The sequence below is a fragment of the Homo sapiens genome, chromosome 16, assembly GCF_000001405.40.
Source record: "Homo sapiens chromosome 16, GRCh38.p14 Primary Assembly".
In the NCBI taxonomy this organism is placed as follows: Eukaryota; Metazoa; Chordata; class Mammalia; order Primates; family Hominidae; genus Homo; species Homo sapiens.
Window position 1 is genome coordinate 35,286,940 of NC_000016.10, and position 144,179 is coordinate 35,431,118.

The 144,179-nt window shown below is 40.1% G+C and overlaps 5 long non-coding RNA genes and 10 pseudogenes across 8 annotated transcripts; 8 read left to right on the forward strand and 7 right to left on the reverse strand.

Moving 5' to 3' along the window:
• Positions 1-9,405: 9,405 nt before the first annotated feature.
• Positions 9,406-26,284, forward strand: LOC124903768 (uncharacterized). Its single transcript, XR_007065191.1, has 2 exons — positions 9,406-9,541; positions 25,012-26,284. It is a non-coding gene; the product is annotated as an uncharacterized LOC124903768 (long non-coding RNA).
• A 5,807-nt stretch (positions 26,285-32,091) lies between these two features.
• LOC105371199 (uncharacterized) lies at positions 32,092-40,772 on the reverse strand. 2 transcript variants are annotated; one of them, XR_942153.1, is made up of 4 exons: positions 40,289-40,772; positions 38,242-38,414; positions 35,935-36,143; positions 32,092-34,835 (listed from the first exon to the last, which is right to left on the reverse strand). It is a non-coding gene; the product is annotated as an uncharacterized LOC105371199 (long non-coding RNA). The 2 variants fall into 2 exon arrangements; XR_942154.1 differs by lacking the exon at positions 38,242-38,414.
• LOC105371198 (uncharacterized) lies at positions 40,528-46,954 on the forward strand. 2 transcript variants are annotated; one of them, XR_942152.1, is made up of 4 exons: positions 40,528-40,610; positions 41,294-41,489; positions 44,148-44,385; positions 46,701-46,954. It is a non-coding gene; the product is annotated as an uncharacterized LOC105371198 (long non-coding RNA). The 2 variants fall into 2 exon arrangements; XR_007065189.1 differs by having other exon boundaries at positions 44,281-44,385.
• Positions 46,955-47,642: 688 nt separating this feature from the next.
• Positions 47,643-60,315, reverse strand: FRG2HP (FSHD region gene 2 family member H, pseudogene; annotated as a pseudogene).
• RARRES2P9 (retinoic acid receptor responder 2 pseudogene 9) lies at positions 57,465-58,097 on the reverse strand (annotated as a pseudogene).
• AGGF1P9 (angiogenic factor with G-patch and FHA domains 1 pseudogene 9) lies at positions 60,381-61,412 on the forward strand (annotated as a pseudogene).
• Positions 65,544-66,083, forward strand: C2orf69P4 (chromosome 2 open reading frame 69 pseudogene 4; annotated as a pseudogene).
• Positions 76,477-104,774, forward strand: LINC01566 (long intergenic non-protein coding RNA 1566). Of its 2 annotated transcripts, NR_027079.2 has the most exons (9): positions 76,592-76,891; positions 89,567-89,710; positions 91,633-91,874; positions 93,030-93,148; positions 94,655-95,322; positions 95,530-95,659; positions 95,772-95,916; positions 98,940-99,110; positions 102,764-103,648. It is a non-coding gene; the product is annotated as a long intergenic non-protein coding RNA 1566 (long non-coding RNA). The 2 variants fall into 2 exon arrangements; NR_027080.2 differs by lacking the exons at positions 76,592-76,891; positions 94,655-95,322; positions 95,772-95,916; positions 102,764-103,648 and adding exons at positions 76,477-76,589; positions 104,368-104,774 and having other exon boundaries at positions 95,485-95,659.
• FRG2GP (FSHD region gene 2 family member G, pseudogene) lies at positions 97,205-98,147 on the reverse strand (annotated as a pseudogene).
• On the reverse strand, positions 102,186-103,095 carry AGGF1P4 (angiogenic factor with G-patch and FHA domains 1 pseudogene 4; annotated as a pseudogene).
• Positions 104,775-111,553: 6,779 nt separating the features above from the next.
• On the forward strand, positions 111,554-114,841 carry LOC105371201 (uncharacterized). Its single transcript, XR_942160.1, has 3 exons — positions 111,554-111,600; positions 113,578-113,797; positions 114,568-114,841. It is a non-coding gene; the product is annotated as an uncharacterized LOC105371201 (long non-coding RNA).
• FRG2IP (FSHD region gene 2 family member I, pseudogene) lies at positions 118,808-120,410 on the reverse strand (annotated as a pseudogene).
• Positions 127,215-127,875, reverse strand: RARRES2P7 (retinoic acid receptor responder 2 pseudogene 7; annotated as a pseudogene).
• On the forward strand, positions 133,284-134,443 carry AGGF1P5 (angiogenic factor with G-patch and FHA domains 1 pseudogene 5; annotated as a pseudogene).
• Positions 138,308-140,686, forward strand: C2orf69P3 (chromosome 2 open reading frame 69 pseudogene 3; annotated as a pseudogene).

The window sequence follows — 144,179 nt, forward strand, 5'->3', positions numbered from 1 at the left end:
GACTACTGAGCTACAGCACAGGAAGGTCGGTACTTTGCCTCCCAGAAAAAGTCTAGAGTAGTTAATTTTGAGCTTGAAAATGTTTTTAACCATTTAATATGATTTTTAGAGCTAACTATGACATGAAACTTAAAATTCCTGCTCCCTGAAGGTGGAGACCAAAAGAAAGCACCACCACATGGTTAAAAGATCAAGCTCCCAAGGACATAATACAAGAGCAAAAATACATGTGATAAAACATAGACGTGGTGGAGCCAACATGGCCGAATAGGAACAGCTCCAGTCTACAGCTTCCAGCATGAGCGATGCAGAAGACGGGTGATTTCTGCATCTCCAGCTGAGGTACTGGGTTCATCTCACTGGGGAGTGCCAGATAGTAGGTGCAGGACAGTGGGTGGAGTGCACACTGCATGAGCTGAAGCAGGGCAAGGCATCACCTCACCCAGGAAGCACAAGGGGTCAGGGAATTCCCTTTCCTAGGCAAAGAAAGTGGTGACAGACAGCACCTGGAAAATCGGGTCACTCCCACCCTAATACTGCGCTTTTCCAATGGGCTTAAAAAACGGCACACCAGGAGATTATATCCCGCACATGGCTCAGAGGGTCCTACACCCACGGAGTCTCGCTCATTGGTAGAACAGCAGTCAGAGATCAAACTGCAAGGTGGCAGCGAGGCTGCGGGAGGGGTGCCAGCCATTGCTCAGTTAGTTGTTTGATTAGGTAAACAAAGCAGCTGGGAAGCTCGAATTGGGTGGAGCCCACCACAGCTCAAGGAGGCCTTCCTGCCTCTGTAGGCTCCACCTCTGGGGGCAGGGCACAGACAAACAAAAAGGCAGCAGTAACCTTTGCAGACTTAAATGTCCCTGTCTGACAGCTTTGAAGAGAGTAGTGGTTCTCCCAGCACGCAGCTTGAGATCTGAGGTCGGGCAGACTGCCTCCTCAAGTGGGTCCCTGACCCCCGAGTAGCCTAACTGGGAGGCATCCCCCAGTAGGGGAGGACTGACACCTCACACAGCCGGGTACTCCTCTGAGACAAAACCTCCAGAGGAACCATCAGGCAGCAGCATTTGCGGTTCACCAATATCCGCTGTTCTGCAGCCACCGCTGCACATACCCAGGCAAACAGGATCTGGAGTGGACCTCTAGCAAACTCCAACAGACTTGAAGCTGAGGGTCCTGTCTGTTAGAAGGAAAACTGACAAACAGAAAAGACATCCACACCAAAAACCCATCTGTACGTCACCATCATCAAAGACCAAAGGTAGATAAAACCACAAAGATGGGAAAAAAACAGAGCAGAAAAACTGGAAACTCTAAAAATCAGAGTGCCTCTCCTCCTCCAAAGGAACGCAGCTCCTCACCAGCAATGGAACAAAGCTGGATGGAGAATGACTTTGACAAGATGAGAGAAGAAGGCTTCAGATGATCAAACTACTCCTAGCTACAGGAGGAAATTCGAATCAATGGCAAAGAAGTTAAAACTTTGAAAAAAATTAGATGAATGGATAACTAGAAAACCAATGCAGAGAAGTCCTTAAAGGACCTGATGGAGCTGAAAACCAAGGCACGAGAGCTATGTGACGAATGCAGAAGTCTCAGTAGCCGATGTGATCAACTGGAAGAAAGGGTATGAGCGATGGAAGACGAAATGAATGAAATGAAGCAAGAAGAGAAGTTTAGAGAAAAAAGAATAAGAAGAAATGAACAAAGCCTCCAAGAAATATGGGACTATGTGAAAAGACCAAATCTACGTCTGATTGGTGTACCTGAAAGTGACGGGGAGAATGGAACCAAGTTGGAAAACACTCTGCAGGATATTACCTAGGAGAACTTCCCCAATCTAACAAGGCAGGCCAACATTCAAATTCAGGAAATACAGAAAATGTCACAAAGATATTCCTCGAGAAGAGTAACTCCAAGACACATAATTGTCAGATTCACCAAAGTTGAAATGAAGGAAAAAATGTTAAGGGCAGCCAGAGAGAAAGGTCGGGTTACCCACAAAGGGAAGCCCATCACACTAACAGCCGATATCTCGGTAGAAACTCTACAAGCCAGAAGAGAGTGGGGACCAATATTCAACATTCTTAAAGAAAAGAAATTTCAACCCAGAATCTCATATCAAGCCAAACTAAGCTTCATAAGTGAAGGAGAAATAAAATACTTTACAGACAAGCAAATGTTGAGAGATTTTGTCACCACCAGGCATGCCCTAAAAGAGCTCCTGAAGGAAGCACTAAACATGGAAAGGAACAACCGGTACCAGCCCCTGCAAAAACATGCCAAATTGTAAAGACCATCGAGGCTACGAAGAAACTGCATCAACTAACGAGCAAAATAACCAGCTAACATCATAATGACAGGATCAAAGTCACACGTAACAATATTAACTTTAAATGTAAATGGACTAAATGCTCCAATTAAAAGACACAGTCTGGCAATTTGGATAAACAGTCAAGACCCGTCAGTGTGCTGTATTCAGGAAACCCATCTCATGTGCAGAGACGCACATACACTCAAAATAAAGGGATGGAGGAAGATCTACCAAGCAAATGGAAAACAAACAAATGCAGGGGTTGCAATCCTAGTCTCAGATAAAACAGACTTTAAACCAACAAAGATCAAAAAAGACAAAGAAGGCCATTACATAATGGTAAAGGGATCAATTCAACAAGAAGAGCTAACTATCCTAAATATATATGCACTCAATACAGGAGCACCCAGATTCATAAAGCAAGTCCTTAGTGATCTACAGAGAGACTTAGACTCCTACACAATGATAATGGGAGGCTTTAACACCCCACTGTCAACATTAGACAGATCAACAAGACAGAAAGTTAACAAGGATACCCAGGAATTGAACTCAGCTCTGCACCAAGCGGACCTAATAGACATCTACAGAACTCTCCACCCCAAATTAAGAGAATATACATTCTTTTCAGCACCACACCACACCTATTCCAAAATTGACCACAGAGTTGGAAGTAAAGCACTCCTCAGCAAATGTAAAAGAGCAGAAATTATAATGATCTGTCTCTCAGACCACAGTGCAATCAAACTAGAATTCAAGATTAAGAAACTCACTCAAAACCGCTCAACTACATGGAAACTGAACAACCTGCTCCTGAATGACTACTGGGTAAATAATGAAATGAAGGCAGAAATAAAGATGTTCTTTGAAACCAATGAGAACAAAGACACAACATACCAGAATCTCTGGGACACATTCAAAGCAGTGTGTAGAGGGAAATTTATAGCACTAAATGCCCACAAGAGAAAGCAGGAAAGATCTAAAATTGACACCCTAACATCACAATTAAAAGAACTAGAAAAGCAAGAGCAAACACATTCAAAAGCTAGCAGAAGGCAAGAAATAACTAAGATCAGAGCAGAACTGAAGGAAATAGAGACACAAAAAACCCTTCAAAAAATCAATGAATCCAGGAGCTGGTTTTTTGAAAAGATCAACAAAATTGATAGACTGCTAGCATGAGTAATAAAGAAGAAAAGAGAGAAGAATCAAATAGACGCAATAAAAAATGACAAAGGGGATATCACCACTGATCCCACAGAAATGCAAACTACCATCAGAGAATACTAGAAACACCAGTATGCAAATAAACTAGAAAATGTACAAGAAATGGATAAATTCCTCGACACATACATCCTCCCAAGACTAAACCAGGAAGAAGTTGAATCTCTGAATAGATCAACAACAGGCTCTGAAATTGAGGCAATAATCAATAGCTTACCAACCAAAAAAAGTCTAGGACCAGATGGATTCACAGCCGAATTCTACCAGAGGTACAAAGAGGAGCTGGTACCATTCCTTCTGAAACTATTCGAATCAACAGAAAAAGAGGGAATCCTCCCTGACTCATTTTATGAGGCCAGCATCATCCTGATACCAAAGTCTGGCAGAGACACAACCAAAAAAGAGAATTTTAGACCAATATCCTTGATGAACATCAATGCAAAAATCCTCAGTAAAATATTGGCAAACCGAAACCAGCAGCACATCAAAAAGCTTATCCACCATGATCAAGTGTGCTTCATCCCTGGGATGCCAGGCTGGTTCAACATATGAAAATCAATAAATGTAATCCCACAAATAAACAGAACCAAAGACAAAAACCACATGATTATCTCAATAGATGCAGAAAAGGCCTTTGACAAAATTCAACAACCTTCATGCTAAAAACTCTCAATAAATTAGGTATTGATGGGATGTATCTCAAAATAATAAGAGCCGTCTATGACAAACCCACAGCCAACATCATACTGAATGAGCAAAAACTGGAAGCATTCCCTTTGAAAACTGGCACAAGACAGGGATGCCCTCTCTCACCACTCCTATTCAACATAGTGTTGGAAGTTCTGGCCAGGGCAATCAGGCAGGAGAAGGAAATAAAGGGTATTCAATTAGGAAAAGAGGAAGTCAAATTGTCCCTGTTTGCAGATGACATGATTGTATATCTAGAAAACCCCCATCATCTCAGCCCAAAATCTCCTCAAGCTGATAAACAACTTCAGCAAAGTCTCAGGATACAAAACCCATTTACAAAAATCACTAGCATTCTTATACACCAATAACAGACAAACAGAGAGCCAAATTATGAGTGAACTCCCATTCACAATTGCTTCAAAGAGAATCAAATACCTAGGAATCCAACTTACAAGGGATGGGAAGGACCTCTTCAAGGAGAACTACAAACCACTTCTCAAGGAAATAAAAGAGGATACAAACAAATGGAAGAACATTCCATGCTCATGGGTAGGAAGAATCAATATCGTGAAAATGGCCATACTGCCCAAGGTATTTATAAATTCAATGCCATCCCCATCAAGCTACCAATGACTTTCTTCACACAATTGGAAAAAACTACTTTAAGGTTCATATGGAACCAAAAAAGAGCCCACATCAACAAGTCAATCCTAAGCCAAAAGAACAAAGCTGGAGGCATCATGCTACCTGACTTCAAACTATACTACAAGGCTACAGTAACCAAAACAGCATGGTACTGGTACCAAAACAGAGATATAGACCAATGGAACAGAACAGAGCCCTCAGAAATAGTGCTGCATATCTACAACAATCTGATCTTTGACAAACCTGACAAAAGCAAGAAATGGGGAAAGGATTCCCTCTTTAATAAATGGTGCTCGGAAAACTGGCTAGCTATATGGAGAGAGCTGAAATTGGATCCCTTCCTTACACCTTATACAAAAATTAATTCAAGATGGATTAAAGACTGAAATGTTAGACCTAAAACCATAAAAACCCTAGAAGAAAACCTAGGCAATACCTTTCAGGACATAGGCACAGGCAAGGACTTCATGTCTAAAACACCAAAAGCAATGGCAACAAAAGCCAAAATTGACAAATGAGATCTAATTGAACTAATGAGCTTCTGCACAGCAAAAGAAACCACCATCAGAGTGAACATGCAACCTACAGAATGGGAGAAAATTTTTGCAACCTATTCATCTGACAAAGGGCTAATATCCGGAATCTACAATGAACTCAAACAAATTTAGAAGAAAAAAGCAACCCCATCAAAAAGTGGGCAAAGGGCATGAGCAGACACTTCTCAAAAGACGACATTTATGCAGTCAAAAAACACATGAAAAAATGCTCATCATCACTGGCCATCAGAGAAATGCACATCAAAACCACAATGAGATACCATCTCACACCAGTTAGAATGGTGATCATTAAAAAGTCAGGAAACAACAGGTGCTGGAGAGGATGTGGAGAAATAGGAACACTTTTGCACTGTTGGTGGGACTGTAAACTAGTTGAACCATTGTGGAAGTCAGTGTGGTGACTCCTCAGGGACCTAGAACTAGAAGTACCATTTGACCCAGTCATCCCATCACTGGGTATATACCCAAAGGATTATAAATCATGCTGCTATAAAGACACATGCACACGTATGTTTATACCTGCACTATTCACAATAGCAAAGACTTGGAACCAACCTAAATGTCCAACAACAATAGACTGGATTAAGAAAATGTGGCACATATACACCATGGAATACTATGCAGCCATAAAAAATGATGAGTTCATGTCCTTTGTAGGGACATGGATGAAACTGGAAACCATCATTCTCAGCAAACTATCGCAAGGACAAAAAAAATCAAACACCACATGTTCTCACTCATAGGTGGGAATTGAACAATGAGAACACATGGACGCAGGAAGGGGAACATCACACACCGGGGCCTGTTGTGGGGTAGGGGGAGGGGGGAGGGATAGCATTAGGAGATATACCTAATGCTAAATGACCAGTTAATGGGTGTAGCACACCAACACAGCACATGTATACATATGTAACAAACCTGCACGTTGTGCACATGTACCCTAAAACTTAAAGAATAATAATAATCAAAAGGAAAGAAAACAATGTACTTGCATAGCACTATAGAACAAGTGCACCTAATAGATATACACAGAAGATTTCATCCAGCAGTATTTGAATACACATTCTTCTCAAGCACACATGGAACGTTATCCAGGATATATCATATGTTGGGCCAACAACAACAACAAAATCTCTCCAAATTTAGAAAGAAGAAATTTATATCAACGTTTTAAATCACAGTTTTATAAAACTAGAAAACAATAACAGAAAAAATTTAGAAACTCACAAATATGTGGATATTAAACAACATGTTCCTGAACAACAAATGGGTCAAAGTGGAAAAGAGAAAGGAAATCACAAAGTATCTTCAGAAAAATAGAAATAAAAACACAACATACAACATCTTCTGGGATGCAAAAAAGCCATTGTTATACAAGAGTTTACAGTGATATATTTCTATAATAAGAAGAAAGAAAGATCTTAAATAAACAACGTGACTTTGATTTGCAAAAGCCTTGGAAAAAACTAATTAATCCTAATGTTAGCATAATAAACAAAATAATAAAAATTAGAACAGAAAGAGATTCAATAAAAGACAACAGAAAAGATAAAAGCAGAGAAATAATTTACATATAAAATTTATCTAAATTAAATAATTTAAGAAAAATGAGAGGGGTAAATTTTATTTTTTATTTTCAAGTTGAAACATTAAGTCTCTTATTTTTATTTTATTTTGTGTTTATGCTTACAATAAACGGTTCCTAAAATTTTATCCTTAACTCATAGACATTCAATTTGTCTATAGGGTTTGTATTAGGTACCTAAGGTGTGGCCTTGGGTTTGTGAAAGAGGATTTGTGGAGAAGAAAAAAGCAGACTAAGAGAAAGTGATACAAAAAACCCATGGGAAGGGGACAGTGCACAGTTGGTGAAAGGACTGGTTAGTGCTACAAACACTGTTCCACGCAGGGTAACTCTGATTTCTAAATGTGTGTATGCAGGCAGATGAGAGAGACAGAGGGCCTAGAAGCCTAGGATAGTGGAGAAAATAGGTCACTGGTGCAGATACAAGATGTGGGCATAGAAGTAAGCCACAAGTCTTCTGGGCACTTACGTAGCCTATTAGTAGGAAACTCTAGATGCAGAGGTTCAGCACAGTTCCTGAGGGTGAAGCCTTGTTATGGGAGGGGTGAAGCTACATCATTGCCTAGTGTGCATGTGCATGAGTGTGCAGGAATCACTTTATAGCAGCAGGGTGGGGAGAGGAGTCTTCCCTCAGAACTCCATCCCTTTTAGTCCTCAATTCCCTCTGACCCTGGATAAGACCTCTTATCACAAGACAATTCACATTGTGACAGCATGTGTGTAAAAAAATAGAGTCTTTATTCCCCAAAAGACCCACAGTATACCTCCAGCCAAGGTTGCTGTGATATCTTTGTTCTAAGACCAAATATATGGAGTTTGTTGAACACCAACCAATTCATCAACACCAACTGGGAGTTTAACAACCTAATTCTGACACCACCCAGATTCGGCATAGACCCCGAAGTTCAGGACTCAGTCCCACATTATCCCCACTGCACATGCCTGTCACAACCAATATGGTCACATCCATGCTTCTGAGCAGCTATCTATAAATCATAAGCTCCCATAACCCTCTTCGTCAAGCTTAATAATTGAGAAATTACTCACAGAACTTGGCAAAATATTTCACCTGTTTACCAGGTTATTATAATAAATACAATTCAGAAAAAGCCAAATGCTAAGAATGGATACAGCAAAGAAAAGTAGAAAAGAAAGATGGGTTGGGTAGCGAGTCCTGGTAAATAGTGATGTAAGAAAACTCTCTAATTCTTTGTGTTCTGTGAGAACAGCTTATTGCAAAGAAACACCTTTACCATTGTGACCTAGATGGTACATCCTCTTTTAGATATCACAGATTCGCAGATTCTCCACATTCCCATTTGTTCCTCATAAACAATTAAATACTTTTGTCTTCAGAGTTCAGAAGAAAATACTTGTTAGGCTCAGTTTGCTTGTTTCTTTTTTCCCCCAGGCCCCTGGCCTCTGCTCCACCTTCAGTCTGAGTAAACATACAACCCCTCTTTATACCCCTCCCAAGAACAGGCTGATTTCAAGGTGAAACCTTCTCTAATCTTGAATGGATTTTGCCACTCTGCATTGTTCCCTTCCTCTCCCACCCTTCTTTCTAATGAGGCTCTCTCTTCCATTCGAAAGACAGCTCTTTTCTGCCTAGTATTTTAGATGTTTGCAGATATTATGCTTGATGCTTCCACTATTGCAATACTCCTTTAGGATAAAGTCTCTAAATTTATTTTATTTGAAAATATCTAGAAATAGCCCCAGGACAATAACAATTACACCCTCACAGAGAACATCTCAGTCCTCCTCCCATCTCAAATCTCACTGCATCTGCTTTGACTCTCATAACTGGGCTTCGAGCAATGGGTAAGGTCCTGGGCCTTCTAATTGTATGGAGGTCAGAGGATTATAAAACCCACGCATATCGAATATGCCCCTTGAGTGGTACAGAGAGTTTCATAACAGGACCCAGTTCACAGGTGAGATATAGAGACCTGGATGACCACACAGCCAAACGTTGAAATTGTCACATGCCCACATGTACACAGCCCACAACTGAGGTTCTAAGCCTCACACCCATGGGCAGCCAAAGGTTGAAGTTGTGACTCTTACATATCGATCCAGTCCACAGGTGAAATGGTGACTCTCCCACCAAGATTCAGCACAGCATTGAGGCTGTGACTCCCTTACCAGGACACAACTTGCAGAAGGGATTGGGGCTCTCACATGAGGATGCATTCCGCTGTTGAGATTGTGACTCATGTACTTGGACCCAACTCACAGGAGCTGTTGACTGTTCTACTTGGAGTGGGTAAATATGTGGGATTGGGGGTCTCATTTCTGGGCCTTCCCACAGGTATAATTGTGACATACACCTCCACCTAGAACCTTAGTGATTTGACAGTTCTTTTGAGCTCAGCACAGAGATATCTTGTGACTTATACCTGGGACAAACACCTAGGTGATGTGACTATTTTGCCTAGACACTTCCCTCAAAGGAATTGTGATATATCTCTCTACTTTGAACATAGGTGATGTAAAGCTTTTCCCCTAACTGGACCCTGCCCACAGGTAAGGTTATAATATATCACTAAGCCTAGTACTTAATGATGTGACTGTCTGATCCTGTTTGTGCCCTGGCCTCAAGAAGCATAATGACATATCACTGGGCTAAGCAACAAGGTAATGTTGCTTATGTGTGCCTTTGGTCTGGCCCATGTGCACAGGGGGCATTGGGAAATATCTCTGTACCAATCACCTAAAAGATATGACTCTCCTCACTTGCCTGGACTCTGCTCACAATAGAGATTTTGACAAATCACTGGGTTCAGCACCTAGGTGATGTGGCTCTTCCTTCTTTCCTGGGCTCTTCCATCAGAAAAGATTGTGATGTTTTCTGAGCCCAGCACACAAGTGAGGTGACTTATCTCCCTGGGACCTCCCCACAGAGAGCATTGTGAAATATCTTTGGGATCATCACCTAGGTAATGTGAATCGCCTCTGCTTCATGGGCTTTGCACTCAAAAGGGCTTGTGACTTTTCACAGAAAGCAGCACCCAGGTGACTTGATTCTTTTGGATGGGGGGCTGGGATCTGCCAACAGGAATAATTTTTACATGTTGCTTGTCTAAACCCTAGGTAATATGACTCTTCTTTCCTGCTGGGATCCTGCCCACTGTGTATTGTGACATATCTCTGGGCCCAGCACAGAGGAGTTGAGACACTCCTTCCTTGGCACTGCCCTAAGGGGACATTATGCCATATCTAGATGATGTGACTCTCCTCTCTTGCCTGGAACCTTTTTACAGTTGGCATTGTAACATATTGCTGGGTCCAGCACCAGGTGATGTTATTGTTATCCCAGGGCCCAGCCCACAAATGAAATTGTGGCATATCTCTGGGCCCATCACCTAGGTGATTTGACTCTGCTCTTCTGCCTGGACACTTTCCACAAAAGGAATTGGGACATATTGTTGGGCCCAGCTCCCAGATGATGTAACTGTCCTGCCTCGGCCCCTGTGCACAGGGGGCATTTTGACATACTTCTTGGCCAAGCAGCTGGGTGATATGACTCTCCCGAATGGGCTATTCTCCCAGAGAGAATTGTGATGCATCACTGGGCCAATCATGTAGGTGATGTGTCTCTCCTCTGTTGCCTAGACCTTGCCCAAAATAAGAATTGGGACATATCACCTGATCCAGCACCTAGGTGATGTGACTTTTGGGTCTGTCCCTGCACACAGGTGAAATTGTGAAATATATATATTCATAGCTTAAAGGTGGTATGATGACTGTCATATACAGAACAAGCTAAGAGAAGAGATTTTGACTCTCATAGCTAGGCTTAGGGCAACAGGCATTGTCCTACGTCTCCTACTTTAACGAAGGTCATAGTGTATTATGGGCACCAAAGCACAATGTATTAAGCCCTCAGGTGGTACAGAGAGTGTCATAACAGGACCCAGCAAAAAGGTGAGATTGTGACTCTCATATGTACAACCAGCTGACAGAATTGTCAACCTCACACATGGACAGTGCCCAATGGTGAGGTCTTAAATCTCACATGCAAGCCCAATTCATATTTGGAATTGTGACTGTCATACATAGATGCAGCCACAGGTGAGATAGTGACTTATTTTTGAACCCATCTCACAGGCATAGCAATAAAACTTATACCTGGGCCCAGTCAACAAGAGAAATTCACAATCCTGTGCATTTTCCAGCTAAAGGTATAAGAGTCAGCCCCTCTTGTGGGTTGAGTCCAAGTATGCAAGTTAGTCCACAACAGTGGACTAAATCAGTGAACGAGAGCCCAAAGCTCACCTGAAGACTGTGTTTTAATAGGGGAAACACAGTCCCCAGGTGTTCTAAATCATGGTCTTGAAGTTATCATCCCATCTGTGGATTGGATTGTCATATGAGATTCACAATTCCAACTTATGGCTTCTTGGCGTGTGACCAGAACCTCAACATTGGGCTCTGTTCACGTCAGAGGGTAATGATCCTTATTTTTGGCTGGGTGTGCATACAACTGCCACAATTTCACCTGTGTGATGAACTACATTATGGCACTCTTGGAGCACTTGATGGCTTTATACAATGTGCATGAAGGTCAAAATACTCCATGACCACCCTACAAGTTGAAGACACAGGACCTTCATTTTTGCCCTAAGACTAACTACAAGAGTCAAATATTTTCACGTATGAGTCATCATCCCACCTGTAAGCTGCACCCATGTATATTTCACAATTCCAGTTGTGGGGAGAGACAAGGCACCAGAGTCACATCACCCGGGTGCTGGTCAGAGATATGTCACAATTGCCACTTTGGGCAGGATCTAGGCAGCAGAGGAGAGCCCCATCACCCAGGTGATTGGCCCAGTGAGAGGTCAAAATCCCCCCTGGGAGCAGGGGCAATTCAGGAAGGTTTCATCACCTATGTCCTTGTCCCAGCAATATGTCACAATACCCTCTGTGGCATTGTTATATCACCTGGGAGCTGGACTTGCTGATATGGTACAGTTATATCACCCAGGAGCTGGACCTGGTGATATGCTACAATGCCTCTTAGGGGCAGGTTCTGGCAGGAAGGCAGAGTTACATCACCTAGGTGACAGGCCCAGGGATATTTCACAATCCCTTCTCTAATTAGAACCCAGGCAGAAAAGTTACATCATTTGCATTAAGGGTCCAGTGATATGTCACAATCTCAACTAAGGGCAGGGCCCAGGCAGGAAAGGAGAGTCACTTCACTTTGATGACTGACCCAGAGATACATCATAATTTCCCTTGAGGGCAGGGCTCATGCTGAAGAGGCACATAAATAAAGTGCATGGTCCAGGTGTATGTGACAATCTCAACTGTACACTGGGCCCAGGCAAAAAAGTAAAATTAACCAGGTGCTGGGAAAAGGTATATGTCACAATCACACCTTCGAAAAGTTTAGGGATAAGATTCAAAATCTTACAAATGTCCTAGCTTCACTTATGACAGTCAACATATCTTGTGAGGTGCGTTGAAGTACTCAAGTCACAACCTCAACAGTGGACTTGATCTGTGCATGAGAATCTGAACCCCTCTTGCAGACAGTGTCCCAGTAAGGGAGTCACGGCCTCACAGGTGTTCTGAATCTTGGTGTGAGAGTCACTATCCTACCTGTGGACTGCATCCATGTATGAGAGTCAAAGTTCCAACTTTTGACTGCCTCTGAGTGTGAGATTCAGAATGTCATAAGTAGGCTGGGTTTTTGTGGGAGGGTGAGAATCTTTACTGTGAGCCAGGTGTGCATATGAGAGTCACAGTCTCACCAGTTTGCTGGTTCCTGTTATGAAACTGTCTGTACCACCTGATGGTTTTACATGGTATATGTGAGAGTCACAATCTGCTTTGAGGTTTTTGTGCTTTCCCAGGTGTATGTTACAATCTGAAATTTATGATTATCCCCATTGCCCTGAGACCAGGCATGACCGTCAACATCTCTCCTGTTTATTGGGTTCAGGTATGACAGCAATTTATGTTCCTGTGATTTAGGTACAGAAATGGGTCAACAGCCCTCCTGTGGCTCAATCCACATGTGACAGGCACAATTCCAACAGTGGACTGTATATTTCGGTGAGGCTCAGGTACTCATTATTCTGCTCTGTCCATGTGTATGGGTGACAAATGTAACAGTCAGCTGGGTGTTCATACAATAGTGACAATCTCAATGTTGTGCTGGGTACTATTAAGACATTCACTGTACCATCTGAGGGCTTTACACAATATGTGTGTGTGTGGTAATCACCTGTTATTATTATTTTTTTAAAGTAGAAAACTCAGGACTTTATTTTTTGGCTTAAGCCTAGCTATGAGAGTCAACAGCTCTCTTATTGGCTGGGTGCAGGTATAAGAGTCATCACTGGGCCTGTAAGCTGGGTATAGATATGACTCACCGTCCGATCTTTGGCCAGATTCACATTTGACCGTCAATATTTTAACTGTGTATTGTGTCCCCATATGAAAGTTACGACCTCACCAGTAAGTTTGGTCAATTTGTGAGGGAAACAATGCTAATTGTCATTTGGGTGTGCCCACAGAGTCACAGTTTTACCCCTGTGCTGGGCCCTGCTATGACATGCTCTATATCACCCAAGGGCTTTATAGAATATGCATGAGTATTGTAATGCATCCATCTTTCTACATGTAGAAGACCTGGATCCTTGCCTGTTTCCCTAAGCCTGACTATAAGAGTCAAAATCTCTTCTATTTGCTAGTCCACATATAAGAGAGTCTTCATCATACCTGTGGGCTGGACCTAATTATATGTGACAATCCCACCTGTGGGCAAAGACCAGGAGGGACAGTCACATCAACTAGGTGCTGGGCCAGTGATATGTCAATATTTTTCCTGTGTGCAGGGTCCTGGCAATAAAAATTGTATCTTCTGAGTGCTAGGCAAAGCAATATGTCACAATCCACCCTGTAAACATGTTTCAGGCAGAAGACAGTCATGTCACCTAGGTGATGGTCCCAGTAACATGTCATCATTCCTACTGTAAACAAATTCAAGACAAAGAAAATGGTCAGATAACATAGGTGATGGGCCCAGAGATATCTCACAATGACCCTTGTGGACTGGCCCAGGCAGAATGGGAGAGCCACATTACCTAGGTGATTGGGCCAGAGATATGTCACTTTTTCCCCAGAGGGCAGAGTCCAGGCAGGAAAGTCACATATTCTAGGTGCTAAACCTAAGTATATTTTACAATCTAAATTGTAGACTGGGCCTAGGCAAAAGATTAAATCAGTCAGATACTGAGCAAAAGTGTATGTCACAGTCACACCCCTGTAAAGGCCCAGAGATAAAATTTGCAATCTCTAATATGCCCCAGCTTTGGATTCAGAGGCAATAGTTCCTGTGAGTTGCACCCAAAAGGCAGGTAACAACCTTAACAGTAGACTGAGTCCGTGCATGAGAGTCCCAATCTCACCTGCAGACAGTGTCCCAGTAAAAAATAAAAACATCACAAAGTGCTGAACCTTGGTCCAGAGTCACCATCCTACTTGTACATAGAATCCCTATATGACAGTAACAATTTCAGCTTTTGACTGACTCTAGATGTGAGATTCAGAAGCTTAACAGTGGGCTGTGTTCATTTGGAAATTGACAATGCTTTGGCTGGGAGTGCATATGAGAGTAACAATCTCACTGGTATTTTGGGCCATTTTATGATGTTCTGTGTGCCACCTGAGGGCTTTAAAAAATAGGAATGAGTCACAATACTTGGCCTGGTGTGGTGGCTCACGCCTGTAATCTCAGCACTTTGGGAGGCTGAGGTTGGCATATCATGAGGTCAGGAGTTCAAGACCAGCCTGACCAACATGATGAAACCTCATCTCTACTAAATAAAAATACAAAAATTAGCCGGGCGTGGTAGCACATGCCTGTAATCCCAGCTACTCAGGAGGCTGAGGCAGGAGAATCATTTAAACCCAAGAGGTGGGGGTTGCAGTGAGTCAAGTTCGTGGCACTGGACTCCAGCCTGGGTGACAGAGTGAGACTCCATTTCAAAAAAATATGTCACAATACTGAGACCTGTATGCTTGTGTGGACACATGATCTTACACATTGCTTTAAGCCCAGAGAGGAGAGTCAGCATCTCTCCTATTGGCTGTGTCCAGGACTAATATTTATCACTGTCCCTGTGAGTGGGGTCCAGAAATAAGTCAGCATCACACCTGTGGCAGTCACAATGTCAACTGTAGGCTGCATCCACGAAAGATTTAGCATCTCAGCAGTGGGCACTGTCTGTATGTGAGGGTGACAATCTTAACTTTTGACTGGATGTGTATGTGAAAGTAACAACCTCAACTGTGTGCTGGGCCCTGTCTGAGCATACTCTGTACCACCTGAGAGAATTGTATCATATGTCAGGGTTTCATATTTCTCTGTGACCTCTGTACAGGTAGGAAACTCAGGACCTTACCCATTGCTCTAAGGCTAGGTACGAGTCAACGTATGTTATTGGCTTGGTCTAAGTATGAGAGTCAACACCATGCTTGTAAGCTGGATCCAGAAATTAGTCATCATCCAGCCTGAAGGCAGATCCACATATGACAGTCACAGTTTCAACTCTGAACTGCATCCATGTGTGAGATTTAGAATCTCACTAGTGGACTCTGTCCATGTATGAAGGTGACAATCCTAATTGTTGGCTACATGTGTCTTCAAGAGTCACAAGCTCACCTGTTTGCTGGGGCCTGTTATGTAACTCTCTATACACCCCGAGGGCTTTATAAAATACATGTGAGTGTCATAATCTTCTGTGACCTTTTATAATTAGTAGACCAAGGACCTTCGTTGTTGCCCTAAGCCTAGCTATTAGAGTCAAAACTTCTCCTATTGGCTTGGTCCATGTAAGAAAGCCATGATCATGACAGTTGCCTGGGCCTCAGTATAAGTCAAAACCCCACCTGTGAGCAGAACCAGGGAGGAAAGCCACATCACCTGAATGCTGGGCCAGGGAAATGTCAATATCCCTCCATGGGCAGGACCCACACAGGAAAGTCACATCGCCTTTGTGCTAGGCTCAATGATATGTCACAATGCCCCCTGTAGGCAGAACCCAGTCAAAAGAGTCACATCACCTAGGTGCTGGACCAGCAATATGTCACAGTCCTCCCTCTTCATGAGGCCTAGTCATGAGAGAAGAGTCATACCACCTGGGAAATATGCTGGTATTTCTGTTACTGGAGGCAGGGCACAGGCAGTAGAATCTCATCACCTAGGTGATGGGCTCAGAGATACCTTACAATACCCCTTCTGGGCAAGGCCCAGACAGGACAGTCACATCATCTAGGTGTTTGGGTTAGGTATAAGTCAGAACAACCCAACTGTTGGCAGGGTTCATGCAGGGAAGAAAAGTCAATTAAGTGCTGAGAAAAAATTATGTCAAAGTCACATATGCTGGAAGGCTCTGGGATGAGATTCACAGTCCCACACAGTTTCTGGATCAAGGCATAAGAGACAACATCTGTGATTTGTGTTAAGGTACACAGATCACAATATCAGTGATGGACAGAATTCATGCATGAAAGCTCCAACATCACCTGCCAAAACTGTCCAATTAGGGCAGTCACTGCCTCACAGTTGTGTTGAGTTTATACCCAAACTCACCATTGGTATAAAAGTCACCATTCTACCTGTGAAATTGATCCATGTATGAGAGTCACAATGTCAACTTTCAACTGATCTGGATGTGATATTCAGAACCTGAATAATGGGCTATGTCTATATGGGAAGATGACATTCCTGACTGTATGTTGTGTGTGCATAGAAGAGTCACAATGTTACCTCTGTGGTGGGTCTCTATAAGACACCCCTTGTGCCATGTAAGAGCTTCATATGATCTGCATGAGAGTGAAACCTGCTCTGAGAACTTACTGATGGTATAAACCCATGATCCTACATGTTGCCCTAAGTTCAGGCATGAGAGTCAATGTGTGTCCTATTTGCTGGGTCCAGGTATGAGAGTCATCAGTGTGCCTGTGAACTGGGTCCAGAAATGAGCCATCATCTCATTTTTGGATGGATCCAGATATGAGAGTCACAATTCCAACTGTGAGTTGTTTCTGTGAGTGAGATCCAGGACCTCATGAGTGGGCTCTGTTCACATTTAATCTTAATTGTGGTCTGTGTGCATACAAGAGTCACAATCAGAATTTTGAGCTGGGCTCTGTTTTAACACTCTCTGTTCCACCTTAGGGCATTATACAACATGCATGAATGTTGTAATTCTTTAAGTCCTCTGTAAAAGTATGAAGCCCAGGATCTTATCTGTTGCTGTTAAGCCTTGATGCAAGAGTCAACATCTCTCATATTTTCTGGGATTAGGCATGAGAGACATTGACATGCCTATGAACTGGGTCCAGAAATGGGTCACCTTCCACTCTGTCTCTAGATCAACATATAACAGTCCCAATTCTAACTGTGGACTGCTTGCACATGTGAGGTGCAGATCCTCACCAATGGACTTTGTCCATGTGTGAGAGTGACAATCCCAACTGTTGGATAGTGTGCCCATGAGAGGCAAAATTTTACCTCTGTAATGGACTCTGATAAGACCCAAGTATTTTATACAATATTCATGAGTGTCATACTCATCTGTAATCTTTATACAATTAGGAGACTCAGAGCCTTACTGATTGTTCTAAGCTTAGGCATGAGAGCCAAAATCTCTTCTTTTGGCTGGGCTCTCATATGACAGTCATCATTATTCCTGTGACCTGAACCTAGATATGTGTCACAATCCTACCTGTCAACAGAACCAGGCAGAAGAGTCGCATCACCTGAATACCGAGCCAGAGATATATTAGTATCCCCCTGTGAGTTTGGTGCTGGTAAAAATTCACATCACTATGGTGCTGGGACCAGTGATTTGTTACAATGTCCCCTGTGTGCAGAACAGGCTGAAGGATTACATTGCATGAGTGCTGGGCTCAGCAATGTGTCACAATCACCTTTGGGAATGGGGCCTGGGCAGGGGAGGATAATCACATCACCTGGAAATGAGACCAGAGGTATATCACAGTGCCACCTGTGAGAAGGGACTATGCAGGAGGGCCACATTACCAAGGTTATTGGCTTAGGTATATGTCACAATCTAAACTGTGGGCTTTCTTCAGGTGGTATATTCAAATCAGTCAAGTTCTGGTTGGGCAAAACTATATGTCACAGTGACACCTGTGGGAAGGTCTAGGAATGGAACTTACATTCCTGCACATATTCTGGCTCTGGGTATAAAAAGTATGCACCTCATAAACTTTTACATGCCTCATGTGTCCAAGTATGCAAGTCATAATTTCAACAGTAAATTGGATCCATGCATGAAAGCCTCAACCTCAGACAACACACAATAGGAGAGTTAGAAACCTAACATATTTGTGGAATCTTGGTCAGAGACTCATCAACTCACTTGAAGACTGGATCCACATATAAGCATAATAATGCCAACTTTTGACTGCATTTGGGCATGAAATTCAACAGTGGACTGTGTCCATGTGGGAGTGTGAAAATCTTTACTGTTGGCAGTGTATGCAATGAGAGTCAAACCCTCAACACTGTACTGGGCCTTGTTTTATTATTCTTTGCACCACCTGTGGCTTTTTATGATATGTTTGAGACTTGCAATCCACTCTGAAACCTTGTGCTTATATAAACCCATGATCTTACTTGTTACTCCAAGCCCAGAAATGAGATTCAACATGCCTTCTATTGACTGGTTCAGATATGAGTCATTACCATGCCTGTGAGCTAGGTCCAGCAATGAGTCACCCATTTTACCTATGGCCAGATTCACATATGACAGTCAAAATTCCAACTGTGGACTGTGTCTATGAGTGAGATTCAGGGCCTTAACAGTTTGTTATGTCCGGGTGTGAGATTGACAATTTTAACTGTTGGCTGTGTGCTGGGCCCTGTAATGACACTCTGTGTACCATTAAAGGGCATTATAGAATATGCACAAGCTTCCTAATACTTTGTGATCTTTCCAAATATAGGAGTCTGAAGTCATGATACATTGCCATAAACCCAGCTAGAAGAGTCAGAATTTCTTCTATTGGTTGTGTCCATGTATGATAGTCATTATTATGCCTGTGAACTGGACCCAGGTATATGTGACAATACCACCTGTAGGCAGGGACCAGAAAGGAGAGCCACATTACGTGAATGCTGGGCCAGAGATATGTCAGTATCCATTTTGAGAGAAGAGCCCTGGCAGGAAAGTCACATCACCTGGCTGCTGAGCTTAATGATATGTCACAATACTCTTTGTGGGCGGGGACAAGACAGGAGAGTCAAATTACCTGGGTCCTGGTTTCAGCAATATGTCACAAATTACCCTGTGGACAGAGCTCAGGAAAAAAGCGAAGAGTCATATGACCTAGGTGATAGGCACAGAGATATGTCACAATGCCTCTGAGAAAGGGGCTCAGGTAGAAGAGTTATGTCACCAGAAAATATGGCCCAGGTAGATTTCTCAATCCCAACTATAGACATTGCTTAGACAGGAGAGCCACATCACCTGAGTGCTTGGCCCATTGATTTGTCACAATCTTTTTGGCAGGGAAAGTCCAGGCAAAAAAGAATAGTCAAATCTACCAGGTGCTGGGCCCAGTAATACGTCACAATAACCCAGGTAAGCAGGTCCAAGGCAAAAGAGAAGAGTCATATCACCTAGGTGATAGACCCAGGGTTATGTCAAAATTTCAAATGGGGATGGGGCCCAGACAGGAGAGAGGAGAGTCACATCACCTAGGTGATGGACCCAGGGTTATGTCAAAATTTCAAATAGGGATGGGGCCCAGACAGAAGAGGACAGTCACATCACCTAGGTGATGGACCCAGTGATATGTCACAAAGCCCCTTGTGGGCTGAGCCCAGGCCAGAGAGGAGAGTCACATCACTTAGGTGATTTGTGCATAAACATTTCCAAATCTACTCTGAGAGTATAGCCCAGGCAGGAGAGTCACATCACCTATGTGCTTGGCCTAGGTATAGGTCATAATCCCATGTTTAGATGGGACCTTGGCAGAATAGTTAAATCAACCATTTGCTGGGCAAAGATATGTGTCAAAATCATGCCTGCAGAAAGGTCCAGGGATGAGATTCACAATACTGCATATGGCCTGGCTCCAAATATGAAAGTCAACACCTTTTGTGAGTTCTGTCCAAGTACATGAGTCACAATGTCAACAGTGGAATGCATCTGTGCATGAGATCCCCAAACTCATCTAAAAACGGTGTCCTAATAAAGAAGAAACAGCCTAACAGGGTGTTTAATGTTGATCCAAAATCCCCCATCTTACCTGTTGTCCAGATACAGGTATGAGAGTCACAGTTTCAACTTTCAACTGCCTTCAGGTGTGAGATTCAGAACCTCAACAATGGGCTGTGCCCATGTAGGTGGATGATAGTCCTTACAGTTAGCTGAGTGTGCAGACAAGAGTCACAATTTCATCTGTGTGCTGGACCCTGTTATGAAACTCTCTTTACCACCTGAGGACATTGTATTGTATGCTTGATTGTTGTAGGGCTCTGTGACTTTCATACAAGTAAGAAACCCAGGACATTCCCTGTTGCCCTAAGTCTAGTTACTAAAGCAAACATTTATTTTATTGATGGGGTCCAGGTATTAGAGTCATTATTGGGCCTGTGAGCTGGGTCCAGAAATGAGTCACCATCCCACCTGTGGCCAGATTTACATATAACAGTCACAATTCCAACTGTGGACTTCTTCTGCATGTGAGATTACAGATCTCACAAGTGGGCTCTGCCCATTTATAAGGGTGACAAATCAAATTTTCAGAAGAATGTGGCTATGAGAATCACAATGTCAACTGTGTTCTGGTTTGTATTATAAAACTCTCTGTACCACCCAAAAGCTTCCTAATATATGTGTGTGTCAGACTCTTCTGTAACTTTTCACAAGTAGGAGACTCAGGACCTTATCCTTCACCCTAAATCTATCTATGAGAGTCAAAATCTCTTTTATTGGGTGGTTCTGCATCTGAAAGACATCATGATGCCTGTGTGCTGAGCCTAGGTGGAGGTCATAATCCTATCTGTGAGTGAACAGAAGGCAACAGTCACATCACCTGGGTGATGGGACAGATATATGTCACAATCCCTTTTGTTGACAGGTACCAAAAAAGGAGGTACATCACCTGGGTGCTAGGCTCAGTGATATGTCACCATGCCCAGTGTATGCAGGGTACAAGCAGGAGAGTCATATTACCTTGCTGCTTGGCCCAGTGATATGTCCAATCCATAGGGAGGGCACAGGTAGCAAAAGAGAGTCACATTACCTTGGTGTTGGGATAGACCTATCAGTCTCTCGGTCATTCAGGGCAAGATATCTCTTTAGATATCCATGTAACAGAGCCCCAGCTCCTCTGTCCTCAGAAGCAAAAGCTGGTGGAGACCAAATAGGGCTTGAAACGTAAGTTACCTAAAAAAGCAGAATGTCCTGGGCTTTGGCCTCTCCCCTTCAAGCACAACCAGATACTTCTCAGTACACCAGCAATGGAAAAAGGCTCCTGACTCCACCCCCTCATTTTTCCTCCTCTGCACTCTGATGGGGCAGACCAAGGAGGAGGAGAACTGAACTCTGGCCCAGCCAGGGGAGAATCAAGTTTGAAGAGGGGGGCCATGGAGACGATTGCGTTCACGGGTCCCCTGGCCCGAGGTTGCAGGCCCAGGCTTCAGCCCACATGTCACATAGAGCAGGTTCTACGATGCTGCTGGAAGGCCTGGAAGAGCATCTGCAACTGCTGTTTCTTCCTTTTCGTAAGTGCTGAAAACGTGAACACTTTCCCAAGGTTTTCAGATATGCCCAGGCATGCCAAGCTGAAGATGGAGCTAATGGCATTCTTCAGTATGGTTTATCTCCTTGCCTGCCTGGGCAGCAACCAGCCCTAATCTTGCCAACCCAGCTGCCCCAGGCTGGAGGCCATCCTGTTGTGCCTCCTCCCTGCAGTTCCACTCCTCCTCTTTTTCTTCTTCCTCAACCACCGGCATACTTTTTGTCATCCTATTTGTCATCACAGTAGAGTGCCTGACACTATGGAGACCCGGGAACCCCACCTATCTCAGGTCCTGCAAAGGTCAGGTGAACAGGCAAGAAGTCCAGAAGGAAAGTCATCTGCCACCTCCAGAAAGAACAGAACAAAACCCCTACACTCCAAGAAGAAGTCAGCAGGCCAGTGGGAAGTGCCAGTCTAGCCCACAACAAACTAGGCATATGGGGTGCTCCGAGGTTCATGCTCGTGTCCTGCAGGCTGGAGCCCACACCAGGGTCCGCAGTCTGTTCTGGACTGGAACTAGCGCTTTAGCTGGTTACCCAGGCGTCCCCGATGGGGAAAGGGTGGAAAGGTTGAAAATCTTCAGCACAGAGGATCACCTCGCGTGGCAGCAACCAGCCCTGCCCGCGTGGCACCAGCAGCCCCAGATGAGAGGCGGTCCCATCAAGCCTCATCCATACAGCATCTCTCCTTTTTTTTTTTTTTTTTTTTTTTACCTCATGGCCCTAATCCCCTACTTTGGATCATCCTCCTTGTCACAGTGGGTCACCAGGCACTGTAGAGACTCGGGAAATGCACAGATATGGGGTCCTGCAGCATCCAGGTGAACATGCCGGGAGTCAGAGAGGAAAGTCCTCTGAAGCTTCCAGAAGGAATGGAACAGACCTGGCACTGAAGGAAGAAGCGGGGCTCCCAGTGGCGGATGCAGGCCCCACACGTGGCAGCAGTAAACGTGCAAGGCACTCCTTGGCCTGCGCCTGTTTCTTGAAAGCTGGAGCCGTGCAGAGGCACGGGGTCACCCTTCCACACATAAAATAAGCTGTTGGGCTGGCTGCTTCACCCAGCACCTGGGCCGTGCCATAGAGAATGTTGGATGCTGCTTTCCTGCTGGCTGCAGTGTCTGCCACTTTAGCGACCTCAATAACACTTCACCCACAGGGACTCCCTGGTGTCCAGCTTTCAAGCCTGGGGTTTCTCAGCACCCAGTAATTCCAAAAGAAATGCTCTACCATGGCATGACCAAGTGCCAGAAACAAAACAAAACAAAAAAATCTGAGAGAAGTCCATTCGTCACTTTGACTTTTCAAAGGTGACATTTGTCCCTCTTTGAAATCTTAAGAGTGCATGAACAGGCTATTCTAATAGACCTCTGATTCATACTGATTGAAAGGTGAATTCTGATTCCAAGGTACTTTTCATTCTCATATTATGTCTGCTTTCCCTGGGCCCCCTCTAAGTGGAAGCATGATGACTACTTGTCTTCTTAGCACTGAGGGGACATGGAGCCTTAGATGGAAGTGTGTCAAAAACAACATTCCATAAATGACTGTCACTTCCAATTTTCAAGAAATGTGGGAAACTATCCATGATGTATAAAACACTGTTGGCCAAAAATGCACATTTGGTAATGTAAAAATGAATGGTATAAACTATTCCACATATGTATGCCCATGATGGCAATTTGGACATCAGAAAATATGGCCAAATTCAGCAAGAGGAACCTGTAAGCTCATGGCTGTTAGGAAACTTAACTTCTGTGTACTAGAACCTATCAAAGTTATTTCTCCATGTCAATCTGTCCAAACAAACTGTGAGATGTTTATTTCTACAGAATTCCTATAGAATCCTAATGGGTATGACCCTTCTGACCCCATCCTCAAAGCACTGGTGCCAGTGGAATTGCACTTGCTTATGCTTCCCCCTATTTTGTTAAGAGTGGAAATATTTAGTGACAGGGTGGGTTGGGAAGGTACTGTAGTAATGCTAAGACCCCTGGCGGGGTAGGTCAGGTCTCCTGAAGCCCAAGCATTTTTACAATAAATAAATTAAAAGTTAGAAAAAAATAAAAAGAAAATGGAAATCATTCTTTTTCGTTACTCACCACAAAAAGAAACACACAGGGTCTAGACATGTCTGTTGGAGCCAGGCTTGTCCTAGGAAGATGGGAAGTGCTGAGCAGGAGCCCTGGGGATGGAGGGCAGGTGATATGGGGCTCCCAGGGAGATGCAGCCAGGGTCAGAGCCTGGCCCAATCAGGCTGGCAGGAGCCTTCTGAAGGCCAGGAAAGATAGCACAGGACACTGAAAACTTAAGCGACTCATCTGAATCTCAGCAGCCCTGCCACGGGGGGCCTGTTCAGCCCTGAGGATCTCAGTCACTGAAGGAAGGTGGCTGGTGGAAGGGGCTAGGGAGCTTCCTACTGCCAATGCGGGAGTCCACTGCCCTGCCAACTGGAGAGAGCCTCCTTGGTGCAGGGCCCAGTTCCATCAGTCTGTGGGTCTGTCCAGGGGGACAGGCTGACCTCTGTGGCCATGCCCATCTACCAGAGCCTTATCTCCTCAGTCTGGAGAAGTGTAGGACAGTGGAGACTGGATAGGACTTGAATGGGAGGCCCCCTAAAAATAGTGTGTCATGAGTTTTGGCCTCTCCTCTCCGAGTAGAACAAGATGACCGCCTCTGTCCTGTCTCCTCGCAGTGCCCAGCACTGTAGCAGGGCTATTGGCCGTCACCTCCCCCTGCTCTGCCTCCCCAGCCTTGCACACTTCTCAGGCAAGGCAGAGATCAAGCCTCTAGAATCTTGGCACAGCCACGGGAGGAGTGAGCCAGAAGAGAACCAGGGCAGTGGAGGTGCGGGCTGCGCTCTCACTGGTGCCACAGACCTAGGCTGTGTTCCCAGGCTGCCGTACAAGGGGTACTCGGTGTGGGTCCCAGCGCCCCTCAGTGGCCTGAGTGATTGGCTGCAGCTGCAGCTTCTTCCAGTTACTGAGCAACAGGGGCCTGTATCATTTCCAAAGGATTTCAGACAATCCCCGGTGACTCCTGGCAGAATGTGGTTATTTTGGCGATCTCCAGAAGGGCACAGGGCCTTGCCCCCAAGTAGCACCTAGCAATATCCGCGTCCACCCAGGCACTAAGCATTTGTGTTAGGCCTCTTTCTGGAAGCTCACCTTCTTCTGCTCACCCTATGTCTTCCCCACCCAGGTACTTCTGGCCATCCTGCTTGTCAGCACATTGGGAAAACTGGGTGCTGGAGACTCGGAAACCACCGTGCAGACCTCGAGTCCTTCCCAGGCCCAGCCAACAGGGTGGTGAATTGAAGAGAAACATCATCTTCTGCCTCCTGAAGGACCAGAACAGAACCTAGAAGTCATGCACCAGTGAGGCTGCAGGTGCAGCCCACAACAAGGCCGTAACGTGGGGCGCTCCCTGATACTGCCCTTTTTTTCTGGAGGCTGGGGCTTACCCGGCCGAGGTCGCCCTTTAGGACAAGGAATCAGAGCTTTGCTGGCTGCCTTACCTTGCTGGGGCAGAGCCAGAGGGAATCGCTGCTGAAGCTGTCCTGTGGGCTGCTGTGCCTGCCCCTTTAGTGACCCCACGGAAACACCTCCGCAACAAGTAATCCACAGTGTCCTGCTTGCCAGCCTAGGCTTCCTCATCACCTGCTGTTTCCGAAGAGAACAATCTACACTGGAATGACCAAGCTCTAGAAACAGGAGGATGCAAAGAATCTGTGGAAAGTCTGTTTGTCATCTGGATTCTTAGAAGATACACATTTTCCCTTCTTGTTATATTCAGTAGTGCATGAAGCAGATATTACAGTAGATGTGCAATTCACACTAAAGTTGATAGAAGGGTAAAGTCGTATTCTAAGGTACTTTGTGGTCTCAAATTTGTTCCCAACCCCATGATGCCCTTAAAAGCTGGACAGTTATCATTGAGAGTGGAGGTAGAAAGAAACTAGCTAGTCAGATACAGCACAGTCCTCGGCAGAACGTCCCTTCTAAAGAAAAGCAGCCCAAGAAATCACTTCTCTTTAACAAAGAGCAACCTGGAAGATGGGGCTGCAATCATAGATAAGGAAGCTAGAAGCTTATATGAGAGGGTATGACTGCAGCTGCACCAAAAGAAGGGACCACCTCAGGCCAGACACATTCAACATGGGGGGCTCCACCCAACTTTTTTGCACATGCACAGTAGGAAAGAGATAAGCAACTTGGAGTAGCTCAGGCTAAGAACCCGCCTGCATAATAAAAGGTTGGAGTGTGGGCTGCCAGAGATTCGTGTTCTATGGAGATGACACACCTGGTCCTAACCATTTTTTCATGCCCTATGTGGATAAGACACTCCCTTCCACTAGCTCATGTATAAAAACCATTGCATTTCACTCCTGAAAGTCAAGAGTTTTTGAGGATCCCTCTCTGCAGTGGAGAGTTGTTCTCTTTCTTTCACCTATTAAACCTCTCCTCCAACATCACCCTTGGTGTGTCTGCATTCTTGATTTCCTCAATCATGAGACCAGGCATCACCCCATATGATAAGGCCACTTGATCATGACTTGTCTCTTTGCTCCTTGGGACATGGAACCTTCAATGAAAGTGTGTCCAAAAGGACATTTCATAAAGTGCTCTCACTTCCAATCTTCAAGCAATGTGGGAAACTATCCATGTGTAAAAAACTTTTGGCTGAAATGCACAATTTCTAATACAAAATGAGTCCCATAAATTATGTGTGTGTGTTATGGCCATTGGGATATCATCACATATTGCCACATTTAGTAAGAGGGACCCGTGAACTTCTGGCTAAGAAACTTAAGTTCTACATACTGTCATCTATGAAAGATAGTTCTTCCTGCATTTCTCCAAACCAATCTTGAAATGTGTATCTTGTATAAAATTTCTATATAATCCCAGTGAGTTTCACCCTTCTGGCCCCACCCTCACTGCACTGGTACCAATGGAATTGCATTTGCTCATGCTTCCCCCTTGAGGTCATAAACATTTAGCGACAGAATGGACCCAGAAGGCACTAAAGCAAGAGCTGAAGCCTTCTGAGTAGGTGAGTAGACATGGCCTGCAGCCTGGACATCTTCACAATAAATAGGTTGTAGGTCAAGTTAGAAAAAAAATGGAAATTATTCTTTTTCTTTGAACACCACAAAGAGAAATGCACAGGATCTAGACGTGTCTGTGAAGCTAGATTTGTCCTGGGAAAGTGACAAGGGCTGAGCAGGAGCCCTGGTGATAGAGGGTGGGTGAGATGCAGTCCTTACGGAGAGATCACTAGGGTCAGGGCTTGGCACACTGACGCTGGCAGGGGCCTTCTGAAGAGCAAGGGGGATGGCCCAGGACACAAGCCTGAAGTGACCTGTCTGAGCCAAACATCTGTTTAGGTCCACCTGAATCTCAGCAGCCTTGTCAAGGCAGGTGAGATCAGCCCTGGGTATCAGTGACAGTGGAGGCCGGCAGCTGGTGGGTGGGGAACACGCGTGAACTAAAGGGAGTGGATAAAGAAAGAGACTTCTGTGTGCGAATCTTTCTTGGTGGATCAATAGGGAGGTGAAGTCTTTGGCATACCCTCAAACCCAGCTTGTGAGATTGCAATCCCAGTGAAGTTGGGACAAGTTGGCACTGCTCGACCAGGCCACCCAATACACCATGTCCCTTTTCCACCACAGCTGGCCCTGGATGGGGGTGTGGACTCCCATAGAGTCTAGAGGATGGGACCCTAACCAGTAGTGGTGCTGGTGTGTGGCATGAAGGGAGCTAGGGGAGGCCCTCCAGGTGGGAGGAGGAGCCAGCCTCTCTTGTGGGACCCTGGGCAAGTCACTGCCATCTTTGGGCCACCGTTTCCTCATCTGGAGAATGCAGGAAGTCTGTTGTGCAGGCCTTTCAGGGTCATGATAAGGTGCAACGGAGGAAGGAAATTTGAGAGTTCTTGTGCCTACCTCTTCCTGAGAGGGATGATGGTGAGAACAGTGGTGATAGCCACATGCAACTGGGTCCTCAGGAGGCCCTACGAGGAAGGTGTTCCCACCACATTGAAATGCCTAACCTTGTTTTTACTCTAACTGGCTACTTTGAATTTTATCCTGTTTGGCTCTTTAATCACCTAGCCTTGCTTCTCATGTAAATAAGACTCTCTCTAGCTGGGAAAGCTGGTCGAACTCCAATTGACCCCTTAATTTACAAGACACTAAGGGCTCCTTACCCAACCCCCTTCCGCAAGGAGTTGACCTGTGTTAAGCAGATCCTCAGCATTTCAAAGGAGCCCAATTAACTGATAAGGTACTGGCACCAACAGTGTATGAAGTTCCCAGGATTTTTCTCAAAGGGACAACAACATAAAACCTTGAGTTCTTGTCCGGCATAGCACCTATATCTAATTATAATGAAGGATTTAGAGCCCTGCACCTGGTACTGTTGCTCTTTTTGTAACCATTTGTCTTTTAAATTGTTTATCTCTTTGTAACCGTTTGTTTTTTTGATACTTGCATGTTTTTACTTCTATAGAATTATTGCATTTGAGTTCCCCTCACCTTCCTAAACCTAGGTATAAAAGTTAATCAAGCTCCTTCCTTGGGGCGGAGAAAATTTTGAGCGTTAGCCATCTCTTTGGCCGCCGGCTTAATAAAGGACTCTTAATTCATCTCAGAGTGTGGCGCTTTCTCTAACTCGTTGGGTATAACAACACTTCTCAGGTGAGGAAACAGTCTCAGGGAGGCCCAGGTGCATGCCCGAGGTTACACACGCAGTGAATGTTGGATCTGGAAGTAAATCTAGAATCCAGGCCTACTGGAGGTGGTAGAAGCATTGCACCAGCTGACTAAGGCAGTTATCAATGATCTGAGGTTGGTGGGGCTGGGTTGTAACTTGGTGAGGGAAGCACAGTCTCACTGCCCCTGTTTCTGACTCTGCTAATTAGGGACATTTTTAGAGAGTCCAGATGGGGCTTCAGCAGCAGGTGAGTGGACCTGTGGACAGAATGGGCACCAGGGAGTCAAGGACAGGGCTTCTCCCTCCCAGCTGGAGTTCTCCACATCAAGAGAGCACAGTGTCTTCCTCCTCTGGCCCTACCCTCCTGTGGACACAGTGCTTGGAATGCCTTCATTAGAGAGACCAGAGAAAGAGCCTGGGAGAGCTGGGCTCAGAGTAGATTTGGGGAAGAGTGAGGCTGGGGAAGACTGACTTTGTGACTTATTGAAATCTCACCATAGAGATAACTAGAAGGTGCTTGGTGTCTTTGTAGGCCAGCTGTGGAAAGAGAAGGGAAAGATTTTGGGTAAGGAAGCTGAGGGTCCTTGGAGGCTCCAAGTAGGAGATTGGGTAGGGGGGTCAAGGAGACATGGGTTGGTGACAGTTCAAAGGACGGGCTTTGTGTGGGAAGCTGAGAATTGGTGCTCATCACTGCTACCACCTTGATGGCACAGGGTGCTGTGCCTTCTGTGGGCATAATTCTCACTGATTTGCTGATGTTGGAAATTGTCCTATAGGATTATATCGATGTGTGTGAGACTGGGGCAGGAAGGGTGGGGGCCAGGATCCTGAAACTTGTGGGGACAGAGTCTTGGACTGAGCCCTGAGATTGCAGCACTCAGCAAACCTCCTTTCCTTAGAACCTGTGATGTCCCTGTGATGGGGGTGTCTGGCCTATCTTTTCTATGAGTAACGGAGACTCCATCAAAGACTACTCCTTGAGTAGTGAAGCTGCAGAACTGAGTCTCAGCCTCTGCCTTTCATGGTATCCATTGGAGAAGACAGAAACTGGGCCCCTCCTAAGACAGGCAGTTCCTAAGTGGTTGAGTACCTTCTTTGTTTCCAAGGCCTCAGTTTCCCTGTCTGTCATGACAGAGAATCAGGGTAAACGGTCACTGAGCCTCAAGTCCCTTCTGTAGAGCCCAAAACCTGATGCATGTCCAAATCCTGGTTTGTGCACATGCCCTGACCCTGGCGGCCCTGGAGGTGGTGCAGCATAGAAAGTATAGGGGATGAAGGCTAGTTGTGGGCCAGGGTGCCTTTCTGATAGACCTTGGCTGTCTACCTTTTAGGAAAATATAATCAACACTAATAAAGGAGGAAGGTGAGCAGGTGGGGCCCTAGCCTTGAGGGAAGGTGTGGATGTGAAAGTCAGAGACCACCCTGGGGAGGACACTCACTGGCTCCATCTTCTGCATCTTAGATTTACTGGGAAGGTTTGATACACAGAGAAGGAGGATACCCATGCCAATGGAGAGTTTGATTAGAGGACTAGAATCAGTGATAAATTCCTAGAGAAGGGACTGTTTATATCTAACTCTGAGAACAGGTTGGTTCTACCTGGAATTGGAGGGGAGGGTGGGGCCCCTTAAAAGAAAAGTCCCAGAGACTGGCCCCTTCTCCCTCCCTCCCCAGCAAGCTCCCTTTATTATCTTCCACCCAGGACCTGTCAGAATCCTGCCCTTCCTTTGGTCTCCAGATCTAAGTCCCCCAAGAAATGCAGGTGCTTCAGTGAGAAGAGATCATTATCTTCTTCCAACTGAGGAGGAATTTGGGGTTTGGTTCTAGTCCATGGTGTGACACAGTCAGAATAAAAAGTGAGGGGCTAGCAGATTAGCCAAGGGTAGGAGAGGACTCTATTGTGTAGCCAGCTTCAGAGAGCCTGTGGCCATGGCTCCCTGGTCAACTTTAGGACCTGTTGCATGGGGAGCCCTGGGTAGGCAGTGGGAAGCCTGAGGTGTGGCTCCTGGTAGCCTCACAGCTGCCACTATTTCCTGAAGCTCCTACTTGTCCTGTCAGCTGAGCCCCCATCCCAGTAGGCCAGCAACATTCTCAAGACCAAGAACAGGCCATGGTGAATCTCAGGGCCACTGAGTGCCTGGGCTGGCAGAAGCAGAGTGCCTCAGGGCTTATTGACATTTGGGCTGAGCATGGGCTTTGGGAGTCAGACAGCTGCACTGGGCTCTGAGCTGCACCGTGACCAGCTCTGTGTCTGGGGCAGGGGCCTCACTTTTCTGGAACTTGAGACATCATAGTCATAAATTTAACACACCCTTCTAAATGCTTTTTCTTTTGTATCTATATTTCTCTATAATCCTCATGTACTACTGATCAGGTTATTTAAATTAATAAACATGTTTACAGTGTATATTATTCTTCCTCATGATTTCTTTACTATACTGTATGGTTCCACTCATACGAGGTACTTATGGTTGTTCCATTCTCAGAAACACAAAGTAGAAGAGTAGTTTCCAGGGTAAAAAGGAAGGTAAAGGGCGATTCTTGTTTAACAGAAACAGAGTTTCAGTTTTGCAAAATGAATAAAAATCCCTATGAATGTGGATGATGGTTGCAGAACAATGTGAGTGTGATTAATTCCTTTGACCTGCACATTAAAAATTGTTAAAATAGTTAATTTTATGTATATTTTACCAAAAAGTATGAAAGGACTTTTAAAAATGAGCAGAGTATAGATATCTGCAACAGCATAAATGGATATCAAAAATATAATCCTGCATTTAAAAATTGATGTAAAACTATCCATACCATATAATACCATTTGTATTAAATCCAAAAATCAAAACTGAGGTTCCGGCTTCCACTAATGGTGAAGTAGCTAGTTTAACTAACACTCTCACAAAGAAAAATGATGAATACTGAATAAAATAGTATGTATCATTATAAAACTTCTATATATAATACATACATGAGATATGTGTGTATAAGAAGTGAATGAGGATGTCCCTTGTGCCATCCATAGAAGAGATAAGCATTGAAATTAGAATCCAGCCCAATCAACACGCTCTTTAAAAATCAACACCCTTCAATGGGACACAACAGAATCCAGAGTCTCTATAACTCTTCTATACAGTCTGTAGTGCACAATTTTCAAATTCATGAGATGGGTGAAGACACATGAAAATGTAATACATACACAAGATAAAAAGCAGGCAGTAGACATTTCCAAAATGTCTGAGACATAATCAGCAGACAAAAATTTGAAGGCAGAGCCTGGGTGCGGTGGCTCATGCCTGTAACCCCAGCATTTTGGGAGGCTGAGGCAGGTGGATCATGAGGTCAGGAGATTGAGACCATCCTGGCTAACATGGTGAAACCCCGTCTCTACTAAAAATACAAAAAATTAGCCAGGCATGGTGGAATGCATCCGTAGTCCCAGCTACTCAGGAGGCTGAGGCAGAAGAATCACTTGAACCCGGGAGCAGATGTTGCGGTTAGCCAAGATCGCACCACTGCACTCCAGTCTGGGTGAAAGAATGAGACTCCGTCTAAAAAAAAAAATAATTTGAAGGCAGCTATTATAAGTATGCTCATGGTGACAAAGGAAAGTATTCTTACAAATGAACAAATGTGGAAACTCAGCAAAGAAATGAAAAATACCCAAATATAAAAATAAGAAATAAAAATAATAATTTGAGCTTATGTATAGATCAGAAACAGAAGACACAGCAATAGAAATTATCCAATCTGAAGATACAATTTGAAAAGTTTTAAAAAGTTTAAGGAAAATGAACAGAGCCTTACAGACCTGTGGGATGACTGAGTTTGAGAAAAGGGGAGAGATAGAAAAACTTAAATGGGGTACAAAAGTAAATCTACAAAATTTAAAGAAAATAAACTGAGCCATAGAGACCTGTGAAATGACTGAGTCTGAGAAGGAGAAGAGTGAGAGAGAAGAATTAAATGGGGTATAAAAGTAAATCAACAACTAATATGAAAACTCTCAAAAATTGTTCAAAAAATAAATGTGTATTTATTACACATAATACTAATTACAAAGGTCCACAAACCCCTCTGGATAGGGCTTTTGGGAGGGCCTCATAGCAAATGGTCTTTTTCCTTTTGATTACTCATCAGTGCCTGAACCATAAGGCACAAGCAATATGCACCTCATCAGGAGAGCTCATGACAGCAGCAAAGGAAGCAGAAGCTCAGAAAAGAGAAGGCCACTGTTCTTGCTTGCATGACAGTAGCACTTGTTAGAGCAACTGAGTGACATGCATAATTCTTTCTAAAGTGAAAGTCTCTTTTGTTTCTGCAGTTTTACAAAAGACTATCCCTGGGCCTGTCCTGAGAGTGTGCAATAATAAACAATGTTCAGATGACTACCCAGGCATTTAGTAATGATAACCAGATCAGATGAAGTGATCACAGGGATATAGCCGGACTCTTGGAAATCAGGACTGAAGTGCTGACGGATTAAGGTGCTGTGTTTTCACTGCCTTGACAGGCAGCAAACTGCCTGCCAAACACAGGCTAAACCTGACTACACATCAGGTTGGAAAAGAGTCAATTGACCATTTATGTCTAGGTGATGAGTGTGCTTTAGTGTGGGCAGGGAAGGCAACTCTTGATAAAGGCCCCAAACTGCTTTTTAGACCAAAGCAAAAGCCTACCAGCAGTTGGTGCTTCTGACTGAGGTGGGTTTTAATGTATTATGAAACCAGTAGGCCAAAAGCAGTTACAGTTGAGCAGCTGTCCTCAGTTATGGGTGGTTAATCCAGTTTGTGTTGTGAATTGTTTGAGGGAAAAATTACCACCCTAGGGCTACTGGAGCAGTTAAAATCATGGCACCACTCACTGGACTAATGAGATTGACAGCAGTTATTCATTACATATAATCATGGAAAGAGGGAATTATGTAAGGTAAATAGACCCACACAGGGATTGCTCTTGGGAGCAGAGAGAACAAACAGGAGTTGTCCGGGGAAGGCTCTGTAGTATCAAGGGATGAGATGCTCCTGGTTCCCACAGGAGGTTGTTATTGGTTTGTCTGAATAATTCTGCGATCTTGGGGGAAACTGAAACACATTACCCTACCAACTGCTAAGACTACAATAACATTCTATAATAGTATAATGCAGTAATGTACTATATACTATAATACTAATTACAGTATATTCTCACTTTATTGATAGGTTCTTGGAAACTGACTTTAAGTGAAACAAAATACTACATACCATAGGAAGTTAACTCTTGTTTGTATCAATTAACCAATGGTAAAATTGGTTTTATTATATAGTACATTGTTTTACTTAAAGTGTCAGTTTCCAAGAATCTATCAATGACATTAAGTGAGCACTTACTGAACATGTATTTTAGTGATGTGTAATAGAAAGCAGCTATATAAAATATACTATATAAAGTATACTATTCATGTACAAAACTACATGTGCCACACATTACAGTCATGAACCACATAACAATGTTCTAGTAATGGACAGACCATATATATATAACCTTGTTTTGTCATGAGTAGGTATATGTAAACCTATCTTTAAAGGCCAAGGATGTTGAAAGGTTGAAGAAAGAGGCTGACAGTTTCTCAGAAGGAAACATTTAAGAGGGACTTACAAATAGAAGCTATGTCTCAGATGGCTGAAGATGGTGGATCCCCGCACTGTTACCTCCTAAACCCAGACACTTATCACAGGAAAGTAATGTGTAGGACAATTGAAATCACTATATAAATTTGCCTAAGGGTAGGATTAATGCTAAGTACCTTTTCACAATAACATCAAGGCTGTTTTGACTTAAGAGTAGGGCTTACAGAAACAGTAGGTTTCAATATATAATATAGGTACTTGAACCCCCCCAAAATTAGAGAAAGTACCCATGTTATAATTTTAATTTTTTATTTGGTAATTTAAAATCTTAAAGTCTTGTTATGATAAGTAATTTTAAGTTTCTCACTAAAAATTAGCATTGCTAGGCATTAAACTAATAGTTTGAGGAAAGTTTTTGCCCCAGCACCAGTGAGTGGAAAATAGAACTCCAGGCTTCACCCCTTTGGGTCCTGAGTGACTGAAGATGTGAACCAACTCATATATGGCCAAATGAGGACAGAGTGAAAAGTTTCTAGCTGCAGCTATTTTCAGGCAGGACTTCCTCCTTATGCTATATATGAGGCTAGGCATGGTGGAGCTCACCTGTAATCCCAGCACTTTGGTAGGCTGAGGGGGGAGGAGCTCTTGAAACCAGGAGTTCAAAACCAGCTTGGTCAATATAATGTTAGCACCATACCCTTCACCTTTTCTATAAAGAAATGAAAAAATTAGCCAGGAATAGTCGCGTGTGTCTGTGGCCCCAGCTACTTGGGAGGCAGAGGTGGGAGGGTCATTTAAGCCTAGGAGGTAGAGGCTGCAGTGAGCTGAGATCAGGCCACTGCATTCCAGCCTGGGTGACAGAGGGAGATCTGCTTTCTCTTTCTCTCCCTCACTCTGTGTGTGTGTGGAGGGAGGGATGTGTGTGGGTGAGTGTGTGTGTGTATTATTCAAGATGAAAACAACATAATGACAATTATTTCTATTTTTATTTTTTTGAGACAGAATCTCACTCTATCACTTAAGCTGGAGTAGAGTGGTGCAATCTCTACTCACTGCAACATCTGCCCCCCAGATTCAAGCAATTCTTCTGTCTCAGCCTCCTGAATAGCTGGGATTACAGGCGCCTGCCACCTCGCCTGTCTAATTTTTGTATTTTTAGTAGAGAAAGGATTTTGCCATGTTGGCCAGGCTTGTTCTGAACTCCTGTGCTCAAGTGATCCACCTACCTTGGCCTCCCAAAGTGCTGGGATTACAGGCGTGAGCCACAGCACTGGCCAATGACAATAATTTTTAAATTTTAGATTTTACAATCTTTCTGGCCTCTTGGCTTTTGAGGAAGACTGAGCTTTGCAAATAGGTGACCCTCTATTGCAGCAATGTGTAACAGAAGTAAAATGTGAGCCATGTGTATCAATTAAAATTTTGTAGTAGCAGCATAAAGAAAAAGAAAAATGAGTAAAATTGATTTTGATAACCCAATATATCCAAAATATTTTAACATATAATCAGAATTAAATTATTTAAGATATATATATATATAACTAAATCTTTAAAATACTTTCTTGTATTTTTCCCCATCATATATCAGTTCATACTGTATACAATACAGGTGCTCGGTAACCCCCTGTGGTCAGTGGCTGCCACATTGCAAGTGCATCTCTGAGAGCTCTGACTTTTCTGACCTTAGGGAGGTAAAGGGCCTGAATTCTCCTTTTCTGCCAGATGGGAGGGAATGCCCCTTCTCTGCCAATATCTCTCCTGTTTCAAGGGTAAGAGAGGTGGCACCCTGAGAGATGGATGGGGCGTACCAGAAACAAGTGTTCACAGGTAGATCACTGCTATTCACTGCTTCTTGGTGTGGACTCATCACTCCTCCAGAGATCAGGCAGCAGTCCAAACAAGATTGGGCTCCAGAAGGGAAAACTTCATGGTTTTAGATCAGTCCATAGCCTTGACTTCCAGAACTTAGATGTCAAAAGAATGGATTAAAGGCAAACTTTTTATCTTGCAATTTGGCCTTGGCAAATTAAAATAGAAAGAAATAAAAACATGTCACCATAAATACCAATTAAACACAAAGGAAGGGAATAAGAACAAAAAATAGGATAAAATAGCCACATCAAACAAATAGAACTATTAACAAAATGGAAATAGTCCATTCTTTCCAGAATTAAAATGAATATATACATGGAGTAAAATTTCCAATAAAAATACATACATTGGCTAAAGAGATTAAAAAAAAAACAAGATTTATTTTTTGCTATCTATAAGAAACTCACTTTAGATCTAAGCAAACAGATAGGCTAAAAATGGCAGTATGAAAAATACTTTGTAGGAAAATTGCAATCAAATGACAGCAAGAGGGGTCATAATTTTGCAAAATACACATTAAGTCAAAACTGATATAAGAGACAAAGAAAGATATGATATAATGACAAAAGAGTTGATTCACTGGGGAAGTTGTATTAATAATAAATATATGCACACTTCACATCATGGTTCCCAGACATGTAAAGCTAACATTGACACAAATGAAGAAAGAAACAGCTATGCAAAAATAGTAAGAGACATAATTACCCCACTATCAGTAATGAATAATAAAGCCAGACAGAATGTTAACATGAAAACAGAGGATTTGAATAACACTGCAAACTGTGTAAACCTAAAAGACATTTAGAAAACACTAGTTACAGTGAAAAGAAGTAAAAAAGAAAAAAGAAAAAAACACTCCACACAACAACATCAGAATACACAATCTTTTCAATAGGTCATGAAACATTCTCCTGGGTAGATGACCTACTAGGATGCAAAACAAGTTTTACTAAATTTTAAAATATTAAAATATGGGCCAGACATGGTAGCCCATACCTATAATTGCAGCATTATGGGAGGCTGAGGTTGGAGGATTGAGTGAGTTTAGGAGTTCAAGGCTAGCCTGGGCAACATAGGGAGACCCTGTCTCTACAAAATATAAAATAAAAATAATTAGCTGGGCATGCCTGTGCTTCCAGATACTAATGAGGCTGAGGTGGGAGGATTTATTGAGCCTGGGAGATCAAGGCTGTGGTTAGCCATCATTGAGCCACTGTGCTTCAGCCTGAGCAACAGAGCAAAACCCTGTCTCAAAAAAAAATTAAAGTATTACAAACTGTCAGTTTTGATTAAAAGGAAATAGTATTAGAAATTAAGAGCAGAAAAAATACTGGAATATCTACAAACATGTGGAAATTAACACACTCTTGAGCAGTTCTTCTTCAATGGTTGGAAGACAGTATTGTGAAGACGTCCACAGTACCCAAAGTGATCTACACATTCAATGCAATCTCCATCAAATATTAACTGCCTTTTCAATGTGCAGAAATACAAAAACATTTCTAAAACTCATATGGACTCTAAACGGACTATAAAAAGCCAAACAATCTTCAAAAAAAGAAATTATATTGGAGGCATCACACTCCTTGACTTCATAATGTGTTAGAAAACTATAGTAACCAAACCATTTGGTACTGGCATAAAGGCAGACAGACAGACCAATGGACCGGAATAAGGCACAGAAATAAACTCATATATATGACCAAATGAAGAGTTATTTGTATATCCATATTCATTGCAGCATTATTCACAAAGGCTGACAGGTGGAAGCAACCCAAATGTCCCTCAGTGAATAAACGGATAAAGACAATTTGGAATATACAAATAATGGAATATTATTCACCTTTGGAAAAGCAGGAGATCTGATTATTTTTACACTAAGGATAAATCTTGAGGACATTACGTAAGTAAAATAAACTAGTCACAAAAAGACAGACACTGTAATTCCAGCTAAATAAGAAATCTAAAGTAGTTAAACTCCTAGAAACGGAAAGTAGAATAGTATTAGTCAGAGCCTTAGGGGAGGAGATAAAGGGATAGTTGTTGTTTTATGATTATTGAGTTTTAGTTTTGCAGCATAAAAACATCCTAGAGATATGTTATATATCAAAGCAAATACATTTAATAATATTTAACTATGTACTTAAAATATTTAAGATGGTAAATTGTACATGTTTTTGACACATTAAAATTGAAAAAACTTCTAAACAGAAACATATTTATAAACATTTTCCAAAAATTACCTTCAAATCATAAAAATAACATAAAAACAATAAAGACACCAGGTGCAGTGGCTCATCTATGTAATCCAAACACATCAGGAGTCTGAGGAGGGAGAATATCTTGAGGCCAAAAGTTGGAGACCAGCCTGGGCAACATAATAAGCTCTCATCTACAGGTCACAAGCAGAAGAAAACTGGCAAACGAAAAAATATATCAAACTTAAAACAGCACACACTTGACCTTGTGTTCAAGGGACAGAAAACCTAATATTGTTAAGATGTCAATACTACTCACAGTGAAGCAGAAATTTGAAGTATTTTCTATCAAGACCCCAATGCTACATTTTTTGCAAAAATATTAAGTCCTAAAATTCATATAATATCTCAAGGCCAGGCTGGAAGGGATGCTGAGAATTTTTTTGCATAAATATTGTTTTAACTCCTAAAACTCATATGGAATATCAAGGGACAATGAGTAGCCAAAATAGCTTCAGAAAAGAACAAAGTTAGAGGTATCACACTTCCTGATTCCAAAACATATTACAAAACTATAGCAATACAAATAGAAAGACAAATAAATGATGGGACAGAATAGAGAACCCAGAAATAAACTTTCATGAATATCATAAAATAATTTTTAATCAAGTTTCCATGACCAAACAACAGGGAAAGAACAGACTCTTTAACAAATAGTGTTGTAAAACTGAATATCAAAATAGAAGAAAATAAAATTGGACTTTTTACTTGCACCATAGATAAAAATGTCTTAAATGAATTAAACACTTAAATGTAAGTAAGATAGCTATACAACTCTTAAAATAAAACATAGAATAAACAATTATGACATTTTTCTTGGTAATTTTTTAAACACGACATTAAAAGCGGAAGTAACAAGAATAAAAACAGAAAAATCGGACTATATCAAGTGACATAAGCTTTCTGGACATCAAAAAAACATTGAATGGAGTAAAAATGCTGAATGGATAAAAAATCCCAAATTATATATTTGATAGAAGATAATACCCAGAATCTATAAACAACTTCTACAACTCAACAACATAAGGTGAATAACCCTATTTAAAAATGGGCAAAATGCTCAACAGATGATTTTACAAAGCAGACATACAAATGGTCAAGAGGAATTTGAAAAGATGCTCAAAACCACAAATCTTTATAGAAATAAAAAGCAAAACCCCAATGAGATATTACCTCACACTCATTAGGATGGTCACTATCAAACAAGAAAAAATAACAAATGTTTTCAAGGATGTAGAGAAATTGGAACATTGTGCACTGGTGGTGAAAAAAATAATAATGCAGCCATTATGAAGAATAGTAGAGAACTTCCTAAGAATATTAAAAATGGAATTATCATATGATCTAGCAACCCCATTTCTGAATATCTATCTAAATATGCAAAGCAGGACCTGAAAGAATCATTTGCATCCTGCTGAATCAAATGAAAGTTTTATCTCTGTCAGATGAATCCACACATCACAAAGCAGTTTCACAGACAGCTTCTTTCTAGTTTATATCTTTTTTTTTTTTTTTTCTGGAGACGGAGTCTCACATTGTTGCCCAGGCTGGAGTGCAGTGGCATGATCTCCACTCACTGCAAGCTCCGCCTCCCGGGTTCACGCCATTCTCCGGCCTCAGCCTCGCAAGTAGCTGGGACTACAGGCGCCCGCCACCACGCCCGGCTAATTTTTTTGTATTTTTAGTAGAGATGAGGTTTCACCGTGTTAGCCAGGATGGTCTCAATCTCCCGACCTCGTGATCTGCCCTCCTCGGCCTCCCAAAGTGCTGGGATTACAGGCATGAGCCACCGCGCCTGGCCCACCTGCTTCATTCTTATTCCGCATCACTCAGTCGAAGCCACCATCACTTCCACCTGACCTGCGAAAAAGGCTCCTCGTTTCCATATTTGCCCTCTTTAGAATTAATTCTCCATAAAGCAACTGGAAAAAGCTTTTAAACATATGAATCTGATTGTGCCTCTTGCTGAAAACCCTCCAATGACTTCTCACCGCATGGGAAATGAAATCACAGTCAAGTTTACATATCTCACCGGAACTCTGCGACTTCATGTCCTCCCTTTGCATTCTGCACCCCATGCCCTCTGCCACTGGTCTCTGGTTCCTCAAACGCACCCTGTTCACTCCCATTTCAGGGCCATTGCTCAACAGAATTCCCTGCCTGGAATTTTCTTCCTCAGAATCTTTGCATGTCATTCCCTCTATTGCGAGGTTACTGGGATCACAATGTAAACGTTATGTCCTGACAGAGGCTACTGTGAGCTGAATCGTGTGCTTCCCAAAATTCATATGTTGACACCTTAACACTCAGCACCTAAGGATGTGACTATATTTGGAGATAGTGTCATCACAGAGGTAATTACGTTAAAATGAGGTCTTTGGGAGCAGAGGTTGGGGAATCAGGAGTTGGTCAAATTATACAAAATTTCAGTTAGACAGGAAGAATAAGTGCAAGAGATCTATTGCACTTGGTGACTACAGTTAATTTATTCTATTCTTTTTTTTTTTTTTTTTTTGAGACGGAGTCTCGCTGTCGCCCAGGCTGGAGTGCAGTGGCGCAATCTCGGCTCACTGCAGGCTCCGCCCCCTGGGGTTCACGCCATTCTCCTGCCTCAGCCTCCCGAGTAGCTGGGACTACAGGCGCCCGCCACCTCGCCCGGCTAATTTTTTGTATTTTTAGTAGAGACGGGGTTTCACCGTGTTAGCCAGGATGGTCTCGATCTCCTGACCTCGTGATCCGCCCGCCTCGGCCTCCCAAAGTGCTGGGATTACAGGCGTGAGCCACCGCGCCCGGCCAATTTATTCTATTCTTGCACATTGCTAAGAAAGTAGATTTTGAGTGTTCTCACAACAAAAAAAGATGGGTGTGTGAGGTAACGCATATGCCAACTAGCTTGGGTTAACCATTTCACAATGTGTGCATATTTCAAAACAGTACCATAAATGTAGACAATCATTATCAGTTACAATAAAAAAGTTTATAAAATGAGGACCTTAGGGTGGGCCCTAATTCAATTTAACTGATGTATCCATGAAAGAGGAGATAAGGATACAGATGTGCACACAGAGAAACAGCCATGTGAGGACACAAGGAGAAGGCAGCCACTTACAACCCCAGGAGAGAGGCCTTGGAAGAAACCCACCTTGCCCACACCTTGATCTTGGACTTCACCCTCCTTCATCAATTGGAAGCTGCTGATCCTGAATACTTTCCAAATGCTGGATGGTACAGAGGTGAGGGGACAGCACAGACCTCAGGGTGAAATGTTGGGGATAGAAAACATTGCTGTTTTCTATCCCCAACAGACACCTGTGCCAGTCTTTATTGGTGTTTTGTATTCCCCTTTCCTGTGGATAGTGTAATTTTAAAATTTTTGTTTACATAGAAGATAACATAAAAGTAAACAATAAAATTTAAAAAAAGAGGAAAACTCAAATAATAGTGTTTGGGGAGGGTGACAGTGAAGGTGGGAGGGTCACATAACAATGGAGGTGGAGTCTTTTGACTCCATCAATGTCCTGTTGTGTTTGTGTATCAGAACCTATAGTAGCAATTGTCAGGTTACGTGTTTTTGTCCTTGCCTGCTCCTTAAGTGCCAGAGGGGATTATTCTAAATTGGGTGAGGAACAGGTAGAGAAGTGTAAGTGAGACAAACTTGCCTGCCATTTGCCACAGTGGCAGGGCAGAATTCATCATGAGTGCCTCTACCCTCTGATGTCCAAAAAGTTTAACTCTGTAGGTAATTTTTATTGGCTGCCAATTTAGAAGCATCTGCCTTCATGCTCCTGTCTAGAATGGTAACATCTCTCTGCCAGGAGCTGATAAAATCCCCAATATCCCATAGTCCTGTTTTCCAGTTAAGATTCACGGGGACTATGTGGGCAGATTTACATAGTTCACTTCTTCCAGCAGCCAAGGAATACTTGATATTGTTTTCATTTGAACCCTCTGAGAGAGGGAGTCAGCCTCCACATAGAGGTGCCCCTTAAAGTTTTTGAAACATAGTCTTCCTGACACCACTACTTACACTGATTTGAAAGTCATTGATGAGCTTGCTTTGAAGCTCCTGTAAAACTTAATCCTGACACATCAAGGGCTTGGGACTTCCCAGCTTGATATTCCAATTCTGAAGTGAGTAAATTTGAGTTCTCCAAGACATCAGAATGCCACATAGAATATAACATATTTTAAAGGAAAATTGGACTGTCACAGGAACTTCTTAGCTGTAATAGAAAAATTAGGTTCTTTGGTGAAAACTTTATGCTCCTTGATATGGTTTGGTTGTGTTTCCACCCAAATCTCATCTTGAGTTTTAGCTCCTGTAATTCCCAAGTTTTGTGGGAGGGGTCAGTAGGAGATAATTGAATCATGGGGTCACATTTCCCTATAGTGTTCTGGTGGTAATAAATAAGTCTCACGAGATCTGATGGTTTTATAAGGAGAAACCATTTTTTACTTTACTTTACTCTCATTCTCTCTTCTTTTGTCTGCCACCATGTGAGACATGCATTTCATCTTCTGCCATAATTGTAAGGCCTCTCCAGCACGTAAAACTGTAGGTCCTTTAAAACTCTTTCTTTTGCAAATTGCCCAGTCTCAGGTATGTCTTTATTAGCAGGATTAAAATGAACTAATAGATCCCACTCCACTGTTTAAAGCAAAACTCCTGGCTTTATGGGGTCTTCAATTTACTGAATGTTTTCTAGATGCTTGCCCCTAATTCCCTGATGAGTCAAGAAATCTGCCACCTTAAGGTGCTTACTGGGTGGCTGTGGATGTCTAACCTCAGTGCCAGCCACACAGAACCTGAAGCAGGGGTGGTTGCTCCTCTTAATGGTAAGAGCTCAGGGTTTCGGATCATTGGCCATGTTCTAACTGTTTAATCTTCCACATTGAAACTAAAGGCTATTTGGTAAAGGACATCCTTTATTTGGCTTCAAATCAGAAAGAATTTTAGCTGCTGATTTGTCAGGTAATTCATTTAGGAGTTCGTGGAAAGTGTCTCTTCTCTGAAAATACTAACCACAATTAAGCCAGAAACCAAGCCTGAATCCATGCGTAATGCAGAGGTCACCACTGCATGCCAGACCTGTGCTTCTTACTGAAAGTTGACCTGTTTGTCTCATGGTTTAGAAGGTGACAGACCATTCCTGGCATGATAATTGCATTGGTCTTTGGCTCACTTCCTGAGGTATTGATCATGTCTCACCTTTAGCATAATAGTCAGCTGACTCCAGCCACACCGTGTGTCCCTTGAAGCTCATTCATGTAACCTTTAGGGTTTTGAGGCCACTTGCATTTTAATCAAATTATTATATCTGTCAACATGGCAAACTGTTTGATTTTACTTCCTTTTTTTCTCTGGGTCCACACATGTTGGCTAGGTAATTTGTTGATTGAATGTAACTTTTCCCTTAGCACCCAAAAATCTTTTTCTTGACTGACTCCAAGCTGAAGAGAATATCACTGAGGTCTATAGGCATCCATTTTCAAATGAGATTTCCCACCGAGCATTCCTGGACAAGATGTATCTTTCATTTAGTTAACTGCAACCCCAGGCAAATCTGGTTTTTACATTTTCTGAATGACCGTCCAGCCCAAAGAGGGGTTGTGGTGCTCAACTTAGTTATAGTGAATTTTTATATAGAAGTTCTTGTGTCTATATCACCTCACTCTACCAGAAAAAAATGAAATGACTAGAAAACAGTATGGGTGAGTAGACTAGAAAAAAATGACTACTTAAAGTTATAGGTACTGGAATAGGACACAAAAATTATGTGGATGTAGAGGGAGGACAAAAACCCAAAACCTAAAAATGAACAAATTAGATGCCAGAAACTACAGAAACAGAGGGTCTTTAATAACTTTTTGTCTTTCTGAACTATCCCTAGTGAGGCCCAGAGAAGAGTTGGCGAATCCTGTTGGGCTAGGAGGAGGAATAGGAGTAGTATTAGTTAGACCAAATGGTAGAACAGGACCTGTGGGTTCAGCTTCTCCTGGGAATTCCATCTCTCTGTGATGTAGACCTGGAATCCCAGTGAACATCCTGCATCCTCAGTGGCCAGCTGTCTGAGGCCACAGTTGTTTCTGATGATCGAGGACAAGGAGACTTACCACCCCATGGCTGAGGTAAGCTGGATTCTATAGAGCATTGATTTCATTTTCTCATTCCTCTGTGAGGTGTGGTTCTTTATTTTGTTTTTCATCTTAAGATGAAATTACATTTGTCAATATTTGTGTAAAAAGATATATAAGTCTGGCAACTAGATCCTTAGATGCAGCCCTCAGTGGAAATTTTTGCCTGTTTCTCTTCTCACTTTTATTCAATTATTGGCACAGAGAGATGCCCTGATGTCCTGTCTCTCAGGAGTAATTTGAACATTGTACTTCTAGAGAAGCTGGTGGGACAGGCAAGGCTTCGAGTGAGGATCCAAGCTTCTGTCCAAATCTACCAGTCTATCTGTGTGTGGTAGGTGGATTCAGGAAAGACCCTAGAGCTTTGGAAAAGATCATTAATAGAAAACAAAATCCCTGTAAATTAGAGTACTAGGGCACATATTCATCAGTCACTTACAGAGTCATATGCTCAGGGCTGAGCCTGTGTGGGAGAGCACAGAACAGTCCACGCCTGGGAAAGCCTCTGACCATGTGTGAATGGTGAGGTTCTGCCTCAAGGAGAAGTCCTGTATCTGACAGAACATGATGCTTCTGGGCGTGTGAGATTCAGTGCCCTTCCTCATCAGAGCACCACTGAATGAATAATTGTTTTAGATCAAGCATATGGAAGCCAACTTTATTTTGAATTTCTTAAAGACAGAAACAGAAAACATTTTTACACACTTTCAAATTGAGTAAGAGTGTCAGAAACTTCAGTAAAAAAGTCACAGGAGGAATCTCTGGGGTCTTATTCATCCCCAGGATACAACCTGTAAGAATTCACCTTTAAAAACTTGATTTTTATACCATATAGATTTATCTTTCATTTGACTTTTATTGTATTGCAGGTTATAATTAGCACATTAGTTTTTACCTTTATGATAGAAACATCAGATTCCTAAACTCAAAGCATTAATGGTGCCAACCCAACTGCAGTCTGTACTGCCAATTAACTTTTTGCTATGGCCTGAATTTGTGTCTACTTGTAAAAACTCGTTTGTAAAAATTTAATCCCTAATATGCTAGTTTTAAAACATGGAGGCTTTTGGGAAGTGACTCACTCAGGAGGGCTTCATCTTCATAAATGTAATTAATACCCTGTAATAGAGGTTGAAGGGAGCACACTTTTCCTGGCTGCCACGTGAGGCACAGCAAGAAATACCATTTATGAGAAACAGGACCCTCACCAGACACTGAATTTGCTGGTATTTTGATGTTGAACTTTCCAGCCTCCAGAACAGTGATCAAACATTTCTGTTGTTTATGGATTACTGAGTCTAGTGTATTTTGTTTTAGCAGCCTGAACAAAGGCACTTTCTTATGCACTGTGGTTTATTTTTGAATTTGTGCTTCCACTGAGCTATCCATATATTCATAAATCAACATGTCTCATAGGGTGGCATAGCCACTCTACTTTTTCAGAGTTTTCTCAGCTGTTCTTATTTGTGTTTTTATCTATATGAGTTTTGCAATAAAAAGCCTGCTTCCAATACCAGTTGGTATCTTTAGTGGGACAAAATTAAATATATAAATTACTTCTAAAAATTGATGATTGAGTAATATTGAGATTTTCTACCTTAGAACATGATGTGGTTTTCCATTTGTTTATGCTGATTTTCTTATATTTCAAGGACTTTTTATGGTCTTTCTCATATGCTTTACAAATTTTTGTTAGATTTATGTATAGCTAGTTTATTTTATTTTGTCCTGTTAAAAAGTAAACTGTAGCACAATGCAAATTTTAAAAGTTTTCTTGGCAGAGAATGGTGGTTTATATCTGTGATTCCAGCACTTTGAGAGGCCAAGTTGAGATTACTTGAACCCAGGAGTTTGAAGTCAGCCTGGGAAACATAGTAAGACCCAGTCTCTACATAGAAATAAGAAGAAATTAGCCAAGTGTGGTGGTGCATGCCTGTAGTTGCAGCTACTCATGGGGCTAAGGTGGGAGGATGGCTTTTGCTCAGGATGTAAACCTGTACAGAGCTTTGATTCTGCGTACACATTCCACATGAGCAACAAAGCAAGAACCTGTTTCAAAAAATTTTTCTTGAGTAAGAAGCAACTTATAAATTGTGGAACACCAGAGCAAAAGAGGTTTAGCATTTCAATGGCAAAATGTCAGAGGTAAGATTGCATTGAAAAAAATGAAGTAGCAAATAATAAAATTCTTTGATTTGTTGCAGTTATAAAATTGTATTTTTTGGTTTACTTTATAGATGTATATTACTGTAAGTTTCTTGGGTACGTCTGATAACTTAAGCTTAAGTTCTGTTTTTTTTTTAATACAGGCATTCACAAAAAAATTAGCTCACATTATGTTTTGCTTGTTTGCAAGTCAACAAGAAGAGGTCACTGAGGATGTCTAACTGATTCTGTCCACTCAGGAATGTTTTGGTCTACCCTTTAATTCACTTTAAAAATCATTTTGTAATTTTTATCTCCCATCCAATATGTAAGTTGTCAATTACTTTTATATGTATGCAAACATCCTTTATGTATAATTTCTAGGCATATTACTAGTGAACATTGATTGTTACACAGACGTACCTAGTCTTATTGCACTTTATTGTTCTTTATAGATATTGGATTTCTTACAAATTGAAGGTGTTTTGCAACCTTACATTGAGCGACTCTATTAACACTATTTTTCCAGCATCATGTGATTTTTTTGTGTGTATATCTGTGTCAGCCTTTTTTAGCAATATAGTACATTTTTTGTCAAGGTTTGTACCTTGTTATTAGAAACATAGGCTATTTCAGTCTTATTCTACATTGTAGTGTAAACATGATTTTTATATGCACTGGGAAAGAAGAAAAATTGTGTGACTCACATTATTGTGATATTTATTTTATAGTACCTGTCTAGAGCAAAAGCCATATATCTCCAAGGTATATCTGTATATTTTCATTGAATTGGCTCCATTTACTGGAATGATAAATCACTGTTCTTTGACTAAAACAAGAGTTGTGGGGTGTGAAGGGTCAGGGTGAAAATAAAGCAGAAGTGAAGGTAAAAAGTCCTCTAACTCACACATGGAGTAAATAAAAATTCAGTGTGGATAAAATACAAAATCATCTAAAATTGAATATTCTCAAAAACATTAATGTTTATATCATTATGTATATGAAAATTATGAAGCAGAGAACAAAACAAAATACATTTAGGTGATGAAAGATTTCATAATCTCACTGTAAAATGCAAGATGAAAAATATAAAATGTTACAATATGTAAAATAAATGACAATATTTATATTACCTTTAATGTCTTACAATACAGTATGACCAACTGAATTGTATAAAGTTTAAATTTAGAAAATTTAAAATGAGACAAATATGAGTCAGGTGAAGGATAAATAATTATGATCAATTACATTTAACATATCTTGACTTCAATTTTATGTAAAAATATTATTAGTAAACACCTTGTGTGGTGATTTCACCATAATTTTATTAAACTGTAAAAATATGTTGACATTTTCCCATGAAGAGTACTATTAAATGTTTGTGGATATTCGTGTTCCATGGATTCAGTGTGGGAGAGTGAGAGGCTACAACCTTTTTTGAATTAAAAGAGAAGAACATAATTTTATATTTATTTGGCTACAATTTAAAATATGCAAAGGCATATGAATGATTGCATCTTAATATTTGTCTGATTATATAGAAATGCCTGACTGTCATGAAACATCCAAGACATCAAATGTCTAACAGGAAATGTATAATTTGTGTATAATCTTAGCCCTCTACAAAATGCAAGGTTCACTATTTTGAGTATATTGTTCATGTTCCTTTCTTATGACTGCTCAGGTTCTGTCATTTATTAACACTGTGCATCTAAAATTGTCACTGCTGGTCATCTGGAAGAATCTGAGAAGTAGCAAGTTCTTGCTCACATTCCCCTGTGAATAGGGTGAGGGTGCACCTAGCCTAAGCCTCATCTGATCTACTGACAGGCTCAGTTATCTCCTGCCCAGGCAAGGGATGGGCTTCTCTATCCAGAGCTGAATCCTCAGGGCCAGGCAGTGTGGCTGAAACAAGCCAGTTCTTAAGAGAGAAGACATAACCTGCCTGGGTGGCCATGGCATAGAAGGTCTGCACCTGGGCACACAGAGGCCCCCAGATCCAGGCAAGCTGAGTGAGCTTCTCCCAGGTCAGTGGAGAATGGACCTGCTGCACCAACACATGGGATGGGTTTTGATAAATGGCCTTTGACTCACCTCGGAAGTTCACTAAGCTTTCCAAAGTGATGACTATTGAACTCCAGGGGCCTGAGACTTGTGCCACTTGCTGCACCCAGTGCAAGCCATGAAAGGACCTCTATGGTGGGCATCACAGGTCTCCTGGATTTCACTGCTTTGCAAAGCAGTGGAGGACTTTTAGTTTCTTTTTCAACATCAAGCTGCACTCTTCTCTTGGACAGTTCCCTGCAGAGGAAGCATGGGAGTGAGAGACTCTCCAGAACAGTGCCCACAGACCCTCATTTCCACAACCTTCCATGCATCTTCAGGTGAACCTCATTTGTCTCTTCTTCTCCTTCCTGACCATCTTAGCACTTTAATGAAGTGAAGCTTAACCCCTTCTGAGTCCCCAGATATCCTCTGAGTGCCAGGATCTCCAAAATTATCTCAGTCACTAAGAAGCCTTCTTGCTGCTCAACCCCAAACAAGTCTTCTGCTTGTTTGCCCTTTAGGGGGGAAAAAAGCAGGATTCTACTTGCTCTGTCTTGGCAGCTGTCTTTGGAGCTGATTCTCCTTTACTTGGAGTTTCCCTCATGCAAGCTCTACTCTGGTTCTATTGATAAAATAATAGTTTGAGTAAGTGCCTCCAATCAAACACCCTAGAAGGCTTAGTTTATCCTGGACACACAGAAACTGAAGTTGCAACCAAACCTGTCTCTCCTCTGTTCTCCAGAATCCAGAATCTGTAAGGCCCTGGCTGCCAAAGAGCTCCCAGTTTTCTTGCCAGGGGAGACTGTGTTGCAGCTCTGTCTCTTTTTACCTTGAAAGAGTCAAATTTTACCTGATCTAGCAGTGCTGTTTCTGACTTTGAGCTTAGTTTCCTCAGAATTCTTTCCATTTGGATTAGGCTTTGATCCTAGTGCAACATGGAGTTTAGGTGACTCACCTCTCCCAGGTACAGTGTCCCATAGTCTGTCTCTGAAAAATATTTGTGAATCAGTCTTTCAAGTGAAGCTGTTCTGCCAGTGTCATGAGTGAATACATTTCTCAAAGTCTCCTCAGAGATCTAAGCCATTTCCCATTCCCAATTTCAAAATAAAACCCTATCAAAGACACATAGCTCAGTATCTCTGATTCCAACCCTCCCTGGAGACTTCATAGGAACAGCCCAAGGCCTTACCTGCCTTTGCATGTGCTTCTCACTGGAATGGGAGGAGGGGGTCTTGCCTTTTTTCTTTCAATGGTTTCTTCTCATCTGAGCCCTTTTCTGTAAAGGAGATCTGTTTGAAAGAAGGCTGGTCAGTGGGGCATTGGATGTACGAGCAGTGGTGAATCAGAGTTTTCATTTCCTTTTCCCATGTTCAAATTCAAGTGAAAGGTGCTCTCTCTCTCACGTCCAGATTCACAGTGTGAGTTACTCTGCTGGACCTGCCTTTTTATATGTCCCTCAGCTGGGTGTGGCTTACTCTTCTTGGCTGTTTTCTTTTTCTGGCTCTCATTAGCGCCTCAAAAAGAAAAGTTTCTTGCTGTAGTTTTATTAGAGACCTAGACACAGTTATTGGGAGACATTTTCTGGGTCTTGCCATAGTGTCAAAAATAAAAACAAACAAACAAACAAACAAAAAAACAGAGCCAGGGGCACAGGAATCAGAAGATAAGGGAATCATTTTATAATAATTTCCCAATTCCTACCTGGAATTATTTATGATACCGCTTATTATTCAAGATGCAGAATTAAACATACCTGTAGAAAGTAAAAAAGGTTCCCTTCAACGTTTCCTTTTTTGTTAAAGAATAATTCATAAGTGTTAGAAATAATAGTTTCTTTTAAAGACTAACTTCCTTCAAGACTCCTTGCTTTGTGCTAATAACTCTTTGTTATGCCCCATCCTATGTAGCTGTTAGATATAAGGGTATGAGTACATCCTATGTACTTGTACTTTAACCAAGATATTTGTTTTAGACTTCATAGCGCACAGCCTATGCCCCTTCCCTATTTTGAAATATTATTACTTTTCTAAGTTTTTTTGCAAGCAACTTCCTGTTTTCCTTTGTTCTCCCTTGCCTTTACCTATTTAGGAGAGTTTTAAGTTATTAGCTAGTCAGGTTTAGCTTAGATTGTGAAGTCCAGCTCCAGCCAATGGAGACAGGACACAGTCGCAGGGACAAGCTGCATAAAGGATAAAAATTGCTTTTCTCCTTTGTTCGAGTGTGCTCTCACCATTGTTCTATCCACAAGGAGTACTCTTTCTGCAAAAAGTAAAATTGCCTTGATGAGAAAAATTTTTGTGTGAATGCTGATTTTTCCTTGCGGCACTGAGGAACAAGCATTCTGTTTCTGAATAAACATTTTATGTATAACAACACCTATATTGAAATGTGTTATACATTTTGCAAAGAAAGAGCATTATACATAGTGTTAAAATAATATACATAGACATTATAATTTCTCAAATGCTTAGAAATGTCAGATTAAAATTATGGTTGATTGTATTAGATACATACATATATGTTAAAAATGTGGAGAAAAAGTAAATACCAAATAAAATGGCCCATTCTACCTTAACATGGGGGAAGATAATTAGATCAAACATGATAGAATCAATGTGATTAGATTAGAGCTGATGGTAATTTAGTCAGCTCATGATTTTTTTTTTTTTTTTTTTTTTTTGGAGATGGAGTCTCACTCTGTTGCCCAGGCTGGAGAGCAGTGGCATGATCTGGGCTCACTGCAAGCTCCATCTCCCGGGTTCATGCCATTCTACCACCTCAGCCTCCCGAGTAGCTGGGACTACAGGTGCCTGCCACCAAGACCAGCTAATTTTTTGTATTTTTAGTAGAGATGGGGTTTCACCATGTTAACCAGGATGGTCTCCATCTCCTGACCTCGTGATCTGCCTGTCTCAGCCTCCCAAAGTGCTGGGATTACAGGCTTGAGCCACTGTGCCTGGCCTCATGATTCTTGAAGTAGCAAAAAGTCTAGGTAGAGAGAGAAGCTTCTCCTGTTTCTCACCTTTCCTGAGTCATCCTGGGAGCTGTATTCTGTTCTATAGAATTTATTCAGTCTCCTTAGTGAAAATGGACTTGGTCCCAAACAGGTTACCCAACTGACCACAAGAAAAACAGCCTAGATCCTGAGCATTCAGCTCCTGTCTTCACACTACAGACACCACACGAGTCCCATCAAAGCCTGGTTATTTCCCAACATCTACCGTTAAGACATATTCCAGAGCAGCCTCTCAAAATTGCCTAAACGAGATGGGACAAGTATGTTGGAGCTCCAGGCTCAGGACAGCTGTCTCATCCCTTCCTACTGAGAAGTCTGTATCTGCTGGTTAGGGCTCCCAAACTATAGAAGGCTTAGTGTATGTCCCAGCAAGTGTCCCCCAAAAGGACCTTCTTGTTTTTCCCTCTTCTAAGAAAAGCATGCAGGAATGAGACCTTCTGTGTTAGGGAATACTTGCCCTCTGCTCTCCAGTTATTTGGTTGACTGATGAACTGATGCCTGAGGAGGGGAAAGATTCAGGAAGAGCCTGTGCTGAGTGAGTCTGTGTTTTCCCAGGTGTGCTGTCTGTGCAAATAGTGGACCCCCAAAAAATATCAGATGGTAGACAGACACTGCCTAACAAAATTGTCTGAATTTAAATAGGATTTAAATGAAACTTATAATATCACTATATATTGATACCATATTATCATATAAAATTTATTTGATATATAAACCATTTTGATATATTATGGTATAATATCATAAAGCAGTCATTCACACAAGAGGAGATAATATTCTTAGGTACTATTAAGTTTATATGTTAAGGTAGTTACAAAATTTAACTCAATTTTCTTATAAAATTACCTAACAAAATTTTATATGTTATCATAATAATACATATGAATTATATCACAAAATATGATGTCACAATGCTTATGAATTATGATGTCAGAATATATTGTGATGTCACAATGTAAACAAATATGATTTCATAATATATTGTGATGTCACAATACATGAATTATGATGTCATGACATATGGTGATGTTGCACATATATTGTGATGTCATGATATACTGTGACATAATGGATGTGAATCATGATATCATAATATATTGTGATGTCATAATATATACAAATTATGCTATCATAATATATCAGATGTCATAATATCATATTTATTTATTATATTTATGATGTTAAAATAACACAAAATTTTTTCAGGTAATTTTATAAGAAAATTCAGTGAAATTTTGTAACAACATTAACATATAAAGAAGCTTACAGTCATGGTGAAAGATGAAATAGGAGCAGGCATAAACGCTAGAAGTGGGAACAGGAAAGATGAGGGAGAGATATGCCTCACTTTTAAGCCGCTAGAACTTGTGAGTACTTCTTATGACAAGGGCAGCACAGAGCCCTGAGGAATCCATCCCCATGAATCAACCACTTCCCACCAGGCCCACCTGTAACATTAGGAATTAAAATTCAATATGAGATTTAGAGGGGACATCTAAACTATATCATATGACCATTAGAAAAACAGATGAAACAGATTCACGCTTTCTACTGTCCAGATACTTTCATTCCAGAGCCAATGGCTAAATAATTGAATTCAACATTCTGTGGTCGGAAGAGAGAAGGGAGGTGTACAGGGGACTTTGGCTACATTTGTTCCACTTCCCTATGCTGTTGTGAGTTCTGATGTCATCTCCTGAAGGGCTATTCATGGACAGAAGAATTATTGCTATTGTGATTATTTCCATTTCTTTAAGCTTAGTAAAAATACATTTTTGAGTTTCTCATATAATATTCCTAAGAAACCCTAAAAGTTTTGGTTAAATTTCTTGTTATTGTGTGTTATAAAAAGTGACAGGGAAATGGCTAAATAGATTGAAATTACACAAACTCTAGGAGTCAAGTTTCTCTTGGGCAGGATTAGAAAAGACAGAACTGGAAATATTCCACCAGCATAGGCATCAGATGCATGGGGCCCACTTTCTGTTGCATCCCTGTTCAGATCCACCCTCTTCCAAGGCCTCATCCAGGTCTGGCCTCACCCTAGAATCTCCTCTCACAAAACTAATTAAATGAGACCAGAAATTTGAGAGGTGGCTCCTGCTGCCTCTCCTGAGCTGGTGCCCACAATTTCCTGAAAATAAAAAGCAGATAAATGTGAGCAAATAATTATCTATTTGTGGGCCACAATTTCTTTTTCATTGAAGGCAGTGCTTCTACAGATATCCCACCAAGTAACCTCTTTTTTTTTTTATTTCTGCAGATCCAGTAGTTGCTCTACAATGCACAAGAAAGTAAATATAAATACCAAAAATCCCTCTGAACAGCTCACCCTTTCTTTCTCTATCCCTTTCATGTGTCTATATAGTTTTTTCCTACACATTTTCTTTTTAAGGTAAATAATTTTAAAAATGAAAGAATAAATGGAAATGCTGGGCCCTTCATTTAAATCCTGGAAATTACAGAACACTTGGCACCCAACTCCCAGGGAGCTATGAGGATTCACTCATGTCACATGATGTTTCCAGCACAGTGCTCTATAACAGACTTCTAAGCACATAGTACATGCTAAATATACATTGTATTAACTCATGTATACATGTTTTCCAAATGCAGAATTACTCAAACATTGATATCTTCTCTAGCCTCTGCAAACTTTACAGAGCCAGCTGAGAATAACACGTTTCTGAATGGTGATTGGTGGTTTCCACCTTGGGCCAAAAGTATTTATGTTGTGGTAAGAGTATTGGGTGTCAGGAACTCTGTGTGCTGTGCCTACTTTCTCTAGCTAGTGCCACCACAATGGATGTACTAGAAGAAACATCAGCATTAAGAGGAGACTTTTTAAAGAAGTCAATTCATGGACCCCTTCCAAACCTGCACAATCACATTACTAAGAGAGAGGCCTGGAATCGGAAATGATTTACATGTACATTGAAACTTGAGAGGCAATTCTTAGCTAAGTGTCTCTCAGTCTAGGCTTCCAACCATAATGACATGACTACTTTAAAGAAATACCATCACCTGTGCCCTCCCCATGGATTTTGTCTGTTGATCTTGGTGGGCAATACATATGATTTTAACTAGGAAGTCAAATTGTCCCTGTTTGATGATTAGATACTATTATATCTAGAAAAATCTAAAGACCACCAAAAAACTTTTAGATTTCATAAAAGAATTTAATAACGTTTCAGGATATAAAAATCAATGTACAAAAATTAGTAGCATTTTTATACACTAATAATGAACAAGCTGAGAACCAAATTAAAAAGTCAATTCCTTTTACAATAGCTGGAAAAAAGGTGAAATAACTAGAAATACAATTTATCATATAGGCTAAAGATATCCACAAGGAAAACTACAAAACGTTGATGAAATAAACTGTACATGACACAAACAAATGAGGAAAACATCCTATGCTCATGGATTGTAAGAATTATTATCATTAAAATGACCATACTTCCCCAAATAATCTACATATTAAACGCAGTTCCTACCAAAATGCCAATGTTATTTAGCATAGAATTAGAAAAAAATTAAATTCGTATAGAATCATATACTAGAAGGCTTTAATAACCAAAACGGCATGGTACTGATATAAATAGATGCATAGATCAAAGGAACAGAATAGAGAACCTAGAAATAAAGCCACAAACCTACACAAAACTGATCTTTTACAAAGTCAGCAAAAATATACACTGGGAAAATGACATCCTATTCAACAAATTGCGCTGGAAAAATTATATTGCCATATGCAGAAGTACAAAATGGGACCTGTCACTCTCACCATATACAAAAACCAACTCAATATGGATTAAAAGACTAAAATGAAGACCTAAAATGATAAAAATTCTAGAAGAAACCCTATGATAAACTCTTCTGGACATTGCCCTGGACAAAGAATTCATGACTAAGATTTCAAAACCAGATGCAACAATAAGAAAAATAGACAAATGGAACTTAATTAAACTAAAAAGCTCCTGAAAAGGAGCTTTTAATTAACATGTGAGCAGACAACTTATGGGATAAGAAAACTGTTTGTGAACTATGCACGTGACAAAGAACTAATGTGCAAAATATACAAGGAAATCAAACAACTCAACAAGAATAAAACAAGTACCCTCATTAAAAAGCAGGCAAAGTATGGGAACAGATTTTTCAAAAAGAAGACAATGATAGCCAACAAGCATGTAAAAAATGTTCAACGTTGCCAATGATCAAAGAAATGCCAATTAAAAACCACAATGAAATACCATTTTACACCATTCATAATGGTTAACTATTAAAAAGCAAAAAAATGAAAGATATTGGCAAGGATACAGAGAAAAGGGAACACTTATACATTGTTTGTGCGAATGTAAATTTCTACAACCTCGATGGAAAACAGTATGGGGATTTCTTAAAAAACTAAAAATAGAACTTCCATTTGATTCAGCACTCCCTCTACTGGGTATCTATCCAAAGGAAAATAATTTATTAATTAAAGAAGATACCCATACTCATATGTTTATTGCAGCACTATTCACAATAGCAAGGATATGGAGTCAATTTAAATTTATCAATCAATGATTGAATAAAGAAAATGTGCTATACATTTATACATTTATGGAATACTATTCAGCCATAAAGAATAAAAACATTTTTTTTGCAGCAACATGAATGGAATCGGAGGCCGTGATTGTAAGTGAAATAAATCAAAAACAGAAAATCAAGTACTGCACTTTCTTACTTCTAAGTGGGAGCTCAATAATGCATACACTTGGATATAGAGGCTGGAAAAATAGACGCTGAAGACTGAGAAAGATGGGAGGTTGGTAGAGGGGTTAGGAATGAGAAAATACCTAATTGGGACGATGAGCACCGTTCAGATGATTGTTACACCAAAAGTTCATACTTCATCACTATGCAACATGTCCATGTGATGAAACTGCATTTGTACCCTCTAACGTATTAATAAAGAGAAAAACAAACTTTCATCAAGAGGGCAGACTGAATAGCCCTCATAATTTTCATAAATATTTAAGCAGAAAAATAATTTTAATAAAAATAAATAAAAATAATATTGTATTTTAAGAATGGTGTGAAAAGATAATTTGATGAATTAGAGTAGTTAGTACTTAGCACATACAATATGTTAGGCAAGATTCTAAGCCATTAGATATTTGTAGACAGAATATCTGACAGTGTAAAATAAATAACACAAAGATTCATGGGCAATGACAAATTGACATTTTTTCAATTATATTAGATGATATTAAAACCATTATAAAATTTACTGTTTTGTATCATAATAAAGAATCATAAATGTTAAATAACTTCATTAAAAAGTTTAACTAATTAGGCATACAGATACATGAGCAGCACGTTTACCAGTAAACAGAGGGTATACATTATTTTCAAAGACCAAAATGATTTTATTTATTTATTTATTTTGGTTAGGGAGCAGCTTTATTTGCTGGGGATATAGTGGGGTTCTCTCTCTGGGAAGTGGGGTCTTCCACTGGACACCCCCGGCAGTGGTCCAGGAGGCGCCATGCAATTCAGTGCTGGGCTCAGCTGAGGTCCGGGCCTTGGAGAAGGCGAACTGTGCAGGGAAGCAGTAGCTGTGGTATCCTCACCGCCCACTCCGCCCGGCTGCACTGGGTCTCCTGGTGCTCCTCAGACTCCCGCCAAGCCTGCGTCTCTGTAAGGCAGTCATCCATCCGGCCCAGAACCTTATCCTCGGAGCCCAGTTTGACGCAGGCCAGGCATTTCCGCTTCCTCACCTTGGGCTGGACTTTGCACTGGGGTTTCATCCATTCCTTCTTCTGGCGCTTGTCTGCCCGAGCTTAAATTCCAGCCTCACAAATGTTCCAGCTAGGAAGGGCGTGTCCACGGCGCCATCCACACTGCTCTCCCAGAAGGCACGGGCGGGTGGATTCCTCCAGGGCCACCTGCAGGCCCCAGCGCTGGGCCCTTTGAGCTCCGCCCAGCTTAAGGCCCCAGCACCTACCCACCCGGCCAGCGGCATCCGCAGCCGTCGCTTGCTTCCACCGTCACCCCGGCCCTGCGAAGCGGGTGTGCGCCCCTCAGCTCTCCGAGCCCGCCGGGAGCCGCCTCCTCCCGTGCCCTGCCCCTGGGGGAACCATGCCCGCAGAACGCTGGGCAGAGGCGAAGGAACCGGGAAATGTTCCTTCCTCCAAATTGACCTTGGGGTCTGCCTGGTCCTCTCCATTCCCTCCCACCCTGCCCACACTGTTCACTGGGCCCTTCAGTTTCAGCAAAGTTCCCTGCCCCGTGCCTGTGCCGAGAAGCAGTCCTGTTGCCCACTCTCACCTTTAACCTCTTTTCTGGCCCATTCTGTCTCCCCACTCAGTCTCGGACACGACCCGTCTCCTCCCTACTGTCCCCAGAGCCTCTCTCTGTTTCTCTCGCTCAGCCTCCTCCCTGTTTGCTTCTCCCTCCCCATCTGGAATTTCCTGACTCCCATGGGGTGCCCCCCATTCTGGGGCCCAGACAAAACAGATACAATTATTTTAAATGGAAACGTGAATTCCATTGAATTCATGACAGCAGTAATTCATCTGGTCATATTTTAAAGAATTATGATAATAGCAACTATCAATTTAAAGTGTTAACCAGGGTTAAAAATAAAACCCTGTTATAGCTAACAAACTAGTAAAGTTGCAGGATACAATATTAACATGAAAATCAGTTGCATTTTGATACAGTAACAGCAAAATATTCAGAAAAAGGAATAAACAAAACAATTCCACTTACAGTATTATCAAATAGAATGAAATAATTCATTAAATAGAATGAGTTTAACCAAGAATGTTAAAGATCTGCATACTGAAAACTATAAAATGTTGGTAAAAGAAAACGAAGAATACAAAATAGGAACTATATCCTGTGTTCATGGATTCTAAAAATTAATATTGTTAAAATATCTATACTACACATAGTTATCTACACAGTTAAATAAATTTCTTTTTTTATTATTATACTTTCAGTTCTAGGGTTAAATTTCTATCAAAATTTTAATGCTATTAAAGTAAATGTAGAACAAACAATTGTAAAATTAGTATGGAGCCACAAAAGAATCCAAATAGCCAAATACTGAGAAGAACAAACAGGCTGAAAGCCTAAAATTTCCTGATTTCAAACTATATTACGAAGCTATAGTCATCAAAATAGCATGGTACCTACATAAAAACCAATGGAACAAAATGGAGGAGCGAGAAATAGACTCACGCATATACAGTCAACTGTTATCACAGAATTAGAAATAGAAAATGACATCAAGAAATGGTGTACAAAAAACTAGATATGCACACAGAAAAAGTGAGCTCTTATCCCAAAAAATTAAAATAAATTAAGGATTTATACGTAAGAACTGAAATCATGAATTTTCTATAAAGAATAAGGATAAAGCTCCTTGTCATTGGTCATGGCAATGATGTTTTGGATTCGACACAAAGAACACAAGAAACTAAAGCAAAAATAAAAAAGTGGAACTATATCAAAGTAAAAAGTTTCTGCACAATAAATAAAACAATCAAAATATAGAGATAGTATGTTGGATGGGAAAGAATATTTGTAATCCATATGTGGGATAATATGATACTATCCAAATTATATGTCACACTAATCAATATAAAAAAACCCACAGCAGAAAAAAACAAAAACCAATTTTATTATCGATTGGGCAAAATATCTAAATAGCTATTTTTCCAAAGACTTAAAAATGGACAGCAGATATATAAAAGCATTCTCAACATCACTAATTATCAGAGTAATTAAACTCAAAATCACAATGAGATATCACCTTATCGTGGTGTTAGGATAGCTATTATAAAAAAGTCAAAAGATAAAAAGTGTTAGAGTGCAAAGAAAAGAAAATATTTGTACACTGTTGCTGAGCATGTCCATTGGTGCAGCCATTGTTAAAAAAATTATAGAGATTCCTTAAAAATTTTAAATTAGAAGCACCATTAATCCCAATTTGGAGTATGTAATCAAAGGACATAAAAATAGTATCGCCAAGGGTATCTGTACTCTTCTGATACAAATAAATGGATAAACTGTGTAAGAGAGGTAATTTCAGCTGTAATAATGAAAATTTCATTTACAACAATATTGATAAACCTTGAAGACATTATGCTAAGTGAGATAAGTGAAATACAAGAAACACAAATACTGCATGATTTCGTTTGTGGAATCAGAGAGAGAGAGAAAGAAAGAGAAAGAAGAAAGAAAGAAAGAAAAAGAAAGAAAGAGAGAGTAGAATGGTAGTTACCATGGGCTAGGAAGTGGGGAAAAGTGGGAAGATACACACATCTTAAAGCACTCTATTTTACACCCTAAATGCATACACTTTTCAATGTGTAAATCATAGCTCAATAAATGTGGAAAAATTTTAAGATTAATCAGCAGGTCCTATCTAGCCACATGTAAACTTTATTTAAAACTCTCTTGGCCACTGTTTCTGACTCAAGCCAGGAAGGGCCCGAGTGCTTCTGGCCCCTTGACTTCTCCTACGCTCCTCCTGCTGTTACTATAGCTGAGGAAGATGTAATAGTTCCCAGGAGTTTTCCGGTTTCCAGACCTTGCAGATCGGGGAGGGCCATCAGCTGCCCCCTTGCTTGTTGCCCACAGCCCCGTTTGGCTCCAGGCAAATGTGTCAGGGCATCCTGGTGGGAGCCACAGCAGCCATCTTGGCGAAGCTGCCTTTCCATGCCTGCATTCCCGTGGCCTCTTGGCTCCCCAACTGTCCATTATGGCCCCCGTGCAGCCCTCCTCACATTACCAGTGAAGGGAATGTAACTGCAGAAGATACTAAGGAGGAAAATGAGAAAAAAAAATGTCCCGTGTATTAGAGTAATTGTCATTAGATCACCTGTGTTGCATACAGGGTCACTCTTTATCATTACTGCTGTAAAACCTGTGGCAATTGGAAGAGAAAATGATCCTGAGCATACTCTTTGAATCCCTGAAGTTGGTGTCAGTAAGTTTCATGCAGAAATTTATTTTGACCATGACTTACAAAGTTATGTCCTTGTAGATCAAGGCAGTCAAAAGAGAACAGTTGTTAATGGAAAATGGATTGTTCAACTGGAAATTAATGTGACCCTTATGTACTTGAGCATAGTCATGAACTGAAAATTGGAGAGACTGTGTTACCCTTTTACACTCATCCTAGCACTGATACCTGGGCTGGCTGTGAACCACGACAAGTTAGAGCTCACCCTTGCCTTGATAAGAAAGATGAATTGTTAATTGGACCAACTCTAAGCAAGGAGAAAAAATAGTTGGAAATAAGAAAATAATTAAAGAAAATACAATTAAAATATGTTTACAGAAACAGACTATGAAGATAAATAGACATTGAAGAATCTAAAATATAAAAATAGAGGTGGAAAACATAGTGAGCAGATTGGAAGTGAAGGAACCTTCCGAAGAGATAATTCTCCTACATCTGTTCATTCTGAAATTACCAACAGCAACAAAAGTAAGATGTTGCAGAAGATGGGTTGGATAAAAGGTGAGAGCCTGGGGAACGATGGCTGGGAATGAAAACTCTGATTCAGCTTCAGCTTCAGCGAACACCTGTAGGCTTGGGGACAGGCAATCCATCCTCATTTGAAGATGTTCACCTTCTCCAAAACAAAAACAAACATACTGGGACAAAGCATGAGATAGGTTTGCTGAAAACTTCCCAGAAACTAAACGTTAAAAAAATGACCCAGGGACCATGACTTGGGTAAAAGGGACTGTAGAGTGTAGGTTAATCACAGAGGAAAACTCAAGCTTTCTTAAAAATAGAGTTTGGAAAAGTTTGGAAACTCTTATCGATTTTATTTTATTTTATTTTATTTTCTGCAGAGCTTTTATTCCCCAAAGACTCTGTGGCACACAGGTACTGTGTCACAGTTTACCCTTTCCTGATTCAGAAATGTATAATAAAGTTTGGTTTGCAGCTTTTAAAAACCATTTTTTAAACTAATAAATAGTGACTGAATCAAGTTATGCAGTTAGTGGACTAAAGTTTACAGGGCACAGATGAGCCTATCAAACTTCATTATTTTATTTTGTCATCCATATAAGCAAAAAGCCATATAAGCAAAACTCAGGTAACCACTAATAACTTAAATGTACGTTTGTCTTTTTCTCCATATATTCACAGTAAGATGCACAGCAAGAGAAACATCAAAAGTTTATAAAAATAAATCTGACTATATGCATCATTGTTTATGCCCTTTAGAACCTAGGTAAAAGAACCTATTATACTTGATATAGCATAAATAATGTTATTGAAGATCTAATAAACTGGTGACATATTGTAGAAAATTAGTGTTTTACTGACTTCTTTGAAGAATTTGTTTATTGGTACTACATATTCAGCATTTATATTTGACTTGTTTCATAGCTAACAAGATATTTAGATATGAACAACTGAGTAGAGTATTGAAATAGTGCGCTGGCATTTGTAGTTTTCATAAATATTATTGCAGGCAATGGAATTGCACCAGAGAAATCTGATTTCTAGTGCAAAAGGAATACTTAGCGAGGACCTCAAGTTTAAGATATTTATTGAAAATGTCCTCAATTGCAATACAAACATCATAAAAAAATTTAAAACGCTCTTTTCAATAAATTATGAATTAAACAAAAAATTTAAATGATAGCTTTTATGGAGGCAGGGAAATGCTAATGAGGTAGAATGGCAATTGAAGCCGAAAGATCTTAATTCAGGTAAACAATTTTGCCCATATTAGTTTTATGTTAAAGGAAACAATGATTCTGACTATATACTATTTACTGCAGTAAAGTATTTCAGAAATTTGTGTATAATACATGATTAATTTTCTAATGGTAAAAAAAAGAACCACATCCTTCAAATTATTACAGTACTGTCTATTGAAGAGAGTGGTATTTCAAACGAAGAAACTTGGCATTTCTCATGAGGTGGTCATCTATGCCACAGAAAATCTATGTAAAATATTTTATTCATGTATGCAAATGTTGATATTTCTGCTTTTCAGGAAAATAACATGCTCTAAAAACTTAATGCAGATAACTAAAATTACCAATAAGTTGCAAGAATTCACAAAATGCCTAATATAGTTGAAAGAAAAATATGGAAACTTCTCAGGACCAGAAGAAAATAAAGGTAATGATCCAAAGAGACATCAACCTAAGAGGTACTGACCCTTCAGATGGATCTGATCACAAGGATATCAGTTCTATGTGGGTTGTTCAGCTTCTGACAAAGCAAATGGAATAAACATAGAAAAATTGCCTGTTGGCATCTGGAGTGTGCTGTCTTCCACATGTGAGAACTTAATTATAAATTATGTTGCAGAAAAGGATATACACTACTAGTGTGAAGCATTAGATCAATTATATGGCTCATAAAACTCAGATATGAAGTTTATATTAAAATGTTTGCCAATATCGGCCGGGCGCGGTGGCTCACGCCTGTAATCCCAGCACTTTGGGAGGCCAAGGCGAGCTGATCACAAAGTCAGGAGATCGAGACCATCCTGGCTAACACGGTGAAACCCCGTCTCTACTAAAAATACAGAAAATTAGCCGAGCGCGGTGGCGGGCGCCTGTAGTCCCAGCTACTCGGGAAGCTGAGGCAGGAGAATGGCGTGAACCCGGCAGGCGGAGCTTGCAGTGAGCCCAGATAGTGCCACTGCAGTCCAGCCTGGGCGAAAGAGCGAGAGTCCGTCTCGGAAAAAAAAAAAAAAATGTTTGCAATATCATGAAAAAACAAGAAACCAAAATAATGTGGAAAAAAACCTACGAGCTTGTCAAGTCGTATTTGGAAAAGAGGCAAATGGAAAGTGAAGTATTGAAAATGTAGTAAAACAATTTAATTTCTGGCATACAAATTACATTATTAAAATAGACTGAGCTAATGAGAGAACTACGAAACTGAAATGCTGGGTACAATTAATGTAGTTATATACTCTATAGAGGCAAATTAATACAAAATACAAATATATTTATACATGAACACTAGATGAGAAGAAATAAAAAAACATTTAATTGTTTTACTAGACTATAAACAGGAAGGCAATATTCAATGAATTGGTGGCTCATACGTTTCAGAAATTAGAGACACGACATGAATCTTATCAAAGTTTAGAGTGTAATGAGTCAAAAAATAAATTAAGAAATACTTAAAAGAAATAATGGTTTTGGTTATTGTGAATACTGCTTCAATAAACATGGGAGTGCAATTATCTTTTGGACATACTGATTTTATTTCCGTTTGATATATACCAAGTGGTGAGATTGCTGGATCTTATACATGGTAGTTCTATTTATAAATTCTTGAAAAACCTCCATGATGTTTTCCCTAATGGTTGTACCAATTTACATTCTCACCAATAGTGTATAAGTGCCCACTTACAGATGAATGAAGGAAATGTTACACACACACACACACACACACACACACACAGGAATAATGTTCAGTAATAAAACAGAATGAAATTCTGTCATTTATATCAACGTGGATGAACCCAGAGGACATTACGTTAAGTGAAATAAGCCAGTCAGAGAAAGAAAAAGAGCACATGATGTCACCCATATGTGAAATCTAAAAGAGTTGATCTCATAGAAGGAGAGAGTAGAATGGTGGTTACCAGATGCTAGGGAGAGTGAAGGGATGAAGGAATGGTGAGGGGTTTGTCAAAGTTACAAAGTTACAGTTAGATAGGGAGAATAAAGTCTGATGTTCTGTTACACAGGGACTACAGCTAATAATAAAGTACTGTTTATTCTAACAGCTAGAAGAGAGGATTTTGAATTTTATTAGCACAAATAAATAATAAATGTTTAAAGTGCTAGTTATGCAAATTACCCTGATTGGGTCATTATACAGAATATACATACATTGAAACATCACACTGTACTCCATAAATATGTACAATGATTATGTGTCAATTATAAATAAAATACATCTTGAAAAAAGAAGAATGATCAAAGTGCATGACACTGAAAAGAAGAAAAACTCTTAAAAGCAGTGAGATAGAAGACAGATAACTTGTGAAGCTGATGGTAAACTCTTACCTTTGTATCAAGTCAGAAAACAGAAAAATTAATATCAATAAAATATTAAAATAAAAGCTTCTGGGCAGCGTACAATCTATTAACAGAGTGATAAGACAACCTATAAAATAATAGAAAATATGTGCATCTGACAAGGAGTTAATATCCAAAATATATAAGAGACTCAACAGCAATAAAAATAAAAAGAACCCAACTAAAGAGTGAGCATAAGACATGAATAGACATTTTTCCAAAGAAGACACAAGGAAATGCTCAGCATCACTTATTATCTGAAAAATGCAATCCAAAACCACATAAGATAGTACCTCATTCCATTTAGAATGGCCATTGTCAAGAAGACAAAAGATAACAAGTTTAGATGAGGATGTGGAGAAAAAGGAACACTTATACACAGTTGGCATGAATGTAAATTTAGTACATTTTTAGATGTATTTTTTATTAGAAACTTCATGAAAAACTATGCAGGTTTCTCAAAACAAAAACAGAAACAAAACAAAACAAAAATGAAAAACCTAAAAATGAAACTACGATCTAATCCAGCAATTCCACTATTGAGTATATATTAAAAGGAAATAAAATCAGTATATTGAAGAGATACTGCACTCCCATGTTTATCATGGCTCTATTGACAGTAGCCCAGATATGGAATCGATCTTAGTGTCCATCAAGGGATAAATAGATAAAGCCAATGTGGTGTACATACACAATGGAATAGGATTTAACCACAGAAATAATGAAATCTTGCGCTGCGGGCTGACGCCGCTCTCTGGCGTAGACGACCCCTGCGCCCAGACTTCCGGTCTGGCCGAGTACCCGACAGGGGGTATCCTGCTGCAGACCCTGCTTCAGGATCACCCACCCTCCGCCTCCCAATAGCTCGGGTTTTTTTTTGCGGTCGTGGCGGCTGCTGCTCCTACTGCCGCAACTTGGAATCCAAAACGCTTCGTGGTGCTCTCAGGACAGAACCATGAACCCAGCGCAGCTGCGGTGCGTGACACCGCCAGGCACCGCCTGCGGAGGCTGACGTGTCCTCCTTGGCCTGAGCCCACCCGCAGCGCAGCGCCGAGTTGCTCCTGCTAGCGGCTGCCGGGGAGGGACTGGAGCGGCGGGACACCTTCGGGGAGCGTGCAAAGGTGGAACCGCAGCCGCCGCCACCTCTCTCTCCCCTGGGGATGTGCAAAATTACCATGAAATTATGACTTGTCATCCTGCGAGTTACCAGTTGGAAAATTGGAGTCTAGAAAATGTTGCCCCCATTTTAGCCCACCGGTTCCCCAATGGCTATATTTGGGTGATAAAGTGTTCCCGAACGCATTTGCACAAATTCAGCTGCCGTGATAGTTTTCTGAAAAGTAACATATTTGGTTGCCCAGAACACAATACTACATATATTAATTTTATAACATTATATATACTATTATATATGCACTATTGAACAACTACAATGAATCAAGCACTGCTATAAGAACTTTGTATTCATTATCTCTCAAGAATTCTCTTTGAGGTAGATTTCAGTATCTTCAAGAGGCTAATTTATAAACAATACATATATTTGAATAAGAAACTAAAACATGAAAGGCTTTTAAAATTACAATAAGGAATAAGGAATAAGGAAAGAGCATTATAGAAGTCTATAGAGTATGCATCTTTACAGAAAGTTTTAAAATTTAGAAAGTTGAATAATGTATTATTTAGAGACACCTACATATGTAGTATAATTAATAATAAAAGTCAAAGGAATTATACTTTCTCAAAACTGAGGATGAATGATTATTTTCTGTGGTAGAGAGGCAAAGAGTTATATTTGGGAAAGACTGTGTAGACAATACAGACAGCTTCAAATGTAGGAGTAAAGTTTTATTAAGTAATTGATAGGTACAGGGGGCTGAATTTATTTTTCTACAAACACACACACACACACACACACACACACACGATTTGGCCCTGTATATTCATGAATACCACATCTGTGAATTCAAACCAACCTTGAATAAAATGTAGTTAAGCATACAATGTTTACTTTTGTACTGAACATGTGCAGACATTATTGTCATTATTCCCTCAGCAATACAAAACTATTTAAATAGCATTTATGTTTCATTAAATATAATAAGTAATGTAGAGATGAATCAAGTAATATGCAAGAGATTGTGCATAGGTTATATTAAAATAATCTTTCTTTTTATATAAGAGACTTAAGCATCTAGGATTCTGGTATCCCAAGATGGCCCTGGAACCAATCCCCTATGGATACCTGTTTATCCATAAGGACAACCATATAAGGGACAACTGTGTGTGTGTATTTATATGTATAATTTTACACATACAAATATATAATATACTAGTGCTTAATATTATAATTTTTATTATAAGTGCTTGATATAAACAAGCATTAAGTTTATATGGCATACAGTACAATGTTTCACTTAGTCATTTTCCATCTGTACAACAAACCCCCCATGACACAAGTTTACCTACGTAACAAATCTACACTTTTACACCTGAACTTAAAATTATAATTTAAAAAATGTTATTTTTCAAGATCCTATTGATGACATTAAGTGGACACTTACTGAAAATGTATTTTATTGATGTTTAATATATAGATTTATGCAGTCTCATTTTACTTTTTTGTTGTTGTTGCTTATGCTTTTTATGTCATATCCAAGAAAGTATTGTCAAGATCAAAGTAATAATTCTCTCACCGTGTAAGACATATTTGGAATATTTTATTCAAAAAATTTTATAGTTATAGTTTTTACATTGAAATATTTAAGATAGTTTTTATATACGGTGCAAGAGAAGCATCCTACATTGTTATTTTTCATTTGGTTGATTGTCAGTTTTCCAACATCATTTGCTGAAAAGACTATTCTTTCTCCATTGTGTGGTCATATCAACCCATGCGCAGGTCATCTGATTATATTCACAAGGGTTTATTTTGGGGTTTTCTGTTCTGTTTCATTACCTCTTTCTCTTTATACTAGTACCTTACTGTTTTTATTTCTGTAACTCTGATATGTTTTGAAATCAGAAAATATGATGCCTTTAACTTTATACTTCTTTTCTAAAGCTATGGTGGCTATTCATGGTGGCTTGAGATTTCATATACATTTTAGATATTTTTTATGTTTCAGCAAAAACATACCATTGTGATTTTCCTAAGGATTACATTGAACTTGTATGTCATTGTGGGCAGTATTAACATTTTAACAATATGAAGCCGTCTGACTCTTGAACAAGAGTGGGTTCAAGGGTGTATTGCTTAAGTTCTGCATATTTTGGGATATGACAGTTTTCCTTCTGCTTGTAGTTACTAGTTTCATTTTGTTGTGGCCAGAAGGAATATAGTCTCAGTCTTTTTAGATTTAATAAGACTTGTTTTGTGTCCTAATGTATTGTCTTTCCTTAAGTGTGTGTTATGTGATTGGGAATATTGCTTATTCTGCTATGGTTGACTGAAAAGCTCTATATATGTCTACTAGGTCTAACTGGTCTTTAATGTTGTTCAGGTTTTCTTTTGTATTGATCTTTTATCTGTTTTTTCTATTTACTACTAAAAGTGGAGTATTAAAGCCTCCCACAATTATTGTGTCGATGTATACTTCTTGCTTTGTTTCTGTCAATATTTACATATTTGGGAACCCTTATATTATGTGCCTATTTATATTTATACATGCTGGAGATTCCTGGCAAATAGGTGCTTTTATCATTACATAATATTATCCCTTGTCTCTTCTGACAGTTTTAATCTAAGGAGTATTTGGGTTAAAATAAGTATGGTGACCCTGTCCTATTTTGGTACTATTCATGTGGATTGTCCTTTTTCATCCTATTTCTTTCAGCCTATTTAGTTCTTTAGACCTAAAGTGAGTCTCTTAAAAACACCATATTTTTGGATATTGTTTATTGTGAATCCATTTATGCATTTTATGCCTTTTGTATAGAAAGTTTAATTGACTTATCTTTAAAGTAATTACTGAATAAAATAGAATTTCCATTTCCATTCAATTATTTTCTGTTTCTTTTAGTTACGTTTTTTTCTCCTTTCCCCTCTTACTGCCTTTTTTGGTCATTGTTGATTTTGTAAGGACATATTTTGATTTATTTTTTATTTTCTTTTGTGTACCTTTCATAGTTTTTTTTTTTTTTGTGATCACCAGGAGGAATAGAGAGTATATAAAACACTTTAAAATTATATCCATATATTTTATCTCATAACAACTTAACTTTGTGCACAAAAAGATACCTCTTTACATCTTTTCTTTACCTTATCAAGTTAATACAACAAAATTTTATCTTATTATTTTTACAACATAGATTTTTATATTGTGTATTTAACAAGCATATGCAAATTTTTAATGTTTTTACAATTTTATAGCAGAATTATGTGTATTTTATGCACCATCATTATGATAATAGAAAATTCTCTATTTTTTTGTATACTTACCTTTAACAGAGAGTTCTATATTTTTATATGGCTTTATAATTAGCTGTCTAGCATTGTTTTATTTTTCAACATGAAAGTCTCCTTTTAGCATTTCTTGTATGGATGTTCTAGTGATGATGAACATCATGTATGTTTTTTAAATTTTAGTAACAGGTGGACTTACTATGGCTATTGTACTAGTCTTTTTATAACACTGTTATAAAAACTATATGAATCTGAATAATTTATAAAGAAAATAAGTTTAATTGACTGACAGTTATACAGGCTTAACAGGAAGCATGACTAGGAGGGCTCAGGAAACTTACAATTATGGCAGAAGGCAAAGGGAAAACAAGCATGTCTTCACAATGGTGGAGCAGGAGAGAGAGAGAGAGAAAGGGTAAGTGCCACACATTTCAATCATCAGCTCTAAGTAGTCACCCACTATCATGAGAACAGCATGGGGAAATCAACCCCCATGGTTTATCAGTTTCCTCCCTTGACACCTGGGGATTACAACGTGACTTGAAATTTGGGTGGAAGCATGGAGCTAAAGCGTATCAGTTATATTGTTACTTGTGTTTCTTGTTTATAGCTATTTTTTCCTAGTTTTCTCTCTTTCTGCTTTTCTTGTGTCTCATTGATTCTTTTCTTTTGTGGCAATATGCTGTGGTTCCTTTCTCATTTTCTTTGCTGTATCTCTACAGGTATTTTTCGTGGTTATCAGGATGATTAAATAAAACATCTTGAAGTTACAATATATTTTCAGCTGGTAACAAATTAACTTTCATTGCATACAAAATTTTCTCTCTTTGCATCTCTCTTCAAACTTAAATTACATTATATATTTCTGTTTTTATATTTTATATAACATATCCATTAACAAAGGTTTATGATTGTTTTTATGCTCTAGTCTTTCAGATTCTATAAAAGAAATAGAATGCTTTATGCACCATTATTATGATGCTACAGAATTATATATTTGTATATGTACATACCATTCTTAGAAAGCTATATCTTTATATAATTTTGTTGTTGCTTTTTTTTAAGGCAGGGTCTCACTGTCACACAGGCTGGAGTGCAGCTGTTTGACCACAGCTCACTGAAACCTAGAACTCCTAGGCTCAAGTGACCCTCCCACTTTAGCTTTTTGAGTAGCTGGAACCACAGGCCTGCAACACCATGCCCAGTTAATTTTTAAAATTTTTATAGAGATGGAGTCTCAACATGTTGCCCAGGCTTGTCTTGAACTACTGGGCTCATGCAATTCTCCCAGAGTGCTGGGATTACAGGTGTGAACCACCACACCTGGGCTGATTTTGTGTTTCTGTCTGGCATCAAGACAAACTCTAGGATATGAATGGGGTTGTATATTGTATCTGAGTTCAAGTATAAATGGTGAAAAGAAAAGTTAGAAGCAGGTGCCACAGGAAAATATAGAAGGGGACGGAATAGGTGGGGTGAGTAAGTTTCCCTGAAGAACGTGATATGTGTTGGGTCCTGGTAGATGGAAAGTGAGCAGGGAAGAACATTCTAGAAAGAGAGAAGAGCCCAGAGGCCCAAAGCAGAGACAAATGGGGGGTCAGTGGCGAATTTGGTACCTTTTTTGGTAGTAATAAGATTTTTGCACCTCTATGGTTGCCTGGTCTTCAATTCTACTTGCAGAATCTGTGCATGTCATTTAAACTTTTTGAGCTCTGGTGTCTCATTTCAGCCTCTTGTTGTTTTGGAGGCAGATCTCAGGTCCAGGAGGCCCAACTTGATGAGCTCTTGGACCAAATAAGGCATCAAAGGCATGAGGAAATACTAAAGTTTCATCTAAGAAAGGCCAGAGATTTTCTGAAGAACATGAAATCCAGGTTGGCTGACGAGACCCTGAAAGACAGAAGAGGCTGGCCTGAAATTTATAATTATGGTCACAGGCAGCCCACTCAGGAGCCTAGTAGGTTAGTCAGCAAGCTGAGGACTAAAGTTTTGCCTCTAACATAAGGGAGTGTTGTGGTCATTTGCAGCTTTACTCTGAGCCCATACAGAAGCTTCAAGAGAGAATGTTGAAAAGTTTATGGAGGAAGGTTCTAGGACAATGTACTTTAAAGTGTGACATAAAGTGTGTGTTGAAAAAGGTAAAATTGATGAGTCTTTTTATACATAGAAGATAAATTGTTATTATCTTAAGCAAGACTCTTATAATTATGCAGTGTTTTATGTAAGCCTCGGTAATTACAAGAAAAAAATTACAATAGATATAAAAAAGAAAAAGGATCAAAGCATATAACAACAGTAAAAGCAAAAAAAAAAATTAGCAAAAGCACAAAGGAAGACAGCATAAAATCTACTAAATGATCAGACAGCAATTAACAAATTGGCAGTAATAAGTACTTGCCTATCAATAATTTTTTAAATATAAAAGTCTAATTATCTAATAAAAACACGCTGTTATGGTATAAATGTCCCCTCCAAAATTTATGTTAAAATTTAACTCCCTTTGTTACAAAATTAGGAAGATAGACATTTAAGAATTTACTGGCTGGGTGCAGTGGCTCACGCCTGTAATCCCAGCACTTTGGGAGGCTGAGGCAGTTGGATCAGGAGGTCAGGAGATCGAGACCATCCTGGCTAACACAGTGAAACCCTGTCTCTACTAAAAATATAAAAAATTAGCGGGCGTGGTGTTGGGTGCCTGTAGTCCCAGCTACTCAGGAGGCTGAGGCAGGAGAATGGCATGAACCCGGGAGGCGGAGCTTGCAGTGAGCCGAGATGTCGCCACTGCACTCCAGCGTAGGCGACAGTGTGAGACTCCGTCTCAAAAAACAAAACCAAAACAAAAACAAAAGTTTGTAGGGACATGGATGAAATTGGAAACCATTATTCTCAGTAAACTATCGCAAGAACAAAAAACCAAACACCGCATATTCTCACTCATAGGTGGGAATTGAACAATGAGATCACATGGACACAGGAAGGGGAATATCACACTCTGGGGACTGTGGTGGGGTGGGGGGAGGGGGGAGGGATAGCATTGGGAGATATACCTAATGCTAGATGACGAGTTAGTGGGTGCAGCGCACCAGCATGGCACATGTATACATATGTAACTAACCTGCACAATGTGCACATGTACCCTAAAACTTAAAGTATAATAAAAAAAAAAAAAAAAAAACTAAAACAAAAAAACAAAAGCCGGGCGCGATGGCTCACGCCTGTAATCCCAGCACTTTGGGAAGTCGAGGCGAGTGGATCACGAGGTCAGGAGATCGAGGCTAGCTTGACCAACATGGTGAAACTCTGTCTCTACTAAAAATAGAAAAGTTAGCTGGCGTGGCGGTAAGCGCCTGTAATCCCAGGTACTAGGGAGGCTGAGGCAGGAGAATCGCTTGATCCTGGCAGGCGGAGGTTGCAGTGAGCCAAGATTGCACCACTCCACTCCAGCCTGGGCGACAGAAAGAATTTGCTAGGCCATGAGGGCTCTACTCTCATGAATGAATTAATGTCGTTATTTCCAGAATGAATTAGTTGTCGTGAGAGTGGTTCCATTATAAAAGTAAGCTCTCTGGTGTACACCTTCTGTCCTCGTTATGCCTTTGACCATTTTGTGACGTGGAAATATGATTCTCATCAGATGGCAATGGCATGTTCTTGGACTTTCAGCCTCTAAAGAAATGAGCTAAGTAAACTTCTATTCTTTATAGTTTACCCACTCTAGGATATTCTGTTTTTGAAGCAGAAAATGAACTGAAACATTCACAAATGTCTAAAGAGATTAACAAATTTACCAGTATATTTTACATAAGAAATTTTTTAGATTTAAGGGCATGCATAAGTTGCTGGTTAAATAATAAAAAAATACTATGCCAATAATAACTAAAAGAGTATATTAGTGGCTATATTTATATAAGACAAAATAGACTTCTAGAAAAAAATCTGTCAGGAGATATAGAGAAGTTGACTATATAATGATAACAAGCTGATCTGTCAAAAGGCTATAACTATATATGAACCCAACATTGGAGCACATAAATATATAAACATATGTATATATGTATATAATATAATAATAGTATGTCTATATAATATTTATATAAGAATGTATTTTATATATGACTGTAGAAAAAAACATAATTATTATCGTAATAGAAGATGCTATTACTCTACTTAAAACGTTTTAAGTAGTAAGAAAACAATGTACTTGCAAAGCACTATAGAACAAGTGCACCTAACAGTGATAAACAGAATATTTCATTCAACAGTATTTGAATACACATTCTTCTTGAGCACACATGGAATATTATCCAGGATATATCGTATGTTGGGCCAACAACAACAAGAAAATCTCTAAAAATTTAAAAAGATTAAAATTAATGAACTTTTTAAATTACAGTTTTTTAAAACTAGAGATCAATAAGAGAAAAAAATTTAAAAACTCACAAATATGTGGATATTAAACAACATATTTCTGAAAAACACATGGTCAAAGGGGAAAAGAAAAAAGAAATCACAAAGTATCTTGAGAAAAGTAGAAATAAAAACACAACATACAACAACTTCTGGGATGCAAAAAAGCAGTTCTAAGACAAAAGGTAACACTGATATATTTCTATAATAAGAAGAAAGAAAGATCTCAAATAAGCAGCATGACTTTGATTTGCAAAAACCTTGAAAAAAACTAATTACTCTCAATGTTAACACAATACACAAAATAATAAAAAAAGAACAGAGATTCAATAAAAACTTGAAAGACAACAAAAAACATAAAAGCAGATAATAATTTACATATGAAAGTTATCTAAATTAAATAATTTAAAAAATGAGAAAATTTTCTTTTTTATTTTCAAATTGAAAGATTAAATCTCTTATTTTTATTTTGTGTTTATGCTTACAATAAACTGGTTGCAAAATTTTATCCTGAACTCTTAGACATTCTATTTCCAGTAGGGTTTGTATTTAGGCACATGGGTTTGTGAAAGAGGGTTTGTGGAGAAGAAAAAAGCAGACTAAGAGAAAGTGATACAAAAAAACCCATGAGTAGGGAACAGTGCATAGTTGGTGAAAGGACTGGTTAGTGCTATAGACACTGGCACACACAGGGTAACTCTGATTTCTAAATGTGTGTATGCAGGCAGATGAGATGGACAGAGGGTCGAGAAGCCTAGGCTACTGGAGAAAATAGGTCACGGTGCAGATGCAAGATCTGGGCATAGAAGTAAGCCATGAGTCCACTGGGCACTTATGTAGCATATTAGTGGAAAACTCTAGAAGGAGAGGTTCTGTCAGCACAGTTTCTCAGGGTGATGCCTTGTCATGGGAGGGGTGTATCTACATCATTGCCTAGTGTGTATGTGTGTGAGTGTGCAGGAATCACTTTATAGCAGCAGGGTGAGGAGAGGAGTCTTCCTTCAGAACTCCATCCCTTTTAATCCTCAGTTCCCTCTGACCCCTAGATGGGACCTATTGTCACAAGACAATTCACACTGTGACAGCATGTGTGTAAAAGAATAGAGTCTTTATTCCCCAAAAGACCCACAGTATACCTCCAGCCGAGGCTGCTGTGATGTCTTTGTTCTAACACCAAATACATGGAGTTTGTTGAACACCAACCAATTCATCAACACCAACTGGGAGTTTAACATCTTAATTCTGACACCACCCAGAGTTGGCATAGACTCCACAAGTTCAGGACTCAGTCCCACAGCACCATCCCCACTGCACATGCCTGTCACAACGAACATGGGCACGTCTATGCTTCTGAGCATCTATCTATAAATCATAAGCTCCCATAACCCTTTTCATGAAGTTTAATAATTAATAAAACTACTCACAGAACTTGGCAAAACATTTCACCTATGCTTGCCAGGTTATTATAATAAATACAGTTCAGAAAAAGCCAAATGCAAAAAATGGATACAGCAAAGAAAAGCATAAAAGAAAGACAGGGTGGGTAGTGAGTCCTGGTAAATAGTGACATTTAAGAAAACTCTCTAATTCTTTGTGTTCTGTGAGAAAACTTACTGCAGAGAAACACCTTTACCATTGTTACCTAGATGGTACATCCTGTTTTAGATATCACAGATTCATAGATTCTCCACATTCCCATTTGCTCCTCATAAACAATTAAATACTTTTGTCTTCAGAGTTCAGAAGAAAATACTTGTTAGGCACAGGTTGCTTGTTTCTTTTTTCCCCCGGGACCCTGGCCTCTGCTCCGTCTTCAGTCTGAGTAAACATATAACCATACAACCCCTTTTATGCCCCTCCCAAGAACAGGCTGATTTCAGGGTGAAACCATCTCTAATCTTGAAGGATTTTGTCACTCTCCATGGGGCCCTTCCTCTCCCACCCTTCTTTCTAATATACCTTGCTCCTCCATTTCAAAGACAGCTCTTTTCTGCCTAGTATTTTAGATGTTTGCAGATATTATGCTTGATGCTTCCACCATTGCAATACTTCTTTAGGTTAAAGTCTCTGAATTTATTTTATTTGAAAATATCTAGAAACAGCCCCAGGACAATAACAATTACACCCTCACAGAGAACATCTCAGTCGTCCTCCTATCTCACATGACACTGTATCTGCCTGTGGATCTCCACAGTTGAGAAGGTGATATACATTTTGGCCCAGCTCACAGGCACTATGATAAATCTTATACATGAGCCAAGCCAAAAGGAGAGATTTTGACTCTCATAGCTAGGCTTCAAGCAATGGGTAAAGTCCTGGATCTTCTACTTTTATGAAGGTCAAAGGATTATAAAACCCATGTGTGTTGAATATACCCCTTGAGTGGTACAGAGAGTGTCATAACAGGACCCAGTTCACAGGTGAGATATAGAGATCTGTATGGCCACAGAACCAAAAGTAGAAATTGTCACATGCCCACATGTACATAACCCACAACTGAGGTTCTAAGCTCACACCCATGGGCAGGGGGAAGTTGGAGTTGTGACTCTCACAGGTGGATCCAGTCCACAGGCGAAATGGTGACTCTCTCACCAAGATTCAGCACAGCATTGAGGCTGTGACTCCCTTACCAGGACATAGCTTGGAGAAGGGATTGGGGCTCTCATGTGAGGATGCAGTCCACTGTTGAGATTGTGACTCAAGTACTTGGACCCAACGCAACAGGAGTTCTACCTGGAGTGGAGAAATGTTTGGATTTGGAGGTCTCATTACTGGGCCTTCCCACAGGTATAATTGTGACATACAACTAGAACCTTAGTGATTTCACAGTGCTTCTGGGCTCAGCACAGATATATCTTGTGACTTATACCTGGAATAAACACCTAGGTGATGTGACTATTTTGCCTAGACACTTCCTTCAAAGGAATTGTGATGTATCTCTCTACTTTGCACCTAGGTGATATAAATCTTTTCCCCTACTTAGACCCTGCTCACAGGTAAGGTTATAACATATCACTAAGCCTGGTACTTAATGATGTGACTCTCTGATCCTGTTTGTGCCCTGCCCTCAAGAAGCATTGTGACATCACTGGGCTAAGCAACAAGGTAATCTTGCTTATGTGTGTCTTCTGTCTAGGCCATGTGCACAGGGGGCATTGAGAAATATCTCTGGACCAATCACCTAAAAGATGTGACTCTCCTCACTTGCCTGGACTCTGCTCAGAATAGAGATTTCGACACATCAGTGGGTTCAACACCTAGGTGATGCGGCTCTTCCTTCTTTTCTGGGCTCTTCCATCAGAGAAGATTGTGACATTTTCTGAGCCCAGCACTCAAGTGAGGTGACTTGTCTCCCTGGACTCTCCCCACAGACAGCATTGTGAAATATCTTTGGGATCATCACCTAGGTAATGTGAATCGCCTCTGCTTCATGGGCTTTGCACTCAAAAGGGCTTGTGATTTTCATGGGAAGCACCACCCAAGTGATTTGATTCTTTTGGATGGGGGGCTGGGATCTGCCAACAGGAATAATTTTTACATATTGCTTGGCTAAACCCCTAGTTAATAGGACTCTTATCTCCTACTTGGGCCCTCCCTGCAGTGTGTTTTGTGTCATATCTTTGGGCTGAGCACGGAGGAGTTGAGACACTCCTTCCTTGGCACTCCCCAAAGGGAATATTATTACATATCTTTGGGCCAGTCACATAGGTGATGTGACTCTCCTCTATTGCCTGGAAACTTTTTACAGTTGGGATTGTAACATATTGCTGGGTCCAGCACCAGGTGATGTTATTCTTATCCCAGGGCCCAGCCCACAGAAGAAATTGTGGCATATCTCTGGGCCCATCACCTAGGTGATGTGGTTCTGCTCTTCTGCCTGGACACTTTCCCCAAGAGTAATTGGGACATATTGTTGGGCCCAGCTCCCAGGTGATGTAACTATCCTGCCTTGGCTCTGTGCACAGGGGGGATTGTGACATATTTCTTGGCCAAGCAGCTGGGTGATATGACTCTCCTGAATGGGCCCTGCTCCCAGAGAGGATTGTGACCCATCACTGGGCCAATCATGTGGGTGATGTGTTTCTGCTCTGTTGCCTGGGCTCTGGCCAAAGTAAGAATTGTGACATATAGCTGACCCAGCACCCAGGTGATTAAACTTTTGTGACTGGTCCCTGCTCACAGGTAAAATTGTGACATATATATAGTCACAGGTTAAAAGTGAAATGATGACTGTCATACGTGGGATCCAGCTAAGAGAAGAGATTTTGACCCTCATAGCTAGGGTTAGGGCAACAGTCATGGTCCTTGGTCTCTTACTTTAACAAAGGTCATAGTGTATTATGACACCAAAGCACATTGTATAAAGCCCTCAGGTGGTACAGAGTGTGTCATAACAGGACCCACACAAAGGTGAGGCTGTGACTCTCATATGTACATCCAGCTGACAGAATTGTCATCCTCACACATGGCCAGTACTCAGTGGTGAGGTCCTAAATCTCATGTGCAAACGCAATACAGATTTGGAATTGTGACTGTCATACATAGATGCAGCCACAGGTGAGATAGTGACTCATTTTTGAACCCATCTCACAGGCACAGCAATAAAGCTTATACCTGGGCCCAGTCAACAAGAGAAATTCACAATCCTGGACATTTTCCAGCTAAAGGTATTAGAGTCAACCCGTCTTGTGGGTTGAGTCCAAGTATGCAAGTTAATCACAACAGTGGAGTAAATCAGTACACAAAAGCCCAAATCTCACCTGAAGACTATGTTTTAATAGGGAAATTACAGTCCCCAGGTGTTCTAAATCCTGGTCTTGGAGTTATCATCCCATCTGTGGATTGGATTGATTTATGAGGTTCACATTTCCAACTTTATGGCCTCTTGACATGTGATTCAGAACCTCAACAGTGGGCTTTGTTCATGTCGGAGGGTGACAATCCTTACTTGTGGCTGGGTGTGCATACAACTGCCACATTTTCACCTATGTGATGAACTACATTATGGCATTTTTTGTAGCACTTGATGGCTTTATACAATGTGCACGAAGGTCAAAACACTCCATGACCACCCTACAAGTTGAAGACCCAGGACCTTCATTTTTGCCATAAGACTAACTACAAGAGTCAAAATGTTTTCAGGTATGAGTCATCATCCCACCTGTAAGCTGTGCCTATGTATATTTCACAATTCCAATTGTGGAGAGAGACAAGGCACCAGAGTCACATCACCTGGATGCTGGCCACAGATATGTCACAATTCCCACTTTAGCCAGGATCTAGGCAGCAGAGGAGCCCCAACACCTAGGTGATTGGCCCAGTGAGAGGTCAAAATCCCCCCTTGGAGCAAGAGCAATTCAGGAGGGTCATATGACCTAGGTACTGGAAATAGCAATGTGTCAAAATGCCCTCTGTGGGCAGGGCCAAGGCAGGACAGTTACATAACCTGGGAGCTGGGCCTGGTGATACGTCGCAATGCCTCTTGGGGGCAGGTTCAGGCAGGAAGGCAGAGTTACATCACCTAGGTGATAGGCCCAGAGAGATTTCACAATACCTTCTCTAATTAGAACCCAGGCAGAGAAGTTACATCATTTGCATTAAGGGCCCAGTGATATGCCTGTCACAATCTCAACTAAAGGCAGGGCCTGGGCAGGAAAGAAGAGTCACTTCACTTTGAGGATTGCCCCAGAGATATACCATAATTTCCCCTGAGGGCAGGGCTCATGCTGAAGAGTCATATAAATAAAGTGCATGGTCCAGGTGTATGTGACAATCTCAACTGTACACTGGGCCCAGGCAAGAAAGTAAAATCAACCAGGTGCTGGGAAAGGGTATATATCACAATCACACCAGAAGAAAGTTTTCAGGATAAGATTCAAAATCCCACTAATGTCCCAGCTTCACTTATGACAGTCAACATATCTTGTGAGATGTGTTCAAGTACTCGAGTCACAACCTCAACAGTGGACTTGATCAGTGCATGAGAATCTGAACTCCTCTTGCAGACAGTGTCCCAGTAGGGGAGTAACAGCCTCACAGGCGTTCTGAATCTTGGTGTGAGAGTCACCATCCTACCTGTGGACTGCATCCATGTGTGAGAGTCACAGTTCTAACTTTTGACTGCCTCTGAATGTGAGATTCAGAATGTTGTAAGTAGGCTGGGTTTTTGTGGGAGGGTGAGAATTCACATATGTCAGCCAGGTGTGCATATGAGAGTCACAATCTCACCTGTTTGCTGGTTCCTGTTATGACAGTCTGTGCCACCTGATGGTTTTACATGGTATATGTGCACAATCTGCTTTGAGATTTTTGTGCCTTCCTAGGTATGTGTTACAACCTCAAATGTATAATTATGCCCACTGTCCTAAGACCAGGCATGACCGTCAACATCTCTCTTGTTTATTGGGTCCAGTTATGAAAACCATTTATGCCCCTGTGACCTGGGTACAGAAATGGGTCAACATCCCTCCTGTGGTTCAATCCACATGTGACAGGCACAATTCCAACAGTGGACTGTATATTTCGGTGAGGCTCAGGAACTCATTATTCTGCTCTGTCCATGTGTATGGGTGACAATTGTAACAGTCAGCTGGGTGTTCATACAATAGTCACAATCTCAGTGTTGTGCTGGGTACTATTAAGACATTCACTGTACCATCTGAGGGTTTTACACAATATGCGTGTGTGTGGTAATCACCTGTTATTATTATTTTTTTAAAGTAGAAAACTCAGGACTTTATTTTTTGGCTTAAGCCTAGCTGTGAGAGTCAACAGCTCTCTTATTGGCTGGGTGCAGGTATAAGAGTCATCACTGGGCCTGTAAGCTGGGTATAGATATGACTCACCATCTGATCTTTGGCCAGATTCACATTTGCCCATCAATATTCTAACTGTGTATTTTGTCCTCATATGAAAGTTAGGACCTCACCAGTAAGTTTGGTCAATTTGTGAGGGAAACAATGCTAATTGTCATCTGGGTGTGCCTATTGAATCACTATTTTACCTCTGTGCGGGGCCCTGATATGACACACTCTATATTATCCAAGGGCTTTATAAAATATGCATGAGTGTTGTAATGTTATGTGACCTTTCTACATGTAGAAGACCTGGATCCTTACTTGTTTCCCTCAGCCTAGCTATAAGAATCAAAATCTCTTCTATTGGCTGGGTCCACATATAAGAGAGTCTTCATTATACCTGTGGGCTGAACCTAATTATATGTGACAATCCCACCTGTGGGCAAAGACTAGGAGGGAGACTCACATCAACTAGGTGTTGGGCCGGTGATATGTCAATATTTTTCCTGTGGGTGGGGTCCTGGCAATAAAAATTGTATCTTCTGGGTGCTAGGCAAAACAATATGTCACAATCCACCCTGTAAACATGTTCCAGGAAGAAAACAGTCATGTCACCTAGGTGATGGTCCCAATGACATGTCATCATTCTTCCTGTAAACAAACTCAAGATAGAAAGAGTCACATAATGTAGGCGATGGGCCCAGTGATATCTCACAATGACTCCTGTGGTCTGGCCCAGGCAGAAAGGGAGAGTTACATTACCTAGGTTATTGGCCCAGAGATATGTTACTATTTCCCCGGATGGCAGAGTCCAGGCAGGAAAGTTGCATTATCTACGTGCTAAACCTAAGTATATTTTACAATCTAAATTGTAGGCTGGGCCTGAGCAAAGGTGTATGTCACAGTCACAGCTGTGTAAATGTCCAGAGATAAAATTTGCAATCTCTCGTATGCTCCAGCTTTGGATTCAGAGGCAATAGTTCCTGTGAGTTGCACCCAAAAGGCAGGTAACAACCTCAGCAGTAGACTAAGCCCATGCATGAGAGTCCCATCCCTGCCTGCACATAGTGTCCCAGTAAAAAATAAAAACATCACAAGGTGCTGAAACTTGGTCCAGAGTCGCCATCCTACCTGTGCATAGAATCCACATATGGCAGAAACAATGCAAACTTCTGACTGCCTCTAGATGTGAGATTCAGAACTTTAACAGTGGGCTGTGTTCATTTGGAACGTGACAATACTGTTGGCTGGGAGTGCATATAAGAGTAACAATCTCACCGGTATTTTGAGCCCTTTTATGATGCTCTCTGTACCACCCGAGGGAATTATAAAATAAGCCTAAGAGTCGCAACACTCTCTGAAACCTGCATGCTTGGGTGGACACACGATCTTACACATTGTTTTAAGCCCAGACAGGAGAGTCAACATCTCTCTTATTGGCTGTGTCCAGGAGTGAGATTCATCAATGTGCCTGTGAGTGGGCTCCAGAAATAAATCACCATCATACCTGTGGCCATCACAATGTCAATTGTGGACTGCATGCATGGAAGTTTTAGGACCTCAGCTGTGGGCACTGTCTGTGTATGAGGGTGACAATATTAAGTTTTGACTGGATGTGTATATGAAAGTAACAACCTCAACTATGTGCTGGGCCCTGTTTTTGCATATTCTTTACCACCTGAGGGAATTACACCATATGCTAGAATTTCATAGTCCTCTGTGACCTCTGTACAGGTAGGAAACTCAAAACCTTACCCATTGTCCTAAGGCTAGGTACGAGTTAATATATATCTTATTGGCTTGGTCTAAGTATGAGAATCAACACCATGCTTGTAAGCTGGATCCAGATATTAGTCATCATCCAGCCTGAGGGCAGATCCACATATGACAGTCACAGTTTCAACTCTGAACTTCATCCATGTGTGAGATTTAGAATCTCACTAGTGGACTCTGTCCATGTATGAAGGTGACAATCCTAATTGTTGGCTACATGTGTCTTTGAGAGTCACAGGCTCACCTGTTTGCTGGGCTGTGTAATGTGACTCTCTCTATACACCCCAAGGGCTTTATAAAATACATGTGAGTGTCATAATCTTCTGTGACCTTTTTACAATTAGTAGACCATGGACCTTAGTTGTTGCCCTAAGCCTAGCTGTTAGAGTCAAAATTTCTCCTATTGGCTTGGTCCATGTAAGAAAGTCATCATCATGACAGTTGCGTGGTCCAAGGTAAAGGTCACAACTTCACCTGTGAGCAGAACCAAGAAGGAAAGTCACATCACCTGAATGCTGGGCCATGGAAATGTCAATATCCCTCTATGGGCAGGACCCACACATAGAGGAGAAAGTCACATCACTTTTGTGCTAGGCTCAGTGATATGTCACAATGCCCACTGTATGCAGAACCCAGTCAAAAGAGTCACATCACCTAGGTGCTGGGCTGAGCAATGTGTCACAATCCCACCCATTCTCAGGGCCCAGTTATGAAAGGACAGTCATCCACCTAGGTAATATTCCCCTATTTCTGTTACTGGAGGCAGGACACAGGCAGGAAAGCAGAGTCTCATCGTCTAGGTGAAGGGCTCAGAGATACACTACAATATCCCTTGTGGCCAAGGCTCAGGGAGGACAGTCACATCATTTAGCTGTTTGGGTTAGGTATATGTCACAATCCCAACTATTGACAGGGCTTAGGCAGGGAGGTAAAGACAATCAGATTCTGAGAAAAAATTACATGTCAAAGTCACATGTGCAGGAAGGTCCTGGGATGAGATTCACAGCACCTCACATTTTCTGGCTCAAGGTATAAGAGACAACACCTGTGATTTGTGTTAAGGTACACAAATCACAATATCAGTGATAGACAGTATTCATACATGTAAGCTCCAACCTCAACTGCAATCACTGTCTAATTAGGGCAGTCACTGCCTCACAGGTATGCTGATGTTTAGTATAAAAGTCACCATTCCACCTGTGAACTGGTTCTATATATGAGAGTCACAATGTCAACTTTCAACTGATCTGGATGTGATATTCAGAATTTCCACAATGGACTGTGTCTATACGGGAAGATGACATACCTCAGTGTATGTTCTGGGTGCATAGAGCAATCACAATGTCACCTGCGTGCTGGGTGTTTATAAGATACCTTCTGTGCCACTTAAGAGCTTCGTATGGTCTGCATGAGAATGAAACCTGCTCTGAGACCTTAATGATGGTATAAACCCATGATCCTACATGTTGCCCTAAGTTCAGGTATGAGAGTCATCAATGTGCCTGTGATCTGGGTCCAGAAATGAGAAACCATCTCATTTGTGGATGGATCCAGATATGACAGTCACAATTCCAACTGTGAATTGTTTCTGTGAGTGAGAACCAGGACCTCATGAGTGGGTTCTGTTCACCTTTAATCCTAACTTGGGCTGTGTGCATACAAAAGTCCCAATAAGGATTTTGAGCTGGGCTCTCTTTTAATACTCTCTGTACCACCTTAGGGCATTATACAATATGCATGAGTGTTGTAATTCTTTGAGACGTCTGTAAAAGTAGGAAGCCAAGGATCTTATCTCTTGCAGTAGGCCTAGATACAAGAGTCAACATGTCTTCTATTTCCTGGGACCAGGCATGAGAGACATTGACATGCCTATGAGCTGGGTCCAGAAATGAGTCACCTTCCAACATCTGTTATATGTGCCAGATACACATATGACAGTCCCAATTCTAACTCTGGACTGTTTGCACATGTGAGATTTACAACCTCACCAGTGGGCTTTGTCCATGTGTGAGACTGACAATCCCAATTTTTGGATAGTGTGCCTATGAGAGGCAAAATTTTACTTCTGTAATGGACTCTGATAAGTCCCAAGTATTTTACAAAATAGTCATAAGTGTTATAATCATCTGTAATTTTTATAAAATTAGGAGACTGAGAACCTTACTGATTATTCTAACCTTAGCTATGAGAGTGAAAATCTCCCTACTGGCTGGGCCATCATATGACAGTCATCATTATTCCTGTGTCCTGAACCTAGTTATATGTCACAATTCTACCTGTGGGCAGAACCAGGCAGAAGAGTCACATCACCTGAATACTGAGCCAGATATATATTAGTATCCCTCCTGTGAGTTGAGTGCTGGTAAAAATTTCATGTCACTATGGTGCTGGGAGCAGTGATGTGTCACAATGTCTTCTGTGGGCAGAACCCATGCTGAAGAATTACATTGTGTGAGGGCTGAACTCAGCAAAATGTTACAATCCCCTTTGGGAATGGGGCCCAGGGAGGAGAGGACAATTACATCACCTGGAAATGAGACCAGAGATGTATCACCTGGAAATGAGACCAGAGATATATCACAATGCCATCTGTGAGAAGGGACTAGGCAGGAGGGCCACATTATCAAGGTTATTGACTTAGGTCTATGTCACAATCAAACTATCAAACTGTGGGCTTTCTTCGGGCAGTATATTCAAATCAGTCAAGTTCTGGCTGGGCAAAAATATATGTCACAGTCACACCTGTGGGAAGGTCTGAGAATGGAATTTACATTCCTGCACATGTTCTGGGTCCAGGTATTGAAAAGTATGCACCTAATAAACTTTTACACACCTCGTGTGTCCAAGTATGCAAGTCATAATTTCAACAGTAATTTGGATCCATGCATGAAAGCCTCAACCTCAGACAACTAACATATTTGCTCAATTTTGGTCACAGACTCATCATCTCACCTGAAGGCTGAATACACATATAAGGGTAATAATAACCACTTTTGACTGCCTTTGCTGGTGAAATTCACAACTTCAACAGTGGGCTGTGTCTATGTGGGAGTGTGAAAATCTTTACTGTTGGCAGTGTATGCAATGAGAGTAAAGCCTCAACACTGTGCTGGGCAACACAGGGAGACCCTGTCTCTACAAAATGTAAAATAAAAAAATTTAGCTGGGCATGCCTGTGTTCTAGCTACTCAAGAGGCTGAGGTGGGAGGATTTCTTGAGCCTGGGAGATCAGGCTGTGGTTAGCCATGATTGAGCCACTGTGCTTCAGCCTGAGCAACAGAGCAAAACCCTGTCTCAAAAAAAAAAGATTATAATATTACAAACTATCATTTTTTATTAAAAGGGAATAAAATTAGAAATCAAGAGCAGAAAAAATACTGAAATATCTACAAATATGTGGAAATTAAACAACACACTCTTGAGCATGCTTTTCTTCAAGGGTTGGAAAACAATATTGTGAAGATGTCCACACTACCCAAAGTGATCTACAGATTCAATGTGATCTCCATCAAGTATTAACTGTCATTTCATTTTGCAGAAACACAAAAACATTTCTAAAACTCATATGGACTCTAAAGGGTTTATAAAAAGCCAAACAGTATGTATATAAAATTTGTTTTTTTTTTTTTTGAGATGAAGTCTCACTCTGTTACCCAGGCTGGAGTGCAGTGGCATGATCTTGGCTCACTGCAACCTCTGCCTCCTGGGTTCAAGAGATTCTCCTGCCTCAGCCTCCCAAGTAGCTGAGAACACAAGTGCCAATCACCATGCCCAACTAATTTTTGTATGTTAGTAGAGACAGGATTTCACCATGTTGGCTAGGCTGATCTCGAACTCCTGACCTCTTGATCTGCCAGTCTTGGTCTCCCAAAGTGCTGGGATTACAGGTGTGAGCCCCTGCGCCTGGCCGCGAACATATTTAATATTATTTAACTATGCGCTCAAAATAGTTAAGATGGTAATTTTTATGTGTTTTTGACTACCTTAAAAATGAGAAACCTTCTAAAGAGATACATATTTATAAACATTTCCAAAAATTACCTTCAATTCATAAAAATGACAGAAAAACAATAAGGAGGCCAGGTGCAGTGGCTCATCCATGTAATCCAAACACATCAGGAGACTGAGGAGGGAGAATAGCTTGAGGCCAAAAGTTGGAGACCAGCCTGGGCAATATAATAACCCCTCAACTACAAATCACAAGCAGAAGGAAACTGGTAAATCAAAAAATGTATGAAACTTAAAGCATCCTACTCTTGACCTCATGTTCAAGGCTCAGAAATTTTAATATTGTTAAGATGTCAATACTACTCACAGTGAAGCACGAATTCAAAGTATTTCCTATTAAGATCCAAATGTTATATTTTTTGCACACATATTATTTTAAGTCCTAAAACTCATATAAAATTTCAAGGCCTGCCTGGCAGGAATGCTGACTTTTTTTGCAAAAATATTAATTTCTATAATTCATATGGAATATCAAGGGATTATGAGTAGCCAAAATAGCTTCAGAGAAGAACAAAGTTAGAGTTATCAAACTTCCTGACTCCAAAACATATTATAGAACTATAGAAATAAAAATAGAGAGACAAATAGATGATGGTACAGAATAGAGAACCGAGATATAAACCTTCATGAATATCATCAAGTAATCTTCAATCAAGTTGCCATGACTGAACAACGGGGAAAGAAGAGACTTTTTAACAAATAGCATTACAAAACTGAATATCAAAATTAAAGAAAATAAAATTGGACTTTTCACTTGCACCATTTACAAAAATGTCTTAAGTTAATTAAACACTTAAATGTTAGATAGCTATAAAACTCTTAAAATAAAATATAGGGTGACAAATCATGACATGTGTCTTGGTAATTTCTTTTGAATATGATATTAAAAGCAGAAGAAACAAGAATAAATACAGAAAAATGGGACTACATCAAGTGCAAAAAGCTTTTGGATATCAAAGAAAACATTTAGAGGAGTAAAAATGTCACCGAAGAAATGAGAAAAAAATTGCAAATAATATATTTGATAGAGGTTAGTATCTAGAATGTATAAACAATTTCTAAAACTCAACAACAAAAAGCAAATGATCCTATTTAAAAATGGGCAAAACACTCAAAAGATGTTTTTACAAAGCAGATATGCAAATAGCCAAGAGGAATTTGAAAAGATGCTCAAAATACAAATCTTTAGTGAAATACAAGGCAAAACCCAAATGAGATATTACCTCACACTCATTAAGATGGCCACTATCAAACAAGAAAAAAAAATCAAATGTTTTCAGGGATGTAGAGAAATTGGAACACTGTGCACTGGTGGTGGGAAAAATAATAAGGCAACCATTTTGAAAAATAGTAAAGAGTTTCCTCAGAATATTAAAAATGAAATTATCATACAATCTGGCAATCCCATTTCTGGGATATCTATCTAAATGTGCAAAGCAGGACCTGAAAGAAATATTTGCACAACCATGTTTATAATAGAATTATTCCCAAAATCCAAAAGGTAGAAGCTAGTTAAATGACCCTTGACAGATAAATAAGTAAAGAAAATATGATATATACATATGATGAAATATAATTTAAAAGGAAATCCTATCACACGCTACAGTAACAATAAACCATTAGGACATTATGTTAAGTGAAATATGTCAGGGAACAAAGTGACAGTGAGTGTATGATTCCACTTATGAGAAATCTTAAGTAGTCCAACTCATAGAAAGAGAAAATAGCATGTATTTGTCAAGGGCTCAGGAGAAGGTTAAAATGGGCAGTTGTTTTTTAATGGGTATTGAGTTTTAGTTTTGCAATGGAAAACTCTAGAAGCCTGTTGCATTACAATGTGGATATATGTAATACTACTAAATTATGCAATTAAACACATATAAAATTGTAAATTTTGTTATGTGTTTTTATTACAATTAAAATATTGTAAAGTGATACATAAAAGAGATACAGAGTTATAAAGTTTTCAGAAAAAATACCTTCAAATTACAAAAGTGTTTTCCTTACAAAACATAATATAGACTTGCCAATAAATACGAGGGTAAATTAAGACTATTTACGTGACTACTCTCCTGAAAAAGACCAAATGGAATTATTTTACAAAGGCAATGTTGACTTATCCAATAATCAATCAATACATTACACAAAGTAATAGGATAAAGGAAAGTAACAGCAAGATCCCTTCAACAGACACAGAGAGCATTTGACCAATCCAATATTTATCCACAATTAATCTCCCTGGAAAGGAGGAGTATAAGCAAACTTCCTAGATCTGCTAAAGGGCATCAATGTCTGTCAAAGGCCTGGAGTGGACAGAACACAACTGACAAAATGCTCAGAACCTTAGGGACATGCCCAGCGCCACTTGTTTAACTTAAAAACAAGGCTGAAGTGAGAGCTGGTTGGTGACTAGGCTGGAGAAATGTACGGAGGAGTGAAGACTCTCTGAGGGCCTTTGGATATTTCTGAAGGTTTTTTTTGGAGTTGATGAGCTGATGTCCCATCAGTATTGAGGATATTAATAAAAACACCAAGAATATTAATAATACCAATAACAATTCATGCCAATGGCCCAGCATATGCCAGGACTTACATTCATTTCATGAGCATGACTCTGTTGAATCATCAGGACAAATCTATGAGGTGGGTGCCCTTATTCCCACTGCACCAGAGACTGACCTCATCCAGGCCAAATGCAGCAATTCTCCATCTCACACACACATGGTGTGATGCAAAGCCCCACCAACCTCATCACCACACTTGCGTTCCTACAGCATCACACCTCTTCCAATTTGGGAATTTCCATGCTCCGGGTCTGGATGTCAGTGCTAAAATGATCCGGCAAGAGGTGTGTCAGTACTTCTAAGGATGCCCAGGCTCCACCAAATTTCCTGACTGATGCTCTTAGGAAAATACTATATCACTTGAATGTTCTCTGAAAGCCTGTTCTCCTGTTCCTTCCTATCTCAGTAAAGGGCCCCACCATATCTCTGGAAATTCTCCTGACTTGACTTACATGTAGCAATAGTCTTGAAGACTCTTTTCTGTTGCATGCAACAAACCAACATTTCCTATAGCCTTGGGGTCAAATGTATCCCCAGAATAGAATGTATCCACCTACTTCATTGTGATTTCACCCAGTCTAAGCCACTGTCATTTTCATCTGCTGCTTGTTTCCATATTTGCCCTCTTTAGAATTAATTCTTCATAAAGTGACTGGAAAAAGCTTTTAAACATATGAATCTGATTGTGCCTCTTGCTTAAAACCCTCCAATAACTTCTCACCTCATGGGGAATGAAATCACAGTCAAGTTTACATATCTCACAGGAACTCTGAAACTTCACCTCCTCCCCTTGCTTTCCTTACACCCTTCCCTCTGCCACTGGTCTCTGGTTTTTCAAACTCACCCTCTTCGCTCCCATTTCAGGATAATTGCTCAATAGAATCCTCTGCCTGGAATTTTCTTCCTCAGACTCTTTGCATGTCATTCCCTCTACTGCTAGGTTACTGGGATCTCAATGTAGATGTTATGTCCAGACAGAGGCTGCTGTGAGCTGAATCGTCTGCTTCCCAAAATTCCTATGTTGACACCTTAACCCCCAGCACCTAAGAATGTGACTATATTTGGAGATAGCATCATCACAGAGGTAATTACCTTAAAATGAGGTCTTTGGGAGCAGAGGTTAAGGAGTAGGGAGATGGTCGAATTATACAAAATTTCAGTTAGACAGGAGGAATAAGTGCAAGAGATCTATTGCACTTGGTGACTACAGTTAATGTAATCTGTTCTTGAACATTGCTAGGACAGTAGATTTTGAGTATTCTCACAACAAAAAAAGATGGGTTTGTGAGGTAATGCATATGCCAGTTATCTTGGGTTAACCATTCCATAATGTGTGCATATTTCACAACAGTACCATAAGTGTAGGCAATTTTTATCAGTTACAAAAAAAAATTTTAAATGAGGACCTTAGGGAGAACCCTAATCCAATGTAACTGTTGTCTCCACAAAGGAGGAGATAAAGATACAAACGTGCACACACAGAGAAATGGCCACATGAGGACATAAGGAGAAGGCGGCCACTTACAACCCCAGGAGAGAGGCCTCAGAGAAAAACCACCTTGCCCACATCTTGATCTTGGACTTCATTCTCCTTCATCAAATGGAGGCTTCTGATCCTGAATACTTTCCAAAAACTAGAAAGTACAGTGGTGAGGAGGCAGCACAGAACTCAGGGTGAAAAGTTTAGAGAGAATAACACCTCCCCATTGCCCTGTCCTATCCCCAAAACACACCTGTGCCAGCCTTTATTGGTTTTTTGCATTCCCCTGTCCTGGGGATAGTGTAACTTGTTGATTTGTGTTTACATAGATGATAACGTAAAACAAAGGTAAACAATAAAATAAAAACAAACAGCACAACTCAAATAATAGTGTTTGGGCGGGGTGACAGTGAGGGAAAAAGGCCACATAACAATGGAGATGGAGCTTTTTGAACTAAATCAATGTCTTGTTTTGTTTCTACATCAGAATCTATAGTAGCAATTGTCAGGTTAGGTGTTTTTGTCCTTATCTGCCCCATAAGTGCCAGAGGGGATTACTCTAAACTGGGTGAGAAACAAGTCAAGGAGTGTGAGACAAACTTCCCTGCCATTTGCCACAGTGGCAGGGCAGAATTCATCATGAGTGCCTCTACCCTCTGATGTCCAAAAAGTTTAACTCTGTAGGTGATGTTTATTGGCTGCCAATTTAGAAGCATCTGCCTTCATGCTCCCGTCTAGAATGGTAACATATCTCTGCCAGTAGCTGATAAAATCCCCAACATCCCATAGTCCTGTTTTCCAGTTAAGACTCACTGGAACTATGTGGGCAGATTTACATAGTTCAATTCTTCTAGCAGCCAAGGAATACTTGATATTGTTTTCATCTGAAGCCTCTGAGAGAGGGAGTCAGCCTCCACCTTAGAACTTTTGACACATAGTCTTCCTAACACTACTATTTACACTGATTTGAAAGTCATTGATGAGCTTGCTTTGAAGCTCCTGTCAAACTTAATCCTGACACATCAAGGGCTTGGGACTTCCCAGCTTGACATTCCAATTTTGAAGTGAGTAAATTTGAGTTCTCCAAGACATCAGAATCCCACTTAGAATGTAACATATTCTAAAAGAAAATTGGACTGTCACAGGAATATCTTAGCTGTAACAGAAAAATTAGGTTCTTTGGTGAAAATTTTATGCCCTCTGATACAGTTTGGCTGTTTTCCACCCAAATTGCATGTTGAGTTTTAGCTCCCATAATTCCCAAGTGTTGTGGGAGGGACCTGGTAGGAAATAATTGAATCATGGGGGTGGTTTTCCCCATACTTTTCTGGTGGTAGTGAATAAGTCTCACAAGATCTGATGGTTTTATAAGGAAAAACCATTTTTGCTTTGCTTTACTCTCATTCTCTTTTCTCACGTTTGCCACCATGTGAGACATGCCTTTTACCTTCTGCCATAATTGTGAGATCTCCCCAGCACGTAGAACCGTGGGTTCATTAAACCTCTTTCTTTTGTAAATTGCCCAGTCTCAGGGATGTCTTTATCAGCAGTATGAAAATGAACCAATTCATCCCACTTCACTGTTTGAAGAAAAACTGCTGGCTCTATGGGGTCTTCAATTTACTGAATGATTCCTAGATGCCTGGCCCTAATTCACTCAAGAGTCAAGAAAGGTGCCACCTTATGGTGCTCACTGGGCGGTTGTGGATGTCTAACCTCAGTGCTAGTCACACAGAACCTGAAGCCAGGCTGGCTGCTCCTGTAAATGGTAAGAGCTCAGGGTTTTGGATCACTGGCCATGTTTTAACTGTTTAATCTTCCACATTGAAACTAAAGGCTATTTGGTAAAGGATATCTTTTTGTTGGGTTCACACCAGAATTTTATCTGCTGATCTGTCAGGTCCTTCATTTAGGAGTCCATAATAAGGATCTGTTCTCTGAAAATAGTTACCACAATTAAGCCCAAAACCAAGCCTGAATCCACGTGTAATGCAGAGGTCATCACTGCATGCCAGATTTGTGCTTCTTGGTGAAAGGTGACCTATTTGTCCGATGGTTTAGAAGGCCCCAGACCATTCCTGGCATGATAACTGCATCAGCCTTTGACCCACTTCTTGAGGTATCAATCATGTCTCACTTTAGCATAATAATCAGGTGACTCCAGCCACACCATGTGTCAGTTGAAGCTCATTCGTGTAACCTTTAGGGTTTTGAGACCACTTGCATTTTAATCACATTGTGGCTTTTATCACTATATTTATCAACATAGCAAACTGTTTGATTTTACTTATTTTTTTCCTCTGGGTCCACACATATATAATTTGTAAATTGAACGTGACTTTCCCCTAAACAACCCAAAATCCCTTCTTTACTGACTCTAAGATTAAGAGAACTTCCCTGAAGTCTATAGGCATCCATTTTCAAACTCTGAGATTTCTCACTGATCATTCCTGGGCAAGATGGGTCTTTCTTTTCCTTAGCTGCAACCCCAGGCAAATCTGGTTTCTACATTCTCTGAATTACAGTCCAGCCCAAAAAGGGTTGTGTTCTATATAAAAGTGAACTTTTATATAGAAGTTCTTGTGTCCATATCATCTCGCTATACTAGAAAAAAATGACTAGAAGACAGTACGGGTGACTAGACTAGAAAAAATGACTACATAAAGTTATAGGTACAAGCATAGGAGACAAAAATTCTGTGGATGTAGAGGGAGGACAAAAACTGAAAACCTAAAAATGAACAAATTATACCCCAGAAACTACAGAAATAGAGAGGCATTAATAACTTTTTGTCTTTCTGAACTATCCCTAGTGAGGCCCAGAGAAGAGTTGGGGAATCCTGTTGGGCCAGGTAGTGGAGTAGTATTAGTTAGACCAAATGGTACAACAGGACCTGTGGTATTAGCTTCTCTCTGTGATATAGGCATGGAATCCCAGGGAATATCCTGCATTCTCAGTGTCCAGCTGTCTGATGCCACAGTTGTTTATGATGATCGAGGACAACTACGTTTTTCTGAGGAGACTTACCACCTCATGGCTGAGGTAAGCTGGATTCTATAGAACATTGATTCTATTTTCTCCTTCCTATGTGAGCTGGGGTTACTTCTTTAGTTTTTCCTCTAAAGATGAAATTATATTTGTCAATAATTGTGTAAAATAGAGACATAAGTCTGGGAAGTAGACACTTAGATACAACCCTCAGCAGAAATTTTAGCCTGTTTCTCTTCTCATTTTTATTCATTTGACACAGAGAGATGCCCTGACATGTGGTCTCTCAAGAGTAATTAGAACATTGTACTTCTAGAAAAGCTGATGGGACAGGGCAGGGCTTTGAGTGAGGATCCAAGCTTCTGTCCAAATCTCCCAGTCTCTCTGTATGTGGTAGGTGGAGTCAGGAAATATCCTAGAGTTCTGTTAGATATTATTAAGAGAAAACAAAATTTCTGTAAATTAGAGTACTAGGGAACATGTTCATCAGTCATCTTCAGAGTCAGATGTTCAGGGTTGAGCCTGTGTGGGAGAGCACAGAGCAATGTATGCCTAGCAAAGCCTCTGATCATGTGTGAATGGTGAGGCTCTGGTTCAGGGAGAAGTCCTGTATCTGACAGAACATGATGGTTCTGTGCATGTGAGACTCAGTGCCCTTCCTCAGCAGAGCAACACTGAGTAAATAAGTGTTTTAGGATCAAGCATATGAAGGCCAATTTTATTTTGAATTTATCAAAGACAGAAACAGGAAAAATTTTTATACACTTTCAAATTGAGTAAGAGCATCAGAAACTTCAGTAAAAAAGGCACAGGAGGAATCTCTGGTTTCTTATTCATCCCCAGAAACCACAAAAATCCTGATACAACCTTTAATAATTTACCTTGTAAAAACTTGATTTTTTCATTGTATAGATTTATCTTTCATTTGACCTTTATTTTACTGCAGGTTATAATTAGCACGTTATTTTTTACCTTTATGATAGAAACATCAGATTCCTAAACCCAAAGCATTAATGATGTCTACCCAACTGTAGTTTGTATTGCCAGTTGACTTTTTTGCTATCCTCTGAGTTTGTGTCTCCTTGTAAAAACTCATTTGTAAAAACTTAATCATTAATATGATAGTTTTAAAACATGGAGCCTTGTGGGAAGTGACTCACTCAGGAGGGCTTCATCCTCATAAATGTAATTAATACCCTGTAATAGAGGTTGAAGGGAGCACTTTTGTCCTTGCCACCATGTGAGGCACAGCAAGAAGGCACCATTTATGAGAAACAGGATCCTCACCAGACCCTGAATTTGCTGGTGCTTTGATCTTGAACTTTACAGCCTCCAGAACTGTGACCAATATATTTCTGTTATTTATACATTAGCCAGTCTAATGTATTTTATTTAACAGCCTGAACAGAGACACTTTCTCATACACTGTGGTTTATTTTAAATTTGTACTTCCACTGAGCTATCCATATATTCATAAATCAGCATGTCTCATAGGGTGGCATAGCCACTCTACTTTTTCAGAGTTTTCTCAGCTGTTCTCACTTATGTTTCCATCTATAGGAGTCTTGCAATAAAGTGGCTGCTTCCAATACCAGATGGTATCTCTACTGGGACAAAATTAAATTTCTGAATTACTTTGAAGAAAAATGATGATTGAGTGATATTGAGCATTTCTACCTTAGAACATGATTTGGTTTTCCATTTGTTTATGCTGATTTTCTTATATTTCAAGGACTTTTTATGGTCTTTCTCATATGCTTAACAAATGTTTGTTAGATTTATGTATAGCTAGTTTATTTTATTTAGTCCTGTTAAAAAGTAAACTGTAGCACAATACAAATTTTAAAAGTTTTCTTGGCTGGGAATGGTGGCTCATATCTGTGATTCCAGCACTTTGAGAGGCCAGGTTGAGGGGATTACTTGAGCCCAGAAGTTTGAGGCCAGCCTGGGAAATATAGTGAGACCCTGTCTCTACAAAATACAAGAAGAAATTAGCCAAGTGTGGTGGTGCATGCCTGTAGTTGCAGCTACTCATGGGGCTAAGGTGGGAGGATGGCTTGAGCTCAGGATGTAAGGCTGCAGAGAGCTTTGATTCTGTGTACACACTCCAGCATGGACAATAGAGCAAGAACCCGTTTTAAAAATATTTTCTTGAGAAAGAAGCAACTTATGAATTGTGGAACACCAGAGCAAGAGAGGCTTTCCACTTCAACGGCAAAGTGTCAGAGGTATGATTGTATTGAACAAATGCAGGAACAAAATATTAAAATTATGTGATTTGTTGCAGTTATAAAATTGTATTTTTTGGTTTACCTTATAGACATATATTACTATAAGATTCTTGGTACTTTTGATAATTTAAGCTTAAGTTCTTTTTTTTTTTAATGCAGGCATTCACAAAAAATAGCTCACGTTATGTTTTGCTTATTTGCAAGTCAACAAGATGAGGTCCCTGAGGATGTCTAACTGATTCTGTCCACTCGGGAATGTTTCGGACTTGGTCTTCCTTTTAATTTACTTTATAAATCATTTTGTAATTTTTATCTCCTACTCATTCTGTAACAGGTCAGTTACTTTTATAAATATGTAAATATCCTTTATGTATGATTTCTAAATCACTAGTGAACACTGTTACACAGGCATACCTAGTCTTATGGCATTTTATTGTTCTTTATAGATATTGGATTTCTTACAAGTTGAAGGCTTTTTGCAACCCTATATTGAGTGACTCTGTTAACACTATTTTTCCAACATCATGTGACCTTTGTGTGTGTTTACATCTGTGTCAGCTTTTTTTTGCAATAAAGTATATTTTTATTAAGGTTTGTACATTGTTATTACAAACATAGGCTATTTCAGTCTTATTCTACAGTATAGTGTAAACATCACTTTCATATGCACTGGGAAAGAAGAAAAATTGCATGACTCACATTGTTGTGATATTTGTTTTATTATACTTGTTTAGAGCAAAAGCCATATATCTCCAAGGTATATCTGTATATTTTCATTGAATTGGCTCCATTTACTGGAATGATAAATCACTATTCTTTGATTAAAACAAGAGTTGTGGAGTGTGAGGGGTCAGGGTGAAAATAAATCAGAAGTGAAGGTAATAAAATGTCCTCCAACTCACACATGGAGTAAATAAAAATTCAGTGTGGATGAAATACAAAATTATCTAAAATTGAATATTCTCAAAAACATTAATCTTTATATCATCTTGTATACGAAAATTATGAGGCAGAGAACAACAAAAAAATACATTTTATGATGAAAGATTTCATAATCTCACTGTAAAATGCAAGAAGAAAAATATAAAATGTAACCACAGGTAAAATAAATGACAATATTTATATTACATTTAATATCCTATAATACAGTATGATCAACTGAAATGCATAAAATAGAATAAAGTTTAAATTTCAAAAATTTAAAATGAGGGAAATATGAGTCAAGAGAAGAATAAATAATTATGATCAATTACATTTAACATATCTTGACTTCAATTTTATGTAAAAATATTCATAGTAAACACCTTGTGTGGTGATTTCACCATAATTTTATTAAACTGTAAAAATATATTGACATTTTTCCCATGAAGAGTATTTTAAGTGTTTGTGGATATTAGTGTTCTTGGGTTCAGTGTGGGCGAGTGAGAGGTTACAAACTTTTCTGAATTAAAAAAGAAGCACATAATTTTATATTTATTTTGTTATAATTGAAAATATGAAAAGGTATATGAATAATTACATCCTCATATTTGTCTGATTATATAGAAATGCATGACTGTCATGAGACATCCAATAGACATCAAATGTCTAACAAGAGATATATAATTTGTTTATAATCTTAGCCGTCTACAAATTGCAGAGTTCACTGTTTTGAGTACATTGTTCAAGCTCCTTTCCTAGGACTGCTTCAGGGTCTTTCATTTATTAATACTGTGCATCTAAAATTGTCACTGCTGGTACTTTGGAAGAATCTGAGAAGTAGCAGTTTCTTGCTCTCATTCCAAGAGTGTATTCTCTGCTGAATAGGGTGAATAGGATCATTGTCCATGTTTTAACTGTTTAATCTTCCACATTGAAACATTGGGTTCAATGTGCACCCAGCTCAAGCCTCATCTAATCCACTGACAGGCTCAGTTATTTCCTGCCCAGGCAAGGGGTGGTCTTCTCTATCCAGAGCTGAATTCTCAGGGCCAGGCAGTGTGGCTGAAACAAGCCACTTCTTAGCAGGGAAGACACAACCTGCCTGGGTGGTCATGGCATAGAAGGTCTGCTCCTGGGCACAAAGAGGCCCCAGAGCCAGGCAAGCTGAGTGAGTTTCTCCCAGGTCAGTGGAAAATGGACCTGCTGAACCAACACCTGGGGATAGATTTTGATAAGTGGACTTTGACACACATTGCAAGGTCACAAAGCTTTCCGAAGTGATGACTATTGAACTCCTCGGGCCCAATAACTGTGCCACTTGCTACACCTAGTGTAAACTATGAAAGGCCCTCCGTGGTGGGCATCACAGGTCTCCTGTGATTTTCCCTCACCTAGCAGTGCTGTTTCTGGCTTTGAGCTTAATTATCTCAGAATTCTTCTCTTCATTTAGATTGGGCTCTGATCCTCGTGCAACATGGAGTTTAGGTGACTTGCTTCTCCCAGGCACAGAGTCCCATAGTCTATCTCTGACAAATATTTCTGGATCAGTCTTTCAAGTGAAGCTCTTCTGCCAATGTCATGAGTGAACACATTTCTCAAAGCCTCCTCAGGGACCTAAGCCATTTCCCGTTCCTAATTTTGAAATAAAACCCCACTAAAGACACATAGCTCAGTATTCCTGATTCCAACCCTCCTTGGAGACTTCATAGGAACAGCGCAAGGCCTTACCCTGCCTTTCCATGTGTTTCTCACTGGAGTGGCAGGACGGGGGTCTTGCCTTTTTCTTTGAGTGGTTTCTTCTCATCTTAGCCCTTTTCTGTAAAGGAGATCTGTTTGAAAGAAGGCTGGTCAGTGGGACAGTGGATGGAGGAGTAGTGGGGGATCAGAGTCTTCATTTCTTTTTCTCTCATTCAAACTCAAATGAAAGCTGCTCTCTCTCACACGTCCTGATTCACAGTGTGAGTTATTCTCCTAGACCTGCCTTTTATATGTCCCTCAGCTGGGCGTGGCTTACTCTTATTGGCTGAACAGTTTTATTTTTCCTTCCTCATTAGGGCCTCAATAAGATAAGTTTAATGCTGTAATTTTATTAGGGACCTAAACACAGTTAATGGGAGACACTTTCTGGGTCTTGCCATAGTGTCAAAAACAAAAACTAAAAAAGTCAGGGGCACAGAAATCAGATGATAGGGGAATCATTTTTTCTAATTTCTGTCCCAATTCCTACCTGGAAGTATTTTGATACTGCTTATTTTTCAAGATGCAGAATTAAACATATCTATATTGAACTGTTTTATACATTTTGCAAAGGAAGAGCATTATACGTAGTGTTAAAATCATGTACATAGATATAATTTTTCAAATGCTTGGAAATGTCAAATTAAAATTATGGTTGATTGTATTAGATAAATACATATTTGATAAAATAAAAAGTGGAGAAAAAGTAAATACCAAATAAAATGGCTATTTCTACGTTAACAAGGGGGAAGATAATTAGATCAAATTGAATTGAATTGAATTGAATTGGTTAGATTAGAGCTGACAGTAATTTAATCAGCCTGTGATTCCTGAGGCAGCAAAAAGTCTAGGTGGAGAGAGAAACTTTCCCCCTTTGTCACCCTTCCTCAAAGCTCTACTTTGTTTTTTAGAATTTATTCAGCCTCTCTAGTAAAACTGGACTTGGTCCCAAACAGGTAACACAACTGACCAGAAGAAAAACAGCCTAGATCCTGAGCATTCAGCCTGTGTCTTCACACAACAAACACCACCTGAGTCCCATCAAAGCCTGTGTTGTTTCCCAACATCCACCATTGAGACATATTCCAGAGCAGCCTCTCAAAATCACCTAAACAAGATGGAACAAGGTATGATGGAGCTTCCAGGCTCAGGACAGCTGCCTCATTCCTTCCTACTAAGAAATCTGTATCTGCTGGTTAGAGCTATCAAACTGTAGAAGACTTAGTTCATGTCCCAGCAAGTGTCCCCTAAAATGACCTTCTTGTTTTTCCCTCTTCTGAGAAAAGCATGCAGGAATAAGAACTTCTATGGTAGAGAGTACTTGCTCTTCCGCTCTCAGATGGCTTGGTTGACTGATGAACTGATGCCCTGAGGAGGGGAAAGATCCAGGGAAGAGCCTGTGCTGGGTGACTCTGTGTTTTCCCAGCTGTGCTGTTTGTGTGCAAATAGTGGAACCCCCAAGAAATCAGGTGATAGACAGACAGACACTGCCTAATAAAATTGTCTGAATTTAAATAGGATTTAAATGGAACTTATAATATCATTATATATTGATACTATAATATTATATATAATTTATTTGATATATAAACAAATTTTGAATATATGTTATAATATCTTAAGCAGTCATTTACACAAGAGCAGATAATATTCTTAGATTCTATTAAGTTTATAAGTTAATGTTGTTATAAAATTTAACACAATTTTCTTATAAATTACCTAACAAAATTTTAATGTTATTATAATATCATAGTAATACATATGAATTGTGATACCTTAATATATTGTGATGTCATAATACATATGAATTGATATCAAAATATATTGTGCTGTCATAATACATACAAATTATGATATCATAAAATATTGTGATGTCATGATACATACAAATTATGGTGTCATGTACATTGTGATGTCATGATACATACAAATTATGGTATTATAATATATTGTGATGTCATAACACATATGTGATATCATATTTATTTATTTTTATGATATAATAACGTAAAATTTTGTCAGTTAATTTTATAAGAAAATTGAGTTAAATTGTGTAACAACATTAACATATAAAGAAGCTTAGAGTCACGGTGAAAGATGAAAGAGGAGCAGGCATCTCACATGGTAGGAATGGGAACAGGAAAGATGGGGGAGGGATAGGTCTCACTTTTAAACCAACCAATCTCGTGAGTACTCACCATGACAAACACAGCACAACGCCATGAGGAATCCATCCCCATGCTTCAACCACCTCCCATCAGGCCCACTTGTAACATTAGGGATTAAAGTTTAATATGAGATTGGAGGGGACATCTCAACTATATCATATGACCATTAGAAAAACAGATGAAACACTCATGGTTTCTACTGTCCAGATACTTTCATTCCAGAGCAAATGGCTAAATGATTGAATTCAACATTCTGTGGTCAGAAGAGAGAAGGGAGGGGTACAGGGGACTTTGGTTACATTTGTTCCACTTCCCTTATGTTGTTGTTGTGAGATCTGATGTCACCACCTGAAGTGCAATTCACAGACAGAAGAATTATTGTTATTGTTGTGATTATTCCTATTTCTTTTACCTCAGTAAAAATAATTTTTTAGCTTCCCATTTAATTGTCCTAAAACACCCTAAGTGTTTTTTTTTTAATTCCTTGTTATTGTGTGTTATAAAAATTGACAGGGAAATGGCTAAAATAGATTAAATTATACAAACTCTAGAAGTCAAGTTTTTACAGGGCAGGCTTAAGAAAGACAGAACTAGAAATACTGCACCAGCATAGACATCAGCCACATGGGACCCACTTTCTGTCCCAGCCCTACCCAGATCCACCCTCTTCTAAGGCCTCATCTGAATTGGGCTTCACTCTAGAATCTCCTCTCACAGAACTAATTAAAGGAGATCAGAAAATTGAGTGGTGGTTCCTGCTGCCTCTCCTGAGCTACAGCCCACAATTTCCTGAAAATAAAAAGCAGATGGCCAGGCGCGGTAGCTCATGCCTGTAATCCCAGCCCTTTGGGAGGCCGAGGCGGGTGGATCACAAGGTCAGGAGATCAAGACCATCCTGGCTAACACAGTGAAACCCCGTCTCTACTAAAAACACAAAAAGTTAGCCGGTCACGGTGGCGGGCACCTGTAGTCCCAGCTACTCAGGAAGCTGAGGCAGGAGAATGGCATGAACCCGGAAGGCGGAGTTTGCAGTGAGCCGAGATTGCGCCACTGCACTCCAGCCTGGGTGATAGAGCGAGACTCCATCTCAAAAAAAAAAAAAAAAAAAAAAAAAAAAGCAGATAAATGGGAGCAAATAATTATACATTTCTGGGTCACAATTTTTTTTCACTGAAGCCAGTGCTTCTAGAGAAATCCCACCTAGCAACCTGCAGTTTATTTCTGCAGATCCAGTAGTTGCTCTACAAGGCACAAGAAAGTCAACATAAATACCAAAAAAATCCTTCTGAGCAGTTCACCCTTTCTTTCTGTATCCCTCTGAGCTACACAGCTTTTATTCTACACATTTTCTTTATAGGTAAATTATTTTAAAACTAAAAGAAAACATAGAAATGCTGGGCCATTCAATCCGGGGAATTACAGAATGTTTAGTACCCAACTTCTAGGAAGCTATAAGGATGAACTCACCATGTGATGTTTCCAGCACAGCTGTGTAACATACTTCTGAATACATAGTACATGCTCAATAAACATTGTATTAACTCATGTATACATGTTTTTCAAATGCAGGCCTACTCTAATGTTCTCTAGCATCTGTAAACTTTAAAGAGCCAGCAGAGAATAACATGCTTGTTAATAGTGATTGGTGATTTCCACTTTGGGCCAAAAGTATTTATGTTGTGGTAACAGTGTTGGGTGTCAGGAACTCTGTGTCCTGTGACTACTTTCTCTAGCTGAGTGCTACTACAATGGATGTACTGGGAGAAGCATCAGCATTAAGAGAAAACTTTTTAAAGAAGCCAATTCCTGGACCCCTTCCAAACCTGCAGAATTACATTACTAAGAGAGTAATGTAATCAGAGAGGAATCAGAAATGATTTATATGTACATTGAAACTTAAGAGGCAAGGCTTAGCTAAGTGTCTCTCAGCCTAGGCGTCCAACCATAATCACATGACTACTTTAAAAAAATACCATCACCTGTGCTCTCCCCACAGATTCTGTCAGTTAATCTTCATTGGAACAACCATATGGTTTTTGTTAAAATAAAATAAATAAGAGTTTCCAAACTCTATTTTTTTAAAGCTTGAGTTTTCTTCTATGATTAACCTCACTCTACAGTCCCTTTTACCCAAGGTGTGGTCCCTAGGTCTTCTCTTTAAGGTTTCATTTCTGGGAAGTTTTCAGCAAACCTATCTCATGCTTTGTCACAGTTTGTTTGCTTTTGTTTTGGAAAATGTGAACATCTTCAATTGAGTATGGATTGCATGTCCCCACGCCTAATGTGTTCACTGAGGCTGAAGTTGAAGCTGAATTGGAGTTTTCATTCCCCGCCATCCTTTCCCAGACCCTCTCTTTTTTTCTAATCCATCTTCTCCAACATCTTCTGACCTTTGTTGCTGTCAGTAGTTTCAGAAGAAACAGATGCAGGAGCATCATCTTTTTGAAAGTTGTTTAACTTCCAATCTGCTCCATATGTTTTCCAGCTCTATCTTTATATTTTAGATTCTTCCATGTCTATTCATCTTCATAGTCTGTATTCTGAAACCATATTTTACTCGTATTTTCTTTAATTATTTTCTTATTCCCAACTCTTTTTTTCTCCTTACTCAGTGTTGGACCAGTAAACAATTCATCTTTCTTATCAAGGCAAAGGTGAGCTCTACCATGCCGTGGCTCGCAGCCATCACAAGTATCGCTGCCAGGGTGAATGTGAAAGGGTAACACAGTCTCTCCAATTTTCACTTCATGTCTATGCTCAAGGACATAAGGGTCACATTTAGTTTGCAGCTGAACCATCTGTTTTCCATGAACAATTGTTCCATTTTGACTGCCTTTATCTACAAGGACATAACTTCGTTAAGTCATGGTCAAAATAAATTTCTGCATGAAATTTACTGACTCCAACTTCAGGATTCAAACAGTATGCTCCAAATCATTTTCTCAGGTGATAGACAGACAGACACTGAATTGTTGACCTATCCAATAATCAATCAATGCATTACACAAAATAATAGGATAAAGGAAAGTAACAGAAAGATCCTTTCAACAGACACAGTGAGCATTTGACCAATTCAATATTCCTTCACAATTAGTCTCCCTGGAAAGGAGGAGTATAAGGAAACTTCCTAGATCTGCTGAAGGGCATCAATGAAAAACTTACAGCTAACCCCATAATAATAAAATACTGGTTGTTGTGTCATGACATTTGAGAACAAGAGGAAAAGGTTAACATCCAAAGAAATTACATAAGAAAAATAAACACAGTCCTCCATGTGGGAAAATAAGAGGTTAGAAATGTCTATCATTGTAGATAACATAACTTGAATATAAAAATTTACAAGAAATTCATTAAAACCCACTAAAACCAATAAATGAGTTCAGCATGGTCACAATATATAAAATCAATATACAAAGTTCAATTGTATTTTATATACTACCATGACCAACCTGAAAATAAAATTAAGAAAACAATTCCATTTGTATATGTATGAAAAAGAAAGAGTAGATTTAGGAGTAGATTAGGAGTAGATTTAGGAGTAGATTAGGAGTAGATTTAGGAGTAGATTTAGGGGTAGATTAGGAGTAGATTTAATCAAGTGCAGTTTTACACTGGAAAAAAACTTTTTAAAAATAAATTTTTAAAAAACTGAAAAAAATAGGCTTCATTGTTCATTTAGTTAATATTCTGTTATCAAGTGTGTCCATTTCAACTCCACGCAATAAGATAAACATATTTTAGCATTATTTTTATTGTAATAAATACAGGTTGGTAGAAAACTGATAAATATAAAAGGAACTAATTCTACGTGTCCCAAGTATGTAGGGTCCAGCCCTACAGGGCCTGTGGGCTTTTCTCTTCCTGTGCGGAGACAAGAGATCGTAGAAATAAAGACACAAGACAAACAGAAGAAAAGACAGCTGGGCCCGTAGGACCACTACCACCAACGCGCGGAGACTGGTAGTGGCCCTGAATGCCCGGTCGCGCCGTTATTTATCGTATACAAGGCAAGAGGGAAGGGTAAGGAGTGTGAGTTGTCTCCAATGATAGGTAAGGTCACGTGAGTCACGTGTCCACCGGACAGGGGGCCCTTCCTTATTTGGTAGCCGAGGCGGAGAGAGGGGACAGCTTAGGACATATTCATTATTTCTTTTATGTATTTCTCGGAGAGATCAAATACTTTAATACTTTCACTAATTCTGCTACTGCTTTCTAGAAGGTGGAGCCAGACGTACAGGGCGGAACATGAAAGTGGACCAGGAGCGTGACCGCTGAAGCACAGCACCACAGGAAGAGGTTTAGGCCTCTGGATGACTGCGGGCGGGCCTGACTCATGTCAGGCCTTCCACAAGAAGTGGTGGAGCAGAGTCTTCCCCAACTCTCCCAGGGAAAGGGAGACTCCCTTTGCCGGTCTGCTAAGTAACCGGTGCCTTCCCAGGCACTGGCGTTACCGCTAGACCAAGGAGCCCTCTAGTGGCCATGTCTGGGCATAACTGAGGGCTCACACTCTTCTGGTCACTTATCACCCTTCAGCTCCTATCTCTGTATGGCCTGGTCTTTCCTAGGTTATAATTGTAGAACGGACATTATTATAATATTGGAATAAAGAGTAATGCTACAAACTAATAATAATAATATTCATATATAATCATATCTATATTCTATTTCTAGTATGACTATTCTTATTCTCTATATTTTCTTTATTATACTGGAACAACTTGTGCTTTCTATCTCTTGGCTCAGCACCTGGGTGGCTTGCTGCCCACAAGAATAGCCCATCCTAATTTTTTGTTTTACATCTACTATAAATCAAATAGATTTTGTTCCATATTTTATAGTGGAATTTAAGATGAAACCCACATTGTTAAATATGTGAGATTGATTATAAGCTCATCAAGGAGGTTTTTACTCAGTGAGGGAATTCAGAGAACATAAAGTTGCAAAGGCAGAAGCAAATGTTTTGAATGAATTTTGAGAGACAATACTAACAGAAGTGCTTCCCACTTTTATGACTCATATGACTCATATGATCTTTCTGTAGGAAAAACTGCCTCTAATTGTAGACACTGGTTCATAGCAGATGCTAAATGAACCAGCACCAAGTTTATATCCAGGAGAGCTGATCAAGAGGATTTTGTCTCCTGGCTGATGACATGATACTGTCTTTCATAGGCTACTCCAAATATTCTATGATGATGGTAGAGTTTAGTGAAGTGGAGCCCCGGGCCTGCCATCCCCATGCTCCTGGCAAGCAATAGCATCTCCCCTCAGCACAGTGACATAGGGCATGCCATTGTCACCCACCTTGCTGCTGTTTACCTCCACATACTAAGTTGCCGTGTGCTTTGCAGTGGAACTCCACCTTGCTGGGTCTGGTTGGCCAGAAGCCTGTGGGTAGAAAGGTATGGTCAGGAGAGCACATTGAGAGAATGAATGGGGCCTCAGAGGCTGCCCACCTTCCTGCCCCCTGCCCATGTGTCACAGCCCTCACCCAGATGCCCAGCATGCATGTCTACTGAGGGCTGCTGAACTTGTTCTCCATCACAGAGGTGAGCGACAGCAGTCTGAGGGTGCCACACTTCATGACCAGGCTCTATTGCTGGTGCCACAGCTCCAGGTGGAAGTGCAGATAAATGGAAGACAGGTCCCACCTTCCACATTCAGGCCACACTCTCACCAACTTCCAGGGCCACCTCGATGTCCTGATGTGATGCTCTCCTTAGAACTGTTGTGGTTTTTCAGCCAGGAGATGGAAAGAGTGGGGTTGCCAGTAGCCAGGCAGTGAAAGTTAGTTAGCGTGGCCAGCATGGTAGGCAATTTCCTGTCCATCCACTGGGGCCAAGTCCAGTTAGGGGCCTCTGCTGGTGGAAGTTCATGTGAAGGCCATAGCTGAGGTGAGGAGCAGAGGCCCTTCTGACCAGACCCCCAATTCAAGGCCGCCCCTGCCCACCCCAAGCTTCAGTTTTCCCTCCTGTATAGAGAGCTTTTTGGCCTTTCAAGGGCCTCTTCCTGGGCTGCATGAGGCTCCCAGGAACTTCAACATGATGTCCCCACCCAGTCATGCTCAGAGCTGGGCCATGTGTCCCCTCCCATTTCCTCTGCTTCCCCCAAGTGGCTGCTCCTGCTGAGAAGTCAGGGTGCTTCGTCCAGGCCTGAAAGCCTCAGGGAATAATGGAGTCTCCTGGGGAGTCCTCACCTGCCCAGGGTGGCACATTCAGAAGGCTCACCAGGAAAGAGGCCGGGCAAGTAGCCCAGCTAAGTGAATGAGCCAGGACAGGCATTGGGAGCGGTTTACCAGGAGGGGAAATCCAGCCCCTTGAAGGACTGGGAGCCTCAGAAGCAGCTGAGAAGCCTTGGCCCGCAAGCCTCTGTGCCCCTAAGCCACCCCCGCAGAGCTTCACGGCCTGGCATGCACAGGTGAAGATGGCCTCCTGGAGGCATCAGCTCTTTTTTGTCCTAGTGTCCAGGGCTGTCACCATTCCCTCCCTTACACCTCAATGAGTTTTCTTCTTTTTGGGGGCTGGGGTTGGGCTGCCTTCCTGCATGGACTCATGGGTAGGCTGGATTGCCTTATCCCCCAGGAGAGAGGCACCAGGGGCCCAGGAAGGAGAAAGGAGGGAGCTCCTTTCCCACGGTGACCTCCTCACCATTCACGTGCAGCAATAGGCCTACTTCTTGGAGGAGGATGCTTAGGCACAGGCAGGAGCAGTGTAGAGAGATACTGGGAAGAGGCAACCCTCACAGCTCTGAGCTGCCCTCCAGGCCTCCAGGGGTGGTGAAAGGAAGCCCCTGGGTTATGAAGACAGCTCACTGGGCTGTGGCAGAGGCTGTTCCCATGACTAGGAGATGACTATGACAACGCTGCCCACTTCTAGACTGTGCCTTCTGAAAGTGGCCCTTCAGTTACCCCCACAGCTCAAGCCCACACCTGCCTGGAATGGCCAGGTAGGCAGAGGCAAGCAGAGACTCAGGGTGAGGGTCCTAGGGTATGTGGGCAAAGGCAGAGGCCAATGGGGCAGGTGAGCAGAAATTTTCGTCCTCTTCCTGGGTCTGCTCCTCTCCTGAGGTCTACTTTCCTCTGCCTCTGTCTCCCTGGCTGATTCTTCCTCACTTTCTTGCCTGCTCACCCCAGAGGTCCCAAGGGCTCAGCCCACCACCATTGGTCCCCAGTTTGTAGCTGCCCCTTCCATGTCCATCCCATGAGGACCCTCATCTGTATGAGCACATCTCTGGGCTCCTCTGAAACCAGAAGCCCCAGCTGCCTGACAGACCCCTCCACCCTCCGCTGTCCCAAGTCAGAATATCTGGGCATTGTCCCCCTGTCTGCTCTCTCACACCCACAGCTCATTCCCCAAAAATGCTGTTGGCACCCCTTTCACAGCCCCCAGAGCCACCTTCCTCTCTTGCTGGGCTGTAGCTTTCATCTCCTGATGTCTTAACCCCTCTGTCCATCTGTCCCACAGCAGCCACCTGAGTCCCTGCCAACTGCTGTGCTCACACCTGCAGTAGCCACCTCACCCAGAGCCAACATCAAAGTCCCCACAGGCCAGTCCTGACCTCCTCACTGCTCCTTGAACCCCAGTGGCCTGTGCCTTAATCTCACCCCTCTGCATCATGGGGGTCTCCTCCCACCCTCAGCTGGCCACCCAGAGCCTAGGACAAAGCATCCAGGGCCATCTGGATGGCCCAGCCACACCTCCATCCTGAGGGAATGCCAACCATTGAGTGACCCCAGTAAGGTCATCCCCAGGCCTCAGTCCCTCCCCTGCCACTTGAGGACAGGGCTAGTTGGGAGGGAAGCAGGCCCCACTCCTGGTCAATCAGTGTGCCTGGAATCTGGTCTCGCCAGTGTCTTAGCTTGGTCCTCCCATCTTCTTCACCTCCTGAAGATGGAGCATCTGCAGTGCAGGAGAGGGTGGGAGTGGGCAGTGGCCCCAGGACGGCCCACATCCAGATGCCTGCTGCTTCTCAGCTGGGGGCAGAGGCTTTCTGTCTGGAACTCAGTCTTTGATCTGCCCCAGGAGAACCCCAGGTGCACCTCACAGGTAGGGCTGGAACCCCTTTTTCAGGCATTATGTCCTGGGGTGATTTCCTATTTACCAATGATCAGGGAGACCCTCAGAGGAGGGGTGCTGGAGACACAGCTCCTGAGAACCCCAGCAGCTCCTGGCCATGCACCCACTCAGGGAACTCAGTGGCCCTGACCCCTTCCATCCAGCCTCATGCAGCCCCAAGGCACTCATGGCCAGGCGCGTGGCTCACACCTACAATCTCAGCACTTTGGGAGGCTGAAGCCGTGGCTTGCTTGAGCCCAAGAGTTCAAGACCAGCCTGGGTAACATGACGAAACCCTCTCTCTGCAAAAAATTTATTAAAATTAGCTGGCCATAGCCAGGCGTGGTGGCTCATGCCTGTAATCCCAGCACTTTGGGAGGCCGAGGCGGGCGGATCACGAGGTCAGGAGATTGAGACCATCCTGGCTAATACGGTGAAACCCCGTCTCTATTAAAAATACAAAAAAATTAGCCAGGCGTGGTGGTGGGCACTTGTAGTCCCAGCTACTCAGGAGGCTGAGGCAGGAGAATGGCGTGAACCAGGGAGGCGGAGCTTGCAGTGATCCGAGATCACACCACTGCACTCCAGCCAAGACGACAGAGCGAGACTCTGTCTCAAAAAAAAAAAAAAAAAATTAGCTGTCCATGGTGGTACATGCCTGTAGTCCCAGCTAGAAGGCTTAGGTGGAAGGATCACTTGAGCCCAGTAGGTCAAGGCTTCAGTGAGCCATGACTGTGCCCCTGCACTCCAGCCTGAGTGACAGAGTGAGACCATGTCTCAAAAGAAAAAAAAGCACTCACCTGTCACATAGACAATGAAAGGGCACTGCATGCATGGGGTGAGCCCTGACAGCTATAGGTCCCAGTGTCCTGCTCGGAGGCATCCAGCACTCACAGCTGCAGAGGCCCCACAAAGATGTGATCCAGAAAACCAGTCCTGTGCCATTGTTGAACAAGAGAGTGGCTTCATCAAACCAAGTGCTGAAGATGACCAACTGCTCTTGTTGGCTGGACTCAGGCCTGCATTTCTGCAAGTCAGGTGGGTGACTGGGAGGCAGGTACCCCAAAACCTAGCACAGTGAAGCTCAAAAGCCCCATGGGAGGCAAAGTGACACTCCCGCTTTATTGACACATCAGCATGCGTCTGACACTTAGGAGGTGCTCAATAAACAGTAGTAGATGAATGAATGGTCATTAGTTTGGACAGTATAATTTTGTCTATGGTACTCCAAGAGAACACTGATACGGTAGTCCCCCATTATCGGCTGTTTTGCTTTCTGTGGTCTCAGTTACCTGCAGTCTGAAAATACTATATAGATATTTCAAGAAGTAAACAACTCAAATTTTAAATTGCTCACCAATTCTGAGTAGCTTGATGAAGTCTCCCACCCTCCCAGGATGTGAATCATCTCTTTGTCCAGTATTTTCACACTGTACCCACTACCTGCTGATTAGTCACTTTAGTAGCTGTCTCAGTTATCAGATCGACTGCTGTGTTATCATAGTGCATGGGTTCAATGAACGCTTATTTTGCTTCATGATGATTCCAAAGCACAGAGTAATTCAGATATGCCAAAGAAAAGCCATAAAGTGCTTTTATTAAAATGAAAACCCAAAACTTCTCAACTTAATGAGGAAAGAAAAACAATCTTGTAGGTTGAGGTTGGTAATGTCTATTGTAAGAACAAATCTTGTAAGAACAAGATTGTAAGAACAAATTGTGAAATTGTGAAGCAGCAAAAAGAAATTTGTCCATAGTATATGTAAGGTGTAGTACTATCCTTGGTTTCAGCCATTCAGTGGGGGAGTCTTGGAACATACATAGTCCCTGCAGACAGGAGGGGATACTGTACTTGACTTTCTTAGTTTCATCTGTTGTCAACAGTAGAAAAATACAGCTATGGACAAAATGTTTATTGTCTCACTTGGAAGCAAACTTTGTGAGACTGAGTGGGCTTCTATTTATTGAACAAGCAAAAAGAAGCAGCCTTGCATGTGGGGGAAAACCTGCTCGTGCCACTGTCTCCGTGGGTCTACAGCTGCCACCTCCTCCCTGCCCCTCATCCTGTCAAGGGCCTGGGGTAGACAGAACACAACCCACACACTGCTCAGAGCCTTTGGGACATACCTAGAGCCACTAGTTTAACATAAAAACCCAATAAGGCTGAAGTGAGAGTCAGTTGGCTACTAAACTGGAGAAATGTGTGGAAGAGTGAGGACTGTCTCAGGGCCTTTGTATATCTCTGAAGGTTTTGTTGGAGTGGCTGAACTGATGTCCCATCAGTACTGAGGATATTAATAATAACACCAAAGATATTAATAATAATACCAATAGTAATTCATGCCAGCTACCCAGCGTGTGCCAGGGCTTGCATTCATTTCACAAGTGTGACTTGCACTGCACTGAGGACTGACCTCACCCAGACCAGATGCAGCAGGTCTCCTTCTAGGTCACACAGGTGCCATGCTCCAAAGCCCTACCAACCTCATCACCACGCTTGCATTTCTACAGCATCATGCCTTTTCCCATTTGGGAATTTCCGTGCCCTGGGTCTTGGTGTCAGTGCTAAAATGACCCAGAGGGAGGAGTGTGTCAGTACTTCTGAGAATGGCCAGGCACCACCAAGTTTCCTGACCCATGCTCTTAGGAAAATGCTAGATCACTTGAATGTTCTCTGAAAGCCTGTTCTCCCATTCTTTCCTATCTCAGTAAGGAGCCCCACCACATCTCTGGAAATTCTCCTGACTTGACTAACTTGTACAGTAGTCTTGAAGACCCTTTTCCCTTTCATGCAACAAATCAACAGGTTCTATAGTCTCGTGCTCAAACATATCCCCAATCCACCTGCTTCATTCTGATTCCACATCACCCCGTCTAAGCCACCATCACTTTCACCTGACCTGTGACAAAAGGCTCCTTGTTTTCATATTTGTCCTCTTTAGAATGCATTCTCCATGAAGCAACTGAAAAAAACTTTTGAACATCTGAATCTGATCATGTCTCTTGCTTAAAACCCTCCAATGACTTCTCACCACATAGGGAATAAAATCACAGTCAGGTTTATATGTCTCACCAAGACTCTGTGAGTTCAGCTCCTCCCCTTGCTTTCTGTGCCCCCTCCCCCATGCCACTGGTCTGTGGTTTCTCAAACTCAAACTGTTGACTCTCATTTCAGAACCCTTGCTCAATAGAATTCTCTGCCTGGAATTTTATTCCCAGAATCTTTGCATGTCATTCCCTCTGTTGCTAGGTTACCGAAATCTCAATGTAAGTGTTACGTCATGACAGAGGCTTCTGTGAGAGCTGAATTGTGTGCTTTCCAAAATTCATATGTTGACACTGTCACCCCAGCACCAAAGAATGTGACTACATTGGGAGATAGCTTCATCAAAGAGGTAATTACATTAAAATGAGGTCTTTGGGGGTGGAGTTGGGGTGGTGGGGATATGGTCACATTATACAAAATTTCAGTTAGACAAGAGGAATAAATACAACAGGTTTATTGCATTTGGTGACTACATTTAATGTACTCTGTTCTTGAACATTGATAAGACAGTAGATTTTGAGTGTTCTCACAGCAAAAAAATGATAGGTATGTGAGGTAATGCATATGCCAATTAGCTTGGGTTAACCATTCCACAGTGTGTGCATGTTTCAAAACGGTACCATAAATGTAGACAATTTTTATCAGTTACAATAAAAAAGTTTTAAAATGAAGGCCTTAGGGTGGGCCCAAATCCAATGTAACTGATGTCTCCATGAAAGAGGATATAAGGATACAAATGTGTACATACAGAGAAATGGCCACATGAAAACAGAAAGAGAAGGTGGCCACTTACAAGCCCAGGAGAGATGTCTCGGGGAAACCCTCCCTGCTCATGTTTTGACCTTTGACATCATTCTCCAGATAAAGTCCTTCATCCTCCTTCATCAGATGGTAGCTTCTGATCCTGAATACTCTCCAAATGCTGGAAGGTATGAATGTGAGAGGACAGCACAGACCTCAGGGTGAAAAGTTTAAAGAGAATAACATCTTCCCATTGCCCCGTCCTCTCCCCAACACACACCTGTGCCAGCCTTTATTGGTCTTTTGTATTCCCTTGTCCTGGGGATAGTGTAACTTGCTAATCTGTGTTTATGTAGAGGATAACATAAAACAAAGGTAAACAATAAAATAAAACAAAGAGCAAAACTCAACAAATACTGTTTGGGCAGGGTGACAGTAAAAGCAGGCAGATCACATAAAATGGGGGTGGAGCTCTTGGAGCTCAATCAATGTCCTGTTGTGTTTCTACATCAGAATCTGTAGTAGCAATTTTCAGGTTTGATGCTTTTGTCCTTGCCTGCCCCGTAAGTGCCAGAGGGGATTATTCTAAATTGGGTGAGGAACAGGTAGAAATGTGTAAGTGAGACAATTTTCCCTGCCATTTGCCACAGTAGCAGGGCAGAATTTATCATGAGTGCCTTTACTCTCTGATGTCCAAAAAGTTCAACTCTGTTGGTGAGGTTCTGTTGGCTGCCAATTTAGAAGCATCTGCCTTCATGCTCCTGTCTAGAATGATAACATCTCTCTGCCAGTAGCTGATAAAATCCCCAACATCCCCTAGTCATGTTTTCCAGTTAAAATTCACTGGAATTATGTGGGCAGATTTACATAGCTCAGTTCTTCCAGCAGCCAAGGAATCCTTGATATTTTTTTCACTTGAAGCCTCTGAGAGAGGGAGTCAGCCTCCCCTTAGAGGTGGCCCTTAGAGTTTTTGATACATAATCTCCCTGACTCTACTACTTACACTGATTTGAAAGTCAGTGACAAGCTTGCTCCAAAGCTCCTGTCAAATTGAATCCTGACACATGAAGGGCTTGGTGCTTCCCAGCTTGATATTCCAATTTTGAAGTGAGTAAATTTGAGTTCTATGAGACATCAGAAGGTCACTTAGAATATAACATATTCTAAAAGAAAATTGGAATGCCACAGGAACATTAGCTGTAAAAGAAAAATTATGTTCTTTGGTGAAAATTTTATGCCCCTTGATATGGTTTGGCTGTGTCCCCACCCAAATCTCATCTGGAATTTTAGCTCCCATAATTCCCAAGTGTTGTAGGAGGGACCTGGTAGGAGACAATTGAATCATGCAGGCAATTTTTTCCATACTGTCCTTGTGGTAATGAATAAGTCTCAAGAGATCTGATGGTTTTATAAGGAGAAACCCCTTTCACTTTACTTTCATTCTCTCTTCTCTTGTCTGCTGCCATGTGAGACATGCCTTTCACCTTTTGCCACTATTGTGAGGCCTCCCTAGCCGTGTGGAACTGTGAGTCCATTCAACCTCTTTCTTTTGTAAATTGCCTAGTCCTAGGTATGTCTTTTTCAGCAGGGTGAAAACAAACTAATACACCACCCTCCACTGTTTGAAGCAAAACTGCTGGCTCTATGGGGTCTTCAATTCACTAAATATTTCCTAAATGCCTGGTTTATTTCACTGACAAGTCAAGGAAGTTGCCACCTTTTGGTGCTCACTGGGCTGCTGTGGATGTCTAACCTCATTGCCAGCCACACAGAACCTGAAGCAGGGATCGTTGCACCACTTAATGGTAAGAACTCAGGGTTTTGGGGTTATTGCCAATGTTCTAACTGTTTGGTCTTTCACATTGAAACTAAAGGCTATTTACATCTTTAGCATAATAGTCAGCTGACTCTTGCCACACCTTGTGTCCCTTGAAGCTCATTCCTGTAACTTTTTAGGCTTTTGAGACCACTTCTATTTTAATCACATTGTAGTTTTTATCACTAATTTTATTAACATGGCCAAATTGTTAGATTGTACTTTCTTTTTTTATCTGGGTCCACAAATGTTGGCTAGGTAATTTGTTGATTGAATATGACTTTCCCCTCAGAACCCAAAAATCTCTTCTTGACTGACTCCAAGATGAAGAGAACATCATTGAGGTCTATAGGCAACCGTTTTCAAACTTTGAGATTTCTCACTGACCATTCATGGAAAGGATATGTCTTTCTTTTCCTTAACTGCAACCCCAGACAAATTTGGTTTGCACATTCTCTGAATGGCAGTCTAGCCCAAAGAGGGGTTGTGTTACTCAACTCAGTTATGTTGAACTTTTATATAGAAGTTCTTGTGTACATATCATCTGGCTCCACTAGAAAAAAAATGACTAGAAGACAGTATGGGTGACTAGTCTAGAAAAATGACTACTGAAATTTATAGGTACTGGAATAGCACACAAATTTTGTGGATGTAGAGGGAGAACAAATACCCAAAACCTAAAAATGAACAAATTAGACCCCAAAAACTACAGAAATGCAGGGACATTGATAACATTTTATCTTTCTGAACTATCCCTAGTGAGACGCAGAGAAGAGTTGGGGAATCCTGTTGGACCAGGAGGAGGAATAATATTAGTTGGACCAAATGGTAGAACAGGACCTGTGTGCTCAACCTTTCTTGGGAATTCCATTCCTCTTTGAGGCAGGCATGGAATCCCAGTGAACATCCTGCACTCTCAGTGTCCAGCTGTCTGAGGCAACAGTTGTTTCTGATGATAGAGAACAATTGCTTTTTTTTCTGAGAAGACTTCCATGGCTGAGGTAAGCTGGATTCTATAGAACATTGATTCCATTTTCTCCTTCCTCTGTGAACTGCGGTTGCTTCTTTGATTTTTCATCTAGAGATAAAATTACATTTGCCAATATTTGTGTAAAATGGAGATATAAGTCTGGCAAGTAGATCCTTAGATGCAGCCCTCAGCAGAAATTTTTGCCTGTTTCTATTCTCAGTTTTATTAAATTATTGGCACAGAAAGTTGCCCTGACATGTTGTCCCTCAGGGGTAATTAGAATATTGTACTTCTAGAGAAGCTGATGGGACAGGCCAGGGCTTAGAGTGAGGATCGAAGCTTCTGTCCAAATCTCCCAGTCTATCTGTGTGTGGTAGGTGGACTCAGGAAAGACCCTAAAACTCTGGAAACGATCATTAAGAGAAAACAAAATCCCCATAAATTAGAGTACTAGGGCACATGTTCATTAGTCGCCTTCAGAGTCAGATGCTCAGGGCTGAGCTTGTGTGGGAGGGTGCATAGCAGTGCATGCCTGTGAAAGCCTCTGGTCTTGTGTGAGTGATGAGGCTCTGGATCAATGAGAAGTCCTGTATCTGACAGAACATGGTGTTTCTGTGAGTGTGAGATTCAGCGCCCTTCCTCAGCAGAGCACCACTGAGTGAATAATTGTTTTAGAATCAAGAATATGGAGGCCAATTTTATTTTGAATTTCTCAAAGACAGATTTTTTCCACATTGAAATTGAGTAAGAGTGTCAGAAACTTCAGCAAAAATGTCACAGGAGGAAACTCTGGGGTCTTATGAACCCCAGAAACCACAAAAGTCCTGATATAACCTGTGAGAATTTCCCTTGTAAAAACTTGATTTTTTCACAGTACAGATTTATCTGTCATTTGACATTTATTTTATTTCAGGTTATAATTAGTACTTTTTTTTTTACCTTTATGAGAGAAACATCAGATTCCTAAACCCAAAGCCTTAATGATGCCTACCCAACTGTAGTTTTTATTTCCAACTGACTTTCTGCTATGGTCTGAATTTATGTCTCCTTCTAAAATCTCATTTGAAAAATTTAATCCCTAAAGTGATAGTTTTAAAACATGGAACCTTTAGGGAAGTGACTAACTCAGGAGGGATTCATCCTCATAAATGTAATTAATACCCTGTAACAGAGGTTGAAGGGAGCACCCTTGTCCCTTCTGTCATGGAGGATACAGCAAGAAGGCACCACGTGTGAGAAACAGGACCCTCACCAGACACTGAATTTGCTGGTGCTTTTATCTTGAGTTTTCCAGCCTCCAGAACTGTGGCCAATACATTTCTGTTATTTATACATGACCCAGTCTAATGTATTTTGTTTCAGCAGCCTGAACAAAGACACTTTCTCATGCATTGTGGTTTACTTTGAATTTATGCTTCCACTGAGCTATCCATATATTCATAAATAAACATGTCTCATAGGGTTGGATAACCACTCTGGTTATGTTTTCAGAGTTTTCTCAGCTGTTCTTATTTATGTTTTCATCTATAGGAACTTTGCAATAAAATGCCTGCTTCCAATACCAGATGGCATCACTATTAGGACAAAATTAAATTTATGAATTACTTCTAATAAAATAATGATTGAGCAATATTGCATTTTTCTACCTTAGAACATGATGTGATTTTCCATTCTTTTATGCTGATTTTCCTATATTTCAAGGACTTTTTATCATACTTCTCATATGCTTTACAAATTTTTGTTAGATTTATGTATGGCTAGTTTATTTTATTTTGTCCTGTTAAAAAGTAAACTGTAGCACAACAGAAATTTTATAAGTTTTCTTGGTTGGGAATGGTGGCTCATATCTGTGATTCCAGCACTTTGAGAGGCCAAGGTGAGAGGATTACTTGAGGCCAGGAGTTTGAGGCCATCCTGGAAAACATAGTAAGACCCTGTCTCTACAAAATATAAGAAGAAATTAGCCAGGTGTGGTGGTGCATACCTGTATTTGCAGCTACTCATGGGGCTAAGGTGGGAGGATGGCTTGAACTCAGGATGTAAAACTGCAGAGAGCTTCAATTCTCCATGCCCTCCAGCATGGGCAACAGAGCAGGAACCTGTTTCAAAAAACATTTTCTTGAGTAAAAAGCAACTAATGAATTGTGGAACATGAGACCACAAGAGGTTTAGCATTTAAATGGCAAAGTGTCAGAGGTAAGAGGGTATTGAAATAATGCAGGAACAAAATATTAAAATTATTTGATTGGTTGCAGTTATAAAATTGTCTTTTTTGGTTTACCTTATAGACCTATATTACTATACACGTCTTGGGTACTTCTGATAACTAAAGCTTAAGTTCTGTTGTTGTTGTTTTTTAATACAAGCATTCACAAAAAATACCTCACATTATGTTTTGCTTGTTTGCAAATCAACAAGATGAGGTCACTGAGGAGGTCTGATTCTGTCTCCTCAGGAATGTTTTGGGCTTTGTCCCCCTTTTAATTTACTTTATAAATCACGTTGTAATTTTTATCTCCCACCCATACTATAACTTGTTAATTACTTTTATACCTATGTAAATATCATTTATGTATGATTTCTGAGTATATCACTAGTGAATAGTTTGTTACATAGGCATACCATGTCTTATTGCACTTTATTGTGCTTCATAGATATTGAATTTCTTACAAATTGAAGGTTTTTTGCAACCCTACATTGAGCGACTCTATTAACACTATTTTTCCAACATCATGTGACCTTTGTGTGTGTGTATATCTGTGTCAGCATTTTTAACAATAAAGTACATTTTTTATCAAGGTATATACATTGTTATTATAAACATAGGCTGTTTCAGTCTTATTCTACAGTATAGTGTAAACATCACTCTTATATGCAATGGGAAACAAGAAAAGCTGTGTGACTCACATTATTGTGATATTTGTTTAATCGCCCTGCTCTAGAGCAAAAGCCAGATATCTCCAAGATATATCTGTATATTTTCATTGAATCGGCTTTATTTACTGTAATGATAAATCACTATTCTTTGACTGAAAACAAGAGCTGCGGAGTGTGGAGAGGTTGGGGTAAAAATATAGAAGAAGTGAAGATAAAAAGTCCTCTAAGTCACACATGGAGTAATACAAATTCAGTATGGATTAAATATAAAATTATTTAAAATTGAAGAGTCTCAGAAACATTAATGTTTATATCATTATATATATAAATTATGAGGCAAAGAGTAAAACAAAAATACATTTAGATGAAAGATTTCATAATCTCACTGTAAAATGCAAGAAGAAAAACTATAAAATATAGCAATATGTAAAATAAATGATAATATATATTACATTTAATATTCTACAATACAGTATGACCAACAGAAATGTATAAAATAGAAGGAAGTCTAAATTTAGAAAATTTAAAATGAGGCAAATATGAGTCAGGTGAAGAATAAATAAATATGATGAATTACATTTAACATATCTTGACTTCACTTTTATGTAAAAATACATATTAATAGTAAACACTTGTGTAGTGATTTCACCATAATTTTATTGCACTGTAGAAACATATTGACATTTTTCCGTAGGGAGTACTATTAAAGGTTTGTGGATATTAGTCCTCCATGGGTTCAGCGTGGGGGGAAGGAGAGGCTACAACCTCTTCTAAATTAAAAGAGAAGCATATAATTTTATATTTATTTTGCTACAATTTAAAATACACAAAGGCATATGAATGATTACCTTCTAACATTTGTTTGATTATATAGAAATGCATGACAGTTATCAGACATCTAAAATACATCAAATATCTAACAAGACATATAAAATTTGTTTAGAATCTTAGCCCTCTACAAAATGCAGGGTTCACCATTTTGAGTATATTGTTCAAGTTTCCTTCCTATGACTGCTTCAGGTTCTGTTATTTATTAACACAGTACATCTAAAATTGTCACTGCTGGTCATCTGGAAGAACCTGAGAAGTAGCAGGTTCTTGGTGTCATTCCAAGAGCTGCATTCGCTGCTAAATATGGTGAGAGTGCAGCCAGCTCAAGCCTCATCTGATCTACTAACAGGCTCAGTTAACTCCTGCTCATGCAAGAGGTGGGGTTCTTTCTACAGGGCTGGATCCACAGGGCCAGCCAGTGTGGCTGAAACAAGCTAGTTCTTAGCAGGGAAGACATAACCTGCCTGGGTGGCCATAATATGGAATGCCTGCAACTGGGCACACAGAGGTCCCCAGAGCTGGCCAAGCTGAGTGACCTACTCCCAGGTCAGTGGAGAATGAGCCTGCTTCACCAACACCTGGGATAGGTCTAGACAAATGGCCTTTGACACATCTTGCAAGGTCACCAAGCTTTCCGTAGTGATGACTATTGAACTCCTGGGTCCCGAGACCTATGTCACTTGCCACACCCAGTGTGAGCCATGAAAGGCCCTCTGTTGTGGGCGTCACAGGTCTCCTGGATTTCACTGCTGTGCACAGCAGTGGAGGACTTTAGTTTCTTTTTTTCAACATCGAGCTACGCTCCTCTCCTCGACATGCCCCTGCAGAGGAAGAATGTGAGTGACAGACTCACCAGAACAGTGCCCACAGACCCTCATTTCCACAACCTCCCGTGCACTTTCAGGTGAACCTCATTTGTCTCTTCTTCTCCATCCTCACCATCTCAGCACTTTATTGAAGTGAAGCTTAACCCCATTTTAGTCCCCACATATCCTCTGAGTGCCAGGATCTCAAAAACTTTCCAAGTCACTAAGAAGCCCCCCTGCTGTTCAAACTGTGTATAAAATTTTCCTATTTGTTTGCCCTTTGGGGCAAAAAAAAAAAAAAAAAAAAAAAAAAAGGTAAGATTCTACCTGCTCTGTCTTGGCAGCTGTCCTTGGAACTGATTTTCCTGTTCTTGGAGTTTCCCCCATGTGAGCTCGATTCTGTCTCTGTTGATTAAATGAGTGTTTGAGTTAAGTGCCTCCAACCAAACACCCTAGAAACTTTAGTACATCCTGGACACACTGGAGCTGAAGTTGCCACCAAAACCCAGCCCACTTCTGTTCTCCAGCATCCAGGATCTGCAAGGCCCTAGCTGCCAAAGAGCTCCCAGTTTTCTTCCCAGGGAAGACTGTGTTGCTACTCTGTCTCTTTTTACCTTGAAAGAGTCAAATCTTACCCTATCTAACAGTACTGTTTCTTTGAGCTTGATTTCCTCAGAATTCCTCTCATTTAGATTGGGCTCTGATCATAGTGCAACATGGAGTTTAAGTGACTCACTTCTCCCAGGCACACAGTCCCATAGTCTCATCACTGACAAACATTTGTGGATCAGTCTTTCAAATGAAGCTCTTCTGCCAGTGTCATGAGTGAACACATTTCTCAATCTCTCCTCAAGGTTCTAAGCCATTTCCCATCCCCAATCTCAAAATAAAATCCTATGAAAGACACATAGCTCAGTATACCTGATTCCAACACTCCTTCCAGCCTCCATGGTAACAGCCCAAGGCTTTATCTTGCCTTTGCATGTGATTCTCACTGGAATGGAAGGAAGGGGTCTTGCCTTTTTCTTTGAATGGCTTCTTCTCATCTGAGCCCTTTTCTGTAAAGGAGATCTGTTGGAAAGGAGGCTGGTCAGTGGGGCATTGAAAGGAAGAGCAGTGGGGTCTTCATTTTCTTTTCCCATGTTCAAGCTCAAGTGAAAGGTGCCCTTATATGTCCAGATTCAGAGTGTGATTCTGGTGGACCTGCCTTTTGTAAGTCCCTTGGCTGGGAGTGGCTTACTCTTACTGGTGGAACAGTTTTCTTTTTTCTGCCACTCATTAGGGCCTCAATAAGAAAAGTTTCTGGCTGTCGTTTTACTAGGGACCTAAACACAGTTAAGGGGAGACATTTACTGAGTCTTGACATAGTGTCAAAAATAAAAAGAAGAATAAATAAAGCTGGGGGCACAGGAATCATAAGATAGGGGAATCATTTTTTTCTAATTTCTCTCCCAATTCCTACATGAAAGTATTTATGATACTGCTTATCTTTCAAGATTCAGAATTAAACATACCTATATTGAAATGTGTCTACATTTTGCAAAGAAAGATAATTATATATAGTGTTAAAGTCATATACATAAATACTATAATTTCTCAAATGCTTGGAAATGTCAAATTAAAGTTATGGTCAGTTGTATTAGATACATACATATATGATAAAATAAAAATGTGGAGAAAAAGTAAAAACCAAATAAAATGGCCCTTTCTACCTTAAAAATGGAGACAATAATTAGATCAAACACAACTGAATTGGATTAGATTAGAGCTGGTGGTGACTTAATCAGCCCGTGATTCCTGAAGTAGCAAAAACTCTAGGTAGAGAGATAAACTTCCCCCATTTCTCATGCTCCGTCAGTCATCCTGGGAGTTCTACCTTGTTCTGTAGAATTTATTCAGCTCCCTAGTAAAAAAGGACTTGGTCCTACACAGGTAACCCAACTGACCACAAGAAAAACAGCGTGGATCCTTAGCATTCAGCTTCTGTCTTTACACAACAGACACCGCCTGAATCCCATGAAAGCCTGTGTTGTTTCCCAACATCCACCATCGAGATATATTCCAGAGCAGCCTCTCAAACTTGCCTAAACGAGATGAGACAAGGTATGGTGGAGCTCCACGTTTGGGACAGCTGCCTTATCCATTCCTACTGAGAAGTCTGTATCTGCTGGTTAGAGCCCTCGAACTGTAGAAGGCTTAGTGTATTTCCCAGCTAGTGTCCCCGAAAAACACCTTCTTGTTTCCCCGACTTCTGAGAAAAGCATGCAGGAATGAGACCTTTTGTGTTAGGGAGTACTCGGTCTCCACTGTCAAATGACTTGGTTGACTGATGAAGTGATGCCCTGAGGAAGAGAAAGATTCAGGGAAGAGCCTGTGCTGGGTGAGTCTGTGTTTTCCCAGGTGTGCTGGCTGTGCAAATAGTGGAACCCCCAAAAATATAGGGTGGTAGACAGACACTTTCTAATAAAATTGTCTGAATGTAAATAGGATTTAAATGTAACTTATAATATCATTATATATTGATAACATAATGTCACATAAAATTTATTTGACATATAAACAAATTTTGACATGTTTGTAAGAATTAAAGAGGAAAGAGACACGGAAGTTGGCTTGCCAGTCAAGATAGGTTTATTTTAGAGAAAACAAACTTGAGAGTGGCATCTGGCAGAGTTAGGTCAGAGGCACACTTTTCTACAGACAAAGAGTTTTTAAGGATTCAAAATGGGAGAGTTTATCAGAGCCTTGGACTGCTTCCATGTTTCTTTATTGTGCATATGTGGGAGAAAGAGTTGTGTGTCTTTTCCCACGCATCTTTTTGCAGCTGCAGACATACCTCCCAAGTCTGCTTTTAGCTTCCCTATCTTAGTGCACCTGAAGGGACAGAAATGTGCTTATTAAGGCCCACTGTTTTCCTGGGGCCCATTGTATGAGGCTGAAGTTTGGCAGTTACCCAAAAGACTTTTCCCCCACCTCTCTCTGTGCCTAAGCTGTCTTATCTGTGTTTTACTGTCCGCTCTTTCTGGCTGCTTGTAGTTAGAAAAGAAGTGATTTTTTTGAAATGTATGAGGCTAGAAAGGGAGCTAGAACTTAAAGTGGCAGTGTTTGTCAGAGGTGACGGTGCTCCTGCTCTGTCAATGTTATAATATCATAAAGCAGTCGTTTATACAAAAGCAGGAAATATTCTTAGGTTTTATTAAGTTTATAGATCAATGTTGTTACAAAATTTAACTCAATTTTCTTGTAAAATTACCTAACAAAATTTTATGTTATTATGATATAATTACATGAATTATAATATATTGTGATGTTATAATAGTATATGAATTATGATATCATAATATATTGTGATATCATAATGCACATTATGATATCATACCATTGTGATATAATAAACATGAGTTATGATGTCATAATATATTATGCTGTCAAAATACATGTCAATTATGATGTCACACTACATGGTGATGTCATACTACATGGTGATGTCATAATACATGTGAATTATATCATAATAAATTGTGATGTCATAATGCAAATGATGTAATATATTGTAATGTCGTAATATATTTATTTATCATATTTATGAAACACAAAACATTTTGTCAGGTAATTTATAAGGAAGTTGAGTTAAATTTGTAGCAACATTAACATCTAAAGAAGCTTACAATAATAGTGAAATATTAAAGAGAAGCAGGCATCTCCCATGGTACAAGCAGGAACAAGAAAAATGGGGGAGGGATATGCCTCACATGTAAACCACCAGATCTCGTGAGTACTCGCCATGACAAGAACAGCACAGAACCATGAGGAATCCATCCCCATGATTCAACCACCTCCCACCAGGCCCCACCTGTAACATTAGGGATTACAATTTAATATGAGATTTGGTGGGGACTTTTAAACTCTATCACACGACTATTAGAAAAACAGATGAAACATTCATGGTTGCTACTGTTCAGATACTTTCATTCCCAAGCAAATGGTTAAATGATTTAGTTCAACATTCTATGGTCAGAAGAGAGAAGGGCGGTGTACAGGGGACTTTGACTGCATTTATTCCACTTCCCTTATGCTGTTGTTGTGAGTTCTGATGTCACCACCTGAAGAGCTATTCATGACAGAAGAATTATTGCTATTGTTGTGATTATTCCTATTTCTTTTATCTCAGTAAAAATAATTTTTTTAGCTTCTCATATAATTTTCTTAAAAAACTCTAAGAGTTTTGATTAAATTCCTTGTTATTGTGTGTTATAAAAATTGACAGGGAAATGGCTAAAATAGATTAAAAGTACACAAACTCTAAGAGTCAAGTTTCTATTGGGCAGGCTTAAGAAAGACAGAACTGGAAATACTCCACCAGCATAGACATCAGCCACTTTCTGTCTCAGCCCTGCCCAGATCCACCCTCTTCTAAGGCCTCACCCTGGTCTGGCCTCACCCTAGAATCTCCTCTCACAGAACTAATTAAAAGAGACCATAAATATGAGAGGTGGTTCCTGCTGTCTCTCCTGAGCTGGTGCCCACAATTACCTGAAAATAAAAACAGATAAATGGGAGCAAATAATTATCTATCTGTGGGCCACAATTGCTTTTTCACTGAAGCCAGTGCATCTAGAGACATCTCACCTAGCAACCTGTTTTTTATTTCTGCAGATCCAGTAGTTGCTCTACAAAGCACAAGAAAGTCAATATAAATACCAAAAAAACCCTCTGAACAGTTCACTGTTTATTTCTGTATTCCTGTCATCTGTCTACACAGCTTTTATTCTACACATTTTCTTTATAGGTAAATAAGTTTTAAAATATAAGAAAAAATAGAAATGTCGGGCTCTTCACTTAAGTCCTGAGAATTACAGACACCTAACACCTAACTCCCAGTGAGCAACGGGGACTAAATCACATCATGTGATGTTTCCAGCACAGTGCTGTGTAACAGACTTCTGGACACATAGTACATGCTCAATAAACATTGTATTAACTCATGTGTACATGTTTTTCAAATGCAGACTTACTTTAACATTGAAGCCTTCTCTAGCCTCTGTAAACTTCAAAGAGCCAGCTGACATTAACATGTTTCTGAATGGTATTGGTGGTTTCCACTTGGGCCAAAAATATTTATGTTGTGGTAAGAGCGTTGGGTGTCAGAAACTCTGTGCTGTGCCTGCTTTCTCTAGCTGAGTGATACTACAATGGATGTACTGGGAGAAATATCAGCATTAAGAGAAAACTTTTTAAAGAAGCCAATTCATGGACCCCCTTCCCAACTTGCAGAATTACATTACTAACAGAGAGGCCTGAAATCATAAATGATTTATATGTACCTTGAAACTTGAGAGGCAATGTTTAGCTAAGTGTTTCTCAGCCTAGGCTTCCAACCATAATCACATGACCATGTTAGAGAAATACCATCATCTGTGCCCTTGCACAAATTCTGTCTGTTGATCTTGGTGGGAGCATCCATATGGTTTAAATTAGGAAGTCAAATTGTTTGTCTTTGATGATTACATAATATTATACCTAAAAAAATCTAAAGACCACCAAAAAAACTTTTAGATTTGATAAATGAATTTAATAATGTTTCAGGATACAAAACTCAATGTTCAAAAATTAGCATTTTTATATACTAATAACAATCAACCTGAGAGCTGAATTAAAATGTCAATTCCTTTTACAATAGCTACAAAAAAGGTATTATACCTAGAAATATAATTAATCAAACCGGTGAAACATATCTACGAGGAAAACTACAAACCACTGAGGAAATAAATTGTACATGACACAAACAAATGAGAAAAACATCCTATGCTCATGGATTGAAAGAATTATTATCATTCAAATCACCATACTACACCAAACAATCTACATATTAAATGCAATTCCTACCAAAATGCCAATGTTATTTTTCATAGAATTAGAAATTTTTAAAAAATTCATACGGAACCATAGAAAAGCCTGAATAGCCAAAGCAAATTTAAACAAAAAGAACAAAGTTGGAGATATTACTATTACATTACCTGATTAAAAAATTGTACTACAAAGCTTTAATAACCAAAACAGTATGGTACTGATACAAATAGATGCATAGATCAATGGAACAGAATAGAGAACCTAGAAATAAAGCCACATACCGACAGACAACTGATCTTTTACAAAGTGAAAACAAACACACACTGGGGAAATGACATTGTATTCAACATATTATGCTGGAAAATTATATTGCCATATGCAGAAGTATGAAATGGTACCCCTAACTCTCACCATACACAAAAATTAACTCAATATAGATGAAAATACTAAAATGTAAGATGTGAAATGATGAAAGCTCTAGAAGAAACCCTATGATAAACTATTTTGGTTATTTGTCTGGGCAAGGAATTCTTAACTAAGACCATCTCAAAAGTAGATACAACAATACCAAAAATAGACAAATGGAACTTAATTAAACTGAAAAGCTCCTGAAAAAAAGCTTTTAATTGACAGGTGAGCAGACAACCTATGGAATAAGAAAAATGTTTGTGAACTATGCATGTGAAGAAGACCTTATGTCCAGAATATACAAGGAAATCAAACATCAACAGGAATAAAATAAGTAACCTCATTGAAAAGCAGGCACATAACGGGAACAGATATTTTTCAAAAAGAAGACAATGATGGCCAACAAGCATGTAAAAAATGCTCAACATTGCCAATGGTCAGAGAAATGTCAATTAAAATCCACAATGAAATACCATTTTACACCATTCCTAATGGCTAATTATTAAAAAGCAGAAAAATGACAGATACTGGCAAGCATACAGGGAAAAGAGAATACTCATACATTGTGGAAATGTAAAATTCTACAATCTCTATGAAAAACAGTATAGAAATTTCTCAAAAAACTAAAAATAGAACTTCCATTTGATCCAGCACTCCCACTACTGGGTATCTACCCAAATGAAAATAATTCATTACATAAAGAAGATACTCACACTTATAAGTTTATTGCAGCACTATTCACAATGGCAGATATAGAGTCAATTTAAATTTAGCAATTAATGATTGAAAAAAGAAAATTTGCTACACATTTATACCACGAACTATTGTTCAGCAATAAAGAAGAATAAAATAATGTCTTCTGCAACAACATGAATGAAACTGGAGTCCATTATTGTAAGTAAAATAACTCAGAAATAGAAAATAAAATATTACATTTTCTCACTTGTAAGTGGGAGCTCAATAACGCACACACTTGGATATAGACTGGAAAAATAGACACTGGAGGCTCAGAAAGATGGGAGGTTGGTAGAGGGGTTAGAAATGAGAAAATATCTAATTGGGACAATAAGCACCATTCAGATGATGGTTACACCAAAAGTTCATACTTAAATCACTATGTGACATGTCCCTGTAATGAAAGTGCATTTGTATCCTCTAGCGTATTAATAAAGAGGACAAAAACTGACCTTTATCAAGAGTGTAGACTGAATAGACCTCATAATTTTCATAAATATTTAGATTAGGCAGAAAAATAACTTTAATAAAAATAAACATAAAATAATATTGTATTTTAAGAATGGTATAAAAAGATAATGTGATGAATTAGAATAGCTAGTACTTAGCACAGACAATGTGCAAGGCAAGATTCTAAGCCATTAGACATTTGTAGACAGAGTATCCCACATCGTAAAATAACACAAAGATTCATTGGCAATCACAAATTGACATATTTTCAAGCATATTACGTGCTATTAAAACCATTATCAAATTTAACATTTTGTTTCATACTAAAGGATCATAACGTTAAATAACTTCATTAAAAAGTTTGACTAATTAGGCATATAGATAAATGGGCATTGTGTTGACCACTAAACGGAGCATACACATTATTTTCAAAGACCAAACAAAATTTTCTTAATCAATTTTTATTTATTTATTTTGGTTGGGGGAGCAGCTTTATTAGCTGGGGGTATAGTGGGGTTCTCTCCCTGGGAGGTGGGGTCTTCCACTGGTCACCTCCGGCAGTGGTCCAGGAGACCCCCTGCAATTCAGCGCTGGGCTCAGCTGGGGGCCAGGCCTTTGAGAAGGTGAACTGTGCAGGGAAGCAGTAGCTGTGGGGTCCTCACCGTCCGCTCGGCCTTGCTTCACGGGGTCGTTGGTGCTCCTCAGGGTCCCGCAGAGCCTGCGTCTCTATAGAGCAGTGACCATCCAGGCCGCAACCTTATCCTCAGAGCCCAGTTTGACGCAGGCCAGGCATTTCCGCTTACTCCCCTTGGGTTGGACTTTGCACTCGGGTTTCTTCCAGTTCTTCTTCCGGCACCTTGTTTTCAAGAGTTTAAATTCCAGCCTTACAAATGTTCCAGCTGGGAAGGGCGTCTCCAAGGCGCGATCCACACTGGTCTCCTGGAAGGCCCACTGTAAGTGTGAGTGGATTCCTCCAGGGCCACCTGCAGGCCCCAGCGCTGGGCCACAAGCGCTCGGCCCCGTCCCCGCCCCCGCCCCGTCCACCCACGGGGCCAGCGGGATCCACAGCCATCTCTTGTTTCTGCTGTCACCCTGGCCCTGCGAAACGACTGTGCTCCCCTCAGCTCTCCGAGCCGGCTGGGAACTGCCTCCCTGGGGGGCCATGTCCGCAGAATGCTGGGCCGAGGTGAAGGAACCAGGAAATGTCTCTCTCCACGTTGAACTTGGGGTCCACCTGGTCCTCTCCACTCCCTCCCACCCTGCCTGCACTGTTCCCTGGGGCCTGCAGTTTTAGCAAATTTCCCTGCCATCTGCCCGGGTCGGGAAGCAGTCCTGTTGCCCGCTCCCACCCTTCACCCCTTTTCTGGCCCGTTCTCTCTTCCCACTGGGTCTCCAACACGACCCCCTCTCCTCCATACTGACCCCGGAGACCCTCTCTGGTTCCCCCGCACAACTTCTCCTTCCCCATCCTGAATTTTCTGGCTCCCATGGGGTACCCCCCATTTCCAGGCACTGACAAAATTATTTTATATGGGAACATTTGAATTTCACTGAATTTATAACAGCAGAAACCCGTCTGGTCATATTTTAAAGAATCGTGAAATGATAATAGCAACTATCAATTTGAAGTGTAACTAGGGTTAAGAATACCTGCCATTTTACTGACAGCAACAACAACAACACTACCCTGTTAAAGCTAAGAAAGTAATTCAGTAAAGTCGCAGGATGTGATATTAACATGAAAATCAGTTGCAGTTTTTTTACAGTAACAAAAAAATCTGAAAAAGGAATAAAGAAAACAATTCCATTTACAATATTATCAAATGGAATGAAATAATTCATTAAATAGAACAAGTTTAACCAAGAATATCAAAGATATGCCTACTGAAAGCTATGAAATGTTGAGGAAAGAAATTAAAGAATACAAAATGTGAAATATACCCTGTTTTAATGGATTCCAAAAATTAATATTGTTAAAATATAGTACAAAAAGTAATCTACGGAGCTAAATAAATTTCCTTCAAAATTTTAATGCCATTAAAAAATGTAGAACAAACATTTGTAAAATTAGTAAGGAGCCACCAAAGACCCCTAATAGACAAATACTTAGAACAAAAAGGCTGAAAGCCTGAAACCTCCTGATTTCAAACTATATTTCAAAAGTGTAGTCATCAAAATAGTATATTGACTACATAAAAACCAATGGAACAGAATAGAGGACCCAGAAATAAACACACATATATACTCAACTGATCCCACAGAATTAGGAAAAGATAGACACATCAAAAAATGGTGTAGAAAAAAACTAAATATGCACACAGAAATAGTGAACATTTCTCTTATATCCTCCCAAAAGTGAGTTTAAAATAAAGACTTAAACATTATTATTTTTTTAAATTTTACTTTAAGTTCTGGGGTACATGTGCTGAACGTGCAGATTTGTTATATAAGTATACATGTGCCGTGGTGGTTTGCTGCACCTATCAACCCATCATCTAGGTTTTAAGCCCTGCATGCATTAGGTATTTGCCCTAATGCTCTCCCTTCCCTTGCCCCCCACCCCCCCGACAGGCCCTGGTTTGTGATGGTCCCCTCCCTGTGTCCATGTGTTCTCATTGTTCGACTCCCACTTGTGAGTGAGAACATGCAATGTTTGGTTTTCTGTTCCTGTGTTAATTTGCTGAGGATGATGGTTTCCAGCTTCATCCATGTCCCTGTAAAGGACACGAACTCATTCTTTTTTATAGCTGCATAGTATTCCATGGTGTCTGTGTGCCACATTTTCTTTATCCATTCTATCATTGATGGACATTTGGATTTGGGTTGATTCCAAGTCTTTGCTATTGTAAATATTGCTGCAATAAACATACATGTGTATGTCTCTTTATAGTAGAATGATTTATAATCCTTCGCGTACATACCCAGTAATGGTATTGCTGGGTCAAATGGTATTTCTGGTTCTAGATTCTTGAGGAATCGCCACACTGTCTTCTGCAATGGTTGAACTAATTTACACTCCCATCAACAGTGTAAAAGCATTCCTGTTTATCTGCATCCTTGCTAGCATCTGTTGTTTCCAGGCTTTTTAATGATTGCCATTCTAACTGGCATGAAATGGTATTTCATTGTGGTTTTGATTTGCATTTCTCTGATGGCCAGTGATGATGGGCTTTTTTTTCATGTTTCTTGGCTGCATAAATGTCCTCTTTTGAGAAGTGTCTGTTCATATCCTTTGCCCAATTTTTGATTTTTTTTTGTAAATTTGTTTAAGTTCCTTGTAGATTCTGGATATTAGACCTTTGTCAGATGGAGAGACTGCAAAAATGTTCTCCCATTCTGTAGGTTGTCTGTTCACTCTGATGATAGTTTCTTTTGCTGAGCAGAAGCTCTTCAGTTTAATTAGATCCTGTTCGTCAAGTTTGGCTTTTGTTGCAATTGCTTTTGGAGTTTTAGTCATGAAGTCTTTGCCCATGCCTATGTCCTGAATGGTATTGCTTAGGTTTTCTTCTAGGGTTTTTATGGTTTTAGGTTTTACATTTAAATCTTTAATGCATTTTGAGTTAATTTTTGTATAAGGTGTAAGAAAGGGGTCCAGTTTCTGTTTTCTGCATATGGTTAGCCAGTTTTCCCAGCACCATTTGTTTAATAGGGAATTCATTCCCCATTGCTTGTTTTTGTCAAGTTTGTTGAAAATCAGATGGCTGTAGATACATGGTGTTATTTTGGAGGCATCTGTCCTGTTCCATTGGTCTATATATCTGTTTTGGCACCAGTACAATGCTGTTTTGGTTACTGTAGCCTTGTAGTATAGTTTGAAGTCAGATAGCATGATGCCTCCAGCTTTGTTCTTTTTGCTTAGGATTGTCTTGGCTCTTTTTAGTTCCATATGAAATTTAAAGTAGTTTCTTTTATTTCTTTGAAGAAAGTCAGTGGTGTCCTCTCTTATTTCCTTGAGCAGTGGTTTGTAGTTCTCATTGAAGAGGTCCTTAACAGAATACAAGTCTGTTGGGGAAATGGAATTCAAATATAATTCCAAGGAGGAAAAGGAATTATGTAAAAATTACTTATTTAAACATGCTCTTTTTAGCTCATCATTGTTGGTCATTAGAGAAGTGCAAATCAAAACCACAATGAGATAGTATATCATGCCAGTTAAAATGGTGATCATTAAAAAGTCAGGAAACAATGGATGCTGGTGAGGCTGTGGAGAAATAAGAACACTTTTACACTGTTGGTGGGAGTGTAAAGTAGTTCAACCATTGAGGAAGACAGTGTGGCGATTGCTGAAGAATCTAGAACCAGAAATACCATTTGACCCTGCAACCCCATTACTGGGTATATACCCAAAGGACTATAAATCATTCTACTATAAATACACATGCACACATATATTTATTGCAGCACTATTTACAATAGCAAAAACTTGGAACCAACCCTAATGCCCATTAATGATAGAATGGATAAAGAAAATGTGGGACATATTCACTATGGAATACCATGCAGCCATAAAAAAGAATGAGTTTATGACCTTTGCAGAGACATGGATGAAGCTGGAAGTCATCATTCTCAGTGAACTAACACAAGAACAAAAAACCAAACACCACATGTTTTCACTCATAAGTGGGAGCTGAACAATAAGAACACATGGACACAGGGAGAAGAACATCACACACTGAGGCCTGTCAGGGGGTGGGGGGCAAGGGGAAGCAGAGCATTATGACAATTACCTAAGGCATGCAGGGCCTAAAACCCAGATAATGCGTTTATAGGTGCAGCAAACCACCATGGCACATGTATATCTATGTAACAAACCTGCATGTTCTGGACACATATTCCAGAACTGAACGTAAAATAAAATACAATAAAATAAAATAAGACTTAAACATAAGAATTGAAATCATGAATCCTCTAAAAAATAATAGGGAAAAAGCTCTTGACACTAGTTGTGGCAATGATGTTTTGAATCCTACACAAAGAACACAAGCAACAAAAGCAAAAATAAAAAAGTGGAACTATATCAAAGTAAAAAGTTTCTGTGCAATAAAGTAAACAATCAACAAAATATAAAGGCAATATATGGGATGGGAGAAAATATTTGTAAACCATATGTAGGATAATATGTTACTATCCATAATATATGTAATACTAATCAATATGTGAAAAAATGCACAGCAGAAAAAAACAAAAACCAATTCCCTGATTAACTGGGCAACACATCTAAATAGCCATTTTCCAAAGACATACAAATGGCTAGCAGGTGTATAAAAACATGCTCAACATCACTAATTATCAGAGTAATTAAAATCAAAATCACAATGCAATATCACCTTATCCTGGTGTTAGGATAGCTGTTATCAAAAAGTCAAAAGATAAAAAGTGTTAGAATGCAGAGGAAGAATATTTGTACACCGTTGCTGAGCTTGTCCACTGGTGCAGCCATTATATATAAAAAAAATTTTAGAGGTTCCTTAAAATTTTTAAACTAGAAGTACCATTAATCCCAATTCTGAGTATATAGCCAAAGAACATAGAATCAGTATCACCAAGGGTATCTGCACTCCTTTGATACAAATAAATGAATAAACTGTGTGTGAGACAGAATTTCAGCTTTAGTAAAGAATGCAATTCTTTCATTTACAAGAATATTAATAAACCTTGAAGACATTATGCTAGGTGAAATAAGCAAAATGCAGAAAGACAAATACTGCATGATCTCGTTTGTATGTGGAATCTGAAAGAAAAAGAAAGAAAGAAGAAAGAGAAAAGAAAGAAAAGAAAAAAGAAAAGAAAGGAAAAGAAAAGAAAGAAACAGAGAGTAGAATGGTAGTTACCATGAGCTATGAAGTGGGGAAAAGTGAGGCTCTATCCATTGAAGGGTGCATACTGTCAGTTATATAATGAAAAACTGCTGGGGACCTAATGTGCAGAATGGTGACTATAGTTAATAATAATTTGTACTTGAAATTTGTTACAAAAGTAGATCTGAGGTACTCTCACCACACACACAGAAATGCATAAAGTAGCTATGTGAGGGGATAGATATGTTAACTAGCTTAATTGAGATAATTTAGAGATGTATGCACATCTCAAAGCTCTCTATTGTACACCCTAAATATATACACTTTTTAATGTGTACATCATAGCTCAATAAGTGTGGAAAAAAATAAGAGTAATCGACAGGTCATGTCTAGCCACATGTAAAGTTTATTTAAAACTCTCTTGGCCACTGTTTCTGACTCAACCTAGGAATGGCCAGAGCGATTCTGGCCCCTTGACTTCTCCGAGGCTCCTCCCACTGTTCCTGTAGCTGGGGAAGGTGTAATAGTTCCCAGGAGTTTTCCAGGTTCCAGGCTGTGCAGATTGAGCAGGGCCATCAGCCATCCCTTTACTTGTTGCCCACAGCCCTGTTTGGCTCCAGGAAATGCATTTTAGGGTGTCCTGGCAGGGCCCACACCAGCCACCCAGGAGGAGGCTGCTTTTCCTGCCTGTACTCTTGTGCCCTCTGTCTCCTTAGGCGTCTGGTATGGCCCCAGCATAGTCCCTCCTCACATTACCAGTGAAGGCAATGTAACTTCAGAAGATACTGAGGAGGAAAATAAGAAAAAAAAATTGACTCCCATGTATTAGAGTAATTGTCATTAGATCACCTGTGTTGCAGGCAGGATCACACTTTGTCATTACTGCTGTAAAACTTGCTGCAATTGGAAGAGAAAATGATCTGGAGCATACTCTTTGAGTCCCTGAAGTTGGTGTCAGTAAGTTTCATGCAGAAATTTATTTTGACCAAGACTTACAAACTTATGTATTTGTAGATGAAGGCAGTCAAAATGGAACAACTAATGGAAAAAGTATTGTTCAGCTGAAAACTAAATGTGACCTTTATGTACCTGAGCATAGACGTGAAGTGGAGATTGGAGAGACTGGGTTACCCTTTTACATTCAACCTGGAAGTGATACCTGTGATGGCTGCGAACCACAGCAGGTTAGAACTCACCTTTGCCTTGATAAGAAAGATGAATTATTTATTGGTTCAACACTAAGTAAGGACAAAAAAGAGTTGGAAATAAGAAAATAATTAAATAAAATCTTAGTAATATATGGTTTACAGAATATACACTATGAAGAGGTATAGACATTGAAAAACCTAGAATATAAAGATACAGTTGGAAGACATAGTGAGCAGATTGGAAGTGAAGGAACTTTCCAAAGAGATGGTGCTCCTGCATCTGTTCATTCTGAAATTACTGACAGCAACGAAGGTCGGATGATGTTGGAGAAGATGAGGTGGTAAGAAAGAGAGGGCCTGGGGAAGGATGGTGTAGGAATGAAAACTCTGATTCAGCTTCAGCTTTGGCAAACACACGTAGGCCTGGGGACAGGCAATCCATCCTCAACTAAAGGTGTTCACCTTCTTCAAAACAAAAACAAACAAACTGGGACAAAGCATGAGATAGGTTTGATGAAAACTTCCCAGAAACTAAAACTTAAAAAGATGACCCAGGGACCATGCCTTAGGTAAAAGGGACTGTAGAGTGAAGTTTAATCATATAAAACAAAAATAAACAAACAAACAAAAACAAGCTTTTCAAAAAATAGAGTTTGGAAACTCTTATCTATTTTATTTTATTTTTTGCAAAACTCTTCTCCCCAAAAGAGTCGGTGGCACAGGGGAACTGTGTCAGTTTACCCCTTCCCGATTCAGAAATGTGTAAAAAAGCTTGCTTTACAGCTTTTCAAAACCATTTTTAAACTGATAAATAGTGACTGAATCAAGTAATACAGTAAGTGGACTAAAGTTTACAGGGCACAGATGAGTTTATCAAACTTCATGGTTTTATCTTGTCATTTACAACATCCCTATAAGCAAAAAGCCATATAAGCAAAACTAATGACCACTAATGACTTAAATGTACATTAGTTTTTGTCTCCATGTATTCACAGGAAGACAGCAAAAGAAACATCAAAAGTTTATAAAAATAAATCTGACTATATGCATCCTTTTTATGCCATTTAGAACCTGGATAAAAGAACCTCTTGCCTGGGCACAGTGGCTCACACCTGTAATCCCAGCACTTTGGGAGGCCAAGGCAGGGGGATCACCTGAGGCCAGGAGTTCAAGACCAGCCTGACCAATATGATGAAACCCTGTCTCTACCAAAAATACAAAAATTAGCTGGATGTTGTGGCATGTCATGTTGTAATCCCAGCTACTCAGGAGGCTGAGACAGGAGAATCGCTTGAACCTGGGAGGCGGAGGTTGCAGTGAGCTGAGATTGTGCCATTGCACTCCCGCCTGGGCAACAAGAGGAAAACTCTGTCTCAGAACAAAAAAGAACCTCATATACTCGAAATAGCCTAAATAATATTATTAACGAACTAATTAAAAGGTGACATATTGTAGAAAATCAGTCTGTTATTGTTTTCTTCTGTGAAGAATCTGTTTATTTGTACTACACATTCAGCATTTATATTTGGTTTGTATCATAGCTACTGAGATTTTTTTAGATATGAACAACTGAGTATAGTATTGATATAGTGTGCTGGTGTTTGTAGTTTTCATAAATATTATTGCAGGCAATGGAATTGCACCAGAGAAATCTGATTTCTAGTACAAAAGGAATACTTAGCCAGAGCCTCAAGTTTAAGATATTTATTGAAAATGTCCTCAGTTGCAATAAAAACATTATTACATTAAAAATGTTTTCAATAAATTCTGAATTAAACAAAAAATTCAAATGATAACTTTTATGGAGTTAGGGAAGTGCTAATGAGGTAGAATAGCAATTGAAGCCAAAAGATTTGAGTTCAGATAATTTTATCCATATTAGTTTTATGTTAAAAAAATAATTCTCACCATATACTATTTACTGCAGTGAAGTATTCCAGAAATTTGTGCATAACATAACAAATAATTAATTTTCTAATGGTAAAAAAGCAATCACATTCTACAAATTATTACCACGTGGTCTATTGAAAAGAGCAGTATTTCAAATGAAGAAACTTGGAATTTCTCATGAGATGGTGATCTATGCCATAGAATACCTATGTAAAATATTTTACTTATGTATGCAACTGTTGATATTTCTGCTTTTCAGGAAAATAACATGCTATAAAAACTTAATAAAGATAACTAAAATCACCAAGAAGTTACAAGAATTCACAAAATGCTTAATATAGTTGAAATAAAATTATGGAAACTTCTTAGGATCAGAAGTAGATAAAGGTAATGATACAGAGAAGCATTAACCTAAGAGGCCATTGCTCCATTCAGATGCATTTGATCACAAGGATGTCAAATCTATGTGGGTTGTTCAGCTTCTGACAAGGCAAATGGAATAAACATAGATAAATTGCCTGCTGTCATCTGGAGTGTGCTGTCTTTCATGTGTGAGAACTAAATTATAAATTATGTTGCACAAAGGAGATAAGCTACTAGTATGAAGCATTAGATAATATATATGGCACATAAAACTCAGATATGATGTTTATATTTAAGTGCTTGCCAATATAATGAAAAAAACAAGAAACCAAAATAATGTGGAAAAAACTTATGAGCTTGTCAAGTCATATTTAGAAAAGAGGCAAATGGAAAGTAAAGTATTGAAACTGTAGTAAAAAAAAGTTTAATGGATAGCATACAAATTACACATTAAAATAGACTGAGCTGATGAGAGAACTAGTAAACTGAAATGCTGAGCACAATTAATGTGGTTTTGTACTTTTTAGAAGGCAAATTAATACAAAATACAAATTATTTATATATGAAGATTAGATGAGAAGAAATGAAAAACAATTAATGGTTTTACTATACTATATAAACAGGAAGGCAATATTCAAGGAATCGGTGACTCATAAGCTTCAGAAATTGGAAACAAGACATGAATCCTATACAAGTTTAGAGTGTAAGGTGTCAAAAAAGATAAGAAATACTTAAATGATAGTTTTGGTTATTATGAATACTGCTTCAATAAACATGAGTGCAATTATCTTTTTGACATACTGATTTTATTTCCTCTTGATATATACCCAGTAATGAGATTGCTGGGTAACATATATGGTAGTTTTATTTATAATTTCTTGAAAAACCTCCATGCTGTTTTCCCTAAGGGTTGTACCAATTTACATTCTCATCAACCGTGTATAAGTGCCCATCTACAGATGAATGAAGTAAATGTTACACACACACACATATGCACACACACACGCATGTATGCATACACACACGCATGCAGGCACACACACACAGGAATAATGTTCAATAATAAAACAGAATGAACTTCTGTCATTTATGTCAACATGGATGAACCTAGAGGACATTATGTTAAGTGAAATATGCCAGTCACAGATTGAAAAAAGACCACATGGTACCACTCATGTGACATCTATAAAAGTTGATCTCACAGAAGTAGAGAGTAGAATGGTGGTTACCAGAGGCTAGGCAGCATGAAGGGGTGAAGAAATGGGGAGAGGTTTGTCAAAGTTACAAAGTTACAGTTAGACAGGGAGAATAAATTCTGGTGTTCTATTACCCCATCTTTACTAAAAATACAAAAATTAGCCAGGGGTGGTGCCATGCGCCTGTAATCTCAGTTACTGAGGCAGGAGAATTGCTTGAACCTGGGAGGTGGAGGTTGCAGTGAGCTGAGGTCATGCCACTGCACTCCAGCCTGGACAACAGAGCAAGACTCCGTCTAGAGAAAAAAAAAAGAATAATGATCAAACTACATGACACCAAAAAGAAGAAAAATTCTTAAAAGCAGTGAGATAGAAGACAGACAACATATGAAGCTGAGGGAAAACTCTTACCTTTGTATCAAGTCAGAAAACAGAAAAATTAATATAAATAAAATATTAAAAGCTTCTGGACAGCATACATATCTATTAACAGAGTGATAAGACAACCTATAACCTATAAAATAATAGAAAATATGTGCATCTGACAAGGAGTTAATATCCAAAATATATAAGGGACTCAACTCAACAACAATAAAAATCAAAAAACCCAACTAAAGAGTGAGCAAAAGACCTGAACAGACGTTTTTCGAAAGAAGACACAAAGAAATACTCGACATCACTAATCATCTGGAAAATGCAATCCAAAATCACATGAGATAGTACCTCACCCTATTTAGAATGGCCATTATCAAGAAGACAAAAGATAACAAGGTTTGATGAGGATGTGGAGAAAAGGGAACACTTAAACACTATTGGTGTGAATGTAAATTTGGTACATTTTTAGATTTATTTATTTATTTATTTAGAAACCTCTTGGAAAGCTATGAGGGTTTCTCAAAACAAAACAACAAAAAACAAAACAACAAAAACCTAAAAATAGAATTACCATATACTCCAGAAATTCCACTATTGAGTATATATCAAAAGGAAATAATATATTGAAGAGATATCTGCACTTCCATGTTTATCATAGCTCTATTGACAGTAGCCAAGATATGGAATCAATCTTAGTGTCCATCAAGGGATAAATGGATAAAGCAAATATGGTGTATACACACAATGGAATGAGATTTAACCACACAAATAATGAAATCCAGCGCTGCGCGCTGACATCGGCCTCTGAAGTGGTTGCCCCGCACTGGCTTCTGGCCTGGCCGTGGCCCCGACAGTTGGGCGTCCTGCAGCAGTCCCAACCTCAGGACTCCCTACCCTCCACCTCCAAACAGCTCGGGTCTTTGCGGTCGCGGCGGCTGCTGCTCCTGCTGCCTCACGTTGGAATTGGAGATGCCTTGTCCTGCTCTCAGGACAGAACCATGAAACCAGCAGCAGCGGCGGTGCACGATGCTCCCAATCCGTCGCCAGGCGCCGCCTCAGAGCCTGTGGCTGTTCGCCATCCCCGGAGCCGATGGGCCGCGTAGCACGGAGTTGCTCCTGCTGGCGGCGACCAAGGCGGGACTGGAGCGGCGGGACATCTCCGGGGAGTGGGTGAAGGAAGAGCCGCAGCCGCCACGTCCTCTCTTTCTCCGGGAATGTGCAGGATTACCGTGAAATTATGACTCGTCATCCTGCAAATTACCAATGGGAAAATTGGAGTCTAGAAAATGTTGCCACTATTTTAGCCCACCGGTTCCCCAATAGCTATATTTGGGTGATAAAAGTGCTCCTGAATGCATTTGCACAAATTCAGCTGCCATAATAGTTTTGTGAAAAGTAACGTGTTTGGTTCCCCAGAACACAATACTGACTCTGGAGCTTTTAAGCAGTTTTATATGTTATTAGTTAAGGCTTTTAAGTCATAATAGTTTAATCAAAGAAAAATTTGAATGATTGGAAAAAGGACTCCACAGCATCTAATTGTAGTGCGGTTCTTTTCATACTACAAATCGTTTCCAGGGAGAAAAAGAGAGGACCTGTAAAAAATCTGATGAGTCAGCCATGAGTTTTTATCCACCATCACTAAATGATGCATCTTTTACTTTACGGGATTCAGTAAAGGTTGTGTCGTTTTGAATCAATTTCTTTTTTAATTGAAAGAAGCCAAGAAAGACAAGAACATGGATGCTTTCATTAAAAGCGTAAGAACAATGTATTGGCTAAATGGTGGTCATTCCGGAGGAAGCAATACTTGGGTTACTTCACCATAAGTCTTGAAAGAATTTGCACAAACGGGGATTATTGTTCAAACCCATGTAACACTGTACTAAGTACATGATCCAATGGGATCTTGATTTGGAAAAGAGCAAAATAAATTTGTTTCGATACTTAGGGATATTGTTTTGCAGGTGACTAGCTGAGTTCATTTCACAAAGGAAGCTCCCTCCATAGAGAATCACTTCAGAGATCATGAAGTATTTTGAGACTACAAGTATATTAATGTACTTGTTCAGTGGAAGAGCATAAGCACTTTTCAGTATTTTAAATTCAGATAATGGAATGTAATTGATAGATGCATTGTCAGTTTGGGGGTATGGGGGGAAGCACACATTCCTCCAATATGAGTGTAATGTGCAATAGTATTTCTTGCTTGTGAATGTGAGCAGTTTTTAATTAGGATTGGGTTAAAATTAGGTACTTTGAAATCTAACACGGTGGTTTGTGATAATAGTGAGGAACTATAAGACCCTTAAAAAAGAAAGTTATAACATAGTTCTTGTAATAGGTAACTAAAATTGTTTCTTTACTAATTTTGGTGGCATTTTAACAGTAATTAGCTATTCTGTCACTTAAAACTTGAGTGGAAACATTTTACTTCTCTTCAAACAAAAGCACAGGCACAATGTTGTTTTGGAATAACTGTACCCTGCTTCTTGTGTTTTGTAAACTCAATGACTCATTCTTTAATATGCCACCAAGTACTTTTTTTAGAGAGTCAAAATACATTTGTTTCCCAATGTCCAAAAATTTGCAATAGTGTAAAAGTGGTTTTTAAAAACATAGCCAGGTGTGGTGACATATTCCTTTAATCCCAGCTACTCAGGAGGCTAAAGCAGGAGGATCCTTTGAGTCCAGGCTGTAATGCACCATGATTGTGTTTATGACCAGCTACTGCACTCCAGCCTAGGCAACGTAATGAGACCTCATCTCTAAAACAAAGAAAACAAATTCCACCTAGACACTATCGCTAATTTTTAATTGACAGTCTTTAGTTTATTATTTTGGATAAGACATTCTGGGGCTTCTTGAATCTTGCCCAAAAACCAGTTGTTTTGGAAAATCATTTTAAATTGAGCATATTTATAAATTTTGGATAAAAATGTACTACAGAGAAAATTTCACATTTTTCACTGTATTAGCCTTTTTTAAAGGGAACAACTTAGGCAAGATAAATATGTAATGCTCAATTTGTTCATGATCTGTTAAAAAGGAAACAGATTCCATATATCTAAATCAACTTTTCTCCACAATGATGACTTTGTCTGGGGAAAAAAAAAGTTATTCTTGGCCAAAATGCAAAATTACATTGCTGTAAGAAAAGTTACAAGGGAAAGTTTAAATATCATCCAGCCAGAGGCCAGACCCACATATGACAGTCACAATTTCAACTCTGAACTGCATTTTTGTGTGATTTAGAATCTCACTAGTGGACCCTGTCCATGTATGAAGGTGATAATCCTAATTGTTGGCTACATGTGTCTATGAGAGTTACAAGCTCACTTTTTGCTGGCCCCTGTTATGTAACTCTCTATACACCCCAAGGGCTTTATAACATACATGTGAAGGTCATAATCTTCTGTGACATTTTTACAATCAGTAGACCAGGGACCTTAGTTGTTGCCCTAATCCTAGTTGTTAGTCAAAGTTTCTTCTATCATATTCACGGAAACACATCATGTAAGAAAGGTACCATGTAAGAAAGGCATCATCACCTATACCTAGGCCAGACTGTTGCCTGGGCCTAGGTATATGTCACAATCCCACCTGTGAGCAGAACCAGGGAGGAAAGTCACATCACCTGAACGCTGGTGCAGGGAAATGTCAATATCCTTCTATGGGCAGGACCTACACAGGAAAGTCACATCACCATTATGCTAGGCTCAGTGATATGTCACAATGCCCACCGTAGGCAGAATGCAGTCAAAAGAGTCACATCACCTAGGTGCTGGGCCCAGCAATATGTCACCATCTCCCCCTGTTAACAGGACCCAGTCATGAGAGGAGAGTCATACTACATAGGTAATATTCCCAGATTTCTGTTACTGGAGGCAGGGCACAGGCAGGAAAGTAGAGTCTCATCACCCAGGTGATGGGCCAGGAGATACATTACAATGTCCCATGTGGGTGGGACCCAGGCAGGACAGTCACATCCCCTAGGTGTTTGGGTCAGGTATATGTCACAATCCCAACTGTTGGCAGGGCTCATGCAAGGGAGTAAAGTCAATCAGGTGATGAGAAAATAATTATGTGTCAAAGTCACACTTGCAGGAAGGTCTAGGGATGAGATTCACAGTCCCACACATTTTCTGGCTCAGGGTATAAGAGACAACACTTTCTGTGAACTGTGTTAAAGTACACAAATCACAATCTCAATAGTCAACAGAATTCATGCATAAAAGCTCCAACCTCACCTGCAAACACTGTCTAATTAGAGCAGTCACTGCCTCACAGGTGTGCTGAGTTTTGGTATAAAAGTCACCATTCAACCTGTGATCTGGATCCACATATGAGAGTCACAATGTCAACTTTCAACTGATCTGGATGTGATATTCAGAATCTCAACAATGGACTATGTCCATATGGGAAGATGACATTCCTCACTGTATGTTGTGTGTGCATAGAAGAGTCACAATATCACCAATGTGCTGGGTCTTTATAAGACAACCCCTGTGCCACTTAAGGGCTCTATAATGTCTGCATGACAATGAAACCTTCTCTGGGACCTTCATGATGGTATAAACCCATGATCCTACATGTTGCCCTAAGTTCAGGCATAAGAGTCAACACCTGTCCTATTTGCTGAGTCCAGGTATGAGAGTCATCAGTATCCCTGTGAGTTGGGTTCAGAAATGAGCCACCATCCCATTTGTGGATGGATCCAGATATGATAGTCACAATTCTAACTGTAAACTATTTCTGTAAGTGAGATCCAGGACCTCCTGAGTGGGTTCTCTTCACATTTAATCCTAACTGTGGGCTGTGTGTGCATATAAGAGTCACAATCAAAATTTTGAGCTGGGCACTCTTTTCACACTCTCTGTACCACCTTAGGGTATTATTCAATATGCATGAGTGTTGTAATTCTCTGAGACGTCTGTAAAAGTGGAAAGCCCAGGATCTTATCTGTTGCAGTAAGCCTAGATACAAGAATCAACGTCTCTTCTACTACCTGGGACCAGGCATGAGAGACATTCACATGACTATGAGTTGGGTCCAGAAATGAGTCACCTTCCAAACTGTTGCCAGATCCACATAGAACAGTCCCAATTCCAACCGTGGACTGTTTGCACATGTGAGATTCAGAACCTCACCAGTGGGCTTTGTGCATGTGTGAGAGTGATAATCCTAATTGCTGGATAGTGTGCCCATAGGAGGCAAAGTTTTACCTGTATAATGAACTCTGATAAGACCCAAGTATTTTATAGAATATTCATGAGTATCATAATCATCTATATTCTTTATACAACTAGGAGATCCAGAACCTTACTGATTTTTTTTTTTGTTTGTAATGATAATCAGACCAGATGAAGTGACCACAGGGATATAGCCTGACTATTATCAGGTAATCAGGACTTAAGTGCTGACTGATCAAGGTGCTGTATTTTCACTGCCTTGACAGGCAAATGTCTTTCAAACTGCCTGCCAAACACAGGCTAAACCTGATGACACATTATGCTGGAGCAGAGTCAATTGACCATTTATGTGTAGGTGATTAGTGTGCTTTAGTGCAGGTAGGGAAGGCAACTCATGATAATAGCCACAAACTGCTATTTAGACAAAAGCAAAAGCCCATCACCAGCTGGTGGTTCTGACAGAGGTGACTTTTAATGTATCATGAAACCAGTAGGCCAAAAGCAGTTAATGTTGAGCAGGTGTCCTCAGTCATGAGTGATTAATCCAGTTTGTGTTGTGAATTGTTTGATTAGCCTCCCCTTTACCTCATTGGTGAGGGAGAAATTACCACCCTAGGGCTACTGGAACAGTTAAAGCCATGGCACCAATCATTGGATTAAAGAGATTGACAGCAGATATTCATTACATATAATCATGGAAGGAGGAAAGTGTGTAAGGTGTACAGATCCACACAGGGATTGCACTTGGGAGTAGAGAAAACAAACAGGAGGCACCAGGGGAAGGCTTTGTAGTATCAAGAGAGTGAGATGCTCCTGGTTCCCAAAGGAGGTTGTTATTTGTTGGTCTGAATAATTTTGTGATCTTGGGGGAAACCGAAACACATTATACCACCAATTGCTAAGACTACAATAACATACTACAACAGTCTAATTCTATAATGTACTATACACTATAATACTAATTAGAGTATGTTGTCAGTTTGTTGATAGATTTTTGGAAACTGTGACTTTAAGTAAAACAATGTACTATATAATGAAACCAATTTTACCACTGGCTAATTGATATAAACAAGAAGTACTTTTCTATGGTATATAGTATTTTGTTTCACTTAAAGTGAGTTTCCAAGAACCTATCAATGACATTAAGTCAGCACTTACTGAACATGTATTTTAGTAAAGTGTAATAGAAAGTAGCTATATAAAATATACTGTTCTTGTAAAAAATGTACTTTGTGCTACACATTACAGTCGTGAGCCACATAACAATTTTCTAGAAATTGATAAGCCATATATATATCCTTGTTTTTTCAAGAGTAGGTACATGTAAACCTACCTCTAAAGGTCAAGGGTATTGAGAGGTTGAAGAAAGAGGCTGACAAATCAAGTTTCTCAGAAAAAAACATTTAAGAGGGACTTATGAATAGAAGCTCTGTTTCAGGTGGCTGAAGTTGGTGGATCCCCACGATGTTACTCCCCAAACCC